We start from the raw sequence: 144,179 nt of genomic DNA, 5'->3' as shown, positions 1-144,179 counted from the left end.
GGAGGCAGACAGACCAAAAATTTAAAGTTGCAAAGGACTGAACATTCTGCTTCAGAATATAAATTTCATTTAAAGTCAGTTTGCGATTACTAAAGACTTAGATTAATTAACTAGCATGTCTGAATACTGTAATAAAAAAAAAAAAAAAACCTAAGCTTTATTGAGTGCTAAAAGCCTTAAAAAGATGGAAACATATGAAAATAAAAGGATAAATTCCCTGCCACCACCACCACTCCAAGTGCAAAAGACAATCAAACCATAACAATGGGCTCATTACAAATGCTCCATCGTTTTGTAATAACCAAGCACTTAAAATGTCCTTGGTAGCTGCTCTGAGGATGCCATTTTTTTTTCATTCTGTGTTGCATTTAGTGCATAATTTATAGCTGGCAGGCCAGGGATGATCCTGCAGCGGGACCGCGCTGTGAGGCTGCTGTAATTACAGCACTGCTGTGGTTCTGGGCTTTGTGGAACTGATACTTCTTTTTAATTGTGGAGATGATAAGATCAAATCCAACACCACGTATCTCAGTGGTAGGTTTGTGGCTGTAACTGTAGCTGCCAGCTGCCTTCTTGGTCATCTGCTCTCCCTCCGGGGGCCTGCAGATGGTGGGACTTTGGCAGAAATGAGGACTGTGGGCTCAAAGCTGCCATCTTAGGGGAGTTTGTTGGACATGCAGACATCCACAGGACCTGCCTCTCAATATCTGGAACTGCTATGCTAGACAAGCAGTTTTTGAGGAGAGATGGGTTGAGAGCAGAGGACTTCTCACTGTGGATGCAGTTCCATGAGATGCACCCCTCTGTGGGAACCACCAAGTCCACCCTCCACCCACCCACTGACCACATCCCATGTCCACACTCACACAGCATCTCCCAGGGCACAGCAGAGTGACTCAGCCTGGAGAAGAGAAGGGTTTGGGATGATCTTATAGCTGCCTTCCCATACCTAAAGGGAACCTATGGGAACAATGGGGAGAAGTATTTCATCAGAGAGGGCAGTGATAGGACAAGGGGTAATGGTTTTAAACTGAAAGAGGGGAGATTTAGGTTAGATATTAAGAAAAAATTCTTCCCCATGAGGGTAGGAACAGGAACAGGTTGCCCAGGGAGGTTGTTGATGCCCCCTCCCTGGAAGTGTCCAAGGGCAGGCTGGATGGGGCTTGTGTAGCCTGGTCTGGTGGGACGTGTCCCTGCTCACAGCAGGGGCTTGGAACCTGATGATCTTGAAGGTCCCTTCCAACCTGAACCATTCTATGATTAACCACAAACCCACGTCTTCCCCAATCTTGTGTCTCCAAGGCCATCAACCACTTAGAGCTTGGCCTCCTTGGAAACAATAATACAGCACAAGCAATTTAAATGAAGGGCGAGTTGGGATGAAACCAAGGAAAACATCCAGATGTTTCTTTTCCGTCACTTTTGGTTTGTGCTCCGTTTTCTTCAGTAAGTCACTCAGATGCTTTGATGTGAGAATTTTATATTGATGATGGCTTTGTATCAGCCAAGTCACCAGACAATAATCCCTTGGTGTCGATGCTAATTGACTGTCATGTTCTTAGGACAAAGGGGGGGGAACCAACCTTTATAACTGTTCTCTACCAAAAATAACTTTAGAAAATAAATATTTTGGCCCCATCTTGCAAAAAGTCAGTGTGACATTTAGAGTGAGCTAAGAAAAGGAGTCTTTCCTGCCTTAGGAAGAAACTTAACTTAACTTGGGTCCTGTTAACTTCGTCATACTATTACTTGGGCACTGTTTGGTATTAGTCACTAGCTGCTCCCTCTCAGCTTTACCCAATTTAATTTCAAATATAGTGCAAACAGATGCCTTTATGTTTCATTTTTAAATCATTTATTGTTCTACATCTAGCAAAGAAGCTTAAAAAAGAATGTGAAAGAATTGCCAGAAAGGTTTTTGGGGTTGTTGGTTTTTTTTGTTAAAAGATATATATATGTAATTGCAGTTGTGGTTACTGTGGTTTCTTTTGGGTGGATCAGAAAAAAAAAAAATCAAGTCTTCCTTCCTCGGGGATATAAGGGGAAGAAAAAAAAGGGGGGGGTGTGGGGTGTGGGGGAGATGGAGAGGAAAACTCATTCCCGTGTCTAGTGCTTTTTATCAGTAATGGAATGAAGCAATCAGGTTTAAGGGCTTGTCTAGACGGAGGACTCTGGCACTGGTGGAGCTCGCGCAGTGAAGTGAAGTCTGTGCAAGTCCCAAACGCTGCTCACAGCAGCAGAAGGAGCCTCGGGGATGCAAAGCCACCAGGCAAAGTCAGGGGGCTCCAAGACCTGCAAAATCCCAGCTCAGGCAAGGCTGATTGCAGCTTGTTTTTCACAGGAGGCAGCCAGAGGAAATTTAAGAAATGGGGTGGGTTTTTTGTTTCATTTTGGTTTTTTGTGTTTTTTTTTTTTGTTCTTATTTATCAAAGTGCCCCAAAGCAGGTTTACCAGCACAACAGACCTTTTGATCAATTCAAGTAACAACTCCTTCTTTAGGGTTATAAATGAAGAAGTATGAAAATTTGCAGTCAACAAGTCCATTTTTTTAAGAGAGGCTTATTTTACTGACGAACATAACGAGCAAACAAATGAGCAAAATTGTCTTTGTAAAGTTTTCTGAGACCCCTGCCAATAGAGTCACACCTTGGTTTTACACCACTCTGTCAACAGAACTTCAAGCACATGGTGAGCTGCTCTGTGTCATGATCCCCATTTTATTGGTAGGGACATCGGGGGAGTTCCCAAAGGACACTTCATGGCACCAGCAGAGAGGGTGAGCATGTCCCTTGGACTCAGTGCCACATTCAGTCCCCCAGGTGGTGATCCCTGCCAGTTGTGTCTCTGGGACAGGTTAAGCCTGGCTGGGTTCATTTTGCCATCCATTTTCTGCAGAAATGGAGGGAGGCTTCACTCCTGTATCTCCAGCGTGATGTCCACTTTGGTGGCTGTGGTGGGTTACTCAGAAATACTGGAAGTCCTGGAGAGCCTTAAATCCTGTCTCATTTATTGAAATAATCCAGGAGATGGGCAGAGCCTGGTTTGCCCATAAGCCTGAGGGAGCACTGGCCAAATCCTGGTCTCAGCATCCCTTGTGTGACTCTGAGAGACCTTCCCAAAATAGCTGAGCAAGTAGAGTCTCATGGCAAAGCACTAATAAAGATGCAGGAAGGACTGAGACGTCAGGATCTTGGGTCCTACACCAGCTTAGTGGAGCTATGATGAACCTCCAGCCCTCTCCTGTGAGCCTGCAGGTTTCTTCTCAACACTTTGGTGATGTCAAGTGGGTACATTCACACTGCATGACCATTCCTTGTCCCCACGATGGAGCACTTGGGAAGGAGCTGCAGACACCAAGACCTTCCCAAACCCCCCTGTGGGACTGTCCCAGCGGGGGATTAAATTAGAGCAGGTAAAGTCCAGCAGGCCCAAAACACACTAAAACCCACCAGAAGATTTCAAAGTTTATCAGCCAGGCCTGGTGAAAGTCAGGGGAGTAACCAGACACAGGTTAGATCATCCCTCCATTTCACTGCCTTGAACAGGAGAAAGAACATCCCTCTGCAAAAAAAAAAAAACAAACCCACAGAAACACCCACATAGAGTCAGAGGAGACATCAAGCAAGTACAGACAGTAAAATATAAGTCCAGAGGAAACAGCCAGCCAGCAGCATCCTGGAAAGGCTAATACTTTGAGTAATACTAAAAAGCTTTTTTGCCCTTCGGATCCTTCCATGAGAAAAGGCTAAAATATTTGGTGCACACATTTTTCAAAAGGAGAACATACCATACATAGTTAAAGTAATGACTAGTGCTCTTAATCCCAGACACAGACTTTTCACAGAAGCTTTTTTTGGGCCTGGTCATGTGATTTATTCGGTTTTCAGTATCTATATATAAATCTACTTCTTTTTACTTTTTTTTTTTCTTTTTTTCTTTTTTTTTTCTTTTTTCCTTCCTGGTTCATCCTCACCCATATTCCAAAACCTGCACACTTCATAAGCTATTTTGGTTTACCACATGGCTTGGCACTTGGTATTTTTCCTATGATGTGAAAACAAACCTTCAACTTGGCTGTTGGTGGCCATTAGCTGAGATGCAAATCTTCTTGCTCAATTGCCAGGGCTCTTAGGAGTGGCTTTATTATCATTTCTGGCTGCCAGATGACCCTGTCACTTCAATAGGGGCATCCCAAACCCCCAAAGTGGGAGTTGTTAGTCCCTAGGGACCTCCAATTCCCACATGGATGGTGCTTTGGATCTTGGTGCCAAAAGCTTTGGTTTGGGGCAAAAAGCCTCAGGGCCAGCCAGAGGAGCCCAGTTGGCTTTTGATCTGCTCTACAGAACTGCCCATCTTCTGGTCCCCAAGGCTTTTATTTGCTGTGAATAAATTAATACTAAATACATCCTCAAGCCTCACTTGCCCAGTTGGAAAACTATTCTGTTCAACCACACACACATGACATCACCATAAATTTTACTTGCAGGAAAAGAAAACCAGGATTACCTGCATTTTTAGCAGGGAAGAAGGGAAGGGGAAAAAAAAGGATGGGGTGCCCTTTGGGGCTTAGTTGTTGGGTTTGGCTTTTTTTTTTCTTTTTTAACTCCTGACCTTCCTTCATGTTAATTTAGAATTAGAGACTCCACTCAAGGTGAGGGGAGTCTTTGAACAGAGAACAGAAAGATTTTCCAGATGGGACAACATTACCTGAGGTCTCTCCAAGCTGTCTTTGACAGACTGCGTGTGGTTTTCTCCCATGTGTGGATATAGGTGGAGAACTTGGCAAAACCTCTGCCTGGCTGTGATCTCCACTGCCTAGGGTCAGAGCTGGACTTAGCCTCAAGAGCCCGTTTGGGATTGCTTTACATAGGTCCTGCATCTGCTTTCCCTCCTCCAGCACTGGCAGACTCAGGGACCCCTGAGGATCGTTCCCCAGGGTCCCCCAGCTCCTCACATGGGGCTGAGGATCATAGACTCACAGAATGGATCAGGTTGGAAGGGCCCTTTAAAGGCCATCTCATCCAACCCCCTGCAGTGAGCAGGGACATCTTCCACTAGAACAGGTTGCTCAGAGCCCTGTCTGACCTGACCTGGAACGTTTCCAGGGACGGGGCATCTCCCAACTCTGGGCAACCTGGGCCGGTGTTTCATAGTGTAACAGATTTCTTCCTTATTTCTAGTCTGAATCCATCCTCTTCAGTTTGAAACCATCAGCCCTTGTCCTGTCACTAAAAGCCCTGCTGGGGCATTTGCTGGGACGTCCTTTGGTGCCCTTTGGGAGGACAGCACTTTCCGCCTGGAGAAAACCACCCTCCTATCTCCCTGACTTGGTTACTTGGTTTCTCAGGCTCTGGAGAGGCACGTGCAACCAGCCACCAGCTCCCAGAGCTCACATGTACTTCCCTGGGCTCCACGCCTGCTGCCAGCCCCATTGTTCTGCCCCCCACCAAGTCCCTATTGTTCGTGTCCCTTGCTGGTGGCCTCACGTCTGGCTCAGCCAAACTCCTCCTGAGAAGGGGCCCAGGACGTGGGGTTTGGTGCCTTGTTTGGTTTTTTGTGTTTTGTTGTTGTGGGTTTTTTTTCCAGGAATGATTCCAAATGATCATTTTTGGGGGCCCAGCTGTAGGCACCACAGATGGAGCCGATTTGGAAAAAAGAAGGTGTTGGGTTGGGGGGTCAGTAAAACCAGGTGCTTTGGTGACACGACAAAACAGGAGCCTGAAGACAGAGAATCCAGACTGACATGTTGACTCTGAAAACCTGCAGAAAAACAAAACAAAACCCCAAACTCTTTTGGTTTTTCTTTCTCATCTCTAGCAGGTGCTGCCCCACTGATCACAAGATGGGGAGAAGTAGAGTTAAGAAAGGGAAGTCCCAGGACAGAGACGTTCCTACGCAGCAAAGCTCTTAACTCAGAAACTTCTCCTTAGGTGCTGGGCTGTGTTGGGGCCTCATTTCAGGGAGATGTCATCCCCAGAGCAGAGGGAAAAGAGCTGTCACTCAGGACTGTCATCCTGCTGACAAGCATCACAGCTTGTGGTGCATCAGAACAGCATGGGAACACGCTGGTTTCCATCGGGAACGGCCCTGGATCCATGTGCAGCATCCTGTTCATGTTAAACGTTGGCGTCCTTATTTTACAGGGAAGCTGGGAGCACCATGCAGCTGGGCTTTCTATGAAGTGTCACCAATTAAGTCACTTTTCAGCAGGATGATCAGTGCTTCAGCAGACCCAGAGGTTCCCAAGTGAAACGTCTCCAGTTTCCAAACGGACCTCCTGGATAGCAGATGTTGGCCAAAGAAGATTCCCTGCCTTCTGCTCACACACCTTTCCCAGGTCCTCCCTGGCCTCCCTAGCATGCCCTTTCTTCATCCTCAGTGTGTTTTAGAAAGCAAAGGACAAGGCGAGGCACAGACTGTTGTAATTGCAGTCGCACCACTTGGACCCCATGGTAACACAACTGTTTGTTTCTCTGGTGCACAAATGAGAAGGGTGGGATCCTGACCATGCAAAGTTCTCAGGGGATTATATTGCTCAGGCTATGGGATAGGAAAGGTTGATATACTGGGGGCTTGGCTGTAGGTCATAGAATAATAGAATCAGGGAATGGCTTGGGTTGGGAGGGACCTCAAAGATCATCTAGTCCCAACCCCCTGCGTGGGCAGGGACACCTCCCACCAGCCCAGGTTGCTCCAAGCCCCATCCAACCTGCCCTTCAACACTGCCAGGGATGGGGCAGCCACAGCTTCTCTGGGCAACCTGGGCCAGGGTCTCACCACCCTCACAGCAAAGAATTTATTCCTTGGATCTCATCTCAATCTTCCCTCTCTCAGCTAGAAACCATTCCCCCTCATCCCATCCCTCTACATTTTTGTAAAAAAGCCCCTCCCCAGCTTTCCTGGAGCCCCTTCAGGCACTGGAAGGTGCTCTCAGGTCTCCCTGGAGCCTTCTCTTCTCCAGGCTGAACACCCCAACTCTCCCAGCCTGTCTCCAGAGCAGAGCTGCTCCAGCCCTCCCATCATCACCGTGTCCTCCTCTGGACTCTCTCCAACAGCTCCACGTCCTGCCTGTGCTGGGGACCCCAGAACTGGATCCAGCCCTGCAGGGGGGGGTCACCAGAGTGGAGCAGAGTTCTGGAGGAGAGATTGAGTAGCACCACATGTGGGGTGACATATATGCCCTTGGCCTAGCCAGCTCCTGGGACCACTCCAGCATGCACAGGCTGAATCCACGGGACAGCCTTTTGTGACTTATTCCCCTTGGGGAATGGTTTCTGTAGCCATGCAGAACTGATGTGGTTATCTCCAACCCTGTCCCCTGCAGAAGGGGGAGAGCAGAAGCCCCTCCAGGGCTGTACCATGAGGCAAAATACAAAAAGCTGCATTGACACTCCAAGGTCAACCTTCATCCAGAGGTTCTGATGGAGTCAGAACTGACCCCTTAGATTGGCTCCTGTTATGATAGGCCAAGGGGTGATGGTTTTTACCTGAAAGAGGGTGGATTCAGCCTAGATATAAGGAAGAAATGTTTTACCCTGAGGGTGAAGAAACACTGGCCCATGTTGCCCAGAGAGGTGGTAGATGCCTCATCCCTGGAAACATTCAAGGTCTGATGGATGGGGGTCTGAGCAACCTGTTCTAGTGGAAGATGCCCCTGCTCACTGCAGGGAAGTTCAATGAGATGTGGCCTTTACAGGCCCCTTCCCACCAAAATCATCCTGTGATTCCATGATCTGGAGGTCTGAACCAGCAGAGAGAGGGGCTATTTTTGAAGACTGCCTTTGACAAAAGCACCTCTTCTCCCATGGCTCCAGAGACCTCTTTTCCAAAACAGCCCTGCTAAAAGCTGCAGGCCCATCCTAGCAGAGAACTTTTACCTTTTCGCTAATGTTTGCCTTCAGCCACAAGAGCTCCAAAACCCCAGCCAGCTCAGTAATACCCCCTTGGCTCCTTAATCATACATAAACCTTTTCAAATACACGACAAATAAATAGACACGTTTTGTGTTCCTCCAGCAGGGCTTAGCACCTTTACAAAGGGATTTCTTTGATACTTCAGCAATAGTAGATTGGCTTTCCTTCTGCTAAGACCTTACTTATATCAACAGATCTGCTCAAGTACTACACTTCCTTTCATGAAACCTTGGAATTCTTTCATGTTGAAAATGCTTTTACAGCCAAGTCCTCAGTTGTGCTGGCATTTCTCGTGTCTTGAACTCCAAACCGGCTAACCGCAGTCTCAGAATTCCCAAAGGAAATAATGAAAATTCCTAAAATCCTTGGCAAGGAAACAGTTGAAAATTTAAATTGAGTTAATCGTTTTAGCGAAAATGCTTGTAATAAAATAAATATGGGGAGCTGGGGCGAGGAGGGGGGAGAAATCTGCTTCAGAAATGAGAGTCCGAGGGGGGGGAAAAAAAAAAGGGAAAGGGAGAGAAAATCTTCAGAAGTGAAACCTTCTCTGCTCCCTCGTGGAATTTTGTGTAGGGAATAGCTGCAAGCTCGTGCTGAAAGGAGGGCTTTGTTGGGTCTCCTGGTGCTGTGGTGAAAGAAACATGCTTGAGAGCCCATTTAATGCTTCAGGATCACCCTGGTCCTATAGGTTTGGTGTGAGTGATGCCAGGTGTCCTTGGTGGCTGCTAAATCTATTTCTAAGGGCAGAAACCTGGTCTCTGGGTTTGTACCTTTGTGACACCAGGATGATTTAATTGAACTTCTAACTCGACTAAGCTATAGAGGTCATTGACAGGCTTTCTCTCTTTTTTTAACTCAAGCTTAAGGTCTGTAATTATAGCTGTTCAAATAGGCAGGAGAACCAAGATTCCCTCTTCCTTTCTTTTTAGTGAATGCACTAAGTAGCTACAAGAACACTGTTACCAGTTCTTGGCAAATAATCTCGAGACAGCAGGTGGTTTGTGGAAGCTCTTCACCATATCTTTTCTCCCTGCCCTTTTTAGGTGACCCAGCCCTTTGCAGATGAGGAAGAACAGCAGCAACAGCAACATCCAGGTGACACATCACCAAGAGAAGGACACAGTGACCAAGCTCTTCTGCTCTGCACCCTGACTAGTTGCTCTTCCCAAGTATGAGCTGAAAGCTCTGCAAGGCACTGCTTTATTATTTGTTCTTTTGTAGCCACCAGATTGCTGACCAATTCATGCTATATGAGAAGAATCTCGATTTCTGGACCCATCGTTTGCTCTTTCCTCAAGCCCAGTCATCCATCTGCTGCCATTCAGATATTCCTGCTGTTATGCCACGTACTGCAGTTGTTGCTCATAGCTCTCTGTGGCTTGGAAAAACACAAGAGCAGGGTTCAGAGCAGGACACAAATGTTCACAATCTCCGAGGGGTTTGTCAGCCCATACTGCACAGCTACCACCACCTCCCGTTTGCAAGGAGGTCTGGGAGGTGGGCAGATTTACAGGATAGTCATGTCCAAGTAGAAATGACACCCCAGGCGAAGGTCACAGCCCCTTCCCACTTGGGAAGAGGTGTCTTGTCCTGCAGGAGAGATCATAAAAGACCACAGGAACACAACACTGGCAGGTCTTGGTTGAACCAAAGGTTCATATCTGGACTTCAGCTGCTCCTCCAGCCATGACCAGCAGTAGAGATGAGGCACAGGAAAGGCCTGTGATCATTACACATGGAAAGAACAATTATTCTGGAGTTCTGCTTTGCAGTGGATCTCAACATTTTCACCAGAGAAGCATCCCCTGTCCTTTTCCAGTCAGACTGCAAAACATGTTGGTACAAATATTAATTTTTTCTCTCCAGGTCGTGGTGAGCAATGGGCATCACAGAAGCCTGTGAGCACCTCTGGTGGTGGTGACTGCACACGTCTGGCTTTGGCACAGGGCTCAATGCCTAGGGGACTGAAATTCAACCTAGTGTGATATTGTAGGTACCAGATTTCCACTTCACCCACTTCTTTGCTCTTCCCCATCATGCATAGAGGACGAAGCATTTCTCTTCCTGCCAGCCCTTAGTTCACCAGGCCAACACCTTAACTTCCTTCAGGCCTCCATCATCAGAGGACAGACTCTTGAAACAAATGGTATCTCTGCTCTTTGGTTGAAATATGGGTTTCTGGGGTTTTATATCTGAAGAACACAACAGGTTCAGGGTATTTTTCAAGGAGACCCTGCCCAGCACAGACAGACCCCACGGAGATCAAATGGCTGCTAACTGGAAGGTGCATGTTCCAGATGGCAGCACAAAGGACATTTTGCCTGGTGAGGTCAAGCTTTTGTTTCCCACCCAGCATACAGAGCAAGAAGAAGACACTAGCAATGAAGGACCCCTAAATGGTCCATCTATTTCCAGTGCAAAGCGATGTGTCTTCTTAGGGATCCTGAAAGTGTTCCCAGACTTTTCATCTGCCTCATCATCCCTGGAAATACTGACCTCAGGAGCTGAAGGGCCACAGTGTCAGCAAGGCAGTAGGTCCAACCTGTCAAGGCTGACCTGGCTGTGAAGGACTCACCTCTTCACTGCAGAAAGGCTGGTTCATGCTGGGATCCCTTCAGATGGCCACACCAGTCTGGTGCACACCCAGCCACAGACACAAGTCTCCAACCACTGACTCCTCTTCACAAAAGTGGGACTTCTGTTGGTCCTGGGGCTGCAGCAGGTGGACTTGTCTCCTCCTGTAAGGTCTGTCTTGCATCCACCAAGAGCCATGGAACAGGAGAAAGGCTTTTACACGGTTCTGATTGTGGGAAATATATATTTAGGAAAATACCCTTATTTTCCTCAGAGAGGGAGCTCATCAGTTTGCCATAGGAAGCAATACTAGGGATGAGAGGATGATGAAGAGACTGGAAGGCCTGCCTGATGAGGAAAGGCTGAGAGACCTGGGGCTTTTCACTTGTGCCCTGTGACAGGATGAGGGGCAATGGATTCAAACTCCAGCAAAGGAAGTTCCACCTCAACATGAGGAAGAACTTCTTCACTGTGAGGGTGACAGAGCCCTGGGACAGGCTGCCCAGAGAGGTTGTGGAGTCTCCTTCTCTGGAGACTTTCAAGACCTGTCTGGATGCCTTTCTGAGTGATCTGCCCTAGTTGTGTGGGTTTTTTTGGTCCTGCTCTGTCAGGAGGGTTGGACTCCATGATTTTCAGAGGTCCTTTCCAACCCCTAATATTCTGTGATTCTGTAATAGCTGGAGAAAGACTTTGGTTGTTTTCAACAATAAACAACCCCTTTTAAATTGAAAAGACAAGAAAATTAAAAAAAGAAAAAGAAAAAGAAAAAAAAAAAAGAAAGAAAGAAAAGAAAAAAAGAGAGAACAAAAATAAATGTCTCCAAAACAAGTAATGTTAAGGGGAGGTCAGGAAAACAGAGCCAGCAGGGGTAACAAGTCAGATAAGATCATGCCATCAGTGAAAGCGCTTGTAAAGGGAAATGGATATTGTTCTAAACCTCAATTAATTTAATCTAGTGCATCACTGAAAACAAATTATGATCACAGATAAAACAAAACTCCGGTGAAACAAAGAACAAAGCTATTGCAGTCATGTTTTGCAGCTCAAAGATATTTTGTTTATTTCCCCTGTGTGAATAACTAAAGGTGGTTTCTTATGACGTGTTTGCTATTGCTCAGGGTTGCCAACCCAAGGACTGATATGGGAACAATGGTGAGCCACTAGACTTGCATGTTGCCTTCTGTAAATAAACCACAAGAATAAATTACTTCCCTGCAGTAGTAGCAATCCTGCTGCTTTGTTTAAGTCAGGAATCTAAATAATGGGCATATGAAGACTTGTGTGGCTTTTTAAGCTTGGGTTGTGTTTGAGCAGCACATGATGAGGGGCAAGCTGTCAAAGCAGCTTTGACTCATGAGGAGACACCTGTAAGGTTGGGGGGAGTTGGTGCCCTCCCACCAGAAAGGTCCACCTAAGCTTTGTAGGCAGAGCTTGGACAAGGGCAATAAGGCAGAGCTGCACTGTCCCGAAAAGGAGCATGATTCATGAAGACAAACCTTCCTGAAGCACAGAGAGGTTGCAAGCCCAGCTCCCTCATCCATGACATCTGGACCCAAGGGCAAGTATGAGCTTTTCAAGCCATGCAGAGTTCTTCTATGAGCAGTGGAAAAAGTGGGGAGCAAGTCTGAGAACAACTTGACAGACAAATATACATTTAAGACCAGGATTTCAGAGGTGTCAGTCTCTCCCCTGTAGCTCTAAAGGAGCTTAGACTTTGACTTGATAACCACCTTGTTGTCTACAGTGATGGGAGCTGGGCCCAGTTGTGGTCAGGGTGCACCTGCCAGTGTGGACAGAAGGCAGGATCAAAGTTCAAAGTTTTGAAATCCCTTTGACGTGCAGATTATGGAGCCAGGAGGTACCTGGCCAGGTATCACCATCCTGGAGATGACCTGCTCTGTGTGGCTCTGTGCTGATAGATGATACTCACCTTTCTGACATGTGAAGACAGAGAGGAGAAGAGAAATCCCCACCTGCAAGTCACTCCCCTGCTCAAAGCAGGATGTCCTTGTGAAGAGTTTAACCATGGGAATGAGGAAAAGTGAGAAGAGTGATGTTTTGTCACACGCTGATTTGGGTTGGAAAGGACCTCAAAGATCATCCAGTTCCAACCCCCTGCCATGGGCAGGGACACCTCCCACCAGCCCAGGCTGCTCCAAGCCCCATCCAACCTGCCCTTCAACACTGCCAGGGATGGGGCAGCCACAGCTTCCCTGGCCAACCTGGTCCAGGATGTCACCACCCTCACAGCAAAGAATTTCCTCCTCTTGTCTCATCTCAATCTCCCCTCTCTCAGCTAGAAACCATTCCCCCTCATCCCATTACTCCCTGCCCTTGTCCCAAGCCCCTCCCCAGCCTTCCTGGAGCCCCTTCAGGCACTGGAAGGTGCTCTAAGGTCTCCCTGGAGCCTTCTCTTCTCCAGGCTGAACACCCCAACTCTCCCAGCCTGTCTCCAGAGCAGAGCTGCTCCAGTCCTGGGATGATCTTTGTGGCCTCCTCTACTCATAGAGACAAAATGGGGCATCCAGGGAGGCAAATTGGATTGCAGAGGAGCACTGGTGGGCGCTGGATGCTGTCAGGGACCCTGTGTCAGGCTGCCTGCATGCAGGGACCACAGTAAGCCCATAGCAGAGAAGATCCAGCAGCAGCATCCCCAGAGACCTGGGAAGGAAAGTGTCTTCATTGTACCATTCCTAAGACATGCTGGGCACCTCACGAAACATATGGTTGACATCCTGGATGCAGCAAATCTTGAGAGCTAGTGGGGTCCAGCTGAGAAGCACGTGGGCTGCTGCTGACAGGAGAGGACAGCCATTGCTGGAGGCCAGAGCAGGACAATGACAGGACATGGAGCATCTCGGGGCTGCCAGCCCGCAGCAGGGGAACTGCCTTGGGGTGATTGGTTTGCAGTGTGCCTGGTGGGAGAGGGTTTGGGCCATGCTCCTGGAATGGGTTCCCCAAGGAACGGCCACAATTGAAAGGAGAATAATGAAAGCTCTGGTCTTAATGCAAGTCACCCACTCTCCCAGCAAGGCTCTGTTCCAGGACCTCTGGTTTAACCCAAATTGACACCAAGTTGGCGAAAGCCCCCAGCTGCACATTCCCACATTCCTTCCATCCAGTTTTACAAGCTGCAAATGCAAAACCACAAACCAAACTGGGAAGACACACACACACCAAAAAAAAGAATAGGAGCCTGAGCCATGCAGGGTCCCCCCATCTTCCCCTCACCTCAGTTTCTGATCATCATACCTCTGTTGTTCAAGTCTTTTCCTCAGCAGCTTCTGACCTTTTAAAACCCTCAGCCTCCCAGCAGCATCAACTTGCCTCCTTGCTGAGTGTTACTATGTCCCATCTCTTCATCAAGGTTAAAAAATCAGTTCCCAAACTCCAGATCATTCTTGGTCAGCTAGACCATCTTCCTGGGGCCAGGCTCATCCATGTGAGGTGTTGGGATGTCTCTGAGCCTCCCAGCAACAGTCATAACTGCTTAAAAAATTCTCAGAGCCACTAATAAAATCCCAGCAACAAAGGCAAAGCTCTTCTTGGACAAGGAAAACACTTGCCAGTTAGTCAGGGCTGCTGAAACTCAATCTGTGGAGACTACATGCTCATGAAACACCTCACTGAAGGTTCTGCTCCTTGGTGCAATGGCTCACCCAGTTTTGCAGGCAAAAGACCAGGGGTGAAATGCCTGCCCAGGCCAAGCTAACTGCTCCAGCACTGTCCAAATATTGACCAGGTTGATTCCCACCCTGAAGGTTCCTAAACCAATGATGTGACTTCAAAAACCTGCTCTTCCACAGCTTGTGAGATGTGTCCTAACCTCTGCTAGTACCAACAGGGGTTGGTCACCAGGCTTTGCCAATGGGAGCTGGATCAAACTTTTGTGTCTTTTTGCTTCTTTGAATCCTCATTTCAGTGGTGTCTGATCATCCTCCAGTCTGACCAGGCTGGTGACACCCAAACCAGTCCATAGCTCAGCAAAGCCCCTGATTCCCCCCGCTAGGCAAAGAGGTAGGAAACCAGCAGGTTTGCTCAGAGAAGAGGTGAACATCACATTGTAACATATCACACCCTGAGCTGGTGAACTATTGATGTTACCAAGGTGATTAATGAAGAACACTTTTCAAGATCAGAGCCACATGTGCATTTTTGCTCCAAGAGGCAACTCTCCTGTCATTTAGCTCAATCACAGGTTGGAAGCAGAAAGTTCCCTCTGCACTGAACTACCGAACTGAGGAACAAACCTGATTAATCCTCCTCTCTCCTGCTTCTCCATCCACACCTGATCTCCATGGCAAGATCTTCAGGGCTGTTCCAAACAGCTCTATCACTGCTCAGCTGGGATCTGGCTGGCGAGTTGTCCAGATATACCAGTATCTCCCAGTCACTGTGAGGTCTGTGTCATACAACCAGGGCTGTCATAACAAAGTGAGCCATGCAAACAGCTCATCTCTTCCTAAAGGCCAAACCTGAAGACCTTGTAATGGAGGTAAAGAACTTATATGAATTATTATCACATCATTATTATCTTGTAATTATCAAACAGGTTGGCTGGAAGTCTCCTGTTGATCTGAGCAGTCCTGGCACAAGGAACCTTCTATTTTTCCAGGGATGTTCTTTCGTCCTGAATTTTCCAAATAGTATACAGGATTTTCTCTGTCTTCACCACACAAGTGATAAACCCCGTCACCTTCCCACCGCTGCAGTGAGGAAGCAGAAGGCAAGAACCCAACCCAAGAGCCCCAAAACTTGGTTACAGCTCAACCAGTCACCCAGGACACCAGCAACAAGAGCATGGGCAGATCCTTCAGAATGAAGAGCACCACTTTCCCCATCTCAGCTCTGGGCAACCTGTGTGTGGGCAGGCAACTACAGAGCATGGCCAAGGATGGATACATGAAGGCAACAGGACAAAAGATGTGCAGGACCCTCCTCCTGTTAGCTTTACCCTTTGTAGCAGGTAGTCTCAATCTTCCTTCACATCCTGGACAAATCTGGGCTCAGCTGTAGCCCCAGCAACACATGTACCCTGAGTTCACATGTGCTCAACAGAAGTGGCTCAAATCAAAAGGTTACAGCTCAACTCACCCTTCTCTCTCCTCTTTCCTGCTCCCACCCCCAGTCAGTATTCAGAGCACAAAACCTTCCTTTTTTTTTTTTGTTGTTGTTGTCTTCAGAGTGAAACGTTCTCTATCTTATTTATTTTGAAAACAATTTATAAGGGCAATAATAACATCCTTTGGCTTCTTGCCTCCATAACCTCAGGCGTTCTATAGGCCTCATTATGGAAAGAGCACACACCCCACCATGCCCTGGAGAGGCAACTCAACTCCACGCTCATTAAAATGTGTAGGTATTGGCTGATAGAAGCAGAACAGAGAGTGCAGAGTCCTAGAAGGTTTTTGTATTGCTGCCGAGCACTGGAAAAGGCTGCAAAGGAGGTGGTGTGCTTCAGCAACACAGCTCCCTACCCTGCACATCTGAAAAGCTTTTGTGGTTCCACCATCCCACGCAACCTCGCGCCGTTCCGGGATGCAGGAGGTGGTGATACCACTGGTTACACCAGGAGGCAGTCGTTTTACATGGATCCACTCTAGAACCCCATGCAAAAATAAATAGATGATAGATAGATAGATAGATAGATAGATAGATAGATAGATAGATAGATAGAGAGATAGATAGATAGATAGAGAGATAGATAGAGAGATAGATAGAGAGATAGATAGATAGATAGATAGATAGATAGAGAGATAGATAGAGAGATAGATAGATAGATAGATAGATAGATAGATAGATAGATAGAGAGATAGATAGATAGATAGATTAAATAAAATTAATTTCTGAGTTTTGCCTCTTTTTTTGGAAGGAGATAAACAAAAAATTCCAAGTGACCGTGACAGAAAACTTCGGAGAAAAAAGCTGAGTCTTGGAAACCCTGGGTTCTCAGCAGTGGAGTAATGCACCTCAGAATGGCCAAGAAGAAAAATATGCAGAACGGCCTTGTGTTGTGTAAAGAGTAATTGCACTGGAAAGGAGTTATAAAGTAAGCAAACATGACTTCCAATTTGATCCATATTAAGATTTATTGACCCTGAAAGTCAATATTCTCTGCATCGGGGCCAAGGTTAACATTGACTTTGAGGCCAATGGGAAAGCTGTAATGAAGTGCTGGTTAAGAGGCCCTTACAAAACTGTCTGGTTTTGCAGGAGGGGTTGGAAGTCTCTACACACAATCAGTCACATCTTCCTCTGCATTTCAAAGCATCCAGATCTGCTGGGCTTTCTGCAAGACTGTGCCAAACTGATAAACCCTTTGGATAACTCTTCCAGCAGAAGTACACACCACCTCTGCACTTCAGTCACCCTGATGAGAGCATCACCCTGTTCATGGCCAGGAACTCTTCATCTCCATCCAGTATAAACACAGATGGAAGGAAAACTTGACCTCAGCTGATGACAAGCTAAGAACACATTTGACAGCACTGTAGAAAGAGGCAGAATCAGTGAACTTCTGTCCTTTGACAACTCTGACTTAAGAGAAGAGCAAGCATACACAGTCAAACCAGAGATTTGCAAGGTTGCGCATGTAGAAGGTACGTCTTTGGAGTCAATAAAGATGTGACAACTCACTGACACGGAAAGAACCCATCCTGTGCTGTCACACCTTGGCCTTGCCTTTGCAAGTTTACAATTTCCTGTGAAATTCACTGTGGGATGGACAGAGAATGGCCAAACTGTAGATTACCAATAGGGAGCTTTTGCCCAGAGTCTGCCCTGAGGCATAACAGTGTCAGAATAGCTGTGCCTGCAAAAACACAGATTTCCAAGGTTGGTTTGGGCCCTTGCCTAAAACATTGGTGCACCTGCAGAAAGGCTTGTGTCCCAAACGTGATCTGGTTTCCCCAGTTTTACCAATCAGGGCAGTAAATGGTACCACCTCTCCCTGAGAATACTGACTTCCTTAATACAGACTTGCCAAACCTTTATTAACAAGAGGTGGGGGGCAGAGCTGGAGAGAAGACCATGGTGGTCGTGCTCCTGGTGACAGTGCAATCCAGCACAGTTCACCATGAGCTATATGAACATTTTTTGAGACTATATATGAGACCACAGCACTGGCAGGGAACATGAATTGCTTTGGAGCTCAGAGGAAAATCAGCACAACATTTATTTCAGCCCAATTCCAGAGGCACAACTTACTTTGGAAACTACTTTGAATAAAGTTGCAATGATTTCCCTGGGACTTTGTTGGATTTTGTACACTTTTATGTCTTCTCCAGCTGCTTGCTTTCTCCTTGTGTTTATTAAGACATTTGGTTTTGTTACAAGGTCTGGGCAAAAAAGAAAAATAGCTGTATGTACATATAAACAGGCTATTAAAATCAAGAGCACCATGTACTGGCACAGAAGAATTTGTAGTGTTATTCATATGTTTCTAGGCTCAGCGAGGCTGTTGTTAAGCACAGCAAATGGCATCTCCAGCCCAGCTCTTACCAGGGTTCTCATCACAGCCTTGTTCATCTGTGCTTCGTTTTCCTTTTGCCAAGAAGCACCCACTTTGGGTCAAAACACAATTGTCTTCTGGAGGAGGGAGGTTCACTTAGCTCTCATGGATCCTGAGAAAACTGGTCCCTGATGACCTCTTCTGGCATGCTGCCGTGGGCTGACTGGTAAACACCTCCCCCTGACCCTCTGCAGTTGGGCTTTGCTCTGTGGCAGCATCTTCTTTAATAGCCTAAAATAGGAAGCATCTCAGCAGGCTCTATGGGGTGTATTCAGGCTGCTTCATTATGTCAGGATTAGGCATAAAACTGGAAAGACAGACAGATGGGCAGCATGTCATCAAATGCCAGCCTAACCCCTTTCCAGTAACACACGAGGCAAGCCACACTCCCAGACCCCCAGATGAGCAAGATCTCAGGGAAAGGAGAGGACTTTGTGTCCACAAGTCAACGACAGCTGCAAATACATCCCAAGACCCACGTTTCAGCCCTACCTCAAAACACAATCAGTGAAAATCCAGCTCTCCACCTAAACGTGTATTTAGCTGTGTTTTACAGTTACCACATAACTTGGCATGGTGAGCATGGCCCTACATGGAGCAGGAAAGTTTGCAGGGAGCAGGGAGGTGAGCTGGCAGGACAGTTTTCCCACACTTACTGAGAGAATCAATTTTTTTCTCCCAAGTGACAAACAGAAGGAGAAGGAGAAGGAGGAGGAGGAGGAGGAGAAGGAGAAGGAGAAGGAGAAGGAGAAGGAGAAGGAGAAGGAGAAGGAGAAGGAGAAGGAGAAGGAGAAGGAGAAGGAGAAGGAGAAGGAGAAGGAGAAGGAGAAGGAGAAGGAGAAGGAGAAGGAGAAGGAGAAGGAGAAGGAGAAGGAGAAGGAGAAGGAGAAGGAGAGGGAGAAGGAGAAGGAGAAGAAAGCTGTTGCCATCCTCTGGATCCAGGAGCATATCAAATAGGACAGGGCTGCAGCAACTTTGGTCTAACAATGCAAGATACAGCCTTTTTTCTTTTCTGCATTTGGTATTTTGTCCCTAAAAGATGTCACTATTAATTTTGTGCAGAATGGTCACACACTCCCATGTGAACCTGTCATAAGTATTCAGGTATTTGAGACACCTAAATGGTGCAAATTAAAAAACTGGGCAAACAGGAAAGGTTTGGGGGTGCATCACCAGTGTCGGGGTCCCCCATCTATGATGGGGTCCATCATCAGTAATGGGGTCCATCACCACCTTCAGAGCAGGAAAATGGCACAGGCAGCAGCAGAGAGATTTGAGGTGCAGCTCCAGCCTCCTGCACAGAGTGTTTATAGCTTGAAGAGGCACAAAATAAATTTAAAAAAAAATAATAATAATAAAGTAGGAAAAGAAAGCCAGTCCTTCAAATGAGTGACACGAAAATGTGCCCTGTTTTCTCCTCAAAGGCCTGAGCAGCCTCACACAATGCCCCCGGGGGAACAAGCTCCTCATTTGGCAGGGCTCAGTGCAGAAGCAGGGCTGGGGAATACCTTTATGCTGGAGAATTTGGCTTGTAAGGAGGCTTTTCAGGAACATGGCAATTGCCCACGTGAACGCATGGCTTCCTGCATTAATATGCTAAAGAGACAAGACAAGCATCTTTAGCTACAGCTGAGGACTAATTAAGACTGCTCTTTTACAAATATTGCATGGTTCATTCCATTCTTCCCCGATTAAGAACAAAAGAAGAAAGAAGTCATTTATTGTCATGAGTCACTTCAGATACAATAGAAGGAATTCCAACAGATGACTGAGACAAAACAAAAGCTGACATTATGAAAGCCATGTCTAAACACTAATTTAAACTGTCAACTTGCTAGTGAGGAAGGTTCATGACAGAAGGAGAATTAAAACTTAAAAGGGCACATAAATCATTGAAGAGATTAGCAGAGTGTGATGGGGCCAAAGTAGCCTTGCTGGAAACTGGCTGAATGGTAGCAAGCTCCCTCATCATTTGGGGGTGAATGCTGTGTTTTGCCAACAGTCTCCTGCTAAAATGAGTAATTTGGGCCATGTTCCCAGAAGTGGGAGCTGTGGGAGGCAGTGGCCTTACTCCCATTTCCAGCAGGTGAGGATCAGACCCTTCATGTCCTGTGCAGCATCGGAGCATTAGATAAAATCTAGCCGAGCTTTCCTCCAGCTTATCGGATGTGCTGCATTTTTGGAGAGGAGCCCAAAAATGGCTTTAGGTCACATCCGGAGCTGCTGGAAATGGTCCTGATTGACTCCCACGATCTGGCTACCCAATCCTTCCCTCACATTAACACCACGGTATCTCCCTCCCTTCTGATTTACAGTAGACATCTCTTGAGGCAGAGCCTCTTCACTCTATGCAGCCCTGTTTTCCACCAGCAGAAAGGGAGTTACACTGCAATAAAGAAAAATGGACAGGGCTTCACCTGTGGATTTTTTTCCCCACAGACCAGAACAATTTATTTCAAAGAAAGATTTTCAAGCAAGCATGTACTTTTCATCCCACCTGCCTTTTTTTGTTCCTTTCTACACAGCCTCCACCTTTCACACATCAGCTCTACAGCCCCTGCTCTTCTGTTTAAATCTGGCAGGGCCATGGGCCACAGTTCTGAAAAGTGAATTTATGTTTGAACTCTGCATAATCTAAAATCTGTTTCTTTGTCCCATTATTGCTAATACTCCCAGAGGAGATAAACCATTATAGATTACCAAGGTGGAACCTTTCATATTGATGGGTGCAAAAAGCTGAGGAGGGACTTTTTACAAGGGCATGTAGCAATAGGACAAGAGGTGATGGTTTTAAATTTAAATGAGATGCAAGGAAGAAATTCTTTGCTGTGAGGGTGGTGAGACCCTGGCCCAGGTTGCCCAGAGAAGCCATGGCTGCTCCATCCCTGGAAGTGTTGAAGGGCAGGTTGGAGGGGGCTTGGAGCAACCTGGTCTAGCGGAAGATGTCCCTGCCCATGCAAGGAGACTGGAACTAGGTGATCTCAAAGGTCCAAACCCAAACCAGTCTATGATTCTATGATATATTAAGATTTAGCACCTATCTTAAATATTTTAAAATCCAGGTGACCCTAAAATTCACACAAGCAAAAATTCCATCTTTTCTTCAACTCAACGTGCTGAGTGTTCCCGTTTCCCTCCCAGATCAGAAAGCCACAACCATCTCCCCCCCAGAGCTTACCTTGATCAAAAGTAGAAGGCCAAGAAAGTATTTTATTAGTTTCTGAATAAGAAAACTTTCATAATAGCAGTTATTTATCCATCTGAGGGCAAATCTTTTACCCGTTGCTGTGGGAACTGGTAGGAAATACTACTTCTCTTGGACGTCAGCAATGAAGAAGTCCCCCATCCAGCTGTACCACTCTCCCAAGGATGTGGATGCTAATCTGGAGAGATCACAGGCTCCAATTAACTATCTGAACATCACGTCTGAAGCTGATGAGGAGATTCTGCACTGGGAAAGTCCAGGCCTTCACATCCAAGAAGAAGTGCTGCTGAAATTAGATCACTCTTCGCTTTGGCTCCAACTCAGGAAGAAGTTCAAAAAGTCAATTATAAAATAAATACAAAGAGGGAAAGTAAATGAGATGTAGAACCCTTTAACTTAGAGGGATGAAATCAGTGTGGAAGCTGGGGAAAGACATGCTGTAAGTTTAGGAGCAATCAGGATCTTTTCCAGCATCCTTGCATTTTGCTAAGCTTGTTGCAGATCAAGAGATTTTTTTATTCCTGTCCTTGCCATGGAAATCAACACAGATTTTACTGTATTACTGTTACCTATGTGTGTTGTGACAGTCATTGGGCCTGTTGAAAGGCTGAACAAGAGGACTAACTTTGTTCACTCAAAAGGCAACAGAAGAAGACCGGTCAACAGTAGGACAATACTAGCCACAACCATAAAAGGAAAGGTTTAAAGAGAATCAGGAAATAACTTTTTCAAACTGTGGAGAGCTCTTCACAAGTGTGAAAAAGAAGAGCAATTAGGCAGCACCAGGAGGTTCATTATCGCTCCGTCTGACCTCCAGTACTGTTAGACCAAAAAGGGCTGTGTTAACTCCTGGTCTTTGCTTCTCTTTGTTGCTGGGATGGAGAAAGAGGAGCTGTTGGAGAGCTGCTAAGAGAGGGGTCATAGTCAAGACAGGGTCAAGCTGTGGGCTTGGCAGAGTTACTTTTGCAGCAGTGTACCAGATGTTGGTCAACTGAGGAGTGAGATCTCTGAGGCATTCCTGGATCAGAAAACAAGGCTGGAAAGATAATATCAGAGATACATATCAGTTGCATTTTTTGCAGAGTGGTAGAACTAAGTGGAAAAGGAGAAGGTCCAACAAGGAAGTTGGACAATCTGAGAGTAAGCTTGAAGGATTAAGAAAAAAAGTAGGAGTGGAGAGAAACATGAGGTCTCAGGATTACAGGGTGAAGAATACAACTCTCTCAAAAAGGTGCCAATCTGGTCAAGGTAGATGACAGTGGGAGCACTGGGCTAGTTCCAAAGATGGCCCCAGCATCTAGAGATGAGGATCATCTTCAGGTCCACCAGGCATTGGGTCTGAGGATGCTCTCCCTGTCCAGACACAAGCTGGGCAAAGGTAGACCACCCAACAAGTGTCATGCTTTGTGCACTTTGGTCACCATTCCTGAGAGCATCCAGTAGAAAAGATGAAGCTCAATTCAAATCCACTGACATTAGTGGCATCAGGTGGATGGGCTGACATCTCGTACTGAACCTCACTGCAACTTCCCCAGAAGCCTCAGCTTGAAATTGCTGCAATGAAGGGGTGACTCAAGCCTTTTCACATTCATGTCCATCAGGTTTCACCCAGGATAAAAATAGCCCCAGGACAGTTGTTCTGACACTGTCACAACAACACTTTTGAGGGTCTGAGCTTTCCTTTGCTTCCTTTGTTTTTTTTAATCATCTTTCTTCAGCGATTCTCCACTAAACCCCTTCAACAGCATGGAGGGGGTGGGAGACATCCCTGGCTGCTTTGTCTGAGAGGATCAGGAGGCAGGAATCAGTGTAACCAAGCTGACAAACAGATCATGCTTTGGAGATCCCAGCCTGAGCGTTACCTTATGTTTTAGCAGCTTGATTGGCTCCCACACCTGGGACGGTTTGAATTTCCCACCGGCTCCGCGCAGCCCTTTTCCACATATTTTAGGTGTCGAATTAGTTGCAAGCTCAAAGGAGCATTTCCAGGCCCTTGATGAAGAGCATGGCTATCAGATGAGAGCAAAAGGAGTTGCCAAGCCTTCCCGAGGCCCTCTGCCTGTGTCTGAAAGGTGGGCGAGCAGCTCGGCCCCGCGGGGTTATTTAAGGACCCGCTGCATGTGCGGCGTGATACGAGGTCAACGTAAGCACCCTGGTGTGTGTGTGTGTGTTGATCAAATAGATGTCCATAAATACATGTGCAGTTGGCTGCATTTTTTGCTCAGCTCCCACCGGTGTTTGTAAACACTGGAGCAAGAGACCCAAATCTGTGTCCAACCCCAAGCAGTCCCAGAACAAACTGTAATTCTGTAATGCGAAACAGAGTGGCTCGCTAACCGTGCGGATCTGGAGAGAATTCCTGACATGATCCTTTTACGTATTCCCTGTTAATCACTTCCATCTCAGGAACACACGCAAACAATACCCTATTAGATGTTCCCTCTGGCACTCGGACAACAGCTCAAGCTGCTGCATCTACCAGAGCAGCGGCCGGAGCAGCCGCAGTGGGGACCAGAGGCCACCGGTGGATGTTGCAAATGGGAAGCAACTAAAAGGCAACGTGCAAAGAGCAGGGCTGCCACTGCTGACTCCTCCTTGGGGTTTCTTTGTTGGCTTTGCTGGTTTTCCTGGGGGCTTTCTGGCAGTGCAATTCTCCATAGAATCACAGAACCGTTACTGTTGGAAAAGACCTCCGAGATCACCAAGTCCAACAAACCATCCACCCAGTAGGGAAAAAAAAAAAAACAACCAAAAAAACACCTCACCAAACACCACAACTACATCCACCATGTCCTGAAGTGCCACATCTACACTGTTTTTAATACCTCCATCTGCTCACCAAAGAGGGCTGGCTCATGGACGTCAGAGGATTGCCATGATCCCAGAGACCCCAAAGCTCTTCTGCATGGAGATAAGAAGGGAATTTTCTCAGCACAGAGCTCCACATCCCAGTGCCTTAAGCAAAACCCCCCTCGGGTAGCACAGAAAGAAGAGGGCGTAGGATAAATTGCTACCTGCCCAGTCAGGCTTCTCTGTCCCTTATCATCACCTGTTGGCAGAGTGGTGCTAGAGGCACATGAAGTTTTAACTCTTTAAATAGCCTTGAGACTGCCTGGTAAATAGTTACCTAGTGGAAAGAAAAAAGCTGGATTGCCCAAAAGCAGGGATGTGCACGGAGTTACAGCAGGGCTTTGCTGCAGCCTGTGACACCTGTGGGGTGGGGAAATGGGACAGACCTGAGCACTGAGGGTAGAAATCCTGCTGTGGTGGCATCAGCCAGCATTGCCCCACACCAGGCCAGTGGGCAAACCCTGGGAGAAGCAAAAAGGAGGAGACCTCTTCAAATGCACCAAGTTACACATGGTTTTGAAAGGACCTGAGCCCTCAGATACTCTGTCTTTCTTCTTCAACAGATTTCTTTCTTTTTCTCACTAGAATGAAAATTTCAAGAGCTTACATCATGGGGCCCTTTGGTTGCAGTAAAGCAGGACATATTTGCACTGGTGCCACTGAGAAGCAAGGTCTGGGTTGGGACATTTCTGCTCAGGATGTACTTTAAAAGCAATTAAAAAGCAGCCCTGACTTTGAATGGTAACACTGAAATGGAATTCACTCCAACATTCACTAGCCCAAATGTCTTCACTGAAATCATGCTGTTTCCCTATTGTTATTCAACAATAAATCCTGCCCCTGGGGAAAAGAGTATAAATATGAATTTCACAGTTCCCAGATACAAAGAATCTCCCTTTTTTACCCTCCTGGGAGATAAATAGTTCAGAAATCTTCCTACAAATATGTGCTTTTCTCTATGCTTTTCCCCTTAATGCTGTAAAATTCTTCTGTATGAGAAGGAGAGCATCTGGGCACTGAATGCAGCATGATGAAGAAAGGCATTTTAAGAAATAAATTAAGGCATTTCCATTATTCCAGTGTTGAGGAGTTGAACACCCCCACATACATACACACACATTTGCTGCCCTGGAGTCCAGCTGGGTTTCTTGTGCTAGAGGTGCCTGGGAAAGGTGACATGGATTGTCACAGTTATTGCACTTGCTGCTTCCTCCTTCAGTTTTCTGAAGCCCTGGAGGCAGTTTGGGAGCTGCCCATGGGGCTCCCATTGGCTTCTCCACCTGGGATGCCTGATGCAGAGACGGTTTTTTTAAAAGCTTCATTTTACAGATGATGGGAGGGAAGTGCTTCGCCTCCAAACCTGGAGTCCTTGTCCTTCATGCTCCCACGGGTCTCAAAGCAGCAGCAGCCTCTGGGCTGTGGATCATGGGGATCAAAGGAGAAGAGCAGTGGCTAAAAGGACAAACTGACAACTGAATTAGGTCCCATCACAAACAGGGAGACTCCTCAGTCCTCACTGAGTGCAGAGAGATACATGGAGAATAGTCTCCTGTGGTCCAAAAACTTCTGGTGAATAATTTTCCAGCCCTACACTGAAGATATACCAGCCAGATCTTACAACATAACCCATTCATGTTTGTGAACAGAGCAGAGCAGAGCAGAGCAGAGTAGAGTAGAGCAGAGTAGAGTAGAGTAGAGTAGAGTAGAGTAGAGTAGAGTAGAGTAGAGTAGAGTAGAGTAGAGTAGAGTAGAGTAGGAGTTGCTCAGGTATATGTGACACCTGCAGCCAGATATGTCCAGAAAAACTGCAGATGATGGAGCAAACTCACCAAGTGTGACAGAGCTCAGTATTTATCTCCTTACTTTTTCCTTTTTAACCCTTCACCTTCAAGAATGAAATCTTCTAAAAGACACCCTAAAGGGGATTTATCCAGAGCAGCACAGGGAGCAGCACTTGGCTGCTCAGCCATTAAAAAACCACAAGTGCACCTCAGCAAGGGGTGAGATGTGTGGTGTGATGGGTGCTGAGCATGGCCAGAGCAGCCAACCCCCTTATCTGCCAGTGGAGATACCACTCATTTTCCATGAAGGCTGGACACAGCCCCTGGGAGTAACTTGGTCAAGCTGCAGGCACTCAGAGAAAAGTTCAGAGTAACCCAGCTAAAGTTCCACCTGTAAAGGGGTGGGAAATTTAAGAGTTCAGTGACTGGGGTGCCAGAAACACAGAGGTGAGATTACTGTGAGGAAGGATCCTGGAAAACCTAGGGATGTCCTGAAGAAGAATCACCTTGATTCCACGTGGCTGTCCATCCTGAGTTTTAATTAGTCCTCTATGATAATAACCCGACAAAGAACAACTACCCTGCGCAATATCCACAGTTACTCGTTTCTCCATTTTTTCCTCTACCAACATTTGTCTAACTCTGGTTTTCCTCTGAGTTTTTTTCATTGCTGCATTGAACTTTTGGGCCAGAAGAGCTCGGCTTTGGTGATATTTTCCGAGGTGCTGGTGGTACCGAGGGAAACATCACCATCGTCGTGATTTGTGCTGTGAAACACTCCCCCTGCTCCCTTCCCTTCCCCATAAAAACCCAGAAATGCCACTTAAATGGCTATTGTTCCCTATGATTTAATTTCATGCCACTGCTCAACAGCTATAGCTATTTACAGCAACCCCCTCTGAAGTGATCAGGGATATTGACCCTGGATATTTAGGAGTTTTTTAATGGAGCAAGTTCATCCCCAAATTCAGCACCTCTCCTTGCAGCTGGGGTGTAAATGGGACATACTTACTTAACGTGCTGGGAGCTCAAATATTTAACTTGTGTTTCAACTACTGGACGATCTGTTCTGTGCTTGAGGGCTACAAATCCATCTCGGAGGCTGCAGAGGGACAACAGGTCTGGAACCCAAGGTGCAAACGTGTTTGTCAATAGGCTGGAGCCCCTCCTCGCTGCTTCTCACCTCCCCTCATACAATGTTTAGGAGAGTATGAATTAATATAAGCAGCCTGCTGATGTCTGTTTGACAGAAGACGTGGGAAATTGAGTTTCCCTTGAATTTATGAGCTGGGAAGGCTATTTCTCATCCTGATTAATGGTGAGTCACGGAGCAAACCTGAGGCCGTTCACAAACCCGTGTGCTGTACATCAGGTGTCATGGGAGTGAGAACAGTGGGAGAGCAAAGAAAGGGCTCATGACAGCCTGTTAACTAATTTTCGTGTGCCAAGTGAAGACGTGTCCTGAAATTTTGCAAAACTACATGTAGCAGTGCCTAGCATCTCCAAAGAGAGCTTTGTGAGATGCTAGAAGAGAAAGAAAAATACAGACAGGTATGAAAGTACTCTAAGAAAGCAGTAACCTACACAACTTTAGAGGGATATCCAACAATACATTTACTGACAGCTGGGGACTGGGAAGAATATCCAGAAGGCTGATGAGCAGCAGGCTGCCCAGTTCTGTGCTTCTGCTTGAATACAAATGCAATAACAGCTTTTGGTGGCCTTTTTCTCGATGGATTTCCAGGATTTTTACTACAGGGAGATGGTGTTTCCTGGGACATTCTCATATGGCAGATGTCCTTCCAGCAGACACTTATCCTCATGCTGAGAAACCTCAGCAGAACCCCAGAGATATTGATTTTTATTTTTTTTTTTTTCCAAAGTTGCTCTAAATACTTGATTTGGCATCCTGATCTGTGATGGTGGTAACACTGGCATAGGAGAAAGAGAGCAACTCCTCAGATCTTTAGCCGTGTCCAGAGGTGGACAGGGAAAGGCAGCAGTGTGACAGGTCAGAGACCTGACCCAAGACACTGTTGTAGAAACATAGAACCATTTTTTTGGAAAAGACCTTTCAGATCATCAAGTCCAACCACTAACCCAACACAGCCAAGCCCACCACTAAGCCATGTCCCTCAGCAACACACCTACATGGCTTTTAAGTCCCTCCAGGGATGGGGACACCACTCCTGCCCTGGGGAGCCTGGGCCAGGGCCTGACAACCCTTTGGGGAAGAAATTGTTCCTAAAATCCAATCTCAACCTCCCCTGGCACAACTTGAGGCCATTTCCTCTTGTTCCTTGGGAGTAGAGCCTGACCCCCCTGGCTCCAACCTCCTCCCAGGCAGCTGCAGAGCCAGCAGGTCTCCCCTCACCTCCTTGTCTCCAGGCTGGACACCCCCAGCTCCCTCAGCTGCTCCTCCTCACACTTGTGCTCCAGCCCCTTCCCCAGCTCCCTTGCCCTTCTCTGGACACGCTCCAGCCCCTCCATGTCCTTCTTGTGGTGAGGGGCCCAGAACTGACCCCAGGATTTGAGGTGCCCCCTCCCCAGTGCCCAGCACAGGGGGACAATCCCTGCCCTGGTCTTGCTGGCCACACATGCCTGTTCTTTTGGACACTGCACAAAAGGAAGAGGAGTTTCACCCCAAATGACCCTTCAAAACACTCTCTTGTTGAACAGTGGTACAATAAAACCCACCATCATCAAGCAGCTTAATTATCAAATCTCTGCAGGGAAAACAAAGAGGAATTAACCTGCTGCAATACACACAGGTCTCTTTCATGGAAAAGGCAAAAGGAAAAGGAAGGAGAAAGAGAGAAAAAGGAGGGTAAGGGATAATGCTAGAGGGTGTCCCCAAAAGCACAGGGGACACAATCTGGTACTGTATACATGGTCATGCTGAGGAGGCCCAGAGGACACAGTGTCCCAGCATAAGGGCTGCCAGCATCCTGACAGAATTAGGAAGTCCTCTCTCACAGTTGCCCTGTAGACATGAAATACACAAAGAAAGGCTTCATTAGGATCCCAAACTAAATATAGGCAAGTGGGGAGAGTGGAACATTCAATTTTCACTCTTGGCAAGCAGCACAGCTTCACAACCTTTGGGATATTGTTTTAACTAAGCTGGAATTCTGCAGGGCTGTGATTGTAACAGCTCAGCACCTACCAGGGAAAGGAAGGAATCATGAAAATAAAACCTTTACCTGAGAAAACCCTGAAAAATGTATGTGCACTGATGGCAAAGTTCTTGCCCAGGTAAAGCTGCTACTGCCACTGAGAATGAAGAGCTGGAAGATTATTGATGTCAATGAGAGTTTTGTGGGAGCAGAGATCACGGGGTCAGAGCTAAACAGATGGTGGCTCCAAAGGTCTTGGAAGGTTGTGGATAGTACAGAAAAGAGAGTGCTGAGCACCTAACAAGCCTTTCTGAGCAGTCAAGATCCACCATCTTCACTGGGCGCCCATCCCTGGTGCCAGAGCCCTGTCCTGCCTCACGTCCTGTTCCCCATTCCATAGTGTCTCAATGTCTCATGTCCCTCAACACCAGGTTGGGAATTATCTCCTTGCTGAGGCCTTTTAATGCAATCCCTGCACCTTCAGAAGCTCTGCAAAAGTACAGACATGGGAGGACCAGGAACCCTTTTGCAAAATAGTGTGGACACTTACTTGATCCTGTGGGAGTTTAGACCACCAGTGTCCAAGCTGACATCACCTGAGGTCTGGGTCCTGCTTTGTCTTCATGGGATAGAGCCCTGGAAGCAGATGAGACACAGTTTGATGAGAGGACTGACTCGTGTCTGGTGATCCCAAACCCTTCCCCAAGCAGGAACTGGAGCACCAACCACCCAACTCTGCAATCCAGCCCTGAGGATATTTTTGGTGTGCCAGAAAGAGGTGCCAGATTCTGGTCCTGGCATTCATCACTGCTGAGGTGTTCTATTCAAAGTTCTGGTGGGGTCAGATGTGCACCAGCCCCTGAAGCACAGGCAGATCTGGGTCTACTCAGCTCATCTGCTGCTCATGGTCAGCTCTGAGTTTGGTATCCACCTCACAAGGAAAATCTTGCTGTTCCTCAGGACTTGTAGATACCATCAAGACAAAGCTGGGTTTAGAGTCAAGCAGCTCAAGCAACTACAGGAGAGGAGAGGAGAGGAGAGGAGAGGAGAGGAGAGGAGAGGAGAGGAGAGGAGAGGACAGGACAGGACAGGACAGGACAGGACAGGACAGGACAGGACAGGAGAGGAGAGGAGAGGAGAGGAGAGGAGAGGAGAGGAGAGGAGAGGAGAGGAGAGGAGAGGAAAAGGACTAGTCCTTCTGTTATTCCCGGATCCCTGATAATATCAACAGTTCCTAATAAAAAGTCAAAAATCCCACACTCTTCTGTCATCCTAACAGCATCCGTTAAAAAGAATTAAACATTCCTGAATCCAGGTCATGATGCTACAAGAAGGGACAGGAAACCCCGTGAACAAGAAGGACACATTAAGAGGTGGAGTGGAATGCAGAAGGAAAAACATCCAACCAGAAAATGATATCTCCTGTTTCCCCATGGCTACAGCAGCAAGGGTGAGGCCTTTGATGGAAACGACCCCCCTGTGGGAACGCTGCGCCACGCGAAACCTTCCCAGGGACATCTCACCTGGCATGGAAAACCTGGAATAGCTTTTTGAAGACATCTCCCGTTAAGTGTGGTGCCTCCAACAGATGGTCCGGGGATGGGGGGAATGAGCAAACACAGCTGATCTGGGGGAGTTTCCAACCCACTGGGAATATCCACAGACAGGAGAGGGCGAGGTGCACGACCCTGGGTCAGTTCGATAAGCCAGGTGGAATTAAGGCAGGGCGATTTATTCTGATTAACTTTTAGCCTCAGGCACACCTCTGCGGTTCCCCAAACCTACAGAACCTGGAGCATGAGGATGGGACAAAGCTGCCCTTCCCCTCAGCCCTGGGATGGAAGGTTTGGAGGCTCCCCGGACAGAGCAGCTGGCAGCCAAGAGCGACGAAGGCTTCAGCTTTCGAGAGACGCTCCACAAACATCACTGTTTTAGGAAAAACATCAGCAAAGAGGGGTCACGTGTTTCACTCCAGGAGCTGAAGGCGTGAGAAGGGCTTAAAAAAAAAACAATAAAAATTAAAAAAAAAAAAAAAATCATTGAAGAAAAGCAATCCAGAAAAGAAACCAAAAAAGGAAGCAGCCCTGAAGCAGAACCCCCCCCGAGAGCTGCGGGGCATCCTGAACACAAGAGCAGTTTTGGACGACAGCATCAGCCCAGGCCAAGCTGCCCTGACCTAGGCATACACCAGTGCCCACCTCTCCAGATGGCAGCAAGGGGCTGACCTGTTCCTTGGGACCAGGGCTTCCCAGAATGGTTTTGCTGCACCTATTCCTGGCCCCGGGCTGGAGCTGTGCCCTATGCTGCCAGCTCAGGTAGCCCCACTTAGGAACCTCCACCTTCAGCTGGTATATATGCAGTTATCATCAAGGTTGGATGGGGCTTGGAGCAACCTGGTCTAGTGGGGTGTGTCCCTGCCCATGGCAGGGGGACTGGAACTAGATGGTCTTTAAGGTCCCTTTGAACCTAACCCACTCGATGATGATGACCTTTAAGATCATCAAGTACAACCACTGGTGCCTGGCTTCTACATCTTCCACCCGTGCCAGCCATCCAAGCCCAGCATTTATTACCCTTTTCAACTGCAGAGTCCACTGTGCCCTCCCCTGCCCTCAAACCAGCAGAATCCCAGGCCAAGGTCTTCACCAGCAAAGACCTCTGGAGTTGAGAAAATAGGTAGAAGGGTCCAAAAGAAACACCAGACATACTGAGCAGTGAAAATGAACCCTGCCACTGTGCAAGAAGGCAAAGGCTTGTATAATATAACACAATATATGCTGGATGTACTGAGAGAAAGAATATACTTTTCCCTGTAAAGTGTTTTATATGCTAACCATCAGGCTTACACCAAGTCAATGGATGCTGGCACTTTACATAAATATATGATGATGCAGTGCTATATGTAATAAAAATCTGGAGCATAAAATATGGAAGCAATTCAAGAAAACAGATCTCACATTTTTGCCTTTGTTACAGTTAGATTCTGACAAGCTCTGATTAAAATTCAACATCTGCATGCATTTAAAATTAAAATATATAGGTATTTATGTTTTCCTCCTTCCACGATGTTTTACTGCTGCCTTTTTCTTCTTAAATATTAAAAACATTACATTATTTTATTTCAGATGTCTCAATGTATTACACATCACCCTTTCACCTCAGAGCTTTGGTTCAAATCCAGCTCTTCGCTGAGGAAATCGAAAACATCTGAAAATATTTAGTAGTCTCATCTCAGTGTCTAATCAGGGTCTGCTCTGACATGACAAAACACAACAAACAAACTGGCTTTGCCACAGATGAAAAATGTTTACACAAAAATACTCAGGAGTGTAAGAATGAATAAAGGCATCTCTAACTGCATTAGAGCCCACGTTGTTAAGTAATAAAATAGTTTGCAGATAATCTGAGCTGCACCTGCCCCTCTGGAAAAAAGAAATAAAAATAAAACAGGTGATTTAAAGTCCTCACAGCCCAGCAGGTCCCAGCTACATGTTTTTCTGTTATTCTAAAGCAGAAAGATGTGTCAAGATACAGTGCAAATATTGTCCATGGGCATCACGGTCTGGAAAGCCTGAGTACTTCGTGATTTAGGAATCTCAGAAGAAAACTTTGTTGCCAGTAAATCCTCCAGGACTAAAATATATGTACTTTAAGAGGGACGAGCATAAATAAGTCTTTGTCTTTGCTGGGGAATTCAGGCATTTGGTGGGTGGTTGGGAGAGCAGCTGTCCCAATAGGCTTCATGTTGGGCACGGGGACGGTGCACAGCACGGTTCCTCCTCCGCAGCTGCGACGATTTGAACAGGCAAGAGGAAGCGTAGGAGGGAATTAGACACAGGAGGGTGCAGGATCTTCCCTAAATCCAGTGGCAGAATCAGCTGTGACAGTCCCAGGCCTGCAGCCCCGTTATTTTTGCTGCAGGTCCCCACTTTTCCCTGGCCCAAAGACACCGAGCATGAGCAAGTAATGGGTGTGGGTGGCACCGTCCTTTGCTCTCCAGCAGGGTCAGTTCGACTTTCTACCTCCACTTTGGCAGACTGAAGGAGCTCTGCAAGGGCTGAAGTGCTCATGGGTTGGGTTGGGTTGTGGTCATTGTGGACCTGCCACCCCCTTACCTTGCTTGGGTTCAATTCCAAGTCAATTGAGGCCACACAAGGGCAGGACATGTTCCCACTGACTCAGGTCACCTGCCATTAGGGCCGTGTCTCTTCACCTGGGCTTTTAGCAAACCCTCACCAGCTTGGCTGACCCATGGAAGGAACCAATGGCATTTCTACCTGGCTCATTCACCCCCCGGCTGGGCAGCAGGGTCAGGCAAATTATGTCTTTCCCTGTAGATTTTCAGGACTCCAAAGTAAGAAAAAAAAGAGCAAGCATAAAGATGGAGGGATGTGTTTCTGTATCTCTGTCCCACTTCTGCAGGCACTTCCCATCTACCCTGCCTGTAGCATTTACACCCTTCCTAGAGCTGACCACACATAGGCTGTGAGCAACTTATGTTCCACAGACCTCTGGGGGAAGTGGCTCCTTAAACTATTTCTAAGCCAAAGTCTTCTAACTTGCAGAAGCTGACAAGAGCCTTCATGGAAAAAAAAGACTGAAATCTCTTGCTCTGTCCTTTTTTTTTGTTCAGAAAGATATTGCAATATTTCCTGCTGCAACAGCCAAATTAAATATGAATAAATTAACATGCTAATATTTCACCACATCCCCTTTAATGCAAAATAAAATGTGAGCCTTAATTCAATGAATTAGAAAGTGCATTTTTTAAGAGAACAAAATGCCAGTGCAGCAAAGTCTTTACAGGTCTTGGCATGTCTACAGGCCACAAAGAACAGGCCAAGGAGACATCCCAACCATGACCACACTGCCTCCTGAAGTGAGGGCTCAGTTGATAAACTTGGGCACAGCTCCCAGCGATGGCAGGCACAGGGGTTCTGCCTCCCCCAGCGCTGCTCTGCTGTGTCTGGTCCCCCCCTCCCACTGCACACACCAGCACCAGGTTTCCTGCTTGGATAACAATTCCCTTTGCTCATGACTTAGACAATACCCAGAGCATTTTCCATAATGGCTTTGTCCACAGCACCCCTTGGGCTTACATTTGACTGCCTGTGCTTCATTTTCACATGCTTTCCTTCTGCTTTCATATTTTCCTTGATGCAATCTCCCTCTCTTTCTGCATTTAAATCCAGCAACAACACACGGGCTTGTCCACACATCCCTTTGTCTTCGCACTTCCTTGCCCCCGTTACAAACTCACACCAAACTGATTCCTGCTTCAAGATGTGAACATCCTTCCAGTCAGCCATGCTGGCCTGCTAGGCAGTGCATTAGTAAATTATTTCTCCAGGCTCTTGATTGACATTGCTGAAAAGATACTTTTCATGCGTGTCAGTCTTTGTGGGGTGAAAATGCCTTTAACATGCTTCTAGGATTTACATGGGCTTCCCTGGGCTGCTGCTGCCAAGTTCAGATGCGGTTGGAGCATGTGGTGTCCTTTGTCCTACTCTTATTACATTCTTCTTTTTATCCAGCCCTGCTACATATTTCATATTTTTCATATTTCTGCCCTGTGATGTAAAGAACAGCCAGTTACTAAATATGCCCTTGTCATGCCTGTCCACTCCAGCACGAGCCTCTCAGATCCTGCCACGATCCCTGCGCTTTCCTCTTCCCTTTATTTTTATTTTTTGTTTTGTTTTCATTTAACTCCTCATCTCCTTTTCTAATATTTTAAGACTCAGACCTTCAAGCAGCTGAGCCACGGGAACAGACCACACGTGTGCTCAGCAGCAGGGATAATCCCAAAACACCGTAGGTTTGCCTCCACCTCTGCATGCAGAGATCAGGTCTCATTTCTGGCTCTGCAAGGGACAGTCCAGCCCAAGCGCCAAAGCTGAGCTGTTCCCAGGCTGTTTTCCCTCCTTTGCAGACACAGCCCTTTCTGCTCAAGCTCTTCCAGAGCTCCACACCACTCATTTCCATGCCAGGAACATCTTTGCAACCTCATTAAAGAAGCCTGCAGAAGTGTGGCTGAGGACGAGGACCCTCAGACCCAAGCATGGGCAAGGACAGCAGAGAAGCAAAACATCATTTCACTTATAAAATGAGTGCATTTAGAACAGAAAATGCTATGGGGGAAAAGCCATGTTTTTCAGAAAAGCTATTGCATGCCTGGATGTTGGTTTTACAAGCCCAAATCCCGTTTGAAATCAGCAGGTACAGAATTGGTTCCCTACGAGCTGTGTCCAGGAATCACAGAACCATAGAAGAGTTTGGGTTGGGAGGGATCTAAAAGATCATCTGGAATAGCAGTTTATGGATTGAATGTATCACCCACCTTTTGTTAACTGTTTATCCACTTCACTTTAGAAGTTTCTTCTTCAATGAAAATATGATCTTCACTCTGGATGAAGATCTGTCTTGAAACCACTGCACTGTTTCTTCATTCTTAAGAAAAGGTGGATCAACCCAGCAGCTCCTAAACTTGCATGCTCAACGCCTTCCCCAAGGGCTGGTCTGCCATGGTCTTGGGGCACACCAAGAAGGTACAAGTAATAATACAGTGACCATGGTTTAGAGACTCATAGAATGGTTTGTGTTTGAAGGGACCCTGAAGATCATCTAGTTCCAACCAAGTTTAAGTCCTAGAACACTTAAAAATAATCAACAAATCCTAGAGCAGGGGAAATCACCTGTTTCTTTGGCAAGCAGCAAATGGTGAACTTTCTGAAATTTGCAGTAGAGTCCACACTCAAATTGTTCTGTTGATGGAAATCCAGCAATCTTCTCTGTCACTATTGTGGGTAGAGGACAGGCCACCGATGGGAATAGCTTCACAATTCTTTTATTGGAAGCATCTGTAGAAACCATAAACCAACAACTACAACAACAGCAACACAAAGCCATGTTTTCTCACTTCTTTCTGAGCAAGGGGGGTGCCAGAGCAGCTCCCCACCCTGCCCCCCACACATGGTGGATTCCTTTGTTCACATTTCACTGCCTGGATCCAGCAGTGAGATTTATGGGCTGGTGCTGAGCTCAAGATGAGCACGGAGCTGATCTCCTGGGGCCTGGGTTTGACCATTCAGGATAGGGGTGCAGAAAGGCTCCTGCAGCTTCAGGGAGGAAGGAATTGGAGGGAGGAAGGTTATTCCGGGCCAAATTCCAGCACCTTCCACTGAGTAGCAGCTCACCGAAAATCAAGCCCTGGTAGCTGATGAGACTGATGAGACTCTTCATGGAGACATGTTGTCACTCCATGTCTGCAGGGTATCACACCCGAAGACACAATGCCTGGATCCAGACCGATGTCCCCTTAATTCCCTTCTGATCTTGGTCACCATCCCAGTAATGAGGAGTCCATTTATTTCAATGTCAGATGACTTCCCTACCAAGAAGGGTGCCAAGAGCACTTGCCAGCCTGGCTGAGAGCAGCACTTGAGTGCCTCCAGCTCTGCTGGGACCTGCAGTGGGACTTGGCAGAGTGGTGGTGAGAGGGCCCAGCATGTCAGGATGTGGTTCTGCAAGAACAGGACATGAGATCCCGGGTGCACGTCTTGGCTTGGACACGCTTTCCCAGCACGATTTTCGGGAAGTCACTGCATCAGCCCTGCGTCACCCCAGCCCAGCAAAGGGGGAGCCTTGTGATTCCTGGCTTTTCATGCTCTCTTCAGGAAGAAAGTCTCCTGACTTGTGAAGGGTGGGAGGAGGAGAAAAACGAAGCAGAGAAGAAGACAACGAGCCAGCAGTAGAACCGCTTAGCTTGGCAAAAGCAGCAATATTGGGAGCACACAAGCTTGTCCAACACCCACCTCTGCCCAAACCCTCCATGATGGCCAAAAGCATCCAGGAGCACAGCTCCAACACTTCAGGGCAATGGTAAAACTGGTCCCCATGTGTGCAAAACAAGAGATTTTTTTTCTGCAGCCCTGTGCATGTGTGTGTTTTTTGGTGCATGTGCTCATGATAAGCCAATAAAACAAACCCAAGTGAAATACAGACTGGGAAAAATGTAACATACTAAAGCACACATAAACTTTTTCTTTCCCCCCTCCTCCCTCAGCCCCCGCTCCCTATTCTTGCTCTTTTTCAGTCTGTCTAAATATACCTCCAGGCTTTTTCTCTTGGTTTAAGTGTGCTCTTTCATGGATAGTTTTCGATGCATGTTCAAGTCACTGGCTGCTGCCAGCTCGGATTTTTTGCACCGAGCGTCTCGGCTTTCTCTTCTATTAAGACAAAGTGCTGGCACAGCTTTTTGACCAAGGACATTGTTCATGGTGCTGAGCAGCAATTTTCCATATCTGACCGTCTTTGGGTTCACCCCAGGAGGAAAGGGTGAGCCTGGTTTGTTCAGCTCTCGTTTCTCAGAGAGCAGCAACATCTGGAGCGCGGGGTGGGCTGCTGGCACGCCTCAGCGGAAAGGAATTCAGCACGGGGTGAGGTCTGCCCAGCTCCAGAGGTGTCACTGCAATCGGTTCTGGTGACGGAGAAATAACGAAGCCCCCCCACATAAAACAGCATTGGGACCACATTTCCAGCTATGCTGGGCTGCTCGGGGGGTTTGTTTCTTCTGACAGGGAGTCAGGAGGCGTAGGAGCCACGTTGGTCTTCATTTTCATCATCCAAAGCTACATTTTGCTCTCCTGCTATGCGAGGGGTTTTTTTTCCACCCAGTGAAACTTGTCTTTCCCTTTGTGCTTGACTCCATGGGTTAGCAAAAATCAAGGCAGGTGTAGAGCATGAACTCTGGTCCTTGATTTCAGTGCCACATTTCTAGTCCCCTCTGAGACACTCTTGAAAAGCCATTCCCAATGCAGCTGTCCTGCAAGTCATGGTACAGAAGCCACCTTTGCCTGAAGAGTGGTAACATCCACTAGGGCAAGCTGTGTGAGCACCCTCCATGTCTCATTTTGGTCAGGCTGAGCTGAGAGGTCCTGAAACAGGCTGAGATAGTTGGGGTGTTCAGCCTGGAGAAGAGAAGGCTCCAGGGAGACCTTAGAGCACCTTCCAGTGCCTGAAGGGGCTCCAGGAAAGCTGGGGAGGGGCTTGGGACAAGGGCAGGGAGTGACAAAACAGCATAGATTGAGGTGAGATCTGAGGAAGAAATTCTTGGCTGTGAGGGTGGTGAGACCCTGGCCCAGGTTGCCCAGAGAAGCTGTGGCTGCCCCATCCCTGGCAGTGTTGAAGGGCAGGTTGGATGGGGCTTGGAGCAACCTGGGCTGGTGGGAAGAGTCCCTGCCCATGGCAGGGGGGTTGGAACATGATGATCTTGAAGATCCCTTCCAAGCCAAACCAGTCTGTGATTTTATGATTCTAGGAAACAAGCTGGTCTACTGCTCTGGGACACAAGATTCTCAAGATCTATACACAAGACTCCTGTATGTCACTCCTCCACAGCTTTTCCACAAATACGCTCCTTCTCTCCACTCTCTTACACACCCCAGCTCTCAACCTTTCCTCAAGCTGAAAATTTTTCCTTCTCAATATTACTGGAGAGCCATCTGTACAAGAAGCCTCACTGGTTGGGGCTTTCCAACACGATGCTGAACACTAACTGAACACCACCCCACTAAAACATTTGTGCCTTTGGTCTCCATGTGCGTTTGCAATTTCACTTGCTGGAAAGCCAGCCCACCACCACAGTGGAGATAAAAGCTATCCAGCGTGCAACTCCTAGAAGTTTATTTTGGCTGCCAAGCCAAATGTGGAGATAGTCTTTACTTAGAAGTGTTGCCTCTGCAACAGTGCAGAGCAAGAACAACAACCGTGGAATTTGTCTGAAGCGTGTGCTCCCCTCACATGGCTATGGTGAATTAAGCAGAAATGTCAAACTCAGTCTGCAACCAGCAGACATATTCCATCATGTTAAGTGTTTACACCACACAGTAGCCTGACTACAGAGCACTGGTGAGAGCAACACTTCCTGACAAGCACTGGGAATGTTCATGCTAACTTGGGTTTGGACACAGAAGAGCTGGAGATGTTCCCCAATCCACCTTTTCAAATTACTGTGAGGATGGTTAAGAAAAGTTTGTTGTCAATGCCTGTCATTGCTTGGTTTAGGGAAGATCTGTAACACATTTCATCCAGAAAAGACCAACTGCTGGGCTACACCCAGTCAGGGTATTCCTCCTTTGCTGCAATATCTCTTTATTTAGAGCTGGCTTCTTCCCAGATGTTTATCCTTACAGAAATATTTGCAAACATCAGTCTATCAATGTAAGAGCTTTCTGCTAAAATGATAACTCTGCCTGATTTTCATAGAAATATAGAATGGTTTGGCTTGGGAGAGACCTTCAAGATCACCTAGTTCCAACCCCCTGCATGGGCAGGGACACCTCCCACCAGCCCAGGTTGCTCCAAGCCCCATCCAACCTGCCCTTCAACACTGCCAGGGATGGGGCAGCCACAGCTTCCCTGGGCAACCTGGGCCAGGGTCTCACCACCCTCACAGCCAAGAATTTCTTCCTCAGATCTCATCTCAATTGATGCTCTTTCATCTTAAAACTATTTGCCCTCACCCTGTCGCTCCTTGCCTTTGTCCAAAGTCCCTCCCCAGCTTTCCTGCAGCCCCTTCAGGTACAGGAAGACTGATACAGTTTTTAATTTTAAAAGCTTTCACTTTAAAATTTTACGCTTCCCTGTAACTTATGCAAAACTGGTACTTACCTATGGATGCCCAGAAGTCACCAAGACCACACCACTGAATGCATGGAAGCACTTTGCCCCAACATAAATATGCTGCACTTCTTACAATTTAGAAGAATATTTTGTTCATTTATGAAGTTCTTATTGAGTCTATCATTATACCTGGATGTAAGCCTCACTTGAAAAGATCTCTTTTCCACTTTGGGGGTTTTGTAGCAGAAGTCTAGCATATCCAAACAGCAAAAGGGTGGAAAAAGAAAAATAACCAGAACCTTTCAAGAACTTTTCCTTATATGATGGCAATATGACTTTAAGTTAAAAATGTTCTTCAGACTTACCAAATGCAGAAAAAATCCCTCCATCAAATGTGGGTCTCTGGTTTGAAGCCTGGGGAACCCGATCTGCTCTTCAGAAGTGCAAAGCCTCTGGTTTCCTCCTCTGTGCCCTCAGCCTCTGGTCAGAACACATCACTACACACCAGGCAGAAGAGAAGACTAAGAGCGAAAACAAAGTGATCAGACCCCTCCAGACCCTTGGCTGGAGCTCCACAGGTTCAAGAGAGACACAACAGTGAGAGAGGGGCTTTTCACTAGAGAGGGCAGTGATAGGACAAGGGATAAGGTTTTAAAATGAAAGAGAGGAGATTTAGGTCAGACATCAGGAAGAAATTCTTCACCATGAGGGTAGGAAGACACTGGAACAGGTTGCCCAGGGAGGTTGTTGATGCCCCCTCCCTGGAGGTGTTCAAGGCCAGGTTGGATGAGGCTTGTGCAGCCTGGTCTGGTAGGAGGTGTCCCTGCTCATGGCAGGGAGGTTGGAACCTGGTGATCTTTAAAGTCCCTTCCAACCTTCACCATTCTATGAGTCTATGATTCATTTCTCTCCATCTGTGAGAATTCGTCTGAGTATTTAAATCAGACCAAAAAATCCTCAGTGTTCATTTCTTGCAACATGCTTATGCCTTTCTAGAGATCTGAGCAAAGCCTGGTGCCCCCCAAATGACCACATCCAGTTACAAACCAAGTTTATCTCGCCTTGGTTACAACTATGGAAATGCTGAAACATGGAATTCTCCAGTAATCTTCTCCAGGAATTGCCCTCATGGTGGTTTGCTCGTAGCTAACTTGAGTTAAAAGCTGTGTCTGAAGCACCTGACTGTGAACAATTCATCCCAGCAAAATCTTACGCAAGAACAAACAATTTTCTTCCTAATAAAAGCAAGACCTTCAAGACCAATGGAGCCAACAAGTTAATCAAGTTTCCTACTAAACAGGAATTTTAGGCAGAAGGAGCAAATCTGTGTTTTGGCTCAAGAAAGAGCAGAAAGGAATAATACAAATTAACCACTGGGGTTTTATGTTTATGTGGCAGAAAAATACCCAGCAAATGTACCAGTTTGGGCAATACCCTAATGGCAATGAAATGGAATGAAAGCAAGAGCTTCAGAAAAGGGAAAGGTAAAGCCACCACATGCATGAGGACTCTCATAATTAAACCAGAGTCCCACTGTTAATATTTCTTATGCTTGCTACCACAATAATGCTGTTACCACTAATTACAACTGCAGCAGTGCTTGCACTGCAGAATTGCCTGGCATTTCTGCCCTAGAGCAGGATCCCAGAGGGTTGCTCAAGTGTGGAGCAAAATAAATAGCCCCAGCACCCCTCCCAAAAAAAAGGTTTGGAATATAACATGTGCTTTTACAGAAGGTTAGAAAGGAGAATAAACTCACTGCTTGCTTCATTCTCATAAGCCAGCTTCCTCTTTCAAGGACTTGCACGTTTTCCTTTCATCTGATGGGCAATTAGTCCAGTGCAACTCACAATGGTGGCAACAGACCAAATCCAGAGGAGCAAAAAAATACAGACAAAAAATGCAATCATGTCATTACTGTAGAACATATGACCACATTTTGCTTCTAGCTATCAAGCAGTACTATGGGATGTGGGTATTCATGTGAAAATAAGGCCAAGCAGTCATTGAGATATATACAAAATGGATGATTCATGGTAATTGTTAAACTGGAATTGCTCGACAAAGAGACAGAAGAAAGCTGTTGATTACCAGGCACCTCCAGAAAGGCCACAGATAGAGAGAAATGTAATATTATGGTTGCTGAGGACGTGCAAATTTCCACCTGCAGACAAGAAATTAAGTAAAGCATGCTTATTAGATTCAAGATAACTGGGAAAGGTTGCATATCCACCAATTCAACATGAGTGGAAGTCAGAGTCACACCAGCTGAGACCACTGAATAGGGCAATGACCTGCACCCAAAGGTCCTCATGGTCAGTGCACCCTTTACACCCTTAATCCTTCAAAACAGTCAAATCCCAAAGGCAGCAGAGACCATACAGAAAACACCTAGATCATAACACTAGTTATGGTCCTTCTGTTCTTTGGGACTTTACTCAAAGCAAGGAGTCTTATTGAACCCTCAGTACATGGAGAGACTTGAAAGCCTGAGTATTTGTTGGATCAAAGTATGCATGACTTCAAAAGCAGAAAATGCCTGGATATTGAAGGCAATAAATCTTTCTTGGTAAAATACATGCATATATAATTTATATGATAAGCTGAATACTGAGATTTTCAGCTTGGCTCCCAACAGCCATGAGATGTAGGCAATTATGTTCCCTAAGAGTGAGTCTGTCTGTCCCCTCTCGGTCCCAAAGAAAATAATTTTGGAGCCCATTAGCCAATTTCAACCAATTTTGGCAGAGGGATAGAGGTCTTGAGGGTATTAAGTTCCCATACACTTTGTGATAGTAGGTGGCCAGGTAGGAGTGGCAGACCCATTAATGCATGCCTTGAAGAAAGGCCATCAGCATGGACACCACCCTTTCCTAGACCTCAGAATCCAGAAGGACCTCATGAATGCCCCACAAAGCAGCAGCTTCAGTTGAAATTCACATCTCATTAGGTCTTAAAAAATCAAAGCACAAGACCTGTAAATCTCCTGCTTGCAGAACCACCCATTTCTCCTTCTCTTTTGGTCCTGGCACCTTCAGAGCACCTTCACATCACAGTTCTCCACCTACTGCTGTTGTTTCTTTCCATTTAATGGGAGCCCCATTGCATTTTTATGCCTTAACTCTCTGCTCATAACTGTCAGGCCATCTCCTAACATATGGAAACAATTCATTTTCTTTGTCATCGTTTGGATCTGAAACCAGGGTACTCTGAAATGTAACTATACATGAATTTCCCTGAACTAATTACATAATATTTATCCTATTTTCTTTAAAGTAATACTTGCTAGCTAAGAAATGAAGAACTGCATTGCCTATAATAAGCTCTGCATGCTACATTGTAATCTAAACTGTACAGTTATATATGGTGAAGAACTAAAAGGTTTGAGTTATTCCCCTTGGCAAACATTTTTTTAAGGATTGCTTAAATAAGCAGTACAGAAACCAGATGTCATTTGGTAAGAGTATCTGAATGACCAAAAATTTGCTGTCTGGGTATTTTTTTATTATTATTTTATTAATTTTTTTTTAACTTTATAAAAACATGAGAAATTCTTTGGATTTATATCATACTTAGCAGCTGTGAAACAGTGCAAACATCTGTTTGTACCTATAGGGAGCTGACCTGCGGGGTCCTCATCTCTTAATCACCAAGCAACAAGCTAGTCTCATATACATAGTTTATTGTTTTCTTTTCAGCTGCCTCCTGCACTTCAAAGTTTTGATGCTCTCATGCTCTATTATCACGGGGAGAGGGACAGCTCATTCATTATAAGCCCAGATCAGTGCAAGAACTGATCAAAATTGCCACCAAAGCACCCTGGACGCAGAAGGAACCTCCGGCTCAGCCTTAAGCAACTTTCAGGATGTCATAAAAAACTGTTTCTTCCCTTGTTTTCCCAACATTATTGGTTGTTTGGTTGGGTTTTTTTGAAAACTTAAAGGCTGGAAGAACAGCAGATGAAAAGGAACTGAAGTCTCCTTTTATAGCCAGTCCTACAGTGGGAAGAGGGGCTGACAAGGCAGCTCCATGAGGTCCCATCCACTCTTTTTTTCAAGGTTTCTGCAATTGTCAGTTATTGTAGGAAAAAACCTGCTATCTTCTACATCCATACAGCATTCCAGTGACTGGAAATTAAAGGAAAATAAAGTAACTTTAATGGTTATCCCCTTCCAAAGAGGTTCTCCTGCTGTACATATGCACAGCACATATGCTTTAGCCTGGAGAAGAGAAGGCTCCAGGGAGACCTTAGAGCACCTTCCAGTGCCTGAAGGGGCTCCAGGAAAGCTGGGGAGGGACTTCTTACATGGAGTGGTAAGACAAGGAGGAATGGTTTCAAGGAGAAAGAGTGGATATTTATATTGGATCTGAGGAAGAAATTCTTTGCTGTGAGGGTGGTGAGACACTGGCCCAGGTTGCCCAGGGAAGCTGTGGCTGCCCCATCCCTGGCAGTGTTGAAGGGCAGGTTGGATGGGGCTTGGAGCAGCCTGGGCTGGTGGGAGGTGTCCCTGCCCATGGCAGGGGGGATGGAACTAGGTGATCTTTAAGATCCCTCCCAACCCAAGCCAGTCTGGAATTCTATAGTATGCATCATCCATCAGGACTTCTAAAATGGGGCAGGGGATGGAGATGAAAGGAAAGTTGCCCAAGAAGCATTTTGCCCTGCCCGGTACCACATTACTTACACACACACACACATGCACCATCCTTCAGTGACTTAGCCAGGAGCAAAATTTTTCAGCCTCTGTGATAATCTCTCCCCTTTTTCCTCTAATGTAATATTGACCTTGGGACCTCGATTTTTATGCAGTGAGAAAAAGGTGCAAACAGCTGGAAAGAAAAGATTTGTGAGCCTTGGACATGAGAGTGGAATCAGCACTCCCAGATAGACTATGAGAGCTTAAACTATACTCTGAACTAAGTCTGAAAACAAATGGGAAACACTGTATGATTCCATCCCATTACAGTACAAATAAATCATTTCTGAAAATCTAAAACAAATGGCCCAAGCTCAGCTCTATGGATGATCCAAATGCAAAAAAGCTGCTAATTCTAAAAGGCAGATGCAAGTAACCAATTAAGTAAGAATGCAGCAAAAAAAATAAGGAGTGTAACTTGTTTAGCAGGAAGATGTTAAGGCCATAGAAGTGGGTCTTCCAAGCACCTTTTTTGGTATTCCTGAGCAAACATTCTTTTTTGCTTACGTTAATATGGAATGTATTATGACAACGTTCTTATGGATATCCATGCCTTTTGTCTATCAGTACTTGCAGATACATTCAAAACAGCTGCAAATATTTTTTAAATTATGTAAAAGTCCCAAACACTTTGAAAAGAATATTAATATCCCTTTAAAACAGCAGTGTATTATATTAAATTAAGGGCAGGAATTTAGAGAACAAAAAAAATATGTTGTTAGCATTAAGGTTTTCACTGCTTTTGAATGGAGTCATCTTAGATAAGGCTTAGAATTATTTTTGGTTACATTTAAAAGTGTGATGTTGTTGGCACATTGAGACAACAGAGCAGATAATCACACAGATTGCAAGGAAAGGTTTGTGTACACCAAGCTCGTCTCGTTTTTTTTCAAACAGTTTGATAATATAGATATTTTTAATGTATATAAATCTCACCTCTTCCTATAACTCTTAGAAATGGTTTGGGTTGGAAAGGGTCTTTAAAGGCAATCCAGTCCCACCCCCCTGCATGGGCAGGGACACCTCCCAGCAGGCCAGGTTGCTCCAAGCCCCATCCAACCTGCCCTTCAACACTGCCAGGGATGGGGCAGCCACAGCTTCCCTGGGCAACCTGGGCCAGGCTCTCACCACCCTCACAGCAAAGAATTTCTTCCTCAGATCTCACCTCATTCTCCCCTTTTCCAGTTTTAATCCATTCCCCCTTGCTCTTTTACTACAAGCTCTTGTCCCAAGCCCCTCCCCAGCTTTCCTGGAGCCCCTTCAGGCACTGGAAGGTGCTCTAAGGTCTCCCTGGAGCCTTCTCTTCTCGAGGCTGAACACCCCAACTCTCTGTCTGTCTTCATAGGAGAGCTGCTCCAGCCCTCAGATCTTCATGGCCCTTTGTGTTTTTTTTCCAACCAAAGTAATTCTGTGAATCTATGATTCTTTCTCCCATCTTCATGCAGCTCCACTTTCTCCCTTCTAGAATGACTTAACTACGTTACAAAGAACCAGGAGGATGGGCAAAGGCAGGAAGCATAAAGTTGATCCATGTGCTAACTCCATTGCTGGGAACTTGTGGACTGTTATTACTTTTCTTTTTTTGCTAGGCTTAAACAGCTAATAAATACAGATTCTATGTCCCATAAATAACACTGTGTTTGTCAGCTCACTCAAAGAATAATCGATAGTGCATGAGACTTTCCAGTACAATAAAATAAGGTCAGCATTTCCTTTTTCCAGAGATATCCATGAATTCTTTACTTCCGTTTGTCTCTGCCTAAAATACCAGTTACACTCTCCCAAAAAACCAACCACTGCTTTAGCTGTAGGCAGCTGGGTGCCTTCAAAGCTTTTGGAAACAAGACCTAGACCTAAATAACTCACACATCTGTGGAGGCTCCCTTACCACTTGGTCAATCAAACTGCCTGCAGTCCTTGTCTGTCCTTGTTAGGACTTCATCTCCTTGGAGCAGCTTTTGCATAGAACTGTCTTGGCAGAGTCCAGCCCTCCTGACATGGGCATTGTCCCATGCCAAGCCCACAGGGTTACAAATATTGGGAGGTCTGAAACCACTCTCACATCGCTGTGAGCTGCAAGAGGCACAGTTCAGTGACCAGAAAAAGGAGGAGGATCAACCCTCCCCAGAAGCTGGTTCGTGTTAAAAACATGGGAGCTTTTCGGTTCACCTGTGGCACAGCACCAGCCTCTGAAATTAACCTCTGGTTTATCTGAGATTTGAAAAATGTTAATTTGGAAACAATTTGGGATTTTTCAGCCTGGAGAGGGGAAGGCTCTGGGGAGACTTTCTGGGGCCTTTTCAGTACTTAAAGGGCCTATAAGAAAGATGGGAACAGACTTTTTAGCAGGCTCTGTAGTGACAGGACAAGGGGTGATGGTTTTAAACTAAAAAAAAAGCATATTCAGATTACATATAAGGAAGAAATTTGTTATGATGAGGGTCATGAAACACTGGCCCAGGTTGCCCACAGAGGTGGGAGACGCCCCATCCCTGGAAACATTTCCAGGCCAGGTTGGACAGGGCTCTGAGCAACCTGGTCTAGTGGAAGATGTTCCTGCTCGCTGCAGGGGGGTGAGCAAGATGGCCTTTGGGGGTCCCTTCCAGTCCAGACAATTCTATGATTCTAAATTATCATTATCAAACCATCAAAAGATTCTCCAGTGGTCACAGGGTTCCAGTGTCACTGTGCATGGGCATCTCTCCAGGCAAGGTGGCTGAGAGGGGGTTTGTTACTGGCCAGTATCTCAGCCTGAGAGCACAGAGCCTCTTGGCCATCAACCAGGTGTCTCAGGCTTTCCTGCCATCTCTGAACACCCCATGTCAGAGTGGCCCAGCATGTCTCCATGCACCACACACATTTTGGTGTGCCTCTCCTCACCATTTGGCTCCATCCAATACTTTGCAGGAACCCACTCATGTTGAACAGCCCTGCTCACCCCCGTTAGGCCCTTACTTGTCTCAAATCTCTCCTCATGGACGCACCAGTGGATCTGCCTCATCTTTCTGCTGCTCAGCAGTGGAAGGGTGTCTGAGATGGCACCAAGTCCCAATGGTCTTTACAGAGCTCAGAGTCCTCACCTGAGCCTCTTCACCACTGATCAGGGAGTTTCCTATTGCACCCTGCAAAACAACCAAGGAAGATTTAATTTTCTGTAGCTTAGTAACTACCCAAGTGTTTCACTACTTCTGCTCTGCTTGTTTGGACAGAGGCAAAGCAACACATCCCAGGAATCAGTTTTTTGCTTTCACCTCTACCTTCCACCTCATGGGTGGTGCTTATCAAACCTGCTTTTCCACCTGTGTTAATGTAAAGGTTATTGTCCATCCATTAACCCTGCTAACACCACCCAAGGTGCTGAGCAGTGATATTAATTTAGTGGCGTCTGGAACTCTGTTCTAAAATTCCAACTAAAACAACAACAACAAGAAAAGCTTGTAAACAGAGCAGCTCATTATATGTCTCAGCACAGGACACAGTTTTTACACCACAAACTCCTGTCCTCTGTTTCCCTTGAGTCAACCTCCTTCATGTGTGCAAAACCACCCTGCAACCCAGCAGTAGGATGCTTTTTGTGTGGCATTCCCTGAAACCCAGTCACCACCCTGCTCTTCCTCATTCAAATGAATTAATTGCTGTTCTCTGGGCATGTAATTTAGGTTTTCTCCCCTCTCTTGTCCACACCAGCCCCACGTTCTTTCCTCTCCAGCCCTTGCAAAGACCCCTTCCTACTGCAGAGGGGAAGCTCACCCTGCCTCATGCTTCTTCCTCTAGGGCTGAAGAGCAGCAGAAAGCTCTGCAGAGGAGACACCAGGCTGCTTCCCAAAGTCCCCCAGCTTTTAGCAGGTTTTGCTGCTGCCCCCAGCTCAGCACCCAGCTCCTGTCCTGACTGGGTGATACCGAGCTCCTCTCCCTCTCCCACCCATTGCAACCAGCCTACAGGATCTCACACCTCACAAGGCATGGAGGAAACCACCACTTCCACCCAGCACTCAACCCTGGGCAGCCAGGACAGGGTATCACAGGAGGAAACTAATTTTGCTGTGTCTGCATGTGGAAACAGCCCTGCTATCTGTGCATGTGCTTACCTGGCAATTCCAACAGATAATTTTGGGATTATAATTCCATTACCCACTCATCTTGCAACTGGCTCCTGCCAAGAAAACTCCAAGACAAATAAAATCCCTTGAAATGCCTTCTTACAATGCTCCAGCTCAGAGCTTGGCAGCTTCCTTCCAAAATTAGGTGATTAAAGTGCTGCTAATGAGACATTCATCACCTGCACCTTTTGCCTTAAAATAAATATGCAGGGCTCTGCACTACAGGTGCATGCAAAATTGCTTACATAGACATCTTTGAAGCACGGGGGGGGGGGGGGGAAATAAAGGGCACTGGCAAAAAGTTCCCAAAATACTTGAAAATATAACTGGATAAATAACTTTTTTTTTTTTGACTGAAATCTGCAGGCCTTAGCAGATGTGTCCAAGCTGAACGAAATATCCAGGGAACTGGATCTCCTTTCTGATGAGAAACAATGAAGAGCACTGCACTGGCAAGGAGACAGGCTGCAGGAACCTACTGGTGTTTTCCAGCTCCCACTTCCCTCATAGCTCGGAGTTATCTTTGGGCATTGGCTTGATCCATCAATGAAGTTCTTGATTGCAAGCCCAGGCCCCAGGGCTGCCCAGCCCACATCCATATTGAACTGGGAGCACTGGAACATCCACCAAGTGAACAGGATTATTGGGTACTTAGAGTCGAGCACGTGCCTGTGTCTTTGGAGGAGTGAAAGCACCTCAGAGATGTCTGTACACGTGGGTAAAAATCCTCCCAGGAAGAGGTGGCTCTGGAAAAACGTGGGGGTTGTTTTTTAGAAGTTTTTTCTGATGTTTTCTAAATGCCACCATGGAGGTGTCAGCTTCAATTATTAGGGAAAAATAAGAAGGCAAATAAAGAAAAGGCATTCCACAGACCTGCGTGGAGGTGCAAAGGGGATATTTTCAGTGCATTGGGTTATTTTTTTTAGGCCAGGCTGTAACAGTACCTGCCATTGTATTTGCAGGGCAGGCTGTAAAATCTGCTTAGGGGATTTTTTTAGCTGCACTGCTGCACTTTGCAACCCTCCCTGCTGCAGGGCCCTGCTCCTCCAGAAGGTGAAGCCCATGGCAAAAAGCCTTTCCCTCCACTGCAGTGGAAGCAGGAGCAGACCCTGAGTTTGTAAATACTAACTTATTTCAAATGTCAGATTATTTACTCTCTGCTCATATAACCACCCAGGCCAAATGGATGGAGTCCAAGTTTGTTAACAATAGCTCTTGGCCAGGACAAGCCGTGGCAAAGGTTAAATCCTGTTTGCCTGACTCCAGCGTGGAGCCCCGTTGACTCGAGCGGCACTGGCGGCTTTGTGAGGGTGACAGGCTTTGAAGCTGGGACCTGCCCCTGCTTTGCAGGATGCAGAGAGCCCCAAGTGACCCATGGGCACCACAATGGGGTCCAGACGGTGCCTCCAGGCACCACAACAAGGGGCTGAACCCCTGTCCCCCTGGGTTTCATAGAATCCCAGACTGGTTTGGGTGGGAAGGGACCTTCAAGATCATCTAGTTCCAACCTCCCTGCATGGGCAGGGACACCTCCCACCAGCCCAGGTTGCTCCAAGCCCCATCCAACCTGCCCTTCAACACTGCCAGGGATGGGGCAGCCACAGCTTCTCTGGGCAACCTGTTGCAGTGTCTCATCACCCTTGCGTTATGCTACCTCCATTGCATTATACCACTCTTGCATAGCCCAGCAAAGACAGAAAGACAAAAAAAGATTTTTTAGGGACCTGTAAAGCTCTTGGAGGGATGGACCCCACAGTCCCTAAGGTACGAGCCACCCCTATTTGTGAGGTCTGGTCTTCCCTCCTTACCATGCAGTAACAAGCAGAGCTTGAGTCGTAGAATCACAGAACGGTTTGTGTCGGAAAGGATCTTAGAGGTCTTCTAGTACCAGCCCCCCTGCTTGGGCAGGGACACCTCTCAAATTCACACCCAGAAACATGCACTGGGTGGCAAAGACATGCTGAACAACCCCAAAAGACCGTTGGCATGGGCAGGGGAGCTGGCTGCACCAAGGGAAGAGGAGCATCACGCCACGGCAAGGTAGGAACAGCAGTGGTACCAAGACACGCTAAAGGCCTTCCCTGGTCTGCGCATCATCCTCCTCTTCCTCCGGGTCCTCGGGACCTCTGCCTGGCCCCACCACCGGCGCTGCTGTGACAAAAGCTGCTGATGTGTCAGGGCACAGGGCGTGCCTTGCCCGGAGTGACCCGTGCAGATGGCTTGTGAAGGAAGCGCTCGCAGAGGAAAGCCAAGTGGCCCTCAGTGCAGTTGAGCCGGGAGCGCTCGCATCCAGAGACATTCCTGCCTTAATGAGGAAGGCTGAGCAGGAGCCAGGGGTGGGTCAGCCATCTCCTTCCTCCGGCTGCAGCCGTTCCTGCCACTGCTTGAATCACACCTCTCGGAGACACTCTCGGGTCGGGCACGGGAAGTTCACGGCTGCAAACGCAGCAGCAGGGAAGGGGATGCAGGGGAAGTTCACCGGGGTTCAGCCAGAGCAGGGTGAGGAAGGACAGAGGCCTGATAAAATGAGGGAGGAATTGCAATGGACATGACCTCCAGGGAGGCCTCATCTCTTCTCCAGCCACTGGTAGGTGCTGGGTGCCCTGAGGATGAACAGACAGGCTCAGAGTAACTTGGGGAAAGAGGAATGGTACCAACCTACAGCTACACCTCACCTGGATGAAAAGAGAGGTCTCCAGGTGAGATGCATAATCTCTTCGGGTACCTCATCACAAACCACCCCACTGCACTCGGAAGGGGTTTGTGCACAACGCTCTGCGCTACAGGAAAGACTAAACAAATCTCCCCAGGCAGCCAAGGTCAAGCCACACCTTTTTTTTTTTTATCCCTGCAGCAAAGCAGGAGAAGACTGCACTTCCTAGCAGGGAGAAAAACCAAGGCAGCAGAATGAAAAAAAAAACAAAACACCACAAGGGAAGTGTTCCTCACATTATCTCCACAGTGAGCGGAGGGATCGGCGTCCAGCAACCCCAGCGATCGGATGAGCAGATGGGAGAGATCAAGCCGACCACAAAGGCTCTGTCCAACATTTTTGACAACTGCCAGAGCCATATGTTCATGAGGATTGTGGAATAACTGGGAAGGGCGTGTGGACTCAGAGAGAGCCCGGCAGCACTTGGAGCTGCGTGGCTGCAGGGTGGGAGCCAGGGCACCTTCGGGAGCCATGGGAAGGGGGAAGAGGCTGGTAGATCATTTAGCTCAACTCCTTGCTGGGCTCTGACCAGCCCTTCTCCTGCTTTTCCCTGTGTTTGGTCCGTCATTAATGAGCCGTGTTCTGAGGGGAATACTTAGGTCATTTATTTTGCATCATGTCTGCTAGGAGAGGTAGCAGGACCATGGCTAATTAGGAAAGCAGACAGATAGCACCAAACAAAGCCAAGGACAAAGGGACAGAGGAGGGTGGGAGAGACACTTTCTTCCAGCCACTCCATGAACATGAACGTTCCTGAAGGGCAGAGTGACACATCCCAAATGGCTGTCATGCCCTTTGTGCAACGTCTCTGCAATGAAACACACTTTTCTCACTTATTTTGTCAGCTGCTCTTTTGATTATTTAGCACATTCCAAGGAGAGAGAGGAAATACAACTGGTGATGTTCTGTGAGAGCAGAGGTGGCAGTTTTTAGGAGTGACAAGGAATGGCAGGTACCCCAATAGAGATGTGAAGGAACTCTCAGCTCCGTCCTGGGAACATGCAGTTTGTCACCCACTAATGAGTGGTCCCTTTGGGGTGTCTACTACACCCCAAAATCAAGACCTTGCTTGGCAGGACACAGGACCAACCAGCTGCCACTGCAGGCAGTAGTTTTTGCTCTTTAAAAACGGAGTGGGGAGAATTTATCCTCATAGAATTATTTCATTTTCGCCTGGACATGAGTGATTTGACCAGGGGATCATTTCACACCATGAGTTTCCAAACTGGCCCTGGGCTTTGACAGAGCCTTGGAGTCCTTCTGCAACTGGAATAGCACATGTTTCTAAAAGCAAATTTCCTTCCCATGTAGGCTTGCTTTCTTTTGCTCCCTCACACACATACATGGAACCTGTGATGGAAAAACTCTGCTTTCCTTGAGGAGACAGGCCAAAAAGCTGTTGAAGATCACTGCCCTCATTTTACCAATTGCAACCAGACACAAAAAGGTCACTGAAGGAAGCCAAGACCAAAGCAGGGATTATAAAGCAAAAATTCCCTTTGCAGTAGGGAGAAAACAGAAAGCAATAAGTCAACTAAATGAGTGCCATCTTCTCCAAGGCCAAAGCACTGCACTAGCAACACTGAGGATCACAGTTTCACTGCCTCACATGTCTTTTCCCCATGAAAAACTATTATTGTCAACAACGAGAAGTTCAGTGATGGGGTCAGTGGTGCCCACAGCACTGCCTGGGCAGGGCACACATCATGGCAGGACCTTTACACAGAACAGAATCATAGAATCATTTTGGTTGCAAAAGACCTTCAAGATCACCAAGTCCAACTCTTAATCTAAATCTACTGAGTCCAGTGCTAGACCATGTCCCTCAGCACCTCATCTACAGGGCTTTTAAACATCTCCAAGGAATGGTGATTCAACTGCCTTCCTGGGCAGCCTGACAAGCCTTTGGGGAAGAAATTGTTCCCAAGATCCAATCTAAACCTCCCCTGGCACAACTTGAGGCCATTTCCTCCTGCTCTATCACTTGTTCCTTGGGAGCAGAGACCAACCCCCCCCCCCTCACTCCAACCTCCTCCCAGGCAGCTGCAGAGCCAGCAGGTCTCCCCTCACCTCCTTGTCTCCAGGCTGGACACCCCCAGCTCCCTCAGCTGCTCCTCCTCACACTTGTGCTCCAGCCCCTTCCCCAGCTCCCTTGCCCTTCTCTGGACACGCTCCGGCCCCTCCATGTCCTTCTTGTGGTGAGGGGCCCAGAACTGACCCCAGGATTCTAGGTGCCCCCCCAGATCCCTAAGAGACAATTCCTGCCCTGCTCCTGCTGGCCACCCCAGTGCTGACACAAGCCAGGATGCTGGTGGCCTCTTGGCCACCTGGGCACACACCGGCTCATATTCAGGTGCTGTTGACCAAAACCCCCAGGTCCTTTTCCAGCCACTCTTTCTCAGACCAGGAGCATTACCTGGGGTTGTTGTGACCAAAACAAGTGCCATGGGATGAAAGGGCCCCGCAGGAGGAGCCCATCTCTCTGCTCCACCCACCAGTCTGCCTCTGTCTGTCCTTCCCCAGGGCAGATGGGACCGACAGGGTTGCAAACACCACGTGAGCCTGTTCCTCACCAGCTGATGTAAACAAAGCTGCTGGTGTCAGTGCTGCCAGGCTTTGATCCAAGCCATCTGCAGGGCCACCCTTGCCTCATGGTCATCATCCCACTCCCCCTACCCGGTCCCACTGCCAGGACCTGCTGCCCACTTGTCCTTCTGCTGGGAGGGGAAAGCACCTGGCAGCTGTTCTGCACCTTGTACCAGCAAGTTTTTGGACATGGAAGAAATCATTCGGGTTGTGCCAGAAGCTGCCTAAGCAGCTGGGCAACAACTGGTCCCTGCTTTTGCTCCCGAGACAGATCCTGCACAGGTAGGACTGATCCTGGTGCAACCATATCCTGGGACGTGGCACTGGGGGAAGGAAGGGGATGTGGCTACAGCTGTAGGGACACCTACTGCTTATGTGCTAACAAGAAATCTCACAAATAGACATTTTTCACAGTAGGTTTTCCAGGAGTCTCAATTTTTCCTCCTTGCTACCTTATTAAGACTTTTATTTACCCCACTATTTTATTTTATTTTTCAATTCTTGACTCAAACTTTTTGTCTTTCACCTGTTAGAAGCCAAGTGTGGCCTTTGGAGAGACAGAGTGAATAATTTGCTGCTTTTTTTTTGCCTTTTTTTTTAGTACAGATTGCTCTGTGCAATTCCTGCATGCTGGTAGGGGGGGGGGGAATTGTCCAAGGCTGGAAAACACCAGCATTTTCTGTAGCAGCTTTTTTGAAAGTAGCAGTAACTCAATGAAGTGGTTAGGAGTTTACAAGGGCTCAGAAAAAATTACCTCCTTTTAGTAAGTGTTAATTATATGACTAATTAAATAGAAAGGAGGTTGAAACACTCTCCCAGTCATAACCTGTGTGCTCCCAGCCTGGTCTTTGCGTGACAGAGAAAACAGGGAATGAATCTTATTTGGCCTTTGTGGCAGGAAATGGCAACTAAACCAGCTCTAACTTCTAATTTATTCATCTGGGAAGCTGTAAGGAACTGTTTTAAAATTGACCAACATTTCTGCTACTTAAAAAACACAACAACAAAGCCAAAACAACAACAACAACAAAACCCCAGCAGACACCAGCCATTCAGTAAAAACACATTTGGAACAGCCCAAGTTTTAAGAAAGAGATATAAAAGGCCACTTTGTTTATGTTTTTCAGCTATGGTATGTTGGCTTTTTTTTTTTTTTTCCTAAAAGACAGCAAAGAAAAAAAGACATTATGTTAAATCTCTTATCTTCACACAAAGTGGTTGCAGCTATCACAAAACACACACATTGTGTCATTTCAAAATACCAACGGGCTCACGACCAAACATTCTCCAGATTACCTCCTCTTTTTTTTCTTTTACCCTTTATAATTTTGAAGGCGTTAATAAAGTTTAACGTCTTCAAGTGAGGTGTTTTGTTCCAGTGGCCAGCTCTCAACCACAACCTTCTGGAGAAGCACAAAGAAGCCCCAGGGTTGAGACTGAGCTGCAAAGCCCTCTCTGATGCCCAGCACTGTGGCACTAACCTGTTACTCTTCCCACAGACTTTTACCAGGACAAAAATGGTGCCCAAAAGTGATGGGAAGGGAACTGTGATACAGGTATCTGGGGTCAACAGCAAGATGCCTGGACCCTCAGCTTGTCTGTAGGCACCTCATTTAACCTCCCCATGCCTTGAGTGTGTAAAATAAGCTAATATGTTTCCTTCCATGGGAGAACTGCTTTTCCATCCAACCGAACTATAACCCGAAAGCTCGAGGCCAGACCTTCAGGACAAAACAGCACTGGGATGATCTGAGCTCTCCAGGCTGCCACTGGGGAGCTGGTGGGAAGGACAGGAGCTTTCATCCAACAGCTGATGTGATCCCTTTCATGTGCTGCAAGTCATAGAATGGTAGAATCACAGGAGGATTTGTGTGGGGGACCTTAAAGATCATCTAGTTCCAACCCCCCTGCATGGGCAGGGACACCTCCCACCAGACCAGGTTGCTCCAAGCCCTATCCAACCTGCCCTTCAACACTTCCAAGGAATCAAGAATAAAGTGCTGTGGGCACAGCCAAAAGGATATTTTGGCACAGCTTAAAGCATCTGGTGCTGCCAGAGCCATCAGATATCTGCTGGCCACCAGCTGAAAGGGAGGAGTGCCCCATTTTCCTGGAGCATCCATTGCCCTTCCAGCACATTTCAAGGAGACTGTGCAGCCCAGAGAGTCCTTCTCTGCCCCAAACTCCCTTCCAGAGCTGCCAGAGACCTGCTTGACTCAGAGGTTTCTGAGGTCTCTGCTGTTTTTACTTCCCACATCCTGCCCCATTGCAGGATGACTCAAACGGTGATGGCTGAGTCATGTTTGAAGAGGTTCAACTCAAAGGATCATGCCACCATGGCCCAAAACTACAGGTGGATTTCCTGTCCTAGCCCTCTCTCGTGGAGATTTCTACCTCCTCCATTTTCCCTCTTTTTTCTTGTTGCTTTCAAAGGCTTGGTAGTTGCAGACAACCAAGAAGCCATGGTGTAGGGACATGCTAGTGGGTATTACTGGGAGGGGAAGTGTCAGAGCAGAAAGAACAGTGCTGGCAAGTCCTGGCACTTTCCTTGGACAGGTCACTTTCATTTGGCTAGATAAAGCAGGCATAAGATGCTCCAGCAGGTGAGGAGGCAAGGAAGAGCTTTCCCTTCTTCTACAAACACCTCTGGGCCTTTTTCACTCCACATTTACTCCTTAGCCTCAGCAATTTCCAAACAATGCAGTTACTGGTGCTTCCGAATCAGCAATTAACCAAGGAACAAGCAGAAAGACTGAGGGAAAGTAGACATGGAAGGAGTACAAGGTTTGTGAAAATGAGGAACTGGAGGAACAGAGATGCTCAGAGATGCACACGCAGCCAGCCACCCCACCAGCACATGCATGACCTGCTGACCAGTACCTCTGCAGCCTCTGCTGCCTTGACACCCCTGTGGAGCACCATGGCTGAAGCAGCCTGGGTTGTTTTGATCTTGGGCATGGAGGACCCAGATCCACCAGGAAGCAGGATTTGCTTTTGCAGTGGGTTTGAAACACACCAGCTCCTTGCAGCCTCAGGGCTGTGTTTTGCTTTGATAGATGTGGTCACCTTGGAGGTGTGTTACCACCACGGAGACACCTTACGGAGTCAAACAGAAGCTACCAGACCTCAATTTACTTGGGGAGAGGCTTCCTCTTCCTGAAGCAATGGGAACCTAGAGGAGCTAAGGTAGATTTAGACTAGGTATGAGGAAGAAATTCCTTCCTGTGAGGATGGTAGGACACTGCTCCAGATTTCCCAGGGAGGCTGTGGAAGCCCTATTGCTGGAAGTGTTCAAGGCCAGGTTGGATGGGGCTTGGAGCAGCCTGGGTTGGTGGGAGGTGTCCCTGCCCATGGCAGAGCGGTTGGAATGAGATGATCTTTAAGGTTCCTCTCAACCCAAACCAGTCAGTGATTCTATAGACCTGAACCCCCCAGGTTTCTGCCCACTGGCAGCCATCTGGAATGCTGTCAGATCGCATCAGCCGGAACCTGAAGGGAAGTCCCAGAGGCTGCAGAGCAGGTGTCCTCACCAGGCTGTTCACATATACCTGCCCTAAATCCATGGTAGTGGTAATACTGGACATGACAATACCCAGGAGACACAAGCTGAAGCCACCATCACTTTGCAAAAGCCATGCCCCTTCTCTCCACCCTTCCACCATGTGACTCCACATCCAACATGCCACAATCCCTGCGAGCTGCTCACCCAGGACCATCTACCCCAGAGAGTTAGTCTGGGGTGAACCACAAAATCATTTGGCTTGGAAAAGACCTTTAACATCATCCAGTCCAACCATTAACCCAGCCCTGCCAAGGCCACCATTAACCCATGTCCCTCAGCACCACATCTACAGGGCTTTGAAACCCCTCCATAGATGGGGACTGCCCTGGGCAGCCTGTTCTAGTGCTTGACAGCCCTTTCAGGGCAGAAACGTTTCGTAATACCCCACCTAAACCCGAACAATAGACACTTGAATATTCAAAACACAAGGCTTCAAAAGCAGCGCAAGCTCTAAAAACAAGGGCTTAGACTTCAAAACAGCCTGAATGCACAATTTCAGGGAAATTTCTGACAGAATCCCTTCCTGCTAGGGCCTTGAAAACGATGGATTTAATGAGCCTGTAGAAGGGACGTGCTGAAAACACCCTTTGCCCGGGCGAACCGGCCGTGAGTCACCCGCCCGGCGCGGGCACCGGCAAACAAACACCCCCAGCACAACACAAACACTGATAACACTGGCACAAGGCAACAGCCAAAGGACCTTTCAGCAGCTAGAACTCATCTATTCCCACCGCCACCTCGCTTCAGAGACAAAGTGGGAAACATTTTTATTGTTATTATTATTTTTCCTGCTAATTAACGTTTGTTCGTGCACGAACCGGTGCCAACCGGACATACCTAGATAGAGCCTAATATTAGATTTCACAAAAAGCATTCATCCTGTCTAAACAAACATCCTCCATCCCATATTAACCTTAAAAATCTTTGCCCAAACAGATGTCTGGGCTGCGGGCACAGCTTGGCATTGCTTCCCAGGATGGAGCAAACCCTCCCCATCCATGACCGTCCCCGCGCTCCCATTAACCCCAGTATCAGCAGGAAAACATGCTGTTATTTTAGGAAGCTTTGCATAAAACTTGGTTTCAAATTTAAAACCATATCAGTCACTACTTGCCTCTAGCAGAGGCTTCGTATAAGGTTTCTTCCTCCTTCCTGCAGCCCCAAGTTACTCACTTTTTGTTACAGGCAAAGTCTTGCTTTTAACAGCTGAGAAAATTTGTTGGCAAATGATATACAATGTTGATTAACCAAGAATATGGTTCAGGTCTGGCCCAACAGGCAAGAGGCTGAAATGGGAAAGCAAGTTTTTTAACAATTTGTTATACACAGTAGCAAGAAAAACAGGAAGTAGGTGTTTATTAGCAGTTTCCAAATATACCAGCCAAAATAAAACTCCCCGTGCAGTCTGAGGTATTCAAAATACAGCAACGACCAGAATTCCTCAGATTATAAGAGGGTAATTAATCACAAACAGTGTTCACAGACCAGTGATTTGGAAACTTCCTTTTTATTGAAGATCTGGATCAAGAGCAAACTTCAAAGCACAACTAATTGATCTGAGATTCATTGCGTCTGGTTGATAAAGCAAAAAAATAAAATATCATTCTGACACAGCCAGGTTTAGGGTTTACATTCATTATGCCCTGACAGCCCATAAAGCACATTAAAAAGCCATTATTCAACGAATGCTATAGGGCTGACCTATTTCAACATAAAAGCTATTCATACATGGGAGACTGTTGCTTCCTCATAATCAGTGTATTGCAACCAAAAGCCAGCCGTGTTATTCCAGGCTTGTTTCTCAGGAATGTGAGCATATCTTGGAGGCTGATTCATAAAAGGAAGAGAGCAGCCCACTCCCGGGCCAGGCTCACATGCTTTATTCAGAAGCACAATTTCTGAATTTTGTTTGGATCCAGCCAGCCTTTTAACTCTGCTCAAGCTGGGCGAACAACTGGCCATGAACAGCTCAGTCACCAAATGACTCTTTCTCTCTCTCTCTCTCTCTCTCTCTCTCTCTTTCTTTCTTTCTTTCTTTCTTTCTTTCTTTCTTTCTTTCTTTCTTTCTTTCTTTCTTTCTTTCTTTCTTTCTTTTTCTTTCTTTCTTTCTCTTTCTTTCTTTCTTTCTTTCTTTCTCTCTCTCTCTTTCTCTCTTTCTCTCTTTCTCTCTTTCTCTCTTTCTTTCTTTCTCTCTCTCTCTTTCTCTCTTTCTCTCTTTCTCTCTTTCTCTCTTTCTTTCTCTCTTTCTCTCTTTCTCTCTCTCTTTCTCTCTTTCTCTCTCTCTCTCTCTCTCTCTTTCTTTCTTTCTTTCTTTCTCTCTCTTTCTTTCTTTCTTTCTCTTTCTTTCTTTCTTTCTTTCTTTCTTTCTTTCTTTCTTTCTTTCTTTCTTTCTTTCTTTCTTTTTCTTCCTTCCTTCCTTCCTTCCTTCCTTCCTTCCTTCCTTCCTTCCTTCCTTTCCTTTCTTTCTTTTCTTTCTTCCTCCCCTTCTTTCTCCCCTTCTTTCTCTCTTTCTCTCTTTTCTGAAATTGCCTGAAAAGGGTGGGTTTTACCAAGTCTTTTCCATGAAGGTTGCATGCACCTCCCAGCCAGGGGACTGGCACTCACTGGCAGCCAGAACTCATGGCAATATTTGTCTTTAAACCAATGTAATTTGTCACCTAAGTCATCGGGCTTTTTTTTTTTCTTGTCCTCCACTGGAGGATTCAACATGCCCCAGTGATACCATCATTCACAGGTCCACTCTGAATCCACAAGTCCTTTGCTTCCAAATACCTTTTTCCCCACATCTGCTCCCCCAGCAGGTCCCACGGATACTCCCTGGTGCAGGGTGGGATCTCCTGTCTGGTTCTCACTCAGGATCCAGCTATTTGATTTCAGGGCTGATCCTGAAAAAACAAAACAAACAAAACCCTAGGTTTTTGTGGGATTAATTTCTATGGCATACTGGAATGGCATGGATGGATATGGAGTTTGGAAGAAGCAGAGAAGTATTTTCCCATTTGACTGTCACAGATTCCCATGCAAAGAAGTCACAAAACTAAGCAAAGCTTTCCAGTCTGTGCCTCTGCTTGGCTTTTCTGGGCAGTCTGAGGAGTCACCAGCCAAAAAGGTACACAAGTGATTCCCCTCTTCAGCCCCAGACCCTGACAGAGAGTTTTGCATCCTGAGATGTGCAAATCCCAAATTTCTCAAAGAAGCAACTCTCCTGTCAGCTGCCCCTGTGCAGGAGGTGAGCCTGGACTCATCCCTCCCGGGAGAGCTCTCGAGGGCGATGTCCGGAGGAAGGTCTCCATCCTGCTATGAAGGCAGAAGTCCCAGCTGGGCTGTGGGATGGGGATGTTTGGATCCCACCCCAAACCCTCCCAAAGCCAAACCTTCCCACTTCAAACCCTGCCAGGACGCAGACGGCGCGTACGCCTCCAATTTGTTCTCAATAGCTTTTGCAGACTTTGGTTTTGCTGTGCTGCTTTCCTGGAACCAAAGGCAGAAGACTCAAAGCTGCCAGATCACCGAAACTTCTGATAAAGATTTGATCCTAAATACAGGCTGTGATTCTTTTATCTTTTTCTTTTTTTTTTTCTTTTGCCTTTTGTCCACTGGTGTCTTCACCTGTGTCATCTGCTCTCAGCCAGGCAGCCCGTTGCTGTGAACAGGAAAGATCACTGCGAACAAAACCTTTTACAAGGGATTAAGTTTCATCTAAAAGCATGTAATTCTACATAGCCAGAAGCAGTTTCTAATCTTCATATATAGGAACTTACAAGGCAAGGAATTCAAAGTCACCGGATTAAATGAAAAATGTGAATGAAAAGCTACATGCTGATACTCAGCTGACCTAGGCAAGTTACTGTACCTTTTTCAAAGTCTTAAATTACCACTAATGGAAAACATGGGGAGTAAGTCTGAAGTGTCTCTCTACATCATTACTTTAACCAACAAAAAGAAGTCCAAAACAATGAATGAATATTTGAAGAGAAGACCCTGATGCTTTCCAACACGGTTGGCCTCACTTTGCTCTTACTGTACAGATCAACAGGTATCATTGGATCAGATTAAGACCAGCTGTTCTTTTCTAGCAAAGGAATTTCCCAAAAAGGTAAAATATAATTCAAAGTTAGCAACCTAGATATCTTGGAAGAACAAAACCTCTGCACGTGACTGTAAAAAGCCAGAAAAAAGAGCTTTGGTTTCAATTATGATATATTAAAGGATAGGTAAGCTTAAATTGCTCAGACTCTTTAAAAAAATAAAAGGGATTGTAAATAAAATTGGAAACAGATACACAGCAACCGAGTTCCCACAGGTGCATTTTCTTACTGTGGAAATACCCGTGTGAATTTCCAGTTTCCCATCACATAAGGGGAGACAATAAATTCTGAAGTTACCCCGTTTGCCTTCGGACTTTACCACAGAAGAAGTAGCCTCTTGTCTGTTTGGGCTGCCTGGGTATCCCCACGTCCCTCTGTGTGTGTCTCACACCAAAGCAGAGGTTTCTGCTGCCCGCCGGGGCTCGCCACGAGATCAAAGCCTTGGGCCACTCACAAGAAAACAAGGGGGTAAAGCCCAAAGAATCAGAGAAACAAAGGGAAGGTTGAAGAGATAAGGATCAGCCTCAGATATGATATTTCATCCAGATCAGATCCGGTGCAGAAGTTCAATTTAAAGTTCATAAGACAAAAATACAAAGGGATCAGCTTTAAGGTTTTCTTGCTCTCCATCTCTCCAGGTCCTCAGTGATATTCCCATCTTCCAGGCAACAAAGATTTCACCTGCATTATGCAAAACCACATCACTTACCTCATCCTTTCCTCCAGGCTATGTATCCATTCCCATATGTACTACCAGCATTTCTAATATCCTCACCCAGCCCTAAACCAAACGCCTCCAAGACGCATCTCACAAAGGGTGAAGCTGTGGGGTAACCAGCCAAAGCAGAATCCTGTTCCTTTCCTCCAAGAAGGCACTTCTCTACTTGCTGAAGCTCATTATGAATACAGAGTCAAGACAAAACTCAAGCCCAACTCCAATGTCTGGAGTTAAATCCTTTAAAGACCAGGAAAAAAGAAAAGGAAAAAATCCTCCAGCCCTAGATGCCTCAGAGGCACCAAACCTGGCACGTGCTATGTTAGTATTTACAGGTATAATTGTCTTGGCTCAAGAGAGGTGCTTGGGAATTACTTGGTTGAAAGAGTCTGTTTATCAAGAATTTAGGAAGGAGAGGGTGATGGCTGGAGAGTCTGTGGGTGTTTGGAGGTAGAAGAAGCAACTGGAAACCAAAATGTCATTGCCCTCTGGCAAGTTGCACACTTGGCACTGCCCCCCCAGGGGAACAGCCCATCTAAATAATCAGAAAATGTTATCCCTGATTCCACAGACCTGTGTAGCCCTTGGCGGGGGGAGGAGGTCACAACGCACCTGGCACAGGCTGGGCAACAGGCATCCACAACCACACAGGAGAGCAGCAGCAAAAGATGGAGAGATGTTTCATGCCTGCAGAGAGGGGTGTAGATATTTTAGAAAAGGTTCAGTGTACATATGAAAATGGAATTATGATATATAGCTATTGCCCAAAAATATAGATATATATTTATATTCAATTATATATATATATGTATATAAAAATAAAAATAAAATAATAAAATAGATAGATAGATAGATAGATAGATAGATAGATAGATAGATAGATAGATAGATAGATAGATAAAAACTGACCATTTTCATGCAGTGGGCTCCAGACACAGCAGTTATTTCAGCCAGGGGTGAGCAGAGCCTTACAGCAGGTGAGGTTTCCACCTGAACTTGTGCCAAACAGAGCCTGCTCTTGCAGCTTCACACCCCTGTGCTCACTTTCTTCACCCCTCTGCTCATACACTGTCATCCTTTGGTTCACAAATTTTTACTAGAATATCTATTAGCCATTGTTTTCATTTCACTGGGAAAAATGGAGAAGCAGTCTCTAACCTTCTGAAGCACAAAATCAAAGGCAACAGTCAGATCCAGAAGAAGGGGACACAGAAGAATCAAGGAAAGTTTTGTAAAGTGTGATGAGCACCTTGCTCTGTGCACAGGACCTGGGGGTGTTGGGCACAGCAGCTGAACATGAGCCAGTGTGTGCCCAGGTGGCCAAGAGGCCACCAGCATCCTGGCTTGTGTCAGCACTGGTGTGGGCAGCAGGAGCAGGGCAGGGATTGTCTCTCAGGGATCTGGGGGGGCACCTCCAATCCTGGGGTCAGTTCTGGGCCCCTCACCACAAGAAGGACATGGAGGGGCCGGAGCGTGTCCAGAGAAGGGCAAGGGAGCTGGGGAAGGGGCTGGAGCACAAGTGTGAGGAGGAGCAGCTGAGAGAGCTGGGGGTGTCCAGCCTGGAGACAAGGAGGTGAGGGGAGACCTGCTGGCTCTGCACCTGCCTGGGAGGAGGTTGGAGCCAGGGGGGTCGGGCTCTGCTCCCAAGGAACAAGTGATGGGACAAGAGGAAACGTCCTCAAGTTGTGCCAGGGGAGGTTTAGATTGGATCTTGGGAACAATTTCTTCCCCAAAGGGCTGTCAGGCCCTGGCCCAGGCTGCCCAGGGCAGGGGGGGAGTCCCCATCCCTGGAGGGGTTTCCAAGCCCTGTAGATGTGGTGCTGAGGGACATGGGGCAGTGGTGGCCTTGGCAGGGCTGGGGGAATGGTTGGACTGGATGATCTTAAAGGTCTTTTCCAACCAAAGTGATTCTACACATGCTGCAGTTGGAGCAAATGGGCGAGGTCACAACCAGCACCCATTCTCTGACAGGGCTGCTTTCAGCACTACAGTGCTAGAGCATCTCAGCAGGCCCTGATGGGCTGGTGGGATAAATACATCCAGTGATGATCTGATTGCAGCCAAACTCTGGGATTCATGCAGGGTGGGCTGCAGCCCTGATGCAGCCCTGCCATCACCCTGATGGCTTTTTCCAGGTGCATTTTTAAACCAGCTGGGCCCCACGAGGCATTCCCAGGCAGTAGGGTGGCTCTGGATTATCCCACAGTGTTTTCACTGGGGAGGAATCTGGATCCCAAACACCAGCCCCTCCCAAAGGAGCCAGGCTGTGCTCACGGGGACAACCTGGTGAATGAAGAAAAACACATGGCTGTTCCCACACTTTCTGCTTTGAAAGAGCACAAGCCCCTGGCACAAGACAGCTCTGGAGAATTAGAGGCAGCCTGAAACACCACCACTCACCCTGCCCCTCTCTATCAGCACAAGTTCACCAGCTCCAGAGGTTTTCTTTTGGCCATGGGGGACGATGGGTCCCTGTCAACACCACGTACAAATCGACCTACTGCAGGTTGTGGGTTTTTTCCACTTTGCCTCCAGAGATCACACACCTTCTGAAGTTTCCTTACATGTTGTCTCATAAGGTGCTTGCACAACATCTACTCTGCAGATACATTACCCAGCAACAGCCAAGCATCATTCCAGCCTCATAAATCTTCCAACAATTAGGAGGCCTCATTCAACCTCCCCGCGAGATAAAACAACGGCTGCATCGTGGCTTCATGATGGGGCTTCTTTCTTTCCTTCTTTCCTCTTTCCTCTTTCCTCTTTCTCCTTCCTTCCTTCCTTCCTTCCTTCCTTCCTTCCTTCCTTCCTTCCTTCCTTCCTTCCTTCCTTCCTTCCTTCCTTCCTTCCTTCCTTCCTTCCTTCCTTCCTTCCTTCCTTCCTTCCTTCATTTCTCCCTTTCCTTCTTTCTTTCCTTCTTTCTTTTCTTCCTTCCTTCCTTCCTTCCTTCCTTCCTTCCTTCCTTCCTTCCTTCCTTCCTTCCTTCCTTCATTTCTCCCTTTCCTTCTTTCTTTCCTTCTTTCTTTTCTTCCTTCCTTCCTTCCTTCCTTCCTTCCTTCCTTCCTTCCTTCCTTCCTTCCTTCCTTCCTTCCTTCCTTCCTTCCTTCCTTCCTTCCTTCCTTCCTTCCTTCCTTCCTTCCTTCTTTTCTTCCTTCTTTCTTTCTCTTTTTCTTTTCTTTTTCCCAACAAACCAAGCCTATGAAACAACAGCTCTGATGTGCCAGTCAATGGTGCTTCTCCCACAAAACTGTGTCTGGGGCATTCCAGGATTTCAGTCCTTGGTAGCAACAGCGTGGTCCTCAGATGTATTAAATGAGGAGATGCTGGGGCTGAGGTGCAGGAGGGGCAGTACCCAGCACTTGGCTGACAGATTTTTCTCCTCGTTTGCTCAGAGTCAGGCAGGAGTCCTGAGGAAGTCTGGGGAGAGGCTTTCCCTGGGTTTGGTGAGTTTGGATAAAGCACCAAGCTCCAGCTCAAGCCATGAGCGTTTCCCATGGGCCATCATGTTGCTGGTAGCACATCTGCTGGGTCCTCATCACATGCAGTTCCACATGGACAAATGAGCTGCAGGGAGGGGAAAGCTGCTGAATAATGGAACCATTTAGGTTGGAAAACACTCTTAAGATCACTGAGTCCAAAAATGCATGTGCAATTTAGGTTTTCCAAAGTGCCCAGGTCCAGTGTGCCAGGAGCATGGCATTGGCTCTGCCAGCCACCATGGGCAAAAAAAGGGCAGGTCTAAGGCCACAAGTAGCATGGAAAGGGTTGCACAGCATCTCACCTCTGCTGTCCAAAGCAGAGAACTCTGACCCTAAGAGAGTTTCATCCCATCAGGAAAGAGGGAGGTGAGATGATCCAGCATAACCCTCCAGTAGAGCCCGACCACCCCACAGTGGGTCCCTGCAGAGGAACCCCTGGGACTGGGGGCACCACACTCAGGGGTCTGCAATTAGGTTAAACAGCTCACCATTGCAAAGCAGAATAAAATACCTCAGGGACCTGGGCCAGAGATAAAAATACCTGGTTGTTCAAGGCACCAGCTGCTGGAGTTTGGGGGGTAAAAACAATAACTATGCTGTTATTTATTACCACAACCAATCAGGGCAATTCTTATTAGGTAGATCCTATTGCAAGGGGGGGGAAGAAGAAAAAAAACCAAAATGTGCTTACATTTGCTTGTGTACTAAGTGGTCTTGAAGCTTTGATCAGAAGAAAATGCCAAAAGGAGCAACAGGTATGTCTGGTTTTACCTGGAGTCTGGTCACAGCAGTATCACACATCTTCAGGTTTTAAAAATGCTCAAGGCATCAGGAGGGGTTGGATAGAAGCTGGAGCTGCAGTCTGCTGGACAATTCCTCCACCATGGCACTTGTCTAGATAGTTGGTTAAAATTTAAAATAAATAAATAAATAAATAAACACCACAAAAAGTGTGGAATGAAAAGGTTGGCAAAACTTCTACGTGACAATCCACTTTTAAATGAAACTAAATTGTTGAACATCACAGTGAAACAACTCAGGGTTTCTGAAATTTCAGAAGACAAAACCGTATATTTTTTTACTCTTTTTTCTGTGACTAAATCCCAGCTTTTCCCAGAGCAAATGCCAGTTGCTAAAACTGCAAGTGAACCTGTTAAGCTGTGATTTGGGCCCCACGTGAGCAAAGGTGAAACAATATCCTTGTCCACAGTCCCATGGAGCTCACAGCAATTACATGCGACTGAAGCAGCATTTGTAGTTACATATTTTTAGATCCTAAAGGATTTCACCCTTCCCAGCCCCAGGACACTGAACCAGCTCATTTATTCCTTATTTCCTCAAACAAATCATAGAACCACAGACTGGTTTGGGTTGGAAGGGGCCTTTAAAGGTCATCTAGTCCAACCCCCTGCAGTGAGCAGGGACATCTCCAACTAGATCAGGTTGCTCAGAACCACGTCCAGCCTGACCTGGAATGTTTCTAGGATGGGGCATCTACCAGCTCTGGGCAACCTGGGCCAGTGTTTCACCTCCCTCACTGTAAAAAATGTCTTCCTTACTTCTAGTCTGAATCTACCTTCTTTAGTTTAAAACCATCACCCCTTGTCCTGCCAAGCATCATTATTTGTGATCCAGCAGGAAGCGATGGGAGAATCCAGTTAACCTGAGAATGGGAAGAAATGCCATATATTGGGATCCCAGCTCCGTTGGCATGGCTGGGTGGCAGCCAGGCAAGCACAGCCACTTGGCAGGCCCTTCAGAAAACACTCACTGCGGATTCCCATCACTGGTTGCCCTATAGCTTTCCATTCCACAGAACATGGGGAGGAGCCAAATTACCAGCTTTCCCTGCCTGATGTGTCCTTCTCTTGCTGAGTGTGTAGGAATGAAGTCATGGGTACCCTGCTCTCCCTGGGCAAGGTGCTCAGACTTTCCCCTCTCCCATCAGCAGTGGAAAGTTGTCTGGGTTAGATGGGTGAACAGCTTCCTTTGGAAAGCTCTTCCTTCTCCAAACACATTACTGCGCTACTGGAAACCGTTCAATTGAGCTAAGGCACTGAGTTAAGTCATCTGAGCACATTTTTGCAGCAGGAGGAGGCTGCGTGGTGGGCTGGTTTGGGAGAACAGTTGGATGTAAGCCTCCCCAGGGGGAGCAGATGCTGATGACATGCTGCTGCGGAGTTGGTTTTCATGCAGCACCGTCCACTCCAGCTCCCAGGCTTTACTACAGTCACTTCACAGCCCCTGGGGGGTTATCAAGCTATTTCTACCTGTGTGGTGCCATGGCTCATCCCAGACCTCTCCCAGAGCAGAGAAGCTTTGGGGCTGCTCTATGTTTCCCCAGAAACTCAATGATCTTAAAGGCCTTTTGCCCACCCAAATAATCCTGTGATTCGATGATGCTTCTTGTGATTTCCTATGTGTGTAACACGGTGGTGGCTGCTGAATAAATAAACAGGAAACCCTTCGGCCTGATGATGTTACTCAAGAAAGGCAAAAAAAGCAAAAAAGAAAAACATTTATCTGAGCATCCTTCCCAAACTGACTTCCCACACAGCCTGCTGGGAGATCACGTTTGCATCAGTTTCCTCCATCACCACGTCTGCCACTGGTGCTATCCTTCAAGTGACCTCCCGAGGGGACCCCAGGGGTGGGAGGAAAGGGGGTGTAGTGAGTGAGCTCTTGTTTTCCTGAGCATGCCCGAGGGCCACAAGCTGTGAGTTTTTCAGCTCCTGATTTAACTGGGTTTCCTGGAAAGACAATTCCCTGGATTTTCATCCTACACCTTCCTCCTGGTTACGCTTGCACCGGTCTCTCCAACGCGCTGCACAGCAAAGCCACGTGCTGCTGCCTCACTCCCCAGCTGGAAGGGAGGAAGCTCCTGAGCCCTGGGACTTGCTGTAGGGCTGGAGGTGGTCCAGATGGGCAGGGACAGAGTCATAGAATCCTAAAATCACAAACTGGTTTGGGTTGGAAGGGACCTTAAAGATCACCTAGTCCCAACCCCCTGCCATGGGCAGGGACACCTCCCACCAGACCAGGTTGCTCCAAGCCCCATCCAACCTGCCCTTCAACACTGCCAGGGATGGGGCAGCCACAGCTTCCCTGGGCAACCTGGGCCAGGGTCTCACCACCTTCACAGCAAAGAATTTCCTTCTCATGTCTAACTTAAATCTTCCTTCTTCCAGTTTTAATCCATCACCCCTTGTCTTCTCACCACAAACCCTTATAAAATGTTCCTCCTCAGGGGGGCTGGGACCAAGCAGAGACCTGCTGGATGGAAAGGCACCTACTCTCTTGCCTGGGGACTGAGATCTGCAATCCTCCAGCACTCCACACAGCCAAAGGCAATCAGAGCACAGAATTGAAAGGGGCTTGGAAACCATTAACAGCTCATTACTGATGGTCTGTTTAAAAACCCCCATCCATGTATACACACACGTTCCTGGACTGCACGTTCACCCTCAGCTAATGGCACTGAGTGAAAGCTGGAAGGGTCTGTGCAGAACAACTGCAGCCAGCTCCCAGCTCTCCCTCATTTACAAGTTTTCCTGCCCAAGCTCCTCCTGACCTCTTCAAATCCCATCCCAATTACAGCCTCCCACTGACCCTTCAGTGTAAATAAACCCTGCCTGGTGGGGATGGCTGCTACCAGTGCAGATAAAAGCAGATAAATGATGTTGGAGGAAAAGCACAACCTGCAGCTGGTTCTCAGGAAAGGCAGGGAAACAAAGCAGAGCCAGGGCGGCCAGGCTGGTGGGATGGGACAGGAGATGACATCCATTGGGATGGTTAGAGCTTGGCCACTGCTCAGTCCTCCAGGGAGATCCAGAGATCTGGCAAGGAGAAACACCAAAGTAAAGTTGTCCACCCTGAATACACGGATAGCCATGAAATCCCTGTGGGACATCCACACACCTGGGACTTCTTTGGATGCACGAGAAGCTGCTCAGGGAGCTGCCTCATTTCTCTGCCCAGATGTCCCAACCCACTGCATGTTGGAGGATGGACACTCCAGGAGGATTTGCATGAGATACCAAGTCTTCTCCTACATATTAACAAGGCCTTGCTCAAAGGAAGGATCTGGAACCAGTTCCTCAGCAGATGCACAGCACTGCAGTGCTGCTGGCTTCAGAGGGGTCATGCTGGTCTGACACCACTAAAGCATTGGATCTTTTCTCCTTGGGGAAAAAACGCCACCTCTCCAAATGTGTTCAAGATGGTTCAGAGAGAGAGAGAGAGAAACCTGGATCTCTGCTGGCTTCCTGAGGCATCCTTGTGGCTGGTGCTGTGGTAAAAAATTTTTGCTCTGAATTTGTGGATATTTAAGAGCACTTTTGGACACAGGGGTGGAGTAAATGCCATATGGATGTGCCTCCTAGCACAGGGAGAACACAGGAATGAGCCAGCTAAACCTATCCAGGCTCTTCACTCCTCCTAAATCTCATCTCTAACCGCATCTTCCTTAACTTGCAGCCAACCTCATCTCAGGCTGAGCAACCTGGGCTGGGATGCTCAGAATTCCCACTGCAGTTTCCTCACGAGCCATCATTGCCTTTGGAATTTCAAGCCACCAGGTGCAGCAGCAGGTCAGACAGGTCTTGGGTTTCCAGCTTCTGGAGATTGGGCTGGAGGAGAGGGATGTTGTCCTTCATGTTTCAGATCTCTTTTCTTAACCATGGGCTTAATGAGGGGCTCGTCTCCTGATCATTAAATAGTTACCCCGTGGTTTGAAATCAGATTGAGTGAGAAAGGACTAAATGATCTTCTAATGTTCTGGAACTGTCAACGTGACCTACGGGGCTGCAGCCAGCAGAAATCATAGGCAGTTTCCATGTCACAAAAGCCCCACAGGTTCACAGATCCAGCTAAGATATTCAGCAGGAAGCCCTGCCAGGCCACGGGGCCCATTTTGCCAAGATGTGCAGGTGTCCACTGTGGAGAGCAGCCCCACCACCAGCCAGGGAGACTCCATGTCTCCTCCCACCCAGCCCCGTTCTGCTTGGGTCAGCTGAGCCAAAGTGTTATGTGATCCCAGAAGCCACAGGAGGGATTTTTCGAAGCTGTTCCAGCTCTGAGATGACATGTCCTTTCATCTGCAGGTGCAGGAGCTGCGGATGGAGACCCTTGCAGATGCTTTCTGAGAGATGTCCACGCCCAGGATGCAGATGGGGCAGCTTGGCTCAGTGTCTTGGACATCACTGAAGCTTTGTGCAATTGTGGTGATGTAAGGCCATCCAGTTCTTTCAAGCTCCTGTGCTCTTGCTCGTCAAGCAATGTCTCCCTTGTCAGGTAGGTGGGTAGTCTGGAGGCTGAAATGTCAAGGGATACATTACACACACACCTTCCTGGAGACAGGATACCCAGCTCCCATGCATGGACTCACAATGGCTGAGTTGGACAGTTCCTCAACAAAGGCCAAGGCCACCACTCTACCATCATAGGTCCCAGATTTGGGGCATCTGCTAATGAAGTTCCTCCTTTGGTGGAGACATGTGAAGACCAGGATAGTAAGTGCCTGAAAAACAGGTATCTCAATGAACAACCCACTTTTGAAAAGCAGCTGAGCCATCTGCTGTTGGGATGCTGGGGCTTTGCACAAGCTCAGTGCAAGAGAAAGGTTCTTCATGTGAGTCTGGGTTTTACTGCCATGTTTTCCCACATTTCAGAAGAGCATGGGAGATCCCAGAGAGCACGCCAGGTGCACATCTGGCACATTCACTCCACAGGACGGTGCTTCAAGCTCTAATGCAATCTCCAAAACACCACCATGGGCTGAGGAACTCCCACCTGTGCTAGGACCACGAACTTCCCCAAGAATGTAGGGGTTGCAAAAAGCCCTCTCTGCTCCTCCTGGAGATAGGGAGGCACCCCAAATGAAGTCCAGAGCAGCCATGGGGAACCACCAGTAGGTAATACTGCTCCACCTTGGCAGGAATGTTGGCTTCATACCTATTTGGACAAATAATGATCAAATAATCTTCATTTTGGTTGCATAAAGGGCACCTGGTTCTCTGCTCAGCCCAGGCACATGGTCACAGAGTATGGTCCAGCTAAATGCTGTGGGAAGCCACCAGCATACGGGCAGCTCTGTTGTACATCTTCTCTTTGGCCTCCCTCTCCTGCACGTGCTGGGCAGAAATCATGACTTGACTTCAAAAGTCTGGACTCCAAGGTCAGGCAGAAGCCCCATCATTTGGAGATGCTTCTCACCATGAGTCCCCAGCAGATGTGGGAAGTGGTTCTGCCACCACCCACCAGCCCCAGGGAACACGGGGCACCATGAGTACCCACCAGCCTTTTGCAGCCAACTTGGCCACCAAGTGGTGGCTCCTTCAGGTGGGGATGGAAGAAGATTTGGGAGCGGTTCTGTGTCAGATTCCTTTGGCCTGGCCGTGCCTTTTCCAGGGGGCAAAGGGACAAGTCCCATGTCATCGTGTACCAACAAGGTCAGGAAGTACTTACTCCATCCCTGCTCCTGGTTTTGCTGAGTCTGAAGCGAGTTGCTCAGAACAAGATAAGAGACCAAGAGCAGCGGATGTGAGCAGGAGGCCATGGGCTCCCTGCAAAACATCCTGTTGGCCTCTGCCTTGCAAAGCAACAGGGACAAACACAGCTCAGCAGAGCAGGCACTGGGCAAACTGTCCCATCTCTGCAGCCACCGTGGCAGGGACCTCTTCTAGGATGTAAAACCTCTCTGTCCTGCAATCTCATCTGGGTAGCCTTGACTGCTGGGTGGGCTGAGCTCGGTATCAAGGGACCTTTGATAAAATTAACTCTGCAGCAGAGACAACCCTTCTGCTGCAGGTTCAAAGCTGGGCTATTGGAGCAGGCAGGGGAGGAACAAGGCACAGGTCACAGAGTCACAGAGTGGTCAGGGTTGGAAGGGACCTCTGAAGGTCATCTAGTCCAAGCCCCCCTGCCAGAGCAGGATCACCTACAGCAGGTCACACAGGAACACATCCAGGTGGGTTTTGAAAGTCTCCAGAGAAGGAGACTCCACAGCCTCTCTGGGCAGCTCTTCTAGACGTCACATTTTGCTCCACAAATGACACTTTCCTACTGAAATCCCTTCCTGGCCCTTCTCTTCAGCACAGTGAATCATCACTCTCCCAGCCTCTGGATCAGGCCCAAACCAATCCCATCTGTGCCCAAAAAGAAAAAAAAAAAAAAAAGGCAAAATGTCTCCTTGTGTTTCATTTACTTTTATGGGAGCGTTAACACATTTCAGCCACATAAAACCTTCACCTTCAAAAGGGAAAGGGGAAAGACAGTCAGGAAACCTGCCACGTTTCACCCCAATTCCACACTGAAGGACATTGACCCAAAAGGAGTTGACCTGGTGCAGGTTTCTCCACACTGGGCTTGGGATGGAGCAGAGATCCCAAGATTCCAAGTGGCAAAATGACAGGATGCAGGAACATTGCACCCAAGTTGTCCCCAGGACATTGGGATGCTGCCACCAGCCATCACTGCCCCATCTGTGGGGTCTTTCCCTGGGGGACTGGGATTTCATTTTCTTTTTTTCCCCCCCAGCAGAAGATGCTCCTAATCAAAACCAGACTTGGATTCCCAAATAGCCCCAATCTCCTTTTAAAGCTCACAAATCTTCCACACCTGTGTTTGCTCATTCCTGCTGCTCAGCCCTGCCCTGGGAAGGATGATGTTTATTCCACTCCTCCACAGTTATTTACAGTGGGGTTTTCAGATGGAGATGGAGCACATATTTGTCTAATGGCAACAGGGCAGTGAATTTAATTCTCCTCATTAACAGTCATCAGCTAAATGGGAAGCAATAAAATATTTTTCTTATTTTTTTAAATAGCTGGTGCTTGTGAGATATTATTTATCACCATCTCTGTCAGCAGGATGAGAGCATTCCTGGCCTGCAAAGGGGGGGAAACTGAGGCATCAGGCCATTTACTGACCCGCCCTGGACCACACAGACAGAGGTGGGAAGAGAAGCCAGCCCCCCTCTCCCCCTGTCCCACAGCCAGGCTGCCCCAAGGCCACACAAGCCATGTTGTTATTACAAGCCATTCTTCAACCCACAGCAAAAGCAATTTGGGAAGCGTGTCACTCAGTGCTACTCCCAGCACCCAAGGGAGTCATGCGGGGCCACCCACCCTCTTCCTCCCTCCAACAGCCACCTCCAAATCCTCTTTGTCTGACTGGGGACAGCAACTGCCCCTTCCCGTGTCACCCCTGCTGCCCATCAATCCAGAAGAGGGCACTTCTGTCCTCAATCCGAGGATGAGAAATCGTTTTGTCTGACATCCCTGCTGCTCTGGCAGCAGGGGCTTGGCTGCTCTTCTGAGCACAGCTGGTGACATCTGCAGGGACACCTGGGAGTGTAGGCCCCCCCCTGAGCGATTTTGGGTCCCCACAGGATGGACCCAGGAAGGGAGAGCTGCTCACTGCTCTCCTGAGGACCACATTGTCCTTTGCCATTGGCAAAGAGAAGTCACCTCCAAACAAGGACAGATTTTTCTCCTTGATAGACCTGTTGAAATGGCCCATCTGGGATCTCACTTCTGAATTTTCTTCCCAGTTCCCCAAATGTCCCTACTCAGAGACGAGCAGCCCTTCCCTCTCACTGGTATTTACCCAGAGACACACACACACAATTCCCTTCCAGCTTCCAGTTTTCCTGGCAGAACAAGACCAGGCCTTCTCCAGGATCACTTGATCCTCATACCAGTCCAGTAAGGTCTGAAACAATTTCTCATGAGTGCAGGGATCAGAATCCCACGCAGCATTCAGCCCTGCTGCCTGTGGCAGCTCTAGGGGAATGTCCTCACTTCACCCATCCCAGGTTCTGCCACTTGGACTCCATGAGGTGTTTTCTGATCACCAAAGATCCCAGATCTTTGTTTTCTGCCGGGTCTAAGAGAAGAGCTGCTCAGCTCACCATCCAACATTTTTCACCACACTTTGTTGCTTGTAGCAGTAAATTTTGCTCCCAAACAGCACCCTGCTCCTGAGGCACCTGTGGGTCCCTCCCAGTGCTACTGTTGGCTAATCAAATCAATAATATTATCTTTGCAAAGGATCCTTGGGGATTCTCTCTTACTGGGAAACTCTCCAACTCTACAAACTATCTTTCCAGGAACAGTGAGGTGAATACTTCCAATACTTTTAAATACCAAAATGAATAACAGCTACTCAAGCTGTGTATGTTAAAGCCCTTCAGAAGACACCTAGAAATACCTGTTTCTGATGCCTCAAGGCCAGAAACAGGAAGGCTCAGTGTGTTTCATAGGATGTCTTGCTCAGTGCCTCTTCTAGACCTGTTCATGACCCTTGGGTAAGGGTTTCTGTGATGGAGAACAGGAGCACTGGGCTGTGCTGGGTTGCAGCTCTTCTACCCAGCTGACCAAGCAGGGACCAACCCCCATCTTGCCACCTCAGGCAAGTGGTGCTTAGGTTGGCTGTTGGGTCCATGAGAATGGAAGCAGGAATAAGGGCCTGTCCTAGAGCCCTCATTTTCCTTCTTGATGTGAACTAACTGCAAGAAACTCTCCTCCAGGACCAAGCCAGCAGCAGGTCCAGGGCACAGCCCCCATAGGCCAACCATGTGAGCAGCCAGTGAAGCATCAATGGAGCCACGGTGCTTCCACCAGCCCCACGCCCAACCCACATCTTCAGCCATTCACTGCCTTCTCCCCAAATGGCTTTCACCAGCCCTGAGAAGAATTTGACCTTTGCTTACCCCATTATGATGTCTGCAGAGTCTTGACAGGTCCCTCAGGCTGAAAGGAACAGGTCCATCAGTATGGTCAAGCTCAAAGCTGCAGTGGGAGATGGCATGGTGGGTGCTGATGGCTGCCTTGGACCTCCTGTGCAGGAACCAGCAGCTGTGAGGACACCCCCAGCAAAGGAACAAGCTTCTGCCCAGCTACAGCACATGGGTGACCAGCAGGGAAGAGTTCTCTGCACCACACAGAAGCACTTGACGCTTGAGCAGTGTGTTGTAAGTGCCTACAGAATTGCACCCACAGAGCCCTACATACCTAGGATGGAAGGAGGTTTGAGAGAGAAAATCCAGAAGACAAGAAAGAAAGTACATGAGCAGCTCTTCAGTGAGCTCCCCAGTCCTTCTTCTCTGGAGATAACTGCTTACTGTGGCATTCAAGTGGAGTGTTGGCTTCTATTTAATTCCCTACTTGCCCAAAGAAGCTGTGGCTGCCCCATCCCTGGCAGTGTTGAAGGGCAGGTTGGATGGGGCTTGGAGCAACCTGGTCTGGTGGGAGGTGTCCCTGCGCATGGCAGGGGTGGGACTGGATGGTCTTTAGGGTTCCATCCCACCCAAACCATGGTGTGATTCCCAAAGCGAAGCACCCAGCAGGTCCCTGGGTAGGAGGTGACCCCAGCAAGGTGAGCAGGAGCAGCAGGAGCCAGGCCCTCACAAAGCCTCTCCTACACCCCCCTCCTGTCCAGGGCTCCCCCAGTGAGGTGTGGAATCAACTCAGTGTTCCTCAGCTCACCTTGGCACGAAGGATTCAGTTTCCCTGGTGGCAGCCCTGAGGAGCAGCTGTGTGTTACAGCCCAGACAGATCAAGCCAACACAAGCAGCACCTGATGCCCACCATCTTCCGTGTCATCTCATACATAGAACAGCATGCCCTGTTGAAGGGAATTACTTCAGAACATATAGCCATTATGGGTATATGTTGGGACAGGTGGGTTACTTGGAAAAGCACTTGCTCTTTGTCCTGGGGTCTCCAGAGCAAGCCAAGACTTCAGCTGTTGGCAACAAGAAGCCTCCAATCAAGCAGGAGGCAAGAAATTTGTGTTACCAAACACATTCAAGAGGTGTGAGATTAGATAATCAGGAAAGGGCAGAGCTACAACATGCAGGAGCTCAGAAGGGCTTTAAATCCCTGCCATAAGTGGAACACAAAGGCAATCATCTGAGGGTGGTGCAGAAAGGCCTGGTCCAGCCAGAACTCACCCACCAGCATCACCTCCACGTGCAACCAGCAAGAACATCAAGCCTGGCTAGAGAGGGGAGCATGTGAGTCCCCTGCCCAGCCCCAAACTGGCTGGGGACTGAGGTGGGAGGCAGCTGCCCACCCTGCTCAGGGGCCTGGAGAAGCAGAGGTCCAAGCAGCACCTCTGCTTGAGGATGAAAAGGGGGTGCAAACTCTGCAGTGGAGCCCCAAGTTGTAGGCGCACACAGCTGTATGCAAAGGAGCTGCCATCACTCCACCAGGTCCTTCCCAAACTTTGAGATGTAAATCAGTGCATCATTTTTTGTAGACCCGGATTCATGCTTCACAAATGCATTGCAACAATTCCAGCAAGCTGATTGATGTGCTAAGGGATCTTCTCAGTGGTGTCCATCCTCCATCACCATTGCCCAAACTGCTGGAGATGGCCCTGCTGGAAAGAGTACTAAGGGTGAGCACCAGCAAGGACCAACTTGCACCAAAGCAAAGACCTACAGGTCTCCTCAGCCTGGTGAGGGCACAGCAGAGGACAAGGGTGACAGATTTGGCAGAGCAGGGGAGATGAATTGGGAGCAGAGGTTCAGTGAGTCCAAAATACAAGGACTGTTGGGCATGACTATGAACTTCCAGGTGATGGTTTCCAAACAATTAAAAGGAAATGGTTCAAAAGGAACAGACAGGCCACCTGTGGAAATCACTGGCACAGGATAACGCTGATCTGAAAAAAATACAAGGTTACGAAGTAATTCTATATATCTCTGGATGTAAAATTCACACTGGCCTGTTAAATACAATGAGCCTAATTTTGGCTCTGGAAGCTCTGACCTGTAAATGGCTGGAGCTGGTGAGTACTCTGGAAAATCATCATTATAGGCTGCTGTGTTCCTGTCTTCTCCTACAGCACCAAGTGGACCTTTGGAAAGAATTAGCACAGTTTTTCTAACTGTAGAGTAACATCAACATTTTCCATCCATAGTCTGCTAGAACTGGGAGTCAACTTCTCCTCTGGGAACTGGGTGGTCTCTCTGGATCTGCACATCTGCCATCTCTGGGAAAAGGGGGAATCAGCCCAAGAGTGGAAAGGAAAATCTGCATTTCTAAACACTTCATGTGCCAGCACCTGAATGAAGAGAAGACTGGAAGAAACACTGATGATGTAAGTACAACCCATCCCTACAAAATTCCTAAGTCAGGTGGGCACGTTGAGATGGAGCCACATCTGTAGGGCTGGGTTTGGATAAAGCTTTCCTTGGCTGCCTGGTAATATGGAAGAGGCAGATCAGCACAGGCCCTTTCTAGGGTAAGATCCTACTGGTGGTGGCTTTCAGTTGTGGCAAAGGTACTGGCAGCCCTTGTGGTCTGTCCTCCAAGCACACCAGGGATGAGGATGATGCCTTTCCTCTTGACTCTGCAGGATCAGGGCAGCTCTTCACAAAGCCAAGCCCGAGTCTGGGAGAACACAAGGGCTCTGCTAAGGTGTAAGCACCAATTGGATTGTTCCCTTCACTGCTTGTGTCTAGGTGGATGCTCTGCTGTCAAATGAGGAGTGAGTTTGAGGTGCTTCTTTACAAAGCCAGGTGGAAATAACGTATTAAAAATCCTATTTGACCTTTCCAAACTTGAATGCAGGATCCACGAAGGGAAGGAAATACCCCATGATAGTCCCTGCTATAAACATGCCTGCCTAGAGAACAACATGGATGTTGTAACCTCCTCTTTTGTTCTCTCATGCAGGAATCCACCACTAGTTTGAGCTTAAGTGGTGGATCTTCAGAAGGACAGACTCGTGACCAGAGAGGAGTTTTGTGTCTGGATCACAGGATGGGGACTGAGGTGGCCAGATACCTCTTTGGGCTCTGTGTGCTCTCCATACACGGCTGTGCCCAAGGCTCTTCATCTCTCTGTGCCCAAGATCCTTACCTATAGCAGGGCAGTAACATCTCCTCAAACCTGGTTAGGTCCTGTGATTTCAGACAGGGCCTATGCACAGTGCAGGACCTTCAGACTCACTATGAGCTATGAAACCCCAGAAGAAAGGGAACAAAGCACCTCTCGCTGATGAGATGCAACCATTTTTCAAGCCATCACTGTGCTGCTAATTGTTACTGCAACAGGTGAGAACTTTGCCACAGGTTGTCCCAGCACTGCAGTCAAAACGAGAAGGGCCTCTGTCTTCCTTTGCTGGCTCTGTAGCAAAGCCTCTGTGTTCATCCCAGAATAGCACCGTGCAAACCTCGGTGCTTCTCTTCCAAACCCATTTGCATTTTTAGAAACTAATTTGCAAAGCCCGGGACGCTGTGGCTGCAGGCAAAGCCTGGCTGTCTGAGCAGCACTCCTCAATTACAGCATCTCCAGGACAGCAGCTTTTCTCAAAACGATGCTGCAAGTTTTGACTTGGGGGCAAATTTTCGCCTGGGAGAAGAAAGTCCTGCCAGGAGACTCTTGGGTTGCCACAAGCCGAGAGAGGAGGGGTTAGGGATGGGATCAGGGCAACCACAGGTCTCCGGGGGGAGCTCCTGACACATGGCAGAGCCTGGGATCCCATTTCCCAGCACAATGTTCTCTTTCAGTGTCCGAGGGCCCTCACCAACAACCACTGAGAACAATTCAGCTGGAGCCGTGGGAGGTTACTAAACCCTGCTGAGATCTCCTCTTCTTTTCCTATAACCATAAGCCACCCAAACTTCAGTACAACAGGGCTTTTTAGGCATCAGAAGTCACGGCCTTCCTGCAGGAGACACAAAGCTGTAGCCACATCACGGTGAGCTGCAGAGCATCTATCATCTGGCTCCAGCATCCTGGGATGCTGGCCTGTGGGCCACAGCTGCCAGGAGGACACCCAGATGGTGGGAAGTGGCTGCACACCCTCCTTCAACCCGTTCCCCTTTTGGACTGAGAAAGAGGGGGATTAAATTGATGTGCCTTATCTCAGACCTTCCAGGGATGGCTCAGAAATAAGGAACATTTGCAAACGAGACATTCCACAGCCAGAGGAATTATTGCACCTACAAAGCAGATACTTTGGTCGTACTTTTAAGGAAAGCTAAACACCATCTGAGACCAAACCACCACTCCAGCTCTTCCCTGCTGCCTGAGCAAAGCAGTTTCTGACAGAGATAAACCAGCAAGAAGGGGAATCTGCACCTCTAGGTGCCAACAGGCCGGGTCACCACGCTGCTGCCAGGGTGCAGGGTGAAACCACACGACTGCTGCACCAAACACACAAAACCATGGCCAGAAAAGCTGCACGGAATTCCTGGGTCTCTCCATTCTCAGCTTCCCCAGAGCAGCCCCTTCTCCCCCTCGCCAGCCTGGTGAAGAGAGCTCTGACTATCAACCAGCAAAACCCAGGGCAAACTGGGATTGTGGGAAACACCCATTGCTGGTTATCAGCTGCAAACTAGAAAGGGACCTGACCCTGGTTTCCCTAACCATTTTGTTGTGTTTTCCTATTTTTAAACAATTTAGGAAATGGAGAAATTTGCTCAATGCCTCCCTGGTCACACAAGGGTGTGAACACATGGGGAGGGAAACCCTCAGCCCCTGCACAAGCTCAGGTGTGCTCCACTGAGTAAACTGCTTAATGCCCTCATGAATATTCTGTTACAGTCACTTTTACTCTCAGCTGGTTTGCAGCTACAGCTCAGATTCATATAAAATCGACAAAATCGAAATACCATGTTGTTTAAAAAACAAACAAACAAACAACAGCTGTTTGGTTTTTTCCCCCTATAGATTCTGAGCAAAACACCCCAAGTAGGAGCTCACCACCCCGAGTGGGAGCTCATCACCTCAAATGGGATCTCACCACTCCAAGTGGGATCTCACCACCCCACAGCCCAACACCAGGGCCAGAAAAAAAACCAAAGGAAAACCCCCCAAAAGCCACAAACACGTCGGGACAACCTCTCCCCAGGCAGCACCTGCAGAAAAGCAGGTGCCTCCAGAGGGCTGAACCATTTCATCACTGAAACGCAAACGCACTGAGAAGAAAAAAAAACTCAAGCACCAAAACAAACAGATCCATAAAGCAGCAGGAACTCGGGGAAGCAGTTGGAGACTTCTGCAAGGAGAGTGATCTAAACCCAAGAGCCATTTGCACACACGCTGCTCAGAGCTTTGCAACACCCTGGATGCACCGAGGAGCGGGGAAGTTCTACTTGGGAAAAGCCTCTTAATTTATTATTATGTTTCCCTTGAAAAGAAAAGAAGAAAAAGCACAGGGATTTATATATACTTTTTTCTCTCCTTCGAGACCCGTCCCCTTTTCTCGGCCATCCCCAGCGGCCCCCCCCGGCAGCCGGGGGTTATCGGCGGAGATGTGTGTAATTGCCCTGTCAGGCAGCTGAAAGGCGCTCGCCTTTAGCTGATGCCACTTCAAAATGAAATTCTTTCTTTGGCATGGCTATGTCTGATATGCAGGCATCAAAGGGGAGGCAGCAGGTCGCCGATGCCCCGGGCCACACATTTCCCTTCTAAAAAAGCAGGAATGAGAGTGTCAGCTCGGGGCCGAAGGGGCCCCCGGAGACACACGGCAGCACAAATCCCAAAACTCCGGCAATGGGGTGGTCCAGGTCTCCCCCACCCACCCCCCCCCTCCCCAAGCCCTAGAGGTGCTGTGCATCCCCAGCAGCAGCCACACAGAGCATTGCCGTGCCGGGGGACACTGGGTCCCCAGAGCAGGCACCCACGGTGGGGACCCCGCAGCAGCGGGGCTGGGGGGCTCAGGGTCACCCCGTAATCCCTCCAGCAGCTGAGGGGACCCGTGTCCTGCTCCCCAGTCCCGGCACCCGGTGGGATGCAGGGATGGAAAAGCCTCGCTGGCACAGAAACAATTGAGGGCTGGTTTGTTGGGGCTGGTTGGTTGATTGTTGGGGTTTTTTTTATTGTTTGTTTCCGAGAGAAAAGCAGGGCCACGCGAACCTCCCCCCGCGGCTCCCAGCTCCTCTCTCCACCTGCACTCTTCAGGGAGCCAAGGCTTTTTTGGCAAGCTTTCCGCTCCGTTTTTTTTTTGTTGGTTTCAACTAAGCTGCCCCTTTCGGAGGGTTAGAAAGCTCCCATCATTAAAGGGAAACAAAAAAACAAAACAAAACACCAACAAAACAAAACGCACCAGGCCCCCTGCTGCCCTCCCAGCCCCCTCCCACGGTGGCTGAGGACACCAGCCCCACGCACACACACACACACACACACACACACACACACCCCACGGCACAGCTCCCTGTTTTCCAAAGCCAAACACAGCCCACCCGAGGTGGTTGAGCCAGGGGTTTTTCCATGCCCTAGATACCTCCAACTGTACCTGCCTGGCTCTGATCACCTTCCTGCTCGGAAGCAATTTGGAAAGGACACAGCACAGGTAGCTATTAGCTAACACATATTTAACTGCTCCAGGTATCTTTTTTTTTCTCTTTCTTTCTTTTTTTGGCATTGCAATGGGGCGATTTGAACTTCAAAGGACCCGTGCAAACCTTTGAAGCTTCCCAAAGAAGCCAATCTCCAGTGGGGAGGGGAGAGTGGAGGGGTGGTGGGGGGTGAAATGTTAATAGTTTTAAAACCTGGAGAATCCTGAAGGGTATAAAACCCGGGGGGTTTAGCATAAAACCCTCAGGTAAATCTTCACCTTCTTTTCAAATGCATTTTTGGTGGGGTTGCTTTGCAAAAGGCTTGGGCCAGGTTAGCAAGGTCGGCTCTATTTCCAGCTGGCCAGGAGAAGCAGCTCCTCATCTCCAGGGACCCTCATCTCCCAGGTGCCACAGCCCCCAGCACGGGGCAGGGGGCTGGGGATCCACGGTACCTCGGCGAGAAATAGAAAAGACTAAAATTTGCCAAGCCTTCAAGGGGGGGGGGGAGGGGGGAAAAAGGGGGAGGGAGGGTGGAGAGAAAGCAGGAGGAAGGGGAGAAGGAGAGAAGATCCAATTCCCTGCTGCACTCCCCCAGCCAGCACGGTCTCAGCAGCACCCTGAGAGGCGGAGGAGACACGAGATGCGTTTTACCTTTAAAATAATGACTCATTTTATTTTTTTTTTCATTTAATACGTAGTTATAAATATATTTTGTCAAAATATATGATCATTATTGTCAAAAAAAAAAAAACAAAACAAAAACATTTGCACATAAAGTCATAAATAAGGTCAAGGTGAACGTTTAGTTTAGAGGAGAGTCCAGCTGTAGCAAGCAGTTCTGGGGTTGGGGTGGGAAGGGGAGAGAGAAGGGGAGGAGAGGGGGAGGGGGGTGGGGAAGGGGGTCAGCGGCACCCGCACCCCTCCACCACCATCTCCTGGTAGTTTTTCAGGACCACCTTGTCATACTCATCCAGGTAGAGCATGGAGATGGCGCTCAGCTCCGTGGGCACGCAGCAGGCCTTGGGGATGCTGGAGTTCACCGAGTTCACCAGCGTCTGCACGATGGCGTGGTTGGTGGAGTTGAGGTGGTCGGCCAGAGGGAAGGGGCAGTCCCCGTGGCAGTAAAACGCCTGGTAGCCCGGGGGTGCCACGATCCAGTCGTTCCAGCCCACGTCGCTGAAATCCACATAGAGGGCGTGGCGGCGGCAGTTTTTTTTGTTCTTGCGGGAACGCTGGTGCTTGGGGCTCCGGCGGGCCCTGCGGGTCAGCGAGTGGCCTCGCCCGTCGTGCCCGAAAGTGACCAGGAGGGGCCTGAGCTGCGCCCAGTCCCCGCTCCCCCCTTGAGGTAAAGAACGGCTAATCCTGACGTGTTTGCCCTGATGAGTCTGTGCCTGGTGGAGGTGGGTCACCTCGATCACCAGCCCGTGGTTCGGCTGCTTGTCCTTGGTCCACCGGATCACGGCCGGGCTCACATCAAAGGTCTCCCAGCGCGTCACGTTGTGATGCACCAGACGCGTGTCCAGCAGGCGCGTAATGGCCTGAGCTCGCTCCGACAGCGGCTTCATCACTTCGTAAATGTTTATCCGGTGGAAGCCCCTCTCCCACGCCGCGCTCGGCTCCTCCACCTGCTCCCGGTACAGCCGCAGCTCCGCCGAGGAGATCACCTCGTTTTCCGGCACGCTGCTGAGGTTGAAAACGAAGCGGATCCGGGGAGCCTCGCTGGGACCCGGGACGTTCTCCAGGTGCTCTGGAGGGGGGCAAGGCGAGGTGGGGGGGGGGGGGGGGACGGGACAGAAAAAAAAGCCAAAAAAAAAAAAAGCAAGGAAGAGCACGTCAGCCTCGGGTCACCCAGACAGACACAGCCCCCGGAGCAGCCACAGCACCCACGCTTCACCTGCTCCTCTCTGCTCCCCCCGCGCATCCAGACCCGGAGCAGCTCCTGCCCCGGAGCCGCTCACTCCTCGCCCTCCACATGCCTGCACCCGCACCGGGCCACCCCTTCCTGTCTCGCTTCCCGGTTTGGAAAGGCTTTTCCCCTTTCGGGGAGGCTTTTTTCCCCCTTTCCTTCCCTCCCCCACCTCCTCAGTTCCCCCCCAATCCCTCCAAAATCACCTCCCCAGCGAGGTGCAGCATCAGGCAGCACAGAGGTGCCTTGTTACGGGGCGATGGGGGGGGGGGGAAGAAAAGAGAAGCAAATTCCAACGCGGTAATGATGCGGCTGGATTAATAATTCAGATTTACTTTGGAAAAGAAACATCCGCTAGGAAACATTTGGATCAGATTACAAGAACCTATTGAATAAACCTTATAAACACACAGCTGTAAGTATTAAATTCGAGGAGGGTTGGTTTGGGTTGTGCTTTTCTTTTTTTTCTTGCATTTTTTTTTTTTCTTTCTTAAGAGCAAAACCAGGCAGCGACCGCTTTGATAGTTCAAAAGAAACACACACCAGGGGCGAGATCCCGCCCTCACTTTACTCCCGCATCCGATCCAGAGCCATTAAATCCACGCGAGCCCAGGGAGTGACCCCGAGGCAAAGGCACCGAAGGAAACCCGCTGTTGTCAACAGAAGTGAAAGCACCTCAAAATCCGGTCAAGCTCGGGTTAAGCACGGGATGCTGGAAAAAGTACAGAGCAGCCAGAGCAGCACCCCTGTCACCCACACACACGGGCTGGGGAAAGGGGCGGGGGGGGGGGGGGGTTTCCTCCCAGAAATTTAAGGGCCGGGCACGTCCTGCGTCTAAATGCATTTCTGAGCTTCCAAAAGCAAGGAAATCCCGCTCGCTTACAAGGGCTGGGAATTTTACCTCCTCCCATCACTGACCTTCATGGTGGAAACTCCTCACGGTGTTCGCCCGGCTGGTCGATCGCTCAGGGTACTGCAGGCTAATTTCCTGGAGGCTCTCGTCCTCTTCTCCAGACTGGAGTCGATAGAGATCCAGCATGTAACTAGGAATGACGGCTGACTTGCTGGGCTGAGGCCGCCTTCGCAGCCCGAACATCTGCAGCAGAGTTGTTTCGAAACCCCGCAAGAGTTCATGGCTTTGGGCAGAGCGGCGTCCGGATCCGGCTTGTCCCTGGAGCTCTGCGACTTTCTTCCTGCCGGTCTCCGGTATCAAGCTAGCATGGTTAGTACCTCCTAGCAGGACCTGGCATAGTAGGATGACCATCAGCATTCGGTTACCAGGAATCATGGTGTCTCTGGGGTGTAAAAAACGCAACAACAAACAACAAGGAAAGTCAGGATGAGAAGCGAAACCCACCCCCACACACACACACACACACACCCCCACCCCCCTTTCTCCTTCTCTTGCGAATAAGCTTGATAATCATAAGAATAAAATGGCAAAACGACATGAGAAGCAGCCCCCGGGCGGCAGAGGCGCGGGGATGAGCCCCAAGGGCAGGAGGGTCTCCCGGGGTCTCCGGCGCATCCCGGCCCCGATCGCCCCGACGGGCCGGGCCGGGGCGAAGCTGCGGCCGGACTTGGGGTCCCCGGGTGCGCGCGTCCCGCCGCAGCCCGACCCCCCCCCCCCGCGAAAAGGGGAGGACGGGGACAAGACGCCAAAAAAAAAGAAATAATAATAATTTAAAAAGTTTTGAAGAAAAATAGGAAAAAAAATTAATATCAAAGGCAAGGAGCGAAGCCGAGGAAGAAGAGGGCTGTACTCACTGACAGCAAGCAAGGCATATCAGCACAGTCCATGATTCTGGAGAGCCAGCCCGCAGCCACCGCGCCGAAAGCCTGGGGGGGGGGGTAGGTGAGGGGGGGGGGGTGGGCAGCGGCTGCCGAGCGCCTGCCGCGATCGCCGCCCGGGCTCAGTGCGGCCGCCGCCGCCGCCGGACCCGGTTTTCTGCCGGCCCCGCAGTCACGTGGAGCCGCACACCCCCCCCCCCCCCCACCCCACCCCACCCCAAAGGCCCGGCCCGGCCCGGCCGCCCCCGCCCCCGTTCAGCCCGGCCCGGCCCGGCCCGACCCGGCCCCGCCGCCCCCGGCCCGCCCCCGCCCCGCCCGGCCCCGCGGGGGACGGCCCGGCCCGCCCCGTCGCCCGCACCAGGCTCCCGGCCCGCCCCGGGGGTTGGGGGGGGGGGGGTGTGCGGGGGGGGGACCCGGCCTGGCCCCGGGGGGTCGGGAGCCCCGCGGTGCTGGAGGTGCGGGGGAAGGGGTGACCCCCCCCACCCCACCCGGAGGGGTTCCCCCGCTCCGCTCAGGTGCATCCCCGGGGGACGGGCACGGCCAGAGGTGCGGGGCCACTCTGTGCGTGGGTGTCCCCCCCCCCGGCAGCGGTGTCACGGCGTGGGGCGGCTGCCCTGAGGGCACCGCGGGACCCGCCGAGGGGCTGGTTTGGGAAAGGAGACTTGGGAAGGGGAAACTCGGGAAGAGCCTCTCCCCGGACGAGGAGGGAGGGAGGGAAGGAGGGAGCGCTCGGGAATGAGAAGCAGCTGCAGGGAGAGAGGGACGGCGGCAGAGCCCTGGTTCCTCCCGTGCTCACCCCAGCCAGCGCTGCTGGACACCCTGACACGCTCCCGGGGGCTGGGAACCCGCTGCCGAGCCCATGGATCAGCCCCGTTCCCTGCCCTGCCTTCCCATTCGCCCTCTGGATCGTCTCTTCCTTCCCCTCCCTCCTTCCTCCCTGCCAGAATTGCTCTCTTCCCGCCAGGCCAGGTTCCCGGACCCCCACCTGGATGTGCAGCAGGAACCTTCCCAAGGCAGCACGGGCTGTGCACGGGCACTGCCGGCTGCTCCAGTGGGATATGCACAGGAGGCTCCTGCAGGAAGGATGCTCCCTGCCCCAAACCTCCACCCCAGCGCTGCCCTGGGCCAGCTTTGGGCTTGAGACAGAGAACCAGGCTTCCCAAGGCTGTTCCCAGATGGGTTTTGGGGAGAGAATGGTGTTCCACCAGCACGCATCAACAAGGGAATGCTGATATAGGAGCAAGGTGTGGAGAAGGCAGCTCCTTGGGAGAGACTCTACCCACGTGGTGTGGAGAAGGCAGCTCCAGGGCAAGACCCCCTAATGAAAAGCGATGGATGGGACGTGTTTGTTGAGACCGAGCAGATTGAATGACCCCATGATAGAGAAAAAACACCAGGGCATTAAAACATTGTCCCTTTGCCCTGCTGGGGCATCCCTTTGTGTTGGGCAAACTGTCACCCGTGGAGAGCAAAATCAGTTAATTTATGAGACTGAAAGATGTGGTCGTGGAGCGGCCATGGGAACTCTGAAGTTCATCAATTAACCAGAACCAAAAGCCAGCTCAGAAACAAGGACTGTAAACCAGCACGTTCCCACAACCCAGCAGGCTGCTGTGCCCACGGGTACAGCAAGCTCATGGCCTCAGCTCCCCCCCAGCACTGCCCCAAAACTCACACACCACCAGATCCCACTTCTTTTAATTCCCCGCTCCTCTTTGTTTTTTAGCTCAGACCTGACCCGTGCATTAGAAAAGCCCAGAGATGTCACCGAAAGGACACGCACAGATAAAAGGCAGTGCTGACACTGTAATATCTCTGAGTTATTCCTATACCACTCTGAGTTTAAAAGAAACATCTGTTAGCAAGGTATTTGGACCATGAATCCATCAAAATTTGTGAAATATTGCTATCGCCATTTCCAACATATCACACTGTGTGTTATTCCTCACCAGGAAAAACAATTTTTGGAGTAGCTGCTGTGCAACTTTTTAAAGTTAAATAACATTTTCATTGAAAATACTCCAGTCTATAAACAAAGTCAACGCAAGGGCCTGTACAGCAGTGCTCTTAAAACAGACCTCTGGATGTGGAAAAGCAGCTCGCTCCCTCTTTGTGGGAGCAGCAGCAGCACTGAGAGGTTACTCCCTTTTGTCTAAAGGCCTCAGCTTTGTCAGGATCAGAGGGTGGCCGTGTTTGAAATGTTGGTCACTTGAGGAATTCGGTCCCACAGCCCATCCTAAGCCATCCCATTAAACCAAGAGCCAAACAGTTGCTTATGCAAGGCTTGGTTAACCATGACTCTGAGCAAGGAGGTGGCCAGCTGGGGACAGCAAGCCAGTGGGGAGCAGCGTGGTTTAGGCTCTTGCAGGAGGCGACAGTGGATTGGAGTAGCTTATTGGTTACTAAGAAGCGTTAGTCATGGGGAAAGCTCTAGTATTTATTCCTTAAAATGTAAATACGTAGCCCAAACCACAAGGGAAGGACCACGGATGGAAATAGTGTAGCATTTACTTGAGGGAGCTGAAACGCCTTTCTACAGAAGCTGTATTTCCTCAGCCCCATAGAGGGTAATTCACCTTGAATGGAGCTGCTGCTCCAGCCCGTGGAGTTACACATCAGCCGAACTCGGTCCAGGCAGGCTGAACAACTGAGGGTGTTATATATTCCAACCAAAAAAAAGTGGATGCCAAAATGGAGCTAAAAATACAAATGTGGAAGGTCTGCAAAGCAAGCACCGCTTCCTTCAGTGGTAGATGCAACCTTGTGTGGTTTAAAGATCCAGCACGTGAAAAATAGAGACCACCAGGGCTGTGCTCCACACAGGACACACCTCCCCCTGCATCCCATCTCAGGTGGGTGAGAGGGGGACTGGGGTGGTTCTTGCCTATGATCCAATCCCAGCCATATTTGGGGTTCTGCTGCCAGGGTTTTTTTCCCCCTCTCTGACTTCTGTGAAAAACCTCCTGGAGATCTCTGTGCCTGGACAGCAAGACCAGTGGCCTCTTTTGGAGGCTGAGCAGCAGGTCATTGGGGACGTCACCCTAAAAGATGGCCAGACAAAGAGGTGATTCATCTACCTACAGACCTCGACTGTGACAGAAGACTTGTTTTGTCAGTGGCAGCCAGAAGCCCAGGAGCTGGCAGGTCTCCTAGAGCCTGGGTACCCAGCTCAGCTTGCAGAGCTCACTAGCCAAGGGGAAATTATGTCCCCTCTTTAGTTTCAAGCCAGTAACCATGCATTTGCTCAGGTATGTTCCTGATAAAATCCCACCCATTTCCAGGTTCCACGTGCTCATGACCTACCAGCGGGCTCTGCAGGTTGGGGTTCAGCACCTCTAGAAATTAGGCCAGCTCTGTTTACAAGGCAAACTTTTCTCCCAATGGCAACATTTCAGGAGATGCCTCTGGACCAGGGCACAGAGAGAGATCTTCCCAAACCAGTCCTTGCATCTGCTGTTATTTTTAGAGCAGCTGCACCTTTCTGGCTCCAAAGTTTGCAAACAACCTGCCTTGGGGGGAAAAAATAAAACCCAACAACAAACCCAAGCTTGTGTCACCAGATTTGTGCTTGAGCAGAAACAAGCCTAAAACCTTAAATAAATAAATAAAGTCATATGTCAGAGAAGTTTTAATGACATGAATTACAGGAGGAGATGCCCATGAGTGGGCTAAGATCAATTGCCTCCTACTCTTTCCTTTCAACTGCCTAAGCTTGTCCATTAAAACAAAGGGAATGGAGCAAACAGCTCCAAGGGATTTTATTTTCCAAAGCAGCTCTTCACTAAAGGGCCAAACTACAACTGGTGAAAACAAGGGCAGCTGCTTGAATGGCAAAAAAAGGAACATTTTTTACAATCACTCTGAGATTTTCCTTATTTTTTGGAACGCTTTGGAGCTGACCTGTCCTATCAGCATGTTCTGCCTTCTCTTGAATAAAGAAATCCATGGATCTCCTGAAACACAAGGACTGGGCCCAGCTTGGTCTGTATTTCTGCTTCATATTAAAGCGTCTCCGTTGAGGTGTCAGGACCATGTCTAGAACCACTCCTGAGCTAAGACGAGAATCAGGTTCAGGATTGCTTTTTTATTCCAAATAGATTTTCTTTTTAACAAATACATTGAAAAAACACTGTGTGGGAACATCTGAAAAATGCAGTTACAAGAAGGCAGTCTTTGGTAATCAGATACACAGCAGCCAAATCAGTAGGATTGTCTCCTTTCTTCTGTTTTTAAGTTTTTAAGGATGATTTTTATTGTTTTGCAAATGCTATTAAAAGATTGACTGTCCCACCTCCCACCAGCCCAGGCTGCTCCAAGCTCCATCCAACCTGCCCTTCAACACTTCCAGGGATGGGGCAGCCACAGCTTCTCTGGGCAACCTGGGCCAGGGTCTCACCACCCTCACAGCAAAGAATTTCTTCCTACTGTCTAACCTAAATCTTCCCTGTTTCTGTTTCCCCCTCATCCTATCACTACATGCCCTTGCAAAAAGTCCCTGAGAATCTCCTGAACTGTGATAGACACATCACTTTAAGCCATCTGTTGTAAAATCATCCATCTGTTGGTTTCCTCGATCAGTGTTACAAGAAGAACACGATCTCATGCAGCTTTTGGAAAGAAGTGTTGCCTTTAGCACACGTTTCCTTCCACACCACCCTACTGCCCACTCAATCAAAGCCTCATCCCTGAGGAGCAAGAAGAACCTCCGGAAGATGAAGAACACATTCCTCTTGCTCCAAAACTGTAGCTGTACTAACAAAACCCACCGTTCTTCTAACAAACACCATACAGCTGCCTGGCTATCTCAGATGAGCAGACTCATTTTGGATCTGTTGAGTCACGAATGCTTTTGGAGAACACCACGAGCGCTGGCAGCTCCTTCCGTGTACATTCCACTTCATCCCTCACTGTCTGGCAAGGCTGACGACTCCACCATTCCACACAACCACGTGGCACCTCCAGGGTGCTGACGTTTGTCTTTGTCCTTTAATTATATCTTGAGATCTGCTCTCATCAGAAGCTCTAATGGTTTCCAACAGTAGCACAAGGCGTACATAAGCCAGGCAGGACAACTGCTGCAAAAATAGTTCACACCAGCTCGAGTTGATTTGCAAAGGACTTACTGGTAGGCATTACCACAAGTGCTGGGAAGTATCAGCACATTGATGAATTAATGTGAACATCCTCACCTGAAAGCAGAGAGGAAGGATCCTGCTCAGCATTCCCAGTCAGGAAACACGTACATGCCCTGTGGCCTCCATCTCCAGCAATAATAAACCAGTGGGGCTCGTTTGTACCAGTTGCCTGGTGACCAAGCGTGTGCTCACAAATAGTCCTCAGAGCAAGGATTGTTTTTAGGAAGTACTGACTGAGGAACCTCACACAGTGAGTGTGGATCCCACAGACACGTGATGAGAGAGAGATCACTTTAGAGGGAAAGACTCCTCCTCCACACATGTGTATGAGGCTGCCGGTTGTGTGGGCTTTGTACGTATGACATGATGTGAAATGACACGTTATCTATTAGCAGGCTTCTAGTGCCTGAAGGGGGCCTACAAGAAAGTTGAGGAGGGACATTGTACAAGGGCAGGGAGTGACATGACAAGGGGGAATGGCTTTAAACTGGAAGAGGGAAGATTTAGGTTAGACATTAGGAAGAAGTTCTTTGCTGTGAGGGTGGTGAGACCCTGGCCCAGGTTGCCCAGAGAAGCTGTGGCTGCCCCATCCCTGGCAGTGTTGAAGGGCAGGTTGGATGGGGCTTGGAGCAGCCTGGGCTGGTGGGAGGTGTCCCTGCCCATGGCAGGGGGTTGGGACTGGATGACCTTGAAGGTCCCTTCAACCCAAACCAGTCTGGGATTCTGTGACTTTAATAACAGACCAGTCAAATATCTCTACCTTTCCTCAGTGAGTGTTATTGCTGAAGGACTTCCCTAAGACATAGGCCTCCTAGTTCTGCTGTGCTGCCCAAGTGTCCCTTAAAGGACAGTATTTAGCAGCAGAGACCTCACATTCTCACAGCAGAAGATAGACAATAGGCATGAAAAACAAGGGGTGACATTTCTAGTCTGGCTCATTCTTGGGGATCTTGGAAAAGTGAAAAATTGAATGAGTCAAATAAAAGCAGCTAAATGTTGTCCCTGTGTGGGACAGTCAATCTTTTAATAGCATTTGCAAAACAATAAAAATCATCCTTAAAAACTTAAAAACAGAAGAAAGGAGACAATCCTTTCAACCCAAACCAGTCTGATTCTGTGCATTCCTTGTCAAGGAGCACACACACACACAGAGGCACACATGTATCCAACACATTTGGCTAAAACAAACTAAGAGCAACAGGATCCCAACCAAGGTGGGACCCTGATGCCTTGTTCTAGTGCTAACAATCTGGGTTAGTGCAACTTTGTGAGGACAACCTGGATCACTGCAAATATCCTACAGGTTTAATCCTCATGAAAAGGGCAATGTCTTGTACAGCAGGAGAAAGGAGGTAAAAGAACCTGCAGTCCTTCTGACAAACCTTGTTGCAGGACCTGCTTCATTACAGTGCAGCAGGGCTCTCTTTTATTATTGATAAAGCAAGCTAACAAGTGAGGTGTTAGCTGGGTTTATTTTCAAGGCAGAGACATTCTTACTTACTCTTACCTGCCCTTCTCCATTCTGGGGCAACAAAAAACTCTTGTAAGCGGAATCAAAACCCACCTCCTCTCCCAAACAACTCCTCCCCAAAAGCACCTGAGCAGGGGCACAGCTTGTGCCAGCTGTGAAACCTCATTTAATTTATGGCTCTTTTCTACATAAGGAATTCTCTCTTTTCCCCTTCCCTGTTTCCATCACACACAGACACTGACTCAACAGCCTAAAGGAGGCCTTTAGCTTCCTGGGAAGTTCAAAGGCAATAGGTTTAGTTCAGTGCTGCAAGGACTAGGATGCCTAAAGAAAGGCTGGCCTAATGATGAGAGAGTTAATTTGGACTTCAGAAGGTCTAGGTTCAGCTTTGTGCTTCTGTGACACTGGCTGAATCACCAGGAACCTACTTTATCCAAGTGGCTAAGCATAGGCTTACCAGTGAAGTCACTAAAGCAAAAAGGGGAAAGGAGGCAATTAGAATTAAAGGCATGTCAGAACCCCCACTCTGGAAGATCAAGAGCATTTTGCACCATTCTCAGTAATAAAGCAAAAAAAAACATTAGTTCCAAAGAGGTCTTCAAATTCCAACCCAGCAAACAGGTGGCTTTTCAAACCCTATTGGTGGAGCTCCAGACCCTGGGAGTGTGTTGGAAGAGTTACATGACACAGAGACTTGGTACAATCTCTTATTTACAGCAGATGAAACAAAATAGTTTTTGGTTTTTGGGGATGCAGTAGTACCCCACACCTCGTGAGAAACACCACAGGGTTCACATCTCATCTACAGCAGTAAGACCTGGCCTGACTCTCTCTCCTGTCACACCCTCTGGTGAAGAAGAGCAGAAGGGAACCATCACTCTGGGACAGTTCAAAAACTACAGAAGCCAAGTGTCCTCTATCAGAAAGAAGTGAAAGTGCCTGGACAGTAGGAATTCAACACATTGCAGTCAGAGGTGGGTTTCCAGCATTTTACAGAAAGAGTCATCAGGGCTTTAGGTCACTGGCTGGAAGCCACATGGCCCATGAAGAGGCCAACTTCTTGACCTTCAGTGCAAAGCCAGTCTGTGCTCTGATACCTTCTCCAAAGGACATGGGCAAATCAGCCCTGTACGTGTGTGCTCTGCCTGTCTAATCCCACAGGCAAACCAGGATTTCTGGTAAAGCCCCTCAGCAGGATCTGCTCATTTAGTTTTCTAAAACACCGGTCACCAAACAGCTCCTTGAGGAGTAAAACTGAGCAGCTGGCTCATAAAAAAGGGAGAAGAGGGACTTTTAGGAGAGGAATATCTAAAAATCAGTTTGAAGAAGGAAAGAAAATGAAATGGCAAAAAGGGGTTGAGTCTGAAGGCATCCCATATCTCACTCTCTCTTACATAGGAGGGGACCTTGGAAATGAGGGATGCTGACCCACAGAGAGGCCCACCTGGGCAGAGGGGTTCACAGGGCCAGGCCCCAGAGGATAAGCAGGAAGACAGAACAGGGGAGAAAACTGATAGGGGAAAGAAGTGAAAGCCAAGAAGGCAAATTCAGGCTGGGCAAAGGGCCAAGGCAAGGCCAAGTGCAATTCTAGAAAATGGGATGGCAGCCAAAGGCACCAAAGTGTCACAACAGGCCAGCACTGGTCTGCAGAGACAACCCAGAATGACGCACCTGGCAGGTGCACAGCATCACCCAGCCATGAAGAGAAACGGGCTTAAAACTAAATCTTGGAATAAAAAGCTCAGGATGAAGGGTCTGAACCAGCAGTTTCTACTTGTGCAGGATCTGGGGTCAGCATAACCCCGGTATCTCCCAGTCCCAGCCCCCTGGACTCACTGGTGTTACACTTCAAGGCACAGAAACACAACTTAAGTTGCAGCAGTTTCCCTGAAGACCTCTTTGTTCCCCTGGTTGCACCCTGCATTCCTGCTTGTTCCATCTCCATCCTGCTGATTCTGCTGCCTTTTCCCACCCTCTGCACACACACCTGATCAGGCAAAAGGCTCAGAACCAGGCATCATAGGCAAATGACACCACACCCCAATTCCAGAAAATATTGCAAATGTGCAACGTCATTTATAAAAGTGGCATCAGCTTATAGACATTCCTTCCAAAGACCCACCACTGAGCTAACTCCATGGCTGGCAAAGTCATCTGTCCTGCCTTCCTGAGGCCCTCAGCAAGTCACTTCATCTCCCATCACTCTCTCCCCAGGTAGCACTTGGATATAGAAGCAAAACAGGCAAGAGATTCTGGTCACTTTGGACCAGGGTGACCAGGGGAAGGAGAGAGGAGAGGCCAAGTGGGGTTGAGGCTTGAGGGACTGCAAGATGAAAATGAAGGGGATTAAGACAGATGCTTGAAGAGTGGAGATGAACATGAGAAAGACAAAGAGGACAGAGTCAATGAGTATGGGCTTGAGCCAGGGATCGTGGAGACAAATCCAGATCCAAAGCACAAAACAGCAGCCAACCAAGGAGAGCCTGACAGAATCTTTCTCACTGTGGTGCCATGAAGACTGTCTGGATTTGTAAAGCTATCCTGTGGTCCATGTCTCTTTCTTAGGACCACTGGCAGCCACCACCACAGTCACCATTCCTTTTTCAGAGGTTCCCCAGCTAGTAAGCCACCAAGAACCCAAGATGGGACCAACACAGAGGAGGTACCTTGAAGTGGATGGTACAACTGGATCACTCCCATCATCTTTTCTGCTAGTTACAGGTACTTGAAGCAATTGTCTGAATGTATCTACAGGGTTAAGAATGGCTATGGCCTAGGGGCTAAACAACAGTCACCAGAAAATTGGAGCCCTACCTAGTCTGCCTGTGCTTGGAGGAGGTGCACAGCTCTGCTGCCTCAGAGGTAGCTCCCAGCCCACTCAGCCCTTTTCAGGACACAGAGAATTTATCTCACCTAGCATCATCCATTCCCTGCCCTCACAGGAACACCTTTGCCCTGCTGGGCAAAAAACTCCTTTCACCCAAACCAGCAAAACTCAAAGTCCAGTCTGAAAAAAAAAAACAAACACCTAAAAGAAAACAAAAAAAAACCAAACCCCCAAAACCCCAGCCAGCAGATGAAAGGCATTTTTAAAACAAAAAATAAAGGCTGAGCTTCCCTGCCTATGACAGGGGGGCTGGAACTAGATGATCTTGAAGGTCCCTTCCAACCCAAACCATTCTATGATTCTGTTGCTTGAGGCATGTAAAGGCAGTTTTCATGGATTTCAGACTCCTCCCAGCAATAGAGCTCCCCAAGCACTTTGTCTGTGCAGGGTGAGCAGCTCCATGTCTCCCATGGCAGAGGGCACACAGAGTGACCCGGCTCGTGTTACTGAGCAGGATCAGATTATAGGTGAAGATCCATGATGCTGAGCACCAGACACAGCTGGTCAAAGTCTTTGCCTTCTGGCCCAAAATCCTCCTGAACCTTTCCTTTCCATAGTAAGACCCTTCCTTCTCCAAAGACCTTTGTTGCTACCAAGCTTTATGTACTTACACATCTCTGCCTGGGCAAGATTTGAACACAAGAGCACTGGCACAGTATGTTTTGCCTCATATATATATATATATTTATAATCCATTGTTTTGCAAAACAGTTCATTTTACTGCCCCGTGAGAGATGAACAGTAAATCCAGGCAAAAAAAGCTGCCCCACATCCCTGGGTCCCAGGAAATGTAGATTTATCACCCTTCACTCTCTTTGCATGCTCTTAGATTTTCTCCTTGTAATTTTATGCTGCTCAGATACCTAATGACCTAAGTGGTCCCAGGAAAGGAGAATTGGCTTCCTCTGCAAAAAGCCTGGTGTTTACTTGCAATTTAGCTTACCTGACTCGTTTCAAGTGTTATCAGAAAGCACCAGCCTACTTTCTTTTCTTCATTTTCACTTGATATCCAAGATCTGCTTGAATTGTAAATGTCTAAAGCCTCAGGCATGATCCTGGGTGTTCTCAAGACTTAAATGCCACTGCTTAAAGAGTTAAAGATCTAGATGGCTGCACTAAGAGGATGATAAACTAATCACTCAGTCACTGCTGGTGAGCCTGGTGTCATTTACTGAAACATGGAATGCATTTAACAATGTAAAAGAAACTCCATGCAGTGCAAAAGCCAAAGATGATTGTTAGATTGTCAAGGTTTACTCTGGAGAAAGTCCTCAGTCTAATTACCTGTGTTTAAGCAACAGAAGCATTTTTCCACTCATTGAAGAAGTTAACATTGTCCTTTCAAGCCAACGGGTTGGTGGGTTTTTTTAATGTCACAAAGGACTGCAGATTCTGCTCAGAGAACTACAAAAATTTAAGACAGGACTAAGCAGAAGAAATAACACTTGTAAGGAACAAGTAAGAAATGTGTCCTGTTGTCATCAACATAAGAAAAGTAGAAATAACAATTGCAGTACTAGTAGTGCACATTTAGCTATTGATTTGTATCTTCCAGCATTGTGAAATGGCTTGAAGGAAAAGGAAAGCTCTTGGGACTCCACAGAAAGAGTTACTTCAAAGTCAGGCTCTGTTTTGGCGTTATAAAAAGAAAATGCTTCAAATCATTTTCCCTGCAATCTCTGAACCATGAAGGCAAAGAAAGACCAGGTCCAACATTCAGGTTTTGCTTTTTAGAATTTGGTGAATGTGGGCATTTTTTTCTCTAGCCTTAAAAAGAGATCTCAGTTAAAGATGAAGACACCAAAACTGAATAAAACATCAAAGGCATTTTGTGAGGCTCACCCAGAGAGCACCCAAGCTGCAAATAATATCACTTTATTATGTTTTACTCTATTCAACTTAGAACTGTGCCACTCCATTCTGCTAAGCAGTTGGTACAGGACCCTCTCCCAGCACACCAAGTCCCAAAGCTACTGTCAGATAACACCAGAGGTTTTTCCTTGATGGGGAAGTAAGACCTGGAGTGACAGAGGATATTTCTCCAGAGCAAAAGGAAGGTGTGACCATAGCCCATCAGTGTCACTTTGACCCAGTAAACACAGGCAATAATAGACAAGGAAGTGACATGGGTTTAGCACGTAGTAACAGCTTCACAATTCTCCAGAGGCTCTGGATGGGTGCTCTGATGTGGCCATAGCACATCCTTGCAGACCAATGTCAATTTGACCTAGTAAACACAAGTAATAATAGACGAGGAAGGAATATCAGCTTAGCAAGTGTTAACTGCTTACCAGTTCTCCAGGGACTCCAGATGGACACTCTGCTTCCTAGCTTGGACAAAGCTTGTCCCATGGCTCTGCTACTGCCACCCAAATGACTGCTGAGGAGGAGGCAGAAACACATACCTTCTAATGACACCCACCTTCACAACAAGCCTAACTAGATGGCACATTATTATTTTCCCTGCTGGGTGATGGCTGGTGGCTCAGGCAGTTCGGCTGATGTTGGTGAGGGCAGTCCCTTCAGCCTCAACTATAGGATCAAAACCCAGCTGCATGGGTGGAAATGCAGCCGATCAAACAGAGAAATCTCCAGCATCATCTCGTCCCGGGATGAACAAAAAAAGAGATCAAGTGGTGGCTACTTCCCTACGTGCCTGAAAAGGGAATCTAAATGAGTAACTCAGGTGTTGCTGCATGCACCAAAGAGATCTAAAGGCAGAGAAGATGAAGGCTGTCCCCAGGAACCTGCTCTTCCTGTTGTGTAAACCTTTCCCTCTACAAAGAGGCAACATTTACCCTAAGAGTGTGTCACACTTGCCTCCCTGCGCTTGGTGAAAGGAGGAGAACAAACACTTTAAGATCAGTGGGAGCACGAAATGGTTCTCCCAACAAGAACTGGGAATTTTTTGAAACACACTCACATCTCCAGAGACCCTAATCACTACTGCAGAGCAAACTATTTCTGCCTCATCTATAAGTGCAGGTATTTTAAGAGTCAAAAAACTGCTGCTCTCATACTTCTCAGCAGCTAATAAAAATCCTTGTTAGCAACATCTGGACACAAGATAAAGGAACCCTGGAAAGGAACATGAGGTATTCAACACGTTTCTGCAGTGGGTTCATCATCAGTCCTCTGAGGACTTTGCTCCAAAGTCCACTGAGGTGTTGGGGTGTTTTTCCATTGACTTCACTGGGCTCTGAACCAAGACCTAAAGCCTCCCTGCTGTGTTTTGGACATTTATTTGTGTTTGATCTGTAATAAGATCTTTCATTTCTCTTATTCCTGTAAAAACAAATAAAGCCACAGTACAAGAAAGCAACTAAACACGTGCTTATCTTGAAGCATATCCCTAAACCCATTCGCTTAAAGTCTTTAAGTCCTATGGACTCTTGGGAGAGAAAAGCACATGCTTAAAATCAAACATGTGCTCAGGGTCTTTGCTAATTAGTGATGGCCCCAAGTGCTAGAGGGCCCTAAACACATCTTAGAGCATCTGGGATTTTTAGGGTCCTTGTGGGAGAAATTACATGGAGACTATCTCAGAAGTGCAACTTTTAATATTGTACCTGATGCTGGAAGCCTGTCTGTACTGGTTATAATAAGACTGATCCTGTTACAATGCTATTTACAACTAGTTAAGAGAAGTAGAGGGTCTTAGATATTTGTAAAAATAAGAAGACCTAAACCCAGAGGCTTTTCTTGGCCATCACTAGAGGACAGTCCCATCATGAGGAGCAAACTCATGAAAGCAAAGCTGCTTTTAGGGATGCAGGTGTTTACCAGCACCTCAAAAGCAAACGTGTCTCCATTCAGCCAAAATACTGTCCCTGACCTCCTTCTCTTTGCTCCGAGGAAGCACTTGTGCATCCTTTAAGAGTCTGGCTCTTGGAATAAAAGTGACCCTTTACCATTGGGGCAGACAGCAAAAGGAAGACCATTCCCAGCCATCTGCACAGGGCAAGAAGCATTTTTCTTCACCCCACCTTGTTTCTCTTCAACCTCTGCTGAAGAGCGTTGGAACTCTCAGCTCTCTTGGTCACAGGCAGGGCCTCAAGTTCAACATGTCTAACAGGGCAAATCAGTATTGTCTTTGGTGACAGAACATTTGGGAAGTTTCTTTGCAAAACAGCCCTTTCCATAGGGTTTTGCCTCTCTGGGGAATACTTCTACTGCTTACTTCCCATTCCCACAGGCACCACACACCTGCTAACTTCAAACCTCTCACCTTTTCAGCACCTCCTGTGAAAGGACTGAAACTTGTCCTTCCATGGCTGCTACACCCCAACTCTTTTTCTTTTAAAATGTCTTCCCAAACTCCTTTTTGAAGGCGCATCCACTTCAGTGCATCCACTTCAAAATGCTCTTGGCCCTTTAACATAAATTTTTATGCTGTCCCCTGTTTATAGGTTCATTGTTCTACAGGCTGAACAGTGAGGCCATGTTTCTGTGTCCATTCATGAGGAATCTGGATCAGATGTTAGCACACCACATCAGCCAAAGCACCCAGCCTGGTGCTCCTGCTGGCTTTACTATTTACACAGGCTGTGGAAAGACAGGTGATATCTGAACCCAGCATAAATCCTTCAGAAGAATATTTTTTTGAAAGAAAAGTGATTGTTTGAGTGCTTCACATCATCTGGCTGCAGTGTCTTTGATCTGAAACTCGATTTTCCACAACTTCACACTTTCCTTGGAGCAAAGCAGCAAGTCAATGCATCGCCCACCTGAACCACCAAGACCAAAGGATGCTGCGGGCTGTGCTTGCCTAAAAGTCTTGGCAGCATAGTCCTCCACCATCCAGGATCTAGAAAAACATCTAAACCAGCTTCAGCCCAGCCCATGATGTTTTAAGGATGGAAAGAAGGACAAAAACAGGAAATTCCTCTTGGATCCTTCCAAACCCCCCAGCTTTTAAGTTGACAGGGGTGATCTCCTTGATTCTTCAGTGTCAAAGACCCAGCTCACACTACTGAAGAGATGATAGTTTTGTAAGCAGCATTAAACCCACCTTCTCTGAATCCCAAAATGGTAGATCCAAAGCAAAAGGGCCCAGGAGGTCCATCTGACCATAATCCCTTTTCAGCCACTGGCTCGGTACTATGAGCTAAAATCAACATAATGTCCTGGTTACAGAGTCACATAATTACTGACTTTGGAGGGGACCTCTGGAGGTTACCTACTGCAACCCCTTCCTCAAAGCAGGGTCAGCTAGAGCAGGTTGCTCAGGACCTGCTGGATCAATGTATTGCTCCAAGACTTCCATGCATGCTTAGTCTGGGATAGCAGTTTTCCCTCAGGTTCATGACCCAATCAGTGGCTGAGATGATGTAGACAATGAAGCTTTTAAGATGACCTGGTCTGGGCCATTTGTTAATGACTGGGATAATTATACAGAGGTTACTGCTCTATGGAGCTGATGGAGCAGATGAGGGTTGGACTTCTGGGCTCTGGCAGATGGCTGTGCTGGCAGATGGCTGAATGCAAGAAGCAGCAAGGGTCTTCTCCTCCTTCTTGTCAAAGAAACTACCCTTAGAAGGAGAAGAGGTGGCAATCCTTACGGCATTCCTTTCTACAACATAGATTTTCAGGTGGACTTCACCTTGGACAGTATAAGTTTTATTGGCTGGAACAGTTGTACAGAAATTTTCAATTGCTTCCTGAGCAGCTCATGTAATAAAGGAGAATACTACACCCAAACCAGAAGGTAAATACTCCTCAGCATCTTCTCTGTTGAGTCTCTGCTTGCATTAAATGTCCAAAAGTTATGTTCCACTTTTAAACCGTCTTCTGAGGAAGATCCACATCACTTGTTGGAGAACTGGTTGCTATTACTGCAGCCAAGTGGATTTTAGAAGGTCTGCATGATGGACATGGAACAAGATTAAATAGAACTTCTCTCTGATCCCCTTCCCAGTGCTTTCCTAGAGACCTCTTGGCATGCAACCCGTGGAAATGAAATACTGTATTCCTTCTGGTAGATATCTAAAAGAGTTTTCCAAGGAAATTTGGGGAAAGAAAATTTTGTTCAATATATTTCCTAAACCCAAAGAAGAATGGAAGGCTGTACTCTCAAAAGACCTCAGAAAATTCACTTCTTTCACCACCAGATTCCTGTTCCCAATGCTAACTCAAACCTCTGTTTCCCTTCCTTTCTACACAAGATTGATTCACAGAACTTGATTTAAAGGATGTTTATTTCCATAACAAAAATGATCAGGGGTCTAGAAAACATGACCTATGAGGAAAGATTGAAAGAATTGGGTTTGTTTAGTCTAGAGAAGAAAAGACTGAGGGGGAGACATGATAACAGCCTTCAACTATGTAAAAGGTTGTTGCAGATAGGAAGGTAATAAATTGTTCTCCATGTCCACTGGGTATAAGGCAAGAAATAATGGGTTTAAATTGCAGAGAGGAGGATTTAGGTCAAACATTAGACACATTTCCTAAGAGGAAGGACAGGTGAGCACTGGAGCTACAGACTCTCTGTCACTGTGGAGGCAAAGCATTGCCAGGAAAGGCTCAGACCTGGCAAATTTTGCCTTGGGGTCAAGGAACAGATGATCTCTCAAGGTCCTCTTTGCCCCTTTTCCTACTGGCACATATATTTACACCAGTCTGAATTATCACAAGTATCTTTATTGCAGAGTAGGGAAAGAGAAAATCTCCCTTGAACACTCCCAGAGATTTTTGCTGCTGGTTTTATTTATAGTGGCAGTGCATTTGAAGGCATCCACATTTATTTCTATTTACAAAATCAATGAATTAAAGGGCTGCTTTATATAGATATATGTATTCTCACATGTTTTTTCTTAAGGTTCATGCTCTAAAGTGACATGTCTGCATCCCATTCAAAAGCTTTCCTCCAGATAAGAGATGCAGGACTCCCAGATAAGCAGATCCTGTCCTGTCTGGCAGGCTTGCACCTGGGGATTCCTGCACCTCAGATCCTTGGGGGTCATCACCAAAACCCTGGACATCACCCCCCACGCACTGCTCAGAAGGAGAGCTCTGCAGGAACCACATGGAACTACAATGTTCACAGAGCATGCACGGATGCCTCACCTTGGCTGACAAGGTCCCTCTCCTCCTGAGCTGGGCAACTCAACCCCACAGCACATGTATGGTTTGGCTCTTGAACCCCAGTTCTGCTAGCACCAGTTGTGTCAACCCACCCAGTCCCCCTCCAACGCAAAGGACAAGGGAATTGCTTTTATAAAACTGCATTTCCACTCCCTGCCATTACCAGCAACCCTTTGCCATCAAAGCCATTTGTCCCCTCATCAGCACGTGCAATATTCAACAGATACACACAAGGGGATGCTTCTCCACATACTCATTGGCTCAAGACAATCATCATCTTAGACACACAGCCAGAGGAGTTAAAAACCCACCTCTCTGACCACTGAAGAAAAGACAAATATAATCATTCAGTGAGAAATATCCATCTTATGGCCCCAAGCAAACCAAGGCTGCCTCACAAACCAACAGAACATGAAAAGGTTAGAAGTTACACTGCAAAGCAGAAGACACTCATTCATTTTCACATCTTTCTTCCCATCTTCTCACCACTTCCACTCTTTCAGCAACAGGGGCTGAGGCCACACACAGCAAGGGAAACATTTTCTTTCGGCACCAAATTTTACAGAAGCAAAATGGTTCTGGATTCACCTGTGGCTTTTTTGTGTCACCTGGAGAGCAAACTCAGCCAACCTGAGGCAATATCTTCTGCCACTTACACCTGAAGAAAGCTTTTGTGATTCAGTTTCCTTATTATTTTGATTAAAATTAACATACCTGAGGAAGTCTTGGTTGCTTTCTTATTTGTGGACAACCATCTGAAGTCACTCTGATTAAACTGTTCCTGTCCCATTCACTAGAAAACACAGTTTTAGAGAGGTCAGGCCTAAAGGCAGACTTGCATCAAGCCCAGTGACAGCTTGCCCTCCATAAAAAGGAAAAAAAAAATCAGAAAAGGGCAAGATTATTTAGGTGAATCTTTAAAAAATGTTCCAAATTTTTATCTGAAATTATTTTTTGAAACTGTTGGCACATTTGCATCTTCACATTTATTTTAGGCAGGCACATGTGAACAAACATGCCACCCACTCAAAAGAAAAGAAAGACCTTGAGTCTGGTACCAAGGGATTGTTGTGGTTTCTTTTGAAGGGAACTTCCTTTATCCCTAACTTCATGCTCTATTAAACATGTGCAGACATTAATGGCACTCAACTTTTCACCAAAGTTGTTCTTCCTCCAAGCTTCCAGTTCAGCTTCCTAGAAGAAAGGAGTGGATCCTACAGGTCTTGCTAGATGGGGCTGGTCTGATAGCAGGGTTTGTCTCCCTCTGCTGGTGTTGTTTTAGCTTTTAGTGCCCTGAATGGATGGAAAATACTAGTATTTTCGAAAATATTTGAGATATCCAGAAGATACTCCTCACTCAGTTCTCTAATTCCTAATTATCATTACTGAGACCAAGTATTGGTCATAGGGTTGAGTGCAATTAAGTAAAATTGTGTTGATACAGTGATGCTAATTAGGAATTGATTTTCCTCTACTCACACTGGGGTTTTTTTGCTATTGCTAGACTTCCTTCTTGAATCAAACCTACCAGGGAGGCTAACAGATTTCTAACCCCCTCCCTGGAAGTGTTCAAGGTTGCCTGGAGCAACCTGGGCTGGTGGGAGATGTCCCTGCCCATGGCAGGGGGTTGGGACTGGATGATCTTTAAGGTCCCTTCCAACCCAAACCAGGCTGGGATTCACCACCCACGTCACATCACAACCAGACAGGCCCCAGTGTGTGTGTGTGTGTGTGTGTGTGCACAGGTCTGCTTAAACCAGACCCCATTGAATGAGGGCCTGAATTCAAGTTTTTTAGAGTTTTTTTCAAGCTTTTCCACTCTCTAGCCAGCACAGCTGAACTCAGCTTATGCATGACCAGATAATGCTTTGCCTGTGGAACCTGCAGTCCCGGCTCGGTAGCACCAATGGCAAAATAAAGACTGGAGTGAAAAAGCTAATGAGATTAGGACAGGCTATTCATGATCCTGAAGTTGGACAGGTACTGTTGGTGATCCTGGGAGGGGAGCCAAGTCTCATGGCAGTGAAGCACAGGCATTCAAGTTCAACACTTGCTCCTTTGATGTTGAACTCACAACATTGCCAGGAATAGTCTCATTAGACAAGACAGCTGCCTTCTGCTGATGACCAAGACTAGGTTGGATGGGGCTTGGAGCAACCTGGTCTAGTGGGAGGTGTCCCTACCCATGCAGGGGGGCTGGAACTAGATGATCTTTTAACATCTCTCCCAATCCAAACCAGTCTGGGATTGATTCTATGACAAAGTCTGACAAGTGCAGGGATGGTTACATCTCATTCTGCCATCTGAAGCTATGAAAGGCAAACCCCATCCTACATTCCTGAGATATTAATTGCACTCCGTGGGCTTGTACCCTCAGGTTGCCACGAAATTCTTGGCTTCCAGCTGTATTTAGCTGGTGAGAGACCTACCCCAGAGTCTTTCACATCAAGGCACAAACATTTACAGTGATCTGGCAGCACATCTAGAAGTAGGGAAGCTGATACACAACACCGTGTATACATCACATGGTAGGATTCATCTTACCTAACTCTATCTACCTGAAAGGCATCAGGTCTAAGCTGGTCATATCAGCTCCCTGAACAGCCCACAGAGATACATGTTTCCAGAGGGCAACTTATTCCATGGCTTTAAGACACCCGTGTTCGGTAACATAAATCTAACGTTATCACTCCCATTTATCACTTCAAAATAAAAGATCAGTGTCAGCCTGGCAAGCAGCAGATCAGGTCTGTACTCATCAGTCATCTGATGGACAAGTGAGGCTCAGCAGTGGAAATGCCCTGAATTACTTCAGCTGAAAAACTACAGTCGTTTGCCTATGTCGGAACAACCACCAGTGATCCCCTGGCCTGATCCCACAAAAGCTTTGCATTAATTTAAATACCTTTGCCAAAGATATTTAGGGAAAACTAATCTGAGCAAAGCTTGGATGGATCAAATCTATTGCTTTCAGTGTGAAAAACAGAATCCTCCTTGGAGCAGCTCCAGCAAAATCTCCTTTCTGGGAAATGAAACACTGCAGTTGCCCATTGAAAAAAAGTGATCACGAGGGTGTTAATTTCCTGGGTATTGGAAAAGAGTTTTCTGTACAGTATTCTTGCTTAAAGGAGGCCTCCTTGTACCTTGTTTCACTGGCCATTCTAAAGATGATGACCATTTAAGTCATGTGTCAGGTCTCAACGTAGGCTGCATTTACTTTTACATTTAAATGCACACACACACACACACATAAAAGCTGCCATCAGAGCACCATTACATCAAGAATATACCATTACATCAAGATTTATTTCACTGAACCCCCCATAATTAGGTCATAACATATGATTAAGCAGGTGTTAACTGTGTCGTAAGGAAATCTACAAAGGGGAATGAAATATTTAAAACAGTAATAACATACCTATCCTGCCTTGCTATTTATGCCCAGTTAAACACACAAAAACAAAGAAGCAACTCTTAATTACAAGGACAATTTATTCTGCTGACCTTCTTATCGGGACACATGCCAAAGCCACTGGGGGTTGGTCTGTTGGTTGATTTGGTTGATTTTGCAGCAAAAAATGGTCTGGCCCGTTGTTGGAGACACTGCTGTTGTCTGCCTGGAGAGAGGGGAGTGTTCTGCAGTGCTAATTTACAGCTTCCTCGACTGGTCAAGGGCAGCAATGAAGTATCCAAATTGCAGTTAAAAATAGAGATGGCTTTATGGAATCTCGTCCCAGTGGCTTCTGAAGGTGTGTGGCCAGGAACCACATACATGTCACTCCATGCTGCCTCTAAGTCCATTTTCATCTTTTCAACTTTTTCCCCTTGGATCCCAAGCTCCACTTGGGTTTTGAACTTCCATAGGAAGGCAGGAGGTTAAACCAAACTGCTAACTGTGTCTCTTCAAAACTGACATTTAATACAGGGTATAAATCACTGTGGGAGCCTGTTATTCCTTCAGGAATGCAATTACATAGGGTCAAATAAAACATGAAAGAACCCAACAAGTTTTAAAATGTAGTATGTTCTCAAAAGCAGGCAAGAAGGAATGCAAAGCAGTCCAAATATGCTAACATCCACATGTTGTCCTGTATGAGGGGGATTAGAAGGAAAGGTTTCTGTTCTTTAATGATTATGTTGTTAGGCATAGGTATGTCTGCAGGTTCAGGGCTCTCACTGAATACCAGTCAGTCCAGGGAGCTTTGGGCAGATTACTGTATTTATTTAAAGCAGGTGTCTTTTATGTATCTCATTATTTTAATTGCCACCATAGCCCTAACGAAGATAGGGCGGGCATTTGGCACACAAATGGGATATGCAAAATGGACATTCACCTTTTCCTTCAAGGCTGTGGGCCCAGGACACAACCCCCATTCATCTGGCTATCCCACAAAGTCCTTTGCTTGGGAGAGATAGCAGAGAGATGCCAAATCATTTCTGATAAGGAAACATCTGCCTGGGCCATCGAGGCCACCTCCATCTCCCTCAGCCTCATCCCTTTGCCTCCGAAACAAGGAGGGGGAACAACAGGCATATGCATAAATAAAACATCATGAAGCCTGTTAAAATCTGAACAAAAGACAGATTAAGCAGGTTCAGCACCTCCTATAAAATCACTCACTGTCACCAGTCACGTTTCACTCACATTTCTCTGAGCACAGAATAAAAACCCTTTTGCTTTCATATTTTAGCTCTGTGTTCAAACAGCCTGGAAGGGAAAAGCATCTGGCTGGAGATCCCAGCAAATTTTTAAGGTCAGCTTTTGCCACCTTCAGTTTCACTACATTGTATTTTACACCTTGAATGGTTAAACTAAGCAGAATTTGAAGTTTCTTCATTAAAAACCTGGGCTTTATCAAAGGCAACTATTTTATCTGAAAGTTCCATTCCCCATTCCCCTCCCCCCCCCTTTTTTTTTCAGCCAAATGGGATTTTTAAATTCAAAATGAAAAGCTTTAAGGAAAAAAAAAATACAATTCTGAGCATCTTAATTTGAGAATCGTTGGAAATGTTTCCTTTTCTCTTTTAACAAAAATTACTCCTCCTCGAGGGTGAGCAATGGTTAAAAAATATGTTTAAGAGAGTATTTTGGGTTTTGTAAGTCTTCAACTTTCAAACTTGCTTTAATCTTGCTTTTAAAAGTTTTGCTTTTCACATTAAAAAATAAAACTTTCAGTTGGAGAGGGACAGTCTCCCTCTCTAAGAAAATGACACAAATAACTCCTTCCTCACTACACTTTTTCCAGAAATAAAAAAAAAGTAAAAAATAAATATATTAAATAACTAAGTAATTTTTTTTTACCCTAGCAAAAGAAAATAATATTTTTTAAATGGGAAAACATTAACAAATTGGAGGGAAAAAATGTAAACGTTCCCACCAGATATTTAAAAAATTCTTTTTTCTAAAACAAATTTCCTACTGGGAAAATTACAAGAGGGGATTTTTTTCCTACAAAACCCCCATAGCTCCAACCAGGATACTACCTGGTTTCACCTCCACTCAGACTGCCAGAAGCAAACCTTAGATTTCTTTCACTTGTTTTATAGCAACCCACTGCATTACAGTTCCATGGGTCACTGGTCCTGCCAACACTTACATATATTCTCAGGATGAAGCCTGGGAATAAGCTGTAGAAGAACAAAAGCCTTGTTAAAGGTAGAGACATCACTAGTGTCTATGAGAAAGATTATTAAATGCTTCCTGTTTGAAGAATATGGGTTTAGTGGCTTAAAATGTTGCCCTACTCCAGCCATATGGGTGAAATAACTCACACTAATCATAAGCCTCAGGGTTGGTTTGTGTGTGGGGAGGACTGGTTTCTCATTTTTTCATACCAGCCAGAATGACTCACCTGTTTCAGAGGAGCTCTGGGGGAGTAAGATTTGCTCAAGGGTTTTCTCAAACAATCCCTGAGCCCTGAGGTTTGAAACGTCCTAGTGTCCTAATTCTGCATAACGAGGGCCTAAAAATTGCTAGCAAGGGAGTCTCTGGATAAAGAAAAGACTTTTCATTCATCACATGATTGAAGTCAAAAGCAGCATGTATACAAAGTTCCATCTTTTTAGCTGCATTTGGCACATCCCAGAACACAGAGCATGCAGGGCTCCCTCAAGGAGAAATATAGAAGTAAAATTAAACGCTGAATGTGCTTGAGCTGGGAGGAGACAATGTCAATCCTGCCCTCAATGCTGAAAGAAATAGCATCTGGGGGTGCAAATCTGGTGATAAGATTTATTATATTGAAACTGATACCTCAGAGAAATGAAAATTCAGTGCTTTTATTTAAGGAGACAAGTATCAAGCTAAGCACTCACAGGCTCATAACAGCACTGTCAACCTTACCAGGTCCCAGAAGTAACATTGAGTAAAGGATGAGGAAAGTTATGGCAAAACATGACACAGGGGACAAACTTCAGTCTGGGTAGAACAATGGCTTTTGTACCAAAATATCAGGTAAAGCCTTGATATGTTGCCACACAACATTACTACTTAAACTGGGATAAGACACATGGTGTAAGGAGGATAATAAAGTGGCTAAAATGGAGAGGACAGCAAGTTGTACTGACAGAACAACTGGACTGCAGGGAGGTTACTGGAGGAATTCTCAATATCAGCCCTGGGATGATTGCTTTTAACACTGCCTCCACCAGTGCTGCTCACAATGTGGAAGCCTTTCTAACCAAATGTGCTGAGGCACAGAGTTAGAAGACATCAGTGCCAGGAAGATCAGGATATCATAGCTGAGGAAATGAGATACAAACCACAAGATCCCTCCGGGACTAATACAACATCCTACTACAGCTATTGACATTTTATAGGGCACTGGTGATTCTTCCTCATGACTTCTCTGCTCGTTTGTATTTGAATGAGATTAATTCAAAGTGGGATAAGAGTGGAAAACAAGTGAAAAGGCTGGTCAGGGTACAGGAAGACTAATTAGGACAAGGCCAGCTACAGCAGACTGGCTTGGTGGAATCATGTGCATCAAAGCCTTGGAGGAGTCACCTCACAGGACAACATCACGACAGTAGTGGGATGGAGTAAATGAAATGTCAGTGCTGGCAAGTGTGGCCAGGAATAATGAGGGGAAGATTTCTGAGGATCATGGTAGCAGGGTTGACAAGCAGGACCCCAAGAGGAGCACTGGAAGTTTGAAGCTACACCCTGATTGGGTTAGAAACAGCTATAAAAAGAGGCTGCTTGCTCTGATTTATGGAGAGCTCAGCTAGCAAAAAGGGAGAGACTTAATGTCAAAAACTTGATAAAAACATTAAATATGGGTTATTCAGCAGGAGGTGAGTGCTGAAAGAAGGAACATGGCTTAGCAAGTACGTAGAGTAGAATATTTGTGCTCTCTGCTGGTAAAGTTGTGCCTCAAACTCTACTGCTCATTTCTTAAACACCTCGAGCAAGCACACATTTCTAGGTAACAATCAGATGCAAAAGATCCTACATGTTAGATGGCATTTCCATCCCCAAGAAAGAAGCCAACATTGAACTAGAACTGCCTCAGGGATCAACAAATGCATGAATTACTAGATGCTGTTCTCTTAAGATTTAAAACAAGGTTCTGATTTGGAAAACCCAGGTCAGATTCAGGGTTCCAGAGTAAATCACATACCATGTGCATTGGCAGGTGCTGTGTGTGCCATAAACACAACATCAACTGTAGGGGCAGACCCTGTGGATCACATTCAGTGGGTGCTTGATCTGTCTTATCCCACGGGTGAAAATGGATTTTGAAGGAGTATTCTGCTAGAGATCCTTCTCCCACTACACACGTGCACACACACGCATCCATCCATCCAGGCAGGCAGGCTCATAAACTTTAACTACATGCAGAAATTCCCATTTGCCTCTTGGAGATGATCCAACACATGAAGGGGTGCACTGGTGGATGATCAGTACCCGCCAGGTACAAAGCCTTCTCTTTTCTCCCTGGGTTGAGTGCTGTCATGAGCTGCCCTAATGTCTTTGCAATAAAACTCATCAAATTCCACCAGTATAAAGTAATGAGCTGTAGCCCTTCTACCAACCTACATCTGCTATTTAAAGCAGGCCAAGAAAACAACCAGCGATGTCAACTCTTCATTCTGTTCCTCAGATCATCAACTCTCTGAAAATAACAAAATCTGAAAGGCATATGGACCTTCTCATAAAAACAAACACACAAACAGACCCTCAGATGACTTTCCCAAGTCAGCAGGATCTGTCTGCTAATTATTACCGTGCAGAGGGCCCAGATCTCCTGCAGTCAGAAATCACCCAAGAAGAGGACTGAGCTCTTCCCCTCAAGCTGGGCTGTTGGGGCAGGATGAACTCCTTCATTTCTGGGGATAAAGTGAGGGACTTACTTCCTTAAACCAGTGCAAGTACAAGACCTAGAAAGCTAGCAGAGGACTTGTGGTGGCTGATGAGGGCTGAAATGTGTTCTCTTTTGGGCCCCCAACTACAAAAAAGACTCTGAGGGATTGGAGCGTGTCCAGAGAAGGGCAAGGGAGCTGGAGAAGGGGCTGGAGCACAAGTGTGAAGAGGAGCAGCTGAGGGAGCTGGGGGTGTCCAGCCTGGAGACAAAGAGGTGAGGGGAGACCTGCTGGCTCTGCAACTGCCTGAGAGGAGGTTGGAGTGAGGGGTGACAGTCACTTCGCCCAAGGGACAAGCAATGGGACAAGAGGAAATGGCCTCAAGTTGTGCCAGGGGAGGTTTAGATATTAGAAGAAATTTCTTCACTGAAAGGATAATTTTACACTGGAACTGGCTGCCCAGGGAAGTGATTGAAGCACCATCCTTGGAGGTGTTTAAAAGATGTGTAGATGTGGTGCTGAGGGACATGGTTTAAACACTGGACTTGGTAGAGTTGGGTTAATGGGTGTTAGGTTATGGTTGGACTCGATGATCTTAAAGGTCTTTTCCAACCTGAACAATTCTGTGATTCTGTGATTTAATGTTCTCTTCCTGCGTGGTTCTCACATGTAGACAACATAGGCTCTGCAGAGACAGAGAACCCCTCTCTGGCTCAGGAGGCCTCCAGAGGAGGTTGTGACTTGTTCAGACAGAAATACAGATGGATGGATGGTATTGGGTCTGGAATAATGCAGGCTGGAAAAAAATAGAGGGGGAAATGTCTGTAGGCACAGATGATTTTGGTCCTGAAGTGCTCTCTCCTTCACCAACCCCTCTGCTAACCTCAGAGCCTCCAGTGAAATGTCTCCATGGGGCATGGAAGAAAGGAGACAGGAACACAAGGCTGCACCATCCTACACCAAAATCACCTTCTGCACAGACCCGCCAGGACCTCTTTTCTCCTCTTTGCAAAAGAGGGGGGAGGGGATGATGTGAACCATTAGGACAATTACCTTCAGCAGATGGCCCCCCCCATGCAGCCCCCACATCTCAGCTCAGAGCTGCTGCCAGCCCTCTCTTCCAGGGAGAGGGCAGAGCTCACCTCCCCATCCACAAGAAAAAAAGAAGTAGCATCTGTGGGAGAAAGACATATGTCTGGCCTCCCCCGTGAACCCTGCGCCTGGCAGCAGAAAGCCATGCTGATTCCAGCCCCAGCTTTTCATTCCTGTTGTAACAGTCATAAACGCCTGCTGAAACCTAAGAAGAACAAGACTGTAATCCTAATAAAACAACATTCTGGAACCCTGAAAACTAGATGGAGGCTTCTCAGGCCAACTTTAAAATTATATTCCCTTTTCCAAAAGCTGATTTTTCCGTGTGCCGCCTGGACGGACACTGACCCCGGGAAGCACTCTGGTGTGGTGCTTGAAGCACAGGAGGTAATCCCTGCAGCACAGCAGCCATCCTGTCCCCAAAATATAGAGAGATTCCCCCAGGCTCTCAAGGTCCCCTCCTAAAAAGGAAGCTGGGATCTCTGTCTCCAAAGCCAACCTTATTTTCCAGGTGCTCTGGAGGCCTGACTCAGTTGAGCAGGCACCAACTGTGCTTGTTTGGATGCAAAAGCTGGTGCAAAGACACAAGCTCTCCATGCTGAAATCTTTCCCTGTTTGGACTGTGGGGTTGAACAGAAGCCCTAGGACTTCTCTTGCTGCACCAGCTACCCCTAAAGTCATAGAATCATCCTGGTTGGAAGGGATCTTGAAGATGATCAAGTCCAACTATAACCTAAATCCCCCTACCATAACCTGATTTACCCGTTCAGTGCTTAAATCATGTCCCTAAGCACTCTATCTTCATTTCTTTTAAACAATTCCAGGGATGGTGACTCCACCACCTCCCTAGGCAGCCTGTTCCACTGTCCAGCCACTCTTCTGGTGAAGAAATTCTTCCTAATATCCAGTCTAAACATCCCCCGGTGCAGCTTCAGCCCATTTCCTCTCATCCTGTCATTATTCACTTGAGAGAAGAGCTCAACTCCCACCTCCCTACAACCTCCTTTCAGGTAGTTGTAGAAAGGTCTGAGGTGTTCCCTCAGCCTCCTTTTCCTCAAAATAAAGTGAAGAAGAGCAGAAAGAAATGGGGCTCAGCTTTCCCTCGTCTCCACCACGCAGAGAGGGCAGATCTCTGGGGAGACAATTTACAGCTGTGCTCACTAGTTGGGCTCTGTCTCTAGAAAGGCACCACGTCCACTAGTGCTTCTCTCTCCACATCAGCTAATGCTTCTCTCTGGTCCTTAAAACATAGGTGGGACTGATTAGCAATGTGCCTGAGGGTGGCAGATCCTTCCCCTGGCAGACATGGAGCTGCACCAGGGTAGGAGATCCTCTCTGGAATGTCCACATGTCAAGCTGCGTGGGCCCTTTCAGAAAGAAATCCCCTCTGCTGCCCATTCTTGTGATTGTACTGCAAATCTGCCCTGACGTTACATGAAACCCAAGATCCTGATCTTGTTGCTCTATCCAGCACTTCCACTTTAAGAAAAAAACCCGTGGTCTGTATGGTCTGAAAGAAAGCACTTTTCAGGAGATGGCCTGAACACATGCTGATGGCTAAAAGTAACATTCACAGAATAAAACCATCTCATGATCTTTAAAAGACTTTTGCAATCCTAGAGGCCTGACTTGTGAACTAGGGAGCAACTGGTTCTAGAGAACTCAGCAACTGATTGGGAAAGTGCTTTGTCTGATGACAAGTACTGGTTTCTCGGTGGTGGAAAGTGTTTGACAGCCTTCTAATCAGCTCTGCAGTCATGACACGAGTCAGTCCCTGCAGGGAACAGCACATTTGAATTGCAAATGCCCACAGGGTGCTAGCAAAATGTATCTGGTAAACAGCATTTTCTATCATCACATTGTCTTCGAAGCATCAATTAATTAACTCTACTAACTTGCCAGTGAAGTAGGAAACATTTTTTTCAAGTGGTGGCTGTGGAAGCTTTGAAGGTGCAGAGTGGCTCCATGTCCCAGCCCCAGGCCAGTGGGGCTACTAGGACTAGGGTTTGGCTTCCTCAGAGCTCAGCACTTGGGCAGAGGGCCAGCTTCCCCAGGCAACGCCATTTCCACCAAAACACCCGAAAAAGCAGCTCCCCATGGGCACCACGTTCTGAAGATCTCATCACAATTGCCCAGGTGGAAATTGAAGGGGCTGAAAAGCTGTTCCCAGAGTGCTGGGCTCTCAAAACCATCCTCTGAAAGGCTGATCTGGGTGCTGACACTGAGGGCTTCTTTGGCCGTGTGTGAATCATTTAACACCCACATAAACACCCATGGACACGCAGCTCTTTCCCATGCCACAAGCCCTTACCTACTCCTTACATTAAGATCATTTTTTAATTCCTCACTTGGCCCTGGCCATGGCTGCTGAATTCTTAGAAATATGGCCCTGAGCTACTTGGGATTGGTCCTGAAGAGCACAGCTGGAAAGACAAAGCCCAGCCCATGTGAGCACTCAGCACTGCACAAAAGGGGGCAGATCCTGACCCATCCACAGGAGCCTCCAAGCATGGAAACAAAAAATAAAAGATCTACCTACATTAATGCACCTTTTCTGGTTTATTTTGGGTCTTTGCTGAGCAGAGCCTTTCATCTCTGCTGAGTGGAGCTTTTGTGAAGGGGGTCTTAAAGATTTGGAAAGAAATCAAGAGACATGGGCAACATCAGAGATCAAAATAATTATTGCTGGCCATAAAAGAGTGAGCATTACAGGATGTGATACTGAGATGGAGGAGATTCAGCTACCAGTGCCTTTCACACACTACAAATTCCCACTTTAGCCAATATAGGCATCTCCCCTGTGTTTCTTTCTCAGGATCTCTTCTACAATGAAATATAACCTGCAAAAATCAAGTTTCATGCTCATATTCAGCTAACTGGAACATTGCATGATATTTCAGCCCGCCGAGAAGGGAGAGTGAGCACTTCACCCTGAAATAACTAAAAGCTTCTAGTGTGACACAAAGGCAAACTTCACTAACCTTTCATTTTCCCCACTTCTTAACTGCACACAGATCCAATCAAATCAAATGAGATAATCCCAGCCTGGTGCAGCCTGGAAGCAGAGGTGAAAACCTCCCAGAGCTCACACAATCAGAATAGAGCACGGACGTTGTCGACTTCCCCCTCAACTATTTCCAAATAAAACACTTTTGTTGCTTGGCTGCTCCTGCCAAATGAGCTAACAATAAAAGAAGGAACTTGCAAAGCTTCTATCCACAGGAAAAAAAAAAAAAAAAAAAAGGGAAAAAAAGTTAAGAATCTTTAGGGTAAAAATACAAACAAAACAACCAACACAAAACAAAACAGAAGGAAAAAAACCCTGAGAAACCAGAGGCCAGATCCTCTGGCTGGAGTAAATCAGCACAGGCCCAGCTCTGTTGCTTTACCCCAGGCAAATTGTGGGCCTGGTGCTATTCTGCATTTCTCAGGGGTAGGGGGTGGTCTCCACTGGAAGATTGCAACACTGCAGGATACTTTTCCATATTAAAAAGGCGCTTTTGAACGTTTTGTCTATTGCCAGGTTTTGGGTTTATTGAGGACTCATTTGGCAGAGCCATCCTGGAAGAACAATACAGATGTTTTATGGAGAAATAAACTGGGACTTGGGCAGGATTCTTTCAGTGCTGGATTCCACCTAATTTGGAAGGAGGAATGGCTCTTTTAATGAAGGGTGCAATCAAAACCTGTACGAAAAGCCAATATGCCCTGGGCAAAGGGAGCAGCAGATACACTGCCCCTCTCTGCTTCAGCAGCCCAGTAAATTCTGGTCTCTTTAGCACAGCTGAAGCCTCTCTTCTCACATACAGGTTCAGCCAGGGAATCAGTGCCACAGCTTCGTCACAGCTTCCTCTCCCTACCCTCAGCCCAGCCTCTGGCAGGGTATGGGTGACATCTCAGCAATGACTCCCAGAATCCAACACTGGTTTGGGTTGGATGAGACCTTAAATATCATCTAGTTCCAACCCCCTGCATGGGCAGGGACACCTCCCACCAGACCAGGTTGCTCCAAGCCCCATCCAACCTGCCCTTCAACACTGCCAGGGATGGGGCAGCCACAGCTTCTCTGGGCAACCTGGGCCTACACCCTCACAGCAAAGAATTTCTTCCCCATAGCTCATCTATATCTCCCCTCTTTCATCTTAAAACCCTCCCCCTCACCCTATCACTTCCTGCCCTTGTACAAAGTCTCTCCCTAGCTTTTCTGTAGCCCCTACAGGTACTGGAGGACCTTTACAGATCAGATCTACCACGTCTTTCTAAAAAAATGATCCTGTGCAAGCAACAGGTCTTTGTGAGCTCTCTCTCAGCAGGGTCTCACAGTTGTCTTGTTAATTAGTTAATTTTTCAAATGGCAGCTCCTGGAGCACCTAGAGATGATGTAGGACCTTTACTTATAGAAGACTGTAAGGGAAGGGCTGAAAAACTTTGACTCTTCCCTCACTGACCGCTATGGCTGGGCAGGTTGGGTTCACTTCCCTTGAAGGAAGGCAATGAGGGATGACTGAAAAATCCAGGTTTATTGTTTATTGTCAGCTACTTCTTTTCATTGATCCCTTTTGCTGTCAGTTGTGCCTGATGAAAACATACAACTTGATTCACTACCTAATCCCCTTTGGCTGGTCTCCACTCCATATACACTGAAAGAACATCCTGTGAGTAGCCACTGAACTACAGCAATTGTCATCTACAAGAGAAAGTGTTTGCCCACCTCTATAGCAATGCTAAGTACTCACTGTTCTTTAGGTCAGATGAGGCAAGAGGAAAGCTGCAGCCTAAAAAAGCCTCCTTTATCTTTTCTTGGGCTTCTTCCTTACTTCACATTACACGGATTTTGCTCTTTGCATCAACCTTCCCTTCAGATATTTCTGTGGAGCTGAACATTTTGGTTAGCAAAGCAAAAGGAAGAGAGACTTGAGTGCTAAACTGACGTGCCTTCCCTAGGGTAAGTCAAAGTGGCCAGATGTGCTGGGCTGTGCTATAGAAACGTCCACAGTGAAGGACTCCAAAAGTGAAATATTGGAATAGAATTTACCCAAGTTCCTAATCACAGTGTTGCAGGAAACCACAAGGTACCAGAAAATAACAGCCAGCCTTAGCAGCTCCAAGTAGTTGATAGTTTGCAAGTCAACGGGTTGGCTGATGTAAAGAAAAGAGTTTTCAGGAATTGCTTTGGGCCAGCATCTAGCAAGGTAGCTCAGGCTGGCTCTGCTCCAGCAATGCCCTTAAGCACATGCTTAACTTTAACCCCGAAAGAGCCACTGAAATCAAGGGAACAATCAGCCCAGTCATGTCTCAGACGTGCTGCTGGTTCAAGACAAGCTCATGAGGGGCTTTGTAAGATGGGGTCATGGCAGGGAAAGGAGCCCACCTTCCCAGCTGGAGGTTTCTGTTTCCAGCACCTGCTCAGGCTGCATGGGGTCAGTGCATCAGGCTACATGCAGGGACAGAAATCTCCTCTGCTGACACCATTTTTAACTTCTTCTAATTTATTTTCCTCTCTTTTGAAGTCAACAGCCTACTTTTCAAAAGCACCTGTGAAATTTACCCCTGTGGGAGTGGCTGGAGACATTGCTGCTGCTCTTTCAGAGCCTGGATGTCACTGACATCTCTCTCTGTTTCTCTTTCAGTTTGTTTTTTGAACAGTCCCTGGGTTTTTTTACATCTTGGGAAATTCAGTTTAAAAGATAGGTTTGTTTAAGCACCAGTTTCTCAGCTCTGGATTTAAGGCAAGGATAGAAGGTCCCTTTGAGCCTCATGGAAAGCTTGTTCAGGGGACACAACAAGGGATACAACAAAGGCAAGGAGTTGTCTCTCCCTAGCAGTTGAATCCAACAACACTAATATTTATTCCTCCCCTACAAAGAAGGCTGAAAGTTGGGGTTGTTCAGCCTGCAGAAGAGAAAGCTCCAGGACCTTGGAGCACCTTCTAGTACCTGAAGGGGCTACAGGAAAGCTGGAGAGGGACTTTGGACAAGGGCAGGGAGTGAGAGGATGAGGGGGAATGGATTAAAACTGAAGAGGTGAGATTTAGGTTAGACATTAGGAAGAAATTCTTTGCTGTGAGGGTGGTGAGATCCTGGACCAGGCTGCCCAGAGAAGCTGTGGCTGCCCCATCCCTGGAAGTGTTGAAGGGCAGGTTGGATGGGGCTTGGAGCAACCTGGTCTGGTGGCAGGTGTCCCTGCCCATGCAGGGGGGTTGGAACTGGATGATCTTGAAGGTTCCTTCCAATCTAAACCAGTCTGTGATTCCATGCTTTTATGATTTATCTGTTACTGCTGTTCTAGACCTAAATCCTTCATTGTTAGCCACCAGTGACCAGACTAACAACTGTGCTTTCTGATCACTGCTGGGTTAATGTGTATAACCCTAGTTATCTCCTGAATGCAGTGATAGCCAGTTATATGCTGTACAATATGCAATTTTTGGCCAGGCCTTCCTCTGCGGTCTCTGTTTGCATTTGCATTAACCTGGGAGTTTTAATCAGGTCATGTAGACACCCAGGAACATAAAACAACTCAAACACCCAAAAGATACACACCACACTCAGAATCAACACAGAGAAACCACAGGATTGAGTGCAGTGTCCATTAACTGAACCAGGTTAATCACATACACACCAACATAAAACATCTGATTCCCACCAAGCTCTAATTACACAAACCTCAGTAAATGCTAAAGCACCCTGAGAGATGACCAGCTGACTGCTCCTACCAAATGTGATGTTAGTCCCTTGAGAACAAGGTCCTCCTGTCCAGGTAAGGAAGTCACTAGCCATGGAACCACTGATACAACCAGTGGTCAAAATCACACCAAAAACTAAGTCATTCAAGGCTCAGCACTCCCCAGGAAACAACCCCCAAAGTACGTATTCTCCAAGCCCAGGTGTTATAATCCTTTCCACAAACTTGCCAAGCTTGTTCTTATAACTCATACTTGAGTCCTTATGTTTGTCCCCAGCTGCTACTGGAAGGCTGTTTCAGAGCCTCCCTGCTCTGCATAGCCACAAACCTTCCTCTGATTTGAGACCAGTGTGCTTGGGCCAATGTGTACCCAGTTAGCTTTTCTTCTTTAACCTATACAGCTTATTTTGCTCTCTGATGTTTACCATCCTGATGAAGAGCTGTAGAGCCATCAACCTCCTTCTCAGCTTTCACTTGTCCAGGTTAAAAGCATAGCTCTTTCATTCTTCTCTCAAAGGACAAGCTCTCCACCTTCCCAGCATCTTCACCATCCTTTTTGTATGCAGTCCAACTCAAACTCACACTTCAAAGACATGGGGACCAGAACTGTCCATAGGATGGACTGGGTTCACCAGTTCCTGGGAAATGGCATATCTACCTTCTCCAGGAAGAAACACCTCCCAGAGCACATCTGAAGTTGTGGATAACTTCTTCAGAGACCATCCTGTTACTGAACTATCCACACGTGTTTCTTCTCCTTTGTCATCTACAGCTGACAAGTCTCCAATTTATAGTGGAAATTCCTGTTACTCCCTAAACTCATGACTTTGCATTTTTCACTACTGGATTTCATCTCATTTCTATTACTCCAGTCCTCAAGGTCATCCAGTTCTTTCTGTATGGCACGTCTCCCAGGTTTGTGTCATCAGCAGACTCCAGCCACATACTATGTTGTGTGCCAAGGTCATTCATGAAAATATTAAATTAGAGCCGTCCCCAAGACGAATCCTTGAAGATCTCCACTCATAAACCCAGCCAGATACTTTCCCTTTAAACATTGCTTGTTATTGTCACTCAGTCAGTTCTTCAAGTGTCTTAACAGTACTTGTTCTGATCTCCAGTGTATGTGATAAACATGCAAACAGCACAACATGAAATGAGTTACTGATGTCCAGATAGGTACAGCCCGTTGCAGTCCTCTTGCCTAGAAAGCCCAGCTATCTAGGATCATAGGATCATAGAATTACAGAATCATTTTGGTTGGAAAAGACCTTCAAGATCATTGAGTCCAACCATTAACCCAGCACTGCGAAGGCCACCACTGCCCCGTGTCCCTCAGCACCACATCTACAGGGCTTTGAAATCCCTCCAGGGATGGGGACTCCACCCCTGCCCTGGGCAGCCTGGGCCAGGGCCTGACAGCCCTTTGGGGAAGAAATTGTTCCCAAGATCCAATCTAAACCTCCCCTGGCACAACTTGAGGCCATTTCCTATTGTTCTATCACTTGTTCCTTGTGAGAAGAGACTAACCTCTCCTTCCCCCAATCTTTTTTCAGGGAGCTGTAGAGCACACTCAAATCCAAGAAAGCTGCCAGGTTAGGCATAACTTCTCCCTGGACTCACACAAATTATTCTGGATGTCACCTCACCCTTTTTGTGACTTCTCTTGACATCTGCTTCCCTCAGAGTCTGCTGGCCTCAAAAGACACCGTTCCATGTAAGCATCCTCTTGCCAACTGGCCCATGGCTGTGGAGCTCATTCCCCCTAGGAGCGAAATGACCATGAATCTCAGTGCTACCACCATGAAGGGAAAACAAGACCCAAATAAAGCCTCGTTCTTATAGAGAAAGACTGATTGAACCTCTCAGACCAGCTCTCCCAAGTGAACCAGCCCACAGGGAGCCAGTTTTCACATGACAATATGATAAGCATGGCCCAGCTTGCTGGTAGGCAAGCTCTTACACCTGCCCAACCTATTGAGTAGGGCCAGGCTCCTCAGAACCATCGTGCCGTTGCGCGTTAAAATTAACACTTTGTAATTAACGTTGTTAAAGCATGAAGGAAGTGCCACTAATGAAAGAGGTGTTGGCTGAGTTACTGCAATTTTGCCTGTTGGAATAACAAAGAGGCACGTGGGCTGCTGCTTCTGCACAGATGCCTTTATGTGCCAGCACGACTGAGAAAATCCACCAACTGCAGGATAAACTTGCGCCTCTGTTTTTTTGCCTCATCTTAAGCAGGGGTGGAAAGAAAAATGACATCAATCCAAAGGGAAGAAAGGTAATGTTACTTTCCCTTGATAACACTGGGGAATGAGCAGCTTGCCATTGGGGATTCATTGGTATTCCCTCCAATAAACACACTCCCTGATGGATGGACGTGAGCGGGACGAGGGCTGCACAAAAATGGCACTGCAATTTGGGAACCAGACAAGCACAAGTGGTGCAGTTCAAAAGCCCCACTGCACCCCCTGCATTTTTGTTTGCTTTTCTGTTTTGTTTTTCACTGTCTCTCCGTGCCCACAAAAGCAAGGATAGCCCCAAGGGCTGCCCCAGCTGAAAAGCAGCTGCAGTGATCCCTGGTGATCCCTGCTGACCTCTCTTTCTGATAGCACCCTGCCTGCCTTTTCATGGAGGCCTGAACCCAGTCAGAGGTGAAACAGATAAATGACTGAAGATCCAAATGTTTTCTCAACAGGCAAGTTCCCACATGCTCAATTTTCTTTTCCTCCACGAAGAACAAGAGGGGGAAAAATTGTAAGTGATTAGCTAATGAACATCTGGTTTGCTTTATTTGTGCTTCCTTGCAGCCAGGGGTTGCATTTACTAATTTTTTATTTCCTACTAAAAACAAAAAAAGGAGCTTTTTTTTTTTCTTTCCAAAGCCTGTAGAGGAGGAGCCTCCTCACAAGTGTGGCCGTTCTTTCCACCACTGTGATTACCTGGCCCACATGCCACGTCCTGTGTGGTTACCTTCTCTCCTGGACTTTTCATGTGGTTTGACATGTCTTTAATTTAGACAATCAGACCACGTCTAACCTGAAACAAAAACACCCTTTGGAGATGCTGAGCCCTTTTTGAATTCTACAGATGTCAACCCAGCGGAATGTCAAACTGTTAATTATATGTGTAAACAGGGTTGATGGTAATTAGATACTAAACACAAGTATTATCTGATGTAAATATAGACTGATTGTGTTCTTGCACTACTGACTGCTAAAAATAGCTGATTCAAGGCCCAGCTCTGCACTGACTTCAGATTTGGGCAGTGCCATTGATTCATGTAGACTTGTGCATGCTCACTTCAGCTCCTGAATCCATCTCTCTACTTCTTTATTTTCGGGGGATTTCACACAACTGAACAGTTGACCTTGCACAGGAACAATCAGAGACAGTATTTATAAACAAGCCCCTCAGAAGAACACAACGATTTGGAGATCTGCTCTCCCTCCACCTCACACTAATCCAGATTTCCAAGAGGATTTAAGCACTCACCTGAACTTCCCCAGCCCTTTCAGAGCCTTTAAAGCAGCTTCTCAAACTCTTTTGCCACTTTGGGAAATTTTCTTTGCCTGGTCAATTCATTTCAGAGACAACTGTGGCTCCTTCATTGTTTACTGTTGCCCAGCACTGAACCAGGGGTTAAGGAAATGAATTGCTCACCATAAACCCTTTAAAAACATATTTTAGTTTCTTCCTCCCTCTTCCACAGATCTACTTTCCACTTATTTTGCCCATGAGTTGTTCACTCCAGTTTTCCCTGCAGTCAAAAAGGCCCCCAAATCTTGATGGTGCATTTTTATTCAACAGACTAAACTCCAAAATTATTGAAATGGCCATTTATGGAGAACCTTGGAGCCAGATCCAAAGCAAAGTCACAGCAGTGTAAATCAGGAGGGACACTCACTGGTAACTGATATCATACCCTGCCCCATTTTATCACCCCCATCTTTCTTTATCCTCAGACTGTCCAACCAGCTTGTCCTCTGGAGAAGGATCATAAACCCACAGGTAATTGCAGAGTGGCCACACAGACAGTAAAAAGGAACAGCCTGCAGATGGGTAGTTCAAAGAGGGATTTCTCAAAAAAAAAAAAACAACACCAAACCACTGAAGGGAGCCAAGCTGTGTCTCATTTGCAGATGTACTGAGCATCTATAGGCTTATTTAACATCAGCAAGAGCTGCAATATCAACGCCTATCAAAATCAGACACTTCCCCACAACTGTGGCTTTTGAAAGATGTGATTTACTTCAGAACTGAAGAAGAAATAACAGGGCTTTTAGACAGACTAATAAATGTATGGTCCAGATACTTTTCCAGTAGCATATTTATTGCCTAAGTGCTGTACTGAACAGAGCTGAAATGTGGACCTACTAGGCTGCTCAAGAAAAGTACTTTCACATTAGTCATCCTTCATGAGCAACAGTGGCAACTGAGCTTTTTACCACTATATGCCCAATCCAACCTTAGAAGCAGCTTTTCTCCTTGGAGCTGTAATCCAGCAGAGAAAGCAGCAACCCTGGGGAGAGAGAAGGGCTTTCCATGCTTCTGAAAGCTGTCCCAGCTGACCACTGGATGATCCAGCAGGGAGCCCTGGAAAGGCTTCACCCAGTGGTGCAGCTTTCAGAGCAGATGGTGGTACTGGCTTACAGAAAGGCAAAGCTACAACAACCATACTGTCATGCCAAATAATTTTATGCACCTGACAGTGTTAATACCCATCTGACAAGGTTAGAGGTTCACCTGAATATTAACTAGCATCCCAGCTACCCCAGCTATCTAGTTTGGGAGACAAGGAAAAGATTTGGGGTGACCACAGTTATCACAGATGTGTAAAATCCTCCTTGCTTAGGGAATGCATTGGTTTAACACTCTACTCCAAGGACTGTGTCCAGAAAAGAGACTCTGAAATCTTTAAAAGAGAAAGGAAAAGGGATAACCATCTATTGTTCTATGAGGTGTATGATAACAAATCAAACCTGTGTCAGTCAGGAGACCACTGGGTTTATTTTGATGTAAGAGACAATTTCAGAGAAATAAAATGTTGGCCACAGATACTGATTTCCTGCAGGATCCAGCAACTGTGAGCAGTCACAACTCCCCAAACAGGACATGAGGCATGTAGGAGTACTCACTTGCTGAGGACAAGTTTCCACAATGGTGGGTGACTACTGGCACAAACAGTCCCTCAGGATTGCAATTCTCCTGACCTTGCTGGGGTCACTTGTGAAAGAAGTTGTTTGACCTGATGTGTCTGGAGATGCCCAGACTGACCCTCAGAGTCCACACACTGCCTTTCTTTATGGGGGTGCACACGTATGAGAAAGAGGGGCTATGTGAGCTCTGGGCCTCATGGAGTCTGGGTTCCTTCAGATTGGTAGAAAGTTGGCAGTTTTAGTAACTGTGTAAAATGTCATCTACTTTTAATTGTAATTGACTAGATAAATGCAGAGTAGGAGGAATTATTCTATAAGGCAAAAGGAGACTTGGACTTTCATTTGTTGTATAGTTGAAGCTCCTCTTCTTCCTCCCCAGTGCACATAGACCAGGACTCAGCTGCACTGGTGCTGTAAAGCACAGGAATAAAACCCAGTTACTTCCCTCAACAATCCACAGCCTAAGTCATTTTTCTCTATCAAAGAGAAAAGGACTGATGGATCCTCAGCCTGTCTGGTTTTCCATGTCACTTTTGTGAAGCCCGTGGAGAAAGGGCTGAGACTCCCAGAGCTCTACAGACATCACTTCAGAGCCCCTAGGAGGTGCGTGCTGTTCTTGGGGAGTCAATGAAAGTAAAAGCAAAGTAAGAAAGAATCTTCCTGCTGGTTTGGATGGCTCACGGATCAGGGCCTTGTGATCCTACCCTGTGCCTCAGCTCGCAGGCGACAGGGCCAAGGAGCCATCCCAGAGCTCCCAGCCCCCATTCATGCCTGTGAAACTTACAGATTTGCAGAGTTTACTTGCAAAGCCTTTTAGAAGCAGAGATGAGTAAACAAGAGGGAAAAGTTAAACAAAGGAAATACATTTATGCTTGTACTGTTTTCAAGTTTATGCAAACAATCCATTTCTAAAGCTGTCACTGACACTCCTGGCACGTTCTCATTCCCCAGCTCAGAGTCATGTTGGAAACTGAAATCACAAGCATTTCTGAGATGCTTTGGGCAAAATATCTCCCTTAGCTCCACTAGCCAAAAACCAGTGAGTCCACAGCAGCCACAGCAACATCTGGGTGCACTGATGGATTCTGGAAGACGAGAGAAAAGAGTCTGAACTTCCCTAGCCACGGTGGCCATGGTACTGAGTTAGCCAAATGAATAATGAAGATCCATTGAAGAAGTAACAGCAGGAAGTCATCAAGCAGAGCAGGAATTAGAAAATACTACTTTCTAGCTGGGCAGGCAGTAAGTGGATCTGCCATCAACATAACCTTTTGCTCATGATTTGACCTGAAGGAAGCAGACATGGACAGACTGCTCTCCACCAGCACAGCCCACTAAGCTCCACCGGTCCCTCTGCCAGTTTTCACAGCAAAAATAAAGGCTGTTTCTGCACTGGCTTCCAGGATTGGAGTCCACTGAGGTCAACAAAGCCAGTTTCCCAAATGAGGCCTCAAAAAGCAGCTTGGGTTTGTGGCAAAGTGGAAGTGTGCACAGTGGTGGCAGGCAGCAGCAACTCTGCTGCAGCCAGCAGCCAGCACGGTTGCCATTCAGACACCTCCTTGCCCTTTTTTCCTCCCCTCCACTCAGCTGCACAAGACAGCACGTTTAACAGCTGATCCCTCTGGAGGAGAGCCTACAAAGTTAATTTCTAGCTTTGAGATGGTTACTGGTAATTGTAGGTAATTTCAAATATAATTGCGATCGAGTTGAAAAAGCTCTGTTTGCAATGTTTGTGCTCATCACTCTAATTTAAGACCTAGAATACTGGATATGCTGCTCTTCAATACACACCCATTTTTCATCTTCCTGATTTTACCACTAGTGATTATAAAAACAGCCCCAGCAAACCACAGTCTGCAAAGCAGGAGAAATGTTTGAAAAGTCGCATATAAAGTTTCAAGCGAAGCTGCTGGAAGGTTAACGACGGAACATGTTAATGATTATCAAATAGACAAGGAAAGCCACAAAGCCCTTCAGACAGAGAAATGCAAGAGCCCCTCGAAATAAATGGTGGCTAACCTTGTTTAGAATAATGCTTCTCTTCAAAGAAATGGGACTGCTGCATGTCGCAAATATGTCCACATGTCGTTTTAGTACAGGAATAATTACCCATGGCATGTTTGTTAGTGGAAAAAGCAAAGGTCTCCTATTACTTACACATCATAAAACCTGCATTGTTTACCATGAATGAGTTATATGAGACTGGTAATAAATAAGTGTTGTAACAAACTTTGGTGCCCAGGCCTAGAAACTGGTCTTAATATCTGCAGTTTGGTAGCACCTAGAGGCCCCTGGTAAGATCTCCAGTGCTGAGCCTGTTCTGAAACACATAAAAGACTGGATAGGTAGATTAAAAAGATTCAAATCCCCAAGCAGGGTGACTCAAAACACATAAATATTTCCAGGAAGGACCTAAGAGAGAGACACACCACAGGTGGCCCTTCTGCTCCCTCCATGATGTGCCCGATGTTTGCAGCCATGTGGGTGGAAAGCAGGGGCAGGGGCCAGAGCAAAACCAACAGTTGAGCTTTGGGCATTGGGTAGATGATACCAAAGAGACTGCAAGATGCAAAGCTACTCATATGTGCAGCTGCTCACAGGCTGGGGGCTCCAACATGACCGTTTCAAAAGCTAAGCTATACCCTTGAAGTTAAAATCTTGCTTGAAGTTACAAGCTTGCTGGCTTAGATACCCTTAAACTACCTGATTTTTTAAAAATAGATTTGGCTTTCGATAGCTGACAAAACTGCTTTGCAATTTTAAGCTCTTTAGTGGCTAAAGTCATATCTGCATGATCTGTGCATGTATCAGTGTATTTCTGTCCATATCTCTCCACAGCTAACATGTGCCTGCTTGTGCCTGCTTGAAAAAAAACAAACAACCCAACCTAAAACACCCTAGCTTGCTCTATGCTCAACTCAACAAACCAAGACAGTTCAAGGAACTATTTAAAGCTGGAAATACTCATGAAAGTATTTGTTTTCCTGACAAAAATTTAGAGGAAAACGGGGGGAAAAAATCCTTTTCCTCGACATTTTCCCACTTTTTGTTTTAAAATCAAAGAGTGTCTTTTCTTAAACTGTTTTTGTTGGCTTTTGGCAACCATTGAACCATTTGAAAACTGTTGCAACAGAAAATTATGACCAGCTCTACTGAGAGCATCAATTTTGTGAAGCTTTGAGTACTTGCTTATTTTGATGCAAGCCACAAAGGTAAGACTCTTTGCAGAGCTAGGTCTGAAATGCTGAACTTAAAAAGAATTGTATGTAACACAGCTGAAGCAAACTTTAAAACCTTTAGCAATGACATGGACTTATTTTAACTTCTCAGTAAGTTGCTTTATATAGAGAAGGATGCAGCTGTGGGGTTACTGGTAGAGGCTACACACCATTTGTAGCTCTGCACCACCTGACCCAAGATGGATATTGCTCCAGGCAGTGGTCACTGCTCCTTCATTCACCCCAAGAAATGCAGAAACATTTTCCTACCTAGTTCTGTTTCTTCATTTGAAGAATAAGGACAATTAGGACAATTAGGACAATTTAAGACCATCACCTTAGGCTCTCTTAAAGTCCCAGTTACTCCTTGTTGGGCAGAAGGGTTTACTAAAGGTGAGGAGCTTTGAGGAAAAACAAGTGAACAAACCAAAAGAGAAAAATTCAAGCAAATCAGTGTAATGGCAGCCTTGCAAGTCAGCAAGGCTCCTCCAGTCTTATCCAGGAGAAAGCCCAAATGCTACTCCAAAATAACACCCCACTCTCACAGGTATCAAACCCATCCCAGTGAGCTCTGCCTTTCCCCAGTCACTTGGCTTGATGTATTAGACCCACAACCCCACCCAACCATCTGTTAAATGTGGAAAAAGGAAAAGGGGAATTATTTACACTCTGGAGTAACGTTAGTGGCCACCAGGACTCCAGATTCAGCAGCAGAAAGTCCCTCACCCCTTCATTGTCACTCAACTCCAGTTCCTGCTCTACAGAAGTCAGGGGCCAGCAGGAAGCAACCAGGCAACAGGATGGAAGCCTCCAGCTCCTGACAACTATTTCCACACTTTGTTCTTTCAGACTTGCAAAGTTTTTGCTGGGCTATCTGTGACTATAACATCATATAAGGCTTTACAGAGGAGGCAAAATAATGGGGGGGCCCTCAGAAACATGGTAATCAAAGGCAGCTGCATGCAAGACATTACACTCTAGCTCTAAGAATAACCATTAATTGTTTGCATGAATCAAAAAAATTAGCTCCCATGAAAAATAAGTTTCAATTGAAGCCTAATGAGAGGCTGGTTAAACATAGCAGAGAACTAACAGTAAGGGAGAAAAATTCAGGACCCTGGTTCTGAGTGCTTGGAGTAACCAAAACTGATGGTGAAACTGAGACAATGAAGCCTGATCCTCAGGATCTCAACTCGTTTATTAGTTCAGTTCATGGGTCACCTTCATGTTATTTAAGGTGTCTGGAAAAGCCTGCAGTGTTATTCCAGTTGAAAGGGCACAAGGACCACTGAGGTAAATCAGAGTCTTGCCCTGGGAGGACTCTGGAACAGGTTAGCAAGAAAAAATACAGAAAGGGGGTTTTTCTAGCCAATACTGTGCATACTGAATGCCTGTAAATATCCCTCTGAGAACACAGGGAGCAGTGCTTTGAACTGATTGTTCATCAGTTTGTTTCCACCCTTTACAGTCCATGCAGCCCTCCCATCCAGGCTGAAGGCACTTCTGCATAACCTGTGAGCCAAAAAGGAACCTCAATCCATGCACAGGGGTCTACATAAAACAGAGAAAAAACTGCTAGAGCCAACCCACCACCCTGGTTCACATCTTTGCCCAGGCTGGCATTGTGTTTAGCCCACAGTGACAATCCTGGTTGCAAAACTGTCACGACAAATGGCCCAGCCTGCCAAGCATTCCTAAGTACAAAAGAAAGGCAGAAGGGATCAAAGTCAGAAGGCTAAAATTGACCCTGCTCAAGACTTCTTCCCTTTCTAAGCTACCACAGCTCACCAAAATGCAGGGCAGGAGCAATCCACACCAGAAGCTGCTGCTACTTCTGCTAAAGGCAGCAAGTGTAAGACTGCAATGATTGGATCTGAAAGATGGTGTCTTGATGTGCCCTTATCATTCCAGCATGGCTGAGACAGCAGCAGCTGGACACTGGAACAGGCTGCCCAGGGAGGTTGTGGAGTCAATATCCCTGGAAGTGTTTAGAAGAAATATGTGGTGCTTAGGGATATGATTTAAGCACTGAATGGGTAGATTAGGTTACGGTTGGTGGATTTAGGTTATGGCTGGACTTGGTGATCTTCAAGGTCTTTTCCAAACAGGATGATTCTGTGATTCTATGTGAATCCCAATGGTATCTTGCTGTGGTCTGAGGGGGCTGAAGGCACCACAAGGCCACGGGATGGAAAACAGTCACCTCTTCATGAGCTTGTGTCAGTGCCTTTCAGCCTCGTAGCAAAGGACAAAGGACACACCATTTGAGTGAGATGTTACTCTTCCACAGTGGAGAAGCATGAAACCAGCCAGGGAGCTTGTTCTTCTCCTGAAACCTTCCCGTTTCCGTTCCACCATTTGGTCTGTGGAAGCGGGAATGGGTAATGGATGGGTAATTCCCAAGGAGCACCAGCCAAGTTCCCACACTTGTTTTTCAAATGCTTTGCATTTCACTATGCAAGTTGGAATACCAGAAAAACGACCTTTCTTGGGAGCTGTTCTTCTATTCCTGGAACTTGGCAAAGAGACACTCAGTGGTGCTAGAGATGCTCTGGTGTTCCACAGGCTAATAGGCAATACAGAATACTTGGAAAAAATGCAACAAATGCAGGGCCAAGGAAAAATATTTCTGGCTATGAAAACCAACCCTAAGCTTGGTAAAATGCGTGTCAACAACAGCTCTGCTTGTTGTTACCAACTCTAGTCCTGCTGATACTTTTGAGCTGAGAACTTGTTCTGATTCATATTTCATCTGTCTTGTTCTGCATCACAAACCTCCATCCTTTTGCCTACTGCTCCAGTGAGGAAACTTAACTCCAGTATTTAACAATTAATCCATTGTATTTAGGATCTTCTATTTATCTTGAATCACTTGGAAAAAATATAACCTCAATCTCGATAACTTGCACTCAGATTTTGCTGTTTATTGAAATGTTCCAGTGTACTGCATAAATACACTTGAATTATGCATTTGATTTTAGCTGATCCCTGTTAATCCAGATGTTTTTATTTGCTGAGTACTTTGAGGCACCTGATGCAGTTACTTTTTCTGATTCAGTGACTGAAGGTATCTGAATAGAAGGTTTTTTCCAAAACTCCTGCAACTTGATTCTTTCTCTAAGGTAGCACTAGTACCTGTTGATAAGCATTTCACTTCTGGGCACTTCTAAGAATTCATTCCTTTAAAAGCCCAAAAAGCAAAAACAGATTCAATTTCTGGCTAATCAAACGAAAGAACTTTCTTTGAACACAAGCTTTCTGCCCTGAGGAACCATATTTTAAATGGCATGTTAAAAAAAATTTGCATTTAGGCTTCAAAACCAAGCACTGCCATTAACAAGCAATTAAGGAAAGCAGATATCTCACTGCAGATCTCTTGTTCTTACGCCTCATGATGGGATCTTTAATTACAGCATCATTTCAGACCATTTATACAGATCTTATTCACACACAGTGAACAGTGCTGAGTGAACGAGAAGCTGTTCAATACTTTGCTCCCCCCTCACTATGCACTCCATCTCTCTGTGCCTTCTTTTGCAACCCAAACCCTGCACTGAAGGCAGGATTAATAATTTCTCTCTAGGTTTTTCTAAAGAGCACTTCTATGTAACGTGTGAGCCCTTGGCCAATGTGAATCAGTTACTGCTCACCCTGCAAAACGGGGAAGTGGCACACTTCCCATTTTATAGGCAAGGAGCTCAGGCACAGAAAGGAGGTCAGATGTGCCCATTAATTTTCAGAGCCCAATTTGATATGCCTTGGACACGATTCTTCATGGTACTTGGCATCAGATACTGCTTGATGCATTCAACATAGTGCTCTTGTTGCATAACCTGGCTGCTGGTGGTCCTTTGGTTCATCGGATAAGCTGGGGATGCAGAAGGTGTGAACCTACAAAGAGTGACCTGCAGGAAATGTCACCTTAAGGGGTGGCCCCACCCAGGAACACAGAAGCCCCATTTTCCCCAGCAGCTTTACAACACCTTAGTTTTGGGATCATTCAGTCCGCCATTCACCACAAGACTTGATGATCCTGATGGGTCCCTTCCAATTCAGCATGATTCTGTGATTCTACACAATTCCCTGTTGCTGCACCAGCAGGGAAAGGAATCTCACAGCCAATAACCACATTACTAGGAGGACAGGAATTGGTCATGCAGACATTTCTCCCATTTCCAAAACAAGGCAATGGTCCAAGGGCAGGATAGCTTGTGGAGATACAATGGAAGTTCCTCATCCCATTGCAGACTGTTGCCTCAAAGTCACCTTTACATGGATGTTTCCTTCACAGTCTGGAGCGAAACTGATACACAGAAAGTTTTGGGTTGGCCCTTCAGATTTGCAGTCAAATGTGCTCAGTTTCCCTGAAGGGATGGGTTTGTGTGTTGTTTATGAGGCTGTTAAGAGAGACACAGGGCTGAGACCACTGAGCACCTGTGTACCTGGGTTTGTGCCAGTGCCTATTGAGGAAAAACCACGTGGGATGTGATATATTTCTAGCTGAGTCTGAAAAATTCCAGGGCTGAACATTTCCCTCCTTTCCCCCTCCACTAGCAGCCTGGTCCAGTGCTGTGCTCCCCTCCCAGGAAAAAAAGTTTTCCCTAATGTCCAGCGTGAGCCTCCCACAAAGAGATCTGTGGCCATCACCTCTTACTGTATCACCTGTCACTACCAAGAAGAGTTTGATCCCATCATCTTGGAACAGGCTGCCCAGGGAAGCGGTGGAGTCACCTTCCCTGGAGGTGTTCAAAAAATGTGTAGATGTGGTACTTGAGGACATGGTGTAGTGGGCACGGTGGGGTTGGGTTGATGGTTGGACTTGATAATCTCAGAGGTCTTTTCCAACCTTAATGATTCTGTGATCTTTGTAGCTGCTCTTCAAACAGTTGTATTAAATCTCCTCCTACTGTTCTTTTTGCTTGGCCTCAACCCTGAAAAAGCCAGGACTTTGTGTACCTTCTCCAGGGCCCAGATACACTCTTGGCCCAGAACAGAAGGCCCTGCTTCACTCAGGGTTAAGGCCAAGCACTTGTACAACCATCCCAGAGCTCCCATCTGAGCTGCAGGCTGAAGTTTCCCTTCCATGTAGGCAGCTGGGGAGGGTTATTGACCTCTTTGATATGGACTGGGGACACAGCCAGAGTCGGCATCAACAGAGGAAAATTCACATCAGTGTTTAATTTGAGAGCAGAGAAGACAAATAGAGTCTCTGATGTGTAACTTCAGTGCACTTCTGTGCTGTGAGATCTTTCAGGCTCCAGCAGACAGGCAGAGGTGGAGGAACACAGTGGGCTCCAAAGGCCACGAGCAGGCAGAGACAGCATCCTCACCATCCTGAAAATCTAAAAAGGACCAGAAAAGCTGCTTTCTTCAGGTACTGTTACATTCTGGGAAACACAACAAGAGGCACCCAGGCAGGGAGGGAGCTTAGACCAGGTACAACAGGAGAAAAGGCCGGGCAGGCTGTGGCAGTTAACCTCTGACAGACAGTCTGTAATATACCTGACACAGAAAACAAACCAGGTGGTGCCACTGCTTGGAAAATACAGACGCCCAGCGGGGGGGACTGGGAGAGGAGGAGGGGGAGAGAGGGAAAACATGAGCAGGGGAAAACGGAGAGGGCAGGAGTCGTTAACCCCTGATAGCAAGTATAAAGTATTTTCCTCCCCATCTCATTCATTAGACCGCGTCAACTCCAGAAGGACCACATCCATTCCCGCACATAAATCTAGCAAGTTTCTCTTTTAAAAAGGCCAGACACTGTCTTTGCCATGGCAATCCAGCTGTCTGGCAGGCTGCCTGCCCTGCAAACAGCTCAGCTTTCCAAGATGAGGGCAGCACTCTCCCAGGGGCTCCCTGAGCCCTCTGCTCAGCACCACTCACCCACTGCCTCCCTCCCCGCGTCCCCAGGGAAGCAGAATGTCCCCAGGGGACAGCGTGGTCCTGTTCCTCCAGCCCAGAGGCAGGAGCCGTTCTCATCCCCACCCAGCAGAGATCACAGGAAGGCAAAAGAGTTCAACAACAGCCACAGTATAATGAAAGCACTAATTTGCAGGAGCTTGGAAGAGCTCCAGAGCACCTTTTGGACAACTAATTTAAACAATCAACCAGCATCAGGTCTCCAGCATGGTCCTCTCAGGCATCTGACCATAGGAGATATGATGCAGGACAAAATGGAGCTCTCTGCAGAGCCACATCCTCAACAACCCTGAGGAACAAATCTCATTTATAACCCACACTTAAATCAGTGTACAATGTCAAGAGAAAGGAATTAATGCTGAAGAGCTTGCATCTGCTGCTGGTTTGGAGCTAATAAAGTTATCTCTGGGCTTCCAGCTCAAGGGGCTCATAACAGACACAGAGGGCCTCCATCCTGTCCCATTTTAAAAGGTACTCAAATCAACCTGAGCAAAACTTTGTGAAATGTAGGAAACAATTCTGTCCTTAAAATCTAATCTGAATTAAGATTAAAACCCTAACAATTCCAGTTAAAGAACAAGGGCACAAAATTGAGCTATTTTGAACACATCTGTCTACAGTTAAACAACATTGTTTTTCTTTGTGAGAACTTAAGTAACATCAGGAAAGTTGGATAGCCTTCCTCGAGCTGAGGTATTACAGGGTATCTTGTATACCTTGGCATTGTGTGGCTTTCCAGGACATCATTTTAAAACTTCACAAATCAGACTTTATGGACTTTCTTCTATCATAAATCCATCGCAAAGCAAACACCAACATTACAAGTTACATGTCACCAGGTAAACTGCACAGAGGATCACCGGCGAGCAGAGCATTTTTAAAATGTATGAACCATAAAGCATTTGTGGTGTTTTACGATGGCAACTTTTCTTTCAGGACCTGATCCAGACCTCTTTGAAGTCAAATGGAGTCTTTCCATTGACATCAGAGGGTGTGGGATTTGTCTCACGGCAACTTATACCAACGAGAACAATATTTTGCTCTGAAGTCATTACTTTCTGCCATGGATGTTTTGAAAACAGCTCGTCACCTGACAATACACCCTGAAGGTACTGACAGTCCATGTGTTTTCATTATTTTAAAATGAGACTTGGTAACGGGCTCAGCTGTTTAGGGAAGGTAATATTTTTCTTAAGCACGCCTACTATAAAGTAAATTAGCAAAATCTTCTTCGAGCTGTAACTAAAACATAAGGGCACAGCTGCCCTGGAGGAGTACAAGGGCTCCCAATGTAAACTCCACTGATATCATCACCATCAGAAGGTCATAAAATTGATTGATTATAAATACAGTCCTCATTTGTTTACAGCTTGCATTTTTGAGTCCTGGGTAATTAGCACATTAGCAATCTCTCAAAGTGAGCCCTTACAGGTGCCACTCCAAGAGAGCCAAAGTGGAAAACTGCACAAGAGGAGCCTAATTTTCCTTAAACAATCGCAGGATGGATGCATTAGGACGGAGGGGAGAAATGTCAGCCCTGTAAGTGTTTAGCTACTTGATCACACCTACCCAGGAGCCAAGGGCGTAAGAGGGCATTAAGATGACCTGTTAATTTCCTTCAACGCTAAGGTAGCACCCAAAAAATGAGAGACATGTCAGCAATGTGAGGGAGACATCCCCTTTGTGAAGCCTGCGGCTGCTGCGCAAGTCTTTTAAGATTCTTCTCCCTCTGCGCAAGCCAACAAAGGAAGATAAAGATCACCCTTATTCGCGGTAACTGGTGCTTCGTTCCTTTGAGTTACACTTAAAATAAACTCTCTTTTAGTTCTCCAAAGGTTTCAGCCTTCAGACACACCACGGCCGAGCTGTGAGCCAGCCACCTTCCTCTCAGCCCGTCTTGGCTCCAAGTTCACGACTACTCCGAGCGCGCAGGACATTAAACTTTAAAGTCACGTTTTATTTGTACAGCTGGATGCATCAGGTTTATGCTTATTGTCTAATTAGCCAACTAAACCACTTTTGAAAGGGTTTTAATGCTTTACCCCCAGTGAGATCTCTGTAGTGAGTGTGTGTTGAAATGCTAATGGAGACAAAGAATTCCTTTTTGTAGGAATTTGCAGTATTTTGGATACAGCTCGTGGGCCAAATCTTCAGCTGCTATGGCTTTGTTAGAGTGAGTCAGGCTATTCCTAATTACAGACATTGAAGGACTCCTGAAATTTAGCAGGATGCTAGAGAAACTGTTCACTAATGTTCCTCTTTTAAGATAGTTTAAAACTCCACGGCTGATTTCCACAAAAGTTTCGTAGAAATGCCTCCTATAGTTGGAACAAGATAACAGCTACAGGATTCACCAACCCATTAGCTATTCAAGTTTGCAATATATGCCCTGGCATTCACAGGATTTTGCAGATTAACTCTTTCAAAACTTTTTTGCTGGCATTACTTGCTGCAGAAGCAATTTAGAAATCTCATGCCAACATTTTTTCATCCATGAGACGTGAGTGGCAAGTGAGCAAAAAGTTCAGTCATTGGCATATCCTGAGTAGCTGCCATGATCTGCTCATTAGAAGAAAAAAAAAAAAGATCTTGCTTTACATTTTGGGGGGATATTCCTGTTCATGCTAACAGTGTTCTCCAATGGAAGTATTTTGGAGAACTGCCTCTTCGTATGTATTAGTGTAGCTGTAGCAAAAAGCAACCCAAGAAGCACTTACAGCCACACTTGTAGTAAATAATGCTAATAACCCCTAATTATGTGCTGTATTTAATTCCTGTTTCCCAGTGCCATGAATATAAGATGCTAAATGAGAGCAAATTAGCTTTAAAAATGTTAATGGAAAGCTGCTTAGTGCTGAAGGATGTTTTTTGCCATTCTGACAAGAGGGGGACATCTCCATTAAGATTCCTCTCCAGCCCAATTGAATCCACAGGTCACCCATTCACTTCTTAGACCCTCTCATCTCCCCACACCCAAAGACCCATGTTCAATGTAAGGCAATCACATTTTAGCTCCTTTACTCCCCAGGTTTGTTTAATTTGGATGACTGAATCTTCCTCCCAGAGCTGTTTGACTTAATACTAACTCTACACCCATCCAACCCCCAAGTTTGGCTCATTTTAAATCTGCTTGGAGTTCAAGGAGGCACAATTTCCCCAGAATGTTTCTCCAAGGACAAACACAACAACTTCAAAAGTAACAACAACTGCACAGGTGCAGAATACTCCACAATGCTCACTTGGCCTGAAGAATTTACTGTTTCAATGTGTTCCTACTTTGGGCATGATGCCTCCTTATACAACTGCCTCATGACTAAACCACAGAAGAGAAGATCAAGCAAATTATTCAATTTCTAACATTTGAAAATGCTAAGATTTTTATCCTCGAGCCAGTTGGACTGCTAAACCCAGCAACACAACTTCAGTGGAAAATCTGATGTATTTGATCAGGTGGTGTTCCTGCAATGGTGATGACCCAGCAACATGAGCACAGCAGCTTTTCTAGCTGGAAGTTGCATTATTTAATGAACCAACCGAAAGAAAGAAGGGCAAAAATTTCCAAGAGGAAGAGCTTTTGTTCCTAAAGTTGCCCATTGCCCTCAGCTGCATCTCTTGTGCTAACATTGTCCCTCCTCACAGCTTTTGCTTCTCACTTGATCTTTGCAAGCACTAAGCTGGAATAGGAGATAAGAGTCAAAAAAGCCTTATCTCTGGAACAAAGAAACCCACAAACAAACAAACAAAACCAGACCATACCTGCAATTTACCCCAGAAATCTCTCTGGCTATTCTGAAATGTTTTGCTATCATTCCCCATCATTTGTGGGTTTGAATTTGCTGTCTCTTTGCTGCACTTTTGAGGCTGGATGGTCACTTAATGTAAATTGTCACCTCCCCACTGAAGTCAATGAGTTGAGCTGGTTTGTAGCAGTTAAGGATCTAGTTCCTGACAGCTCGACTTTGGCAGAGAAAGGGCTGAACTGTGTTTTGCAAACAAGCAATCCAGTGAACTTCATTCTTTTTCTCTGTTCATGAACCAGTAGGTTTGGTAAGAGATATTTGTTATTCAAGTACTTGTTGGACAGCTTGGATCAACAATGGCTCATTCCAGAAACAGTTCATTTCAATTTCTTGCTGCTCATGGGGTGAGAACTGTCACCTAAATCAGATGGAGCTGATTCTAATCTTTGAAGGGAAGAGTAAGCCTTTTAAAAATAGGAGAACAAAGGCTGATGACGAACAAATATTCTTGTTCACATGTAAATACAAGTACACATACAAAGAACAACCAATTCCCAAACTAAAAAATCTGTCCAGGCATACACAGAGAGAGAGTTATCAGGGACATCAACAGGATCAGCGTGGCAAGTCCAGCTGGAATGAAAAGCATCGAGGGTTGAAGGGATTGTTATTCCCACTCTTATTCAACTTCTGTCCCAATGGCAATGGGATTTCAATCTCTAATTCCTGGACTGACCCCACTGAACTGTGGCTGAATTAGAGTATCCTCCCTGCAAGGCTATGAGAGGTTTCAGTCATGAAGCATTCAAGGCATCCCTTAGTAAAATGCAGCAATGTTTAATTACACAGTGTTGCTATTTGCATACATTTTCCTGTGCAGAAATGTTCCTCCTCAGCTTCCCACCCATCAGTTCATGTTATTTCTTTCAGTGCCAGATTCAAAATCACTGTTGCTGTCTTTTTGTGAGGGGCAGACCACAATCAAATGCACTCACCACCTACAGTGACAGTCTCTCAATACTTAACCAGCACCTTCTTCTAAACTTGGGATAGTTGAGGTGAGCTTCAGAAAAAATATCAAATGGAGGCTGGACTTCTTATGAATTCCTTAGGAAGCATCAGGATGAAAACAGTGTCTCTCACTGTACAGTGGTGTGTGCACGTTTTTTTACATCTTTTCAAGTATGTAGGCACAAGCAGAAAAAATAAGGGATTTTACAAAGCTTTGCCACTCTAACTGCCTTATGAAAATGGCACTGCAGATCCTGCAGCCTGACTTACTAGTAGGTAATGCTCCTCTGCTGACACCACTCTCAGGACAGTCTCTTTGGCTCGAGAATCTGACTGGTGAGCCAAACCAAACTGACTTCAGAACATGTTATGAAAATGTTAACATTGCTTTGTTACATTACCAGGCAGATGTGAAGTCTTTCCCACTGGAATTCCGACATGGTGGTGTTGGTGTGTCAGTGCAAATGGCTGCAAGGAGCCTCACGGTGCTTCTCAGAAGACTTCATTGTTAGAGTGATGTTGGAGTTCCTACAAACCATCGCTGCAACTCTCACCTCATCACAAGCCAAATGAGGGAACAAGGAAAAATACTAAAAGAAGAAATGAAAAGTGAGCTGGAATTAATTTCACTGAGATAAATATTTTTGTAAAATCAGCTGTACAAGCTAAACTGTTACTACATCATCCAGGAATGAAGATACACTTCTCCAAGTTGCAGATCTTTTCTGTGCATGTTTCTGAACTGATCATGACATTGTATTTCACCACAGTTTCTCTTTGCAAATAAAGGGTAACACAAAGAACCTAATCTACAGCTTGGGCCATACATAAAAGCTCCTGAGCAACAGGTTAATTCAAAAGTAGAGATAAGTTTCATAAATGGCTTATCACGTACAAAGACTAAATTTTATGACCAATAACCAAAGGATATCTGAAGTCATAGAATCACAGTATCATAGAATGGTTTGGGTTGGAAAGGACCTTAAAAACCATCTAGTTCCAACATCCCTGCATGGGCAGGGACACCTCCCACTAGATCAGGTTGCTCTTGGCCTTGAACACTTCCAAGGTTGGGGCAGCCACAACTTCCCCAGGGCGACCTGTTCCAGTGTCTCACCACCCTCACAGGAAATAACTTCCTCCTTCCCTGCCCTTGTCCCAAGTCTCTCCCCAGCTTTCCTGGAGCCCCTTCAGGCACTGGAAGGTGCTCTAAGGTCTCCCTGGAGCCTTCTCTTCTCCAGGCTGAATACCCCAACTCTCCCAGCCTGTCTCCAGAGCAGAGCTGCTCCAGCCCTCTGACCATCTTTGTGGCCTCCTCTGGTCTCTCTCCAACAGCTCCATGTCCTTCTTATGTTGAGGGCTCCAGAACTGGACACAGTACTCCAGGTGGGGTCTCACAAGAGCAGAATATAGGGAGAGAATCACCTTCCTTGGCCTGCTGACCACTCTGCTTTTGATGCAGCCCAAGTCTCCTTTGTAATCCATGCCAGGCACCTCCCTTAAACTACCAGAAATACCAGTAATGACCGAGTCAGCTTCCCACCACCAAATGAAAAGCTGATTATCTGCACAGATACCAAAGGGCCACACCAATGTCTAGCACTGCAGAATTTGTCCTGCACAGATTCAGAGAGTTCCTGCAGAGCTCTCAGGCAGAAGGGCAGCAGAGTGTAACATACAGATTTCAGAAGGCCATCAGGGAACTCCCCACCATGCCCCTCCACCACGAGGGTCACCCTTTCATGGCTTTATTTAGCCAACTGTGGTCTCCTCTAAGCAGGGAGAAGACATCTCTCTAAATACAGTAGTGACTCACTCCCAGTCACAACCTACCATTGGTGAGAAAATTTGATGTTTATCTCTGGGGAAGGTGAAAAAGTTTTGCCAAGTGCTTCCTTTGGTAACATCTTATACATTTTAATGTCACAGCTGCTGCCAAGCCACTGGCTCTAATGTCTTGGGAAGAATGGATGGTGAGCTGAGCACATCCAAATCAAGGAGCTGCTGCCTCAGTATCCCCCATGTGCCCTCACATACACATCCAACATTTGATAAACACATTCCAGGACTGAGATCTTCTCAGGAGGAAACTCAGAAAAACCTAGAGGTTCTGGTAAGTCTAATTCTTAGACATGTTCTTCCTGCACTTTGATTTTATTTTTTTTAATACAACTGAAAATAATTAATGGCTTCAAGACAAAAAGGAAAGAAATGCTGTTTCCCTAGACATACACTATCACATTCTCACAGGAGAATAAAAGAAATAAAGTCTTCTGTGCCTCACTGTGGAAGGGAGAGCACCCAGCCCTGCCTGTGGGAGAGGCAAACCTCCCTGAGGTCTGCTCCCTTAGTGCTACTGGTTTGCACTTCAGTACGGCCACATTGCATCACCTTAATTGTCTTGAAGTGAACCACCCTGTGTAAAGTTCCAAACCCAAAGAAAACATCACTTTGTTCCTCACATTGCCCACTAGATCTGCATCAGCATCGGGACTCTGTGTCCCGAGGGCACTAATAGACCTTAATGGCCCTGACTAGGCAGCTCTCCACACCCCTGCCCATGGGCCCAGGAGCTCAGCCTGAGGCCACCAGTCCCAGCCTGGGCTACATGGGCAGGGTTCAAGCCACCCTAACCAGAACATTGATTGTTCCTCATGCCACTGACCTGAGCATCAGAGCAAGTGTGGTACTTGTAGCAGGCAGCTGGAAGAGGGTGATCAGAAGATGGTCCTCAAATGGCACTCAGTTCATCCCACCTTCACACAGCACTAGGTCCCAGGGAGGAGAAAATCACATATAGAGCTTTTAGAACGTGGCGTCTTCCACACAGGTAGAAAATGAGTTCTAGAAAACTTCTAGGTTAAAACACTAAGATGAAAACACAGATTAGTATGAGGGACATATCTCCCAGGAATGCCTTCTATCACTGCTTCAACCTTCCCCAGAAAACTCTCTGCCCACAGAAGTTCACATGTGAAACTGCTTCTTGGAATGATGTCACTTTGATAACTTTAGAAAGGCAATCAAAATGGCAGGAAAATCAGCACAGACACCATTTCCCAGACTTGCACATGCACCATTCCCAGTCTGCTGTAACATTCAGCTCGAGTTTCTCAGCAGTAATCATCGATGTTTCAGGTTTCTATTTTTCATTGCCCAGTTTGGGGCCTGACTTTCAAAGAACAAAGAACTTCCTGAAAAGCAGTTCCTGACATTATCAGGTAGTTGTTAATTAGGGATGCAGGTGCCTGCATGAGGCATCTAATTTGAACATTTCTGCTTGCACACTCTGAGCTATCAACTTCCTCCTTGCTAATCAACCGCCCAACACAGAGAACTAACCTGTTAATCACCCAGTAGTTTAAAGTAGTTTCCAAAATGAAAATACAACTTCAGAAATAATTTTCTGGCAAGTGCAATGAAACCCTGGCTGCTACTGATGTGAACAAGATTCCTTTTATTTTTTTGGTGGGCAAGATGAGTTCTGAAAGAGCAACTCCTATGAAAATCGCCCTGGCATTTAAGTGACATCTTGGCAAAACACCATGGAAACATTTGGTCACATCCTCTCAGCCCTTAATTTCTTCCTTAAATGTGCTTTTTAATATGTCACAGTTGTTAAATTTGTAACAATGATTCCCTTGAGACTAAACAACAGTACTTGGTATGTGAAAAATGAACAATACATTTACATCAGTAAACCAAGAGGAAATTTTAAATAAACGTGTAATTGAGGACAAATAGTCTGAATGTTACTTTTATGAAATTTGACCATTCTGTAGGCTGATTTTAGCAGCAGGATGTCCTAAATAAACTCAACTAAAGCATATGTTGTCATACTCTTTTTTGGTTGTGACATAACTATCCAGATTCCCTTCCTCTGATGGCTTTATTGCTGTTAGTCAAAGGCTGCTGGATGGAAAGGCAACTAAGCCCTTAATTTAGTCTTAAAACTTCCATTTTTTTAAATAACCAGAAAAATCCTAGAAACAAATCTTGTAACAGAATGACACTTCCATCTTTTTTTGATGGGAAGGAGGAAGAGTTGAGATTTGTATACAAAAAGACCCTCATAAGTTCCTGCTGAACCTAGTCTGGAATTTGACTGCACGAACATCGGGTAAATCAGTGCCCTGGGAGCAAGGGGCTAGTCTGGGTAGGGAGAACACAAAGCTGGTGTGTTCCCTGGTATAACCCCCTTCCTGTGTTCTGCAATCAAGCCTTCTGTTCTTGCTGCCCTCACTTGTGCTTGTGTAGAGCTAATGTTGCATTATAAAAATCTTCAGGACAAGTAATTAACAACTTACTTTATTTGTTGTGCAAAGCTTTGAGGACGTTTCAAGGTTCCGTGTAAATGCTAAAACTACTATTAACCTGAGTATTTCCCAGCCAGTATAAACAGCTTGCAGGACATCTCCATCTCCCACCAGGGCTCAGGGCTGCAGTCCTACTCCTTTTAATGGGATTTCTTCTCTGGTAACAGAGCCCTCACTGTGTGCTACGATGGCAGCGGGACCATTCGGAATAGGAACCGATCCATTTGCTTTTTCCTTTTAAAATAAAATCAACCCATTTGGGATTCTGGCTTCTGGGGCAGAAATCCCACAGTGCTTTTAGCCTTGAGCATTTACTCAGACCTCCTCCTTTTGGCTTGAGTAGGACTGCAACCAGCAGCACAGTTTAACAGACAGAGCAGTGCACTGGGATTCAGAAGTTCAGCCACCAGCTCTGCTGCAAACCATCACCACCTGCTTTACCTCTCAGTGCTCCTGCTCCTCTCCCACTCAGGCTGTGCCTTGTCTGTTTGAACTGCAGGCTCCTTAATGCAAACACCATCTTCCTGTAACAGTTTTCAGTGCCCAGCACCGGGGCCTTGACCTCTGCTGGGACTATCAAGCATCTGTATTACAGAAAATAAGAACACACAGACAGTCCTTCCCTCTTGGCTCTACTCATAAGCATGGGTAGCTCAGCCAGGATGTATCAGCCCTCTGCTCTCCACCTTTGTTATCTCTAATTAATTGTCTGCTAAAGTGGTTCCCTTCTGAACAGATTAAACTGTCTCCTTAATCCAGTGCTCTGTATTATTCGTTCAGAGGATGTTAGTACAGTTGTAAATTCAATCATTCCACTTAGCTCAAGACTGCCTGTGCCCTAAGTCCCTGAAGTGCAGGCAGGGATGTCCACACCTTCTGTCTATGCTCAACCCATTTTTTTCCTCCACTGGCCTAAGGCATGCTCCAATGCAGATCTTAGAGGTGAAGATGAATTCAGATCTGGTAAGATGGTGTGCTCCTGGCTCCAGGTCTTGTTCCAGCCTGGAGACAAATGGACACAGATCTGTCCACTGTCCTCCCAAAGCCTGACTCCTTTCAAACTGATATTGCTTGAGAACCACCTGAGGGTTTTGTGCCAGCACTGATCTCCTCTCATAGTCCACTCACTTGAGTTCCCTCTTTCACTCTCAGTCTCACTTCTCCTTACAACACTTTTTCTCCTTCTGCCTTGCCATCTAGTTCCCAGTCTCTGTCTTATTTATGGATCTTCACACACACACGTTTCTTTTCTGCCCCTGCTTCCTCCTCCCCTTCTCTATCACAGACCACTGTTTGTGTCCCATATATTCCTGATTTTCTTATCCCCATGCTATTCCCTGTTTCCAGCTCTTTCCAGCTCTTGTGTCCTTTCCCAACAAACTGACTCTATTTGGTCACTCCCAGTTCCCCATGGCTTATTAGTCCCCATCTCTCTGCAAGTCCTGCTCAGTTTCCTCACAGCCCTTCTTCAGACATAACCTTGGAAAACTCCTTGCTCCCATCTTCCCCTTTCCCCATCCATGTGGTAGTCCTGGTCTCCTCTGAATTTAAGTCATAGCTTCCTCCTCTACATTTTCTGGCATTTGATGACCCAGAAAAAAAAGGCACAGGTGGAAGAAACTCTAAAGCCAGCCTTTATCTCCCTTCTAGAGCACCCACCTCCACAGTCATGATTAGACCCCTTCCAGCACCATGTGGGGAGGTTGTCTCAGCTGTCTGGGCAGCAGTGACACTGGCAGACAAAGGATTTCAGCCAAATCTCCACTGAGCACGTACAAACTGAGATTTTTCAGTCTTGTGATTTGCCAAGGTGCAGGCAGCTTTTTATAGCAAAAATATAAGGTCCCTGGAAGCAGCAGGACAAATACACTGAGAAGAAATGATGTAAGAAAAGTTTTTTCCATGCCATTCTTCTGAATGAAATTCTTGTACTCAGTCACCAAAAGAGTACCCTGCTGCTTCTGGGCAGATATTTTGAAGGCACTTGATTCATTAATTGCACTTCACCTGATAAGTTTCTGGGCCAGCACCAAAAATAACTGAATTCTTCACTCAGACATAGCTTGAATGGTGTCATGTGATGATGGGGGGAAGGGAGAACATGCAATCATGCACCCTTCAAAGCTCACAGTTCTCATTAGCCTACACTAAATGTCAAAAGTCTCTCTAGCTGAACCTGGTTAAGTTATCAAAGGAGTTTCATACTAGGACTCTCAACCCACTTGATGTTTGCCCACATCTCCTCTCTGGCCACGTTCATGTGTCTTTGATCTATTTCTGTGAACACAATAAAAGGCAGTATGTCCTCAACCAAAGCAACATCTTTCATGACTGGATGGTTTTCCAATATTCCAGAAACAAATGGCACCTAACAGCCTAATCACGTTGCATGTAGCTTCCCCTGACAGAAAGACAGCAGCACCTTTCCTCTCCACCTGTTCCCAAGACCAAGGATCACATCTCTAGAAAACAAAGCATCAAAAGAAATCCAGCTGCAACAGCCCAGCCCAAGAGCTATGCAGGTAGCAAACTCCCTCAGGAGTCAGTCAGACAATACTGCTGCTCGTTAGGGCTGGGTGGGACAGGAGAAATGGGAAGAGACATTTCCCTTCATTCATCAAATTGGAACAAGACTGAGAGCTCAGAAAAAAAAA

At 46.9% G+C, this 144,179-nt stretch overlaps 1 protein-coding gene across 2 annotated transcripts; it reads right to left on the bottom strand.

Annotated features, from left to right (window-relative positions):
• Positions 1-82,454: 82,454 nt before the first annotated feature.
• Positions 82,455-137,627, bottom strand: BMP4 (bone morphogenetic protein 4). Of its 2 annotated transcripts, none has more exons than XM_051621169.1 (3): positions 137,611-137,627; positions 84,634-85,010; positions 82,455-83,556 (listed from the first exon to the last, which is right to left on the bottom strand). In XM_051621169.1, the coding sequence occupies exons 2-3, from the start codon at positions 85,001-85,003 to the stop codon at positions 82,712-82,714; spliced, it is 1,215 nt and encodes a 404-aa protein (XP_051477129.1). In that variant the 5' UTR covers positions 85,004-85,010; positions 137,611-137,627; the 3' UTR covers positions 82,455-82,711. The 2 variants fall into 2 exon arrangements, with proteins under 2 accessions (XP_051477129.1, XP_051477128.1); XM_051621168.1 differs by lacking the exon at positions 137,611-137,627 and adding an exon at positions 85,483-85,631.
• Positions 137,628-144,179: the final 6,552 nt, after the last annotated feature.

The sequence above is a fragment of the Apus apus genome, chromosome 5, assembly GCF_020740795.1.
Source record: "Apus apus isolate bApuApu2 chromosome 5, bApuApu2.pri.cur, whole genome shotgun sequence".
Taxonomy (NCBI): Eukaryota; Metazoa; Chordata; class Aves; order Apodiformes; family Apodidae; genus Apus; species Apus apus.
This window is presented reverse-complemented; position numbering and strand designations above follow the sequence as displayed.

Excerpts from the sequence above, each read along its gene's own strand:
- BMP4 (XM_051621169.1), bottom strand. The coding sequence starts at position 85,003 with ATGATTCCTGGTAACCGAATGCTGATGGTCATCCTACTATGCCAGGTC. Across the intron at positions 83,557-84,633 it reads GAGGAGTTTCCACCATGAAG|AGCACCTGGAGAACGTCCCG; the intron begins GTCAGTGATGGG and ends GCCCCCCTCCAG.